Source organism: Hemitrygon akajei, chromosome 20, assembly GCF_048418815.1.
Source record: "Hemitrygon akajei chromosome 20, sHemAka1.3, whole genome shotgun sequence".
Classification (NCBI taxonomy): Eukaryota; Metazoa; Chordata; class Chondrichthyes; order Myliobatiformes; family Dasyatidae; genus Hemitrygon; species Hemitrygon akajei.
Window position 1 is genome coordinate 13,568,449 of NC_133143.1, and position 144,179 is coordinate 13,712,627.

The 144,179-nt window shown below is 40.7% G+C and overlaps 1 protein-coding gene across 3 annotated transcripts; it reads right to left on the minus strand.

The window, feature by feature from the left end:
• Positions 1-4,974: 4,974 nt before the first annotated feature.
• mak (male germ cell-associated kinase) lies at positions 4,975-89,792 on the minus strand. Of its 3 annotated transcripts, none has more exons than XM_073023880.1 (14): positions 89,518-89,792; positions 73,469-73,803; positions 68,283-68,337; positions 65,823-65,944; positions 55,263-55,342; positions 48,979-49,111; positions 40,848-41,019; positions 36,130-36,297; positions 31,801-32,100; positions 29,282-29,481; positions 28,703-28,839; positions 10,012-10,113; positions 9,342-9,464; positions 4,975-5,861 (listed from the first exon to the last, which is right to left on the minus strand). In XM_073023880.1, the coding sequence occupies exons 2-14, from the start codon at positions 73,567-73,569 to the stop codon at positions 5,701-5,703; spliced, it is 1,854 nt and encodes a 617-aa protein (XP_072879981.1). In that variant the 5' UTR covers positions 73,570-73,803; positions 89,518-89,792; the 3' UTR covers positions 4,975-5,700. The 3 variants fall into 3 exon arrangements, with proteins under 3 accessions (XP_072879981.1, XP_072879982.1, XP_072879983.1); XM_073023881.1 differs by lacking the exon at positions 89,518-89,792 and adding an exon at positions 89,190-89,445; XM_073023882.1 differs by lacking the exon at positions 89,518-89,792 and adding an exon at positions 89,015-89,096.
• Positions 89,793-144,179: the final 54,387 nt, after the last annotated feature.

Below are 144,179 nucleotides of genomic sequence, written 5' to 3' on the forward strand. Positions count from 1 at the left end.
TGTGAAAAGTGCTGTGCAGATCTTTAAATGAGAAATAATCACCACATAAACAGCAAATTAAGAATAATTAAGTCTGCAGTCTGATTTAGAGTCATGTAGAGACAGCACAGAAGACATTGAGTCCTTGCTGAGCACTTGTTTACAATAAACCTATTTTATTTTTACTTCATAACTATCAACTACCCCCAGATTGCAATTTACAGGACAATTAATGTACCAACCTGCACTACTTTGGGATATCGGAGTACCAGAACAAACTCCAAATGGAGAGCACTGGATATCAGGATGGAACCCATGTCATTGGAGTTGTGAAACAACAGTTCCTCTGCCACTATGTTATTTCAAATTTAATTCAAATTCAACGCATTTACTTCAATGGGATTAAGTATATTGTTAGTACAAAATATTATTTGGATAATCACTTAGCATACTGGTTTTATTCCCTTTATTCTAACATTAAAGGACACGTTGTAAATCAAATGTGCATGTTTTAGGAATTCGGTACTGAAAAACTGTTACTGGTACATGATGAAATAGAATGGAGAGAGCTGAAAATCATTGCATAAAGTTCCTGAACCACAAGGAAACTGGTCATGCATAATGAGTGAGTGTAAAAATTGAATTTAACTTTAATTGGATTATCTATTCCAGTTATTGTTTATCCACCTGACAGCAGAACTCAGAATCACTATTTTGTGAAAATAAAAAAAAACTAGAGATGCAGGAAATTGAAAATTTTAAAAAATGCTGGAAATTCTCAGTGTTTCAGTTTGCATCTGTGAGAAGAGGAACTCGATGTAGGATCTTTGACAAGAAGGATTAACTCCGTTTCTCTTGCCACTGATGTGGTCTGACCTGAGTACTTCCAGCATTTTTTGTTTTTAGTATAAATTGATGAATTGGAAGTGGGAAGAGATGGATTGTACAGGAATTCCCTCCAGTATTTTTAGTACTGAGCATGGGATTATCTGAAAGGGTTGCGCTCTGGAGCATGACACTGTGGGATAGGCCAATGGCCCTGCAGTGTAGAAATACAGGGGTTACCTGTTTTTTGGGATCTGAATGTCATTGACAAAACTGACAGTTGCAACCCATTCCATGTTGCCTTGTGAGCCACTTACTTGAATTGCTGCAGTCCAGGTGCAAGTGTTTCTGAATAGTTGTGCAGGGAGTACTAGGATTTAGACCCAATGGCAATGAAGGGCAGCTGTTCTGGATGGTGTGTGACTTGAATGAGAATCTGCAAAAGGTAGTATTTCCATCTGCCTGATGTCTTCCTTGGTGTCAAGGTTGTGAATTTGGGTAATGCTGACAGAGTGTTAATACTTTTTATAGATGGTACTGCAGCTGCTGTATTTGCAGATTGTATGAAATGAATAGTTAGGGTGGTAGATGGAATGCCAGTCAAGCAGCCTGCTTTATCATAGATGGAGATAAGCATGAGAGGTGTTGAAACTATTTATCCAGACATGTGACTTTTGTCTTGTAGTTGCTGCCAAATTTTTGGTGTGTTAAGAATGAATCACTTGCTACAGGATACCCAGCCTCTGACATACTCGTGTAGCCACAGTAGTTATGGGGCTGATCCATTTGAGTTTCTAGTTAATGGCAACTCTCCAATTGTCATTTGGGATTGGCAAGGGGAAAGCTAGAATACTTGGGCATGACAGTGGCATTGAAAATGTTCATTGCCTGCTCCTTCTGTAACAGAAATGTCAATTTGACACTTATCAACTGGTGCCTGAATGTTGCCTAGGTCATGTTGCATGTAAATTGGGCCTGATTTATTTCTGATGCATTGCAAGTGGAATTGCTTGATGCAATTTTTGGCAAATATTGCCACCATTTGACCTTGCAATGGAAAGAGTGTTTTTGTTGAGGAAGTTGAACATTGTTGAACGGGGACAGTGTGTTGGGTTGATTAACCTCAATAACCACAATTATCTTTTTAGCAAAATACAACTCAATTTTGAGTGATCTCCCTGACGGCCAATGACTAGTTATACCAGGACATCTTGTTGTTAAGGGCAGTCACTCTCCCATTTCAGGATTAAGGATGTGAGGGAAGGAAAAAATCTTTCAGAAATTGGATATGGAATATTAGCTATTGCTGCTGGGGAGGAGAGTTACAAAGCAGGATCTTAAACCTTGTGATCTTTCTAAGTTCTAGTGCCGAATGAGTGAAGGAACAATAAAATAATAAGTTATGTGTAGTTGAGATATGTTGCATGAGGATGACTTTTATTTCAAATTCTGGGGCAGGAAGAATTTGTAAAAGGTGGATATCCTGGACCTTGAACTGATGTCAACTGGCTGGAAGAATATTCCCATTGCTATAGTAGAAGGCTTAACCTTATTTTGTTATGGAGTAGACATCAGCATGAAACGTGAAGAAACAAGGACTAAAGGGATGAGAAAGTGTGTGAGCACAGTATAGTTTAGAAACAGTCAGGACACCATGGAAATGTCAGGTAGGCTTTGAATATAGTACATACATACTTTCCCAGGGTGCATAAAATTTAATGGACTGCAACTCAATAAAATATAGGGTTCAGAAGTGGAGGCTGTAAATAGAATACACCTGACTATGCCAATGACATAGAACAATAGCATTTGTCAGTAACACTGGGTATGCCAATATGAACATGGAGATCCTAATCTTGCTCACTGAGCTTTATTGGATGTTGTCTGGCCATACTAGGGAATCTGTACTTGGATCTTGTTTGGTTCTTATGATCTGCTGTCAGGTTTTGGAAGGGAGATCATGTGGCAAATTGGAAGAGGATTTTCAAGATAGGTATGTTACTGAAATACTGGGGGTGAATATCCAGTACTTACAATAGATGGACAAAAGGTCAACATGCACGTTGTGATATGAAGGGCCTGTTGCTGTACTCTAGTCTGAGCATCTTCTGGAAAGATGTAAATAAGATTGAAAGAGTACAGAGAAAAATTATGAGGATGTTGCCAGGACTGGAGGACCTTAATTATAAGGAAAGATTGAATAGGTTAGAATTATTCCCTTGAATGTAGAAGATTTAAGGGAGATTTGATAGAGGTGTGCAAAACTATGAGGGCTATAAATAGAGTAAATGCAAGCAGGCTTTTTTCACTCAGGTTGGGTGAGACTACAACTAGTCATATATTAAGGGTGAAAGGTGAAATGTTTAAGGCGAACATGAAAGGAAACGTCTTCACTTAGAGGGCGGTAAGAGTGTGGAACAAGCTGCCAATGCAACTACTGGATGCAATTTCAACACTTAAGAGAAATTTGGATAGGTACATGAATGGTGAGGATAAGAAGGGCTATAGTCCCAGTGCAGGTTGTTGGGACTAGTCAGATTAATGCATGAAGTTTGAATTGTGCATACTTGGTCTTGTCAGTATTCTGAAACACAGATGACAACTCACTAATGCTCTAATGGATTTACAGAAGTCATAGAATTGTATACTACAGCAACAAGCCCTTTAGATCACAAAATACATGTTGACCTTTTCCCCATCTACTGTAATCCCATTAGAACCATAGAACATTACAGCACAGAAACAGGCCTTTTGGCCCTTCTTGGCTACGCCGAACCATTTTTCTGCCTAGTCCCACTGACCTGCACCTGGACCATATCCCTCCATACACCTCTCATCCATGTACCTGTCCAAGTTTTTCTTAAATGTTAAAAGTGAGCCCGTATTTACCACTTCATCTGGCAGCTCATTCCACACTCCCACCACTCTTTGTGTGAAGAAGCCCCCCCCCAATGTTCCCTTTAAACTTTTCCCCCTTCACCCTTAACCCATGTCCTCTGGTTTTTTTTCTCCCCTAACTTCAGTGGAAAAAGCCTGCTTGCATTCACTCTATCTATACCCATGATAATTTTACACACCTCTATCAAGTCTTCCCTCATTCTTCTACGCTCTAGGGAATAAAGTCCTAACCTATTCAACTTTTCTCTGTAACTCAGTTTCCCAAGTCTCGGCAACATCCCTGTAAACCTTCTCTGCACTCTTTCAACCTTATTAATATCCTTTCTGTAATTTGGTGACCAAAACTGCACACAATATTGCACATAGTACAATTGTGTCCCATGTCTTGTTTACCTAAGTGTCTGTCTAATGTCTCAAACATAGCTATTGTATCTAATGCCACCATCTCCTCTGGCAGCAAGTTCCAGATATCAAATGTGGTGTAAAAATAAACCTACCCCTCAGATCCCTTTTACAATTTCTTCCTCTCATCTAAAACCTTTACCCTTTCAAGTCATCCATATCTTCCTTCACTCCAGGAAATACAAGTTTAACCTATTCAATCTCTCCTCTAATCCAGGTAGTATCCTGGTAAATCTCTCCTATACTCTCCAGTGTAATCACAACCTTTTATGATGTGGTAACCAGCAATGCACAGAGTACAAGTGCAGTCTAAACCAATGTTTTGTAAGATTGCAATGTAACATCCTAACTCATATTCTAGGCCCTGATCAATGAAGGCAAACATGCCATGTATCTTCTTCACCACCCTATCTGTTAGTATATTCATTATTTTCCTGAATAATTGATGTGTTATTAAATTGAATCACCATAAGCATTGTGCTGCATGATCTAATTTGAGCCATTATATTTTTGCTTAATTTTAAATGAATGAAGGCTCATCATCCAGAATAATGTAATATTAAAAGGTTACATCAGTACAAGAGTTCTAACCAATTTACCTTCCACCCCATCAGATATCTACCCTTTAGTTCTTCTCTAACCCTGTACTTAAAACTAGTTACAGCTCTAAACGTTTCCCAGTTGTAATGCAAGACCATCAAACTAAAATATTAACTGTTTGTTTCTCCTCGCATGATGCCCAAGTCATGAAATCTACCCAACTTCAAAGATACATTTCAGTCCAAATGTTGTTCTTCATACAACAGCTGTTTTTCACTGGACCCCTGCTCTGACACACTTTTGAATTGTTACAGGGCATTACACGGAGTGGAGAGGTAAACTGCGTTTATTAGTTTTCTCTTTCCATGAAAAATGACAAGTAAACTCCAGCAAATCTATATTTACTAAAATACAGTACCTTAAAATCATTACTTCATTACAAACATTACTGAAGGAACTTGGTCTCTTCTCTGCAAAGAAGCATTTTAAATGTACAATAGAGATTTAAGAATTTCATCTTGTACCTATTAACATGCATTTTAAGAATTTTTTGGTTAAGATACAGGGTTCATTGAGAATGATCAGTAGCACTTCCTCTGGTGCCTATAATCATCAGGTTTAAGCAAGAAATACTGATCCCAATGCAAAATAGTGTAACATGAAAGAAAGTTTTACATTCTATTCAGCATTAAGATAAGACAATTCATAATGCTAAGTATTTACAAGGCACGAGTAGTATTTGCAAGATGTATGAAAATAAATATTTAATCTATAATTCTTATTCAAATCAATTTAAATATTACAATTTAAATTAACTTCTTAGAACTTTGCACCAAGCTTACAGCTGCTGTTCATATCCATATCAAAGTAGCTTGTTGTATATTGAACTGTAATGATCTACTTGATTCCAAATTAGCAAATAATCCTATCAGTTATCAAATAGAAAAAAAATTTGAATAAGATGCTTCTGAACTAGCTCAGGGTGATGATCCTTGAGACAAATTCTCGAATTAAAAACTCCTAATTCAGGCTGATCAATGGTTCTGATGGTAATGGCTATCTATGGCCACCATATTTAGTTGCCCAATCAATCCTTCCATGTACTGGATGAATGGGTGGTGGATAGGCCAGGCGTTCAGCAGAATTTATTTTGGCTGGATTGTAGTTGGAGCCTGGGTGTTGGAACTGGGTTGGTTTGGTTTTCCATGCATCAAGATCTTTGAGAAGAAAATAGGTTGTTAATATTTAAGATCATAAAACTACAACATACAAGCTATTTGGCTATTTAGGCTATTTGGCCCATTAGGTCTGCTCAGCTGAACCCCAAAGATTTATCAACCAATGCTTTAAATACACCCAACAACTTGGCATCTACAGTTATTTCTGGCAATAACTTCTACAGATTTACCACTCTTTAATCTCAGTTCTAAAAGATGTTCCTTTAATCTGAGGCTGTGCCCTTGGATACTTGACTTTACAACTAATGGAAATACCCTCTCCCCATCCACTCTATACCAGCCTTTCCATTTAGGTTTTATTAAGCCATACCATGTTTAACTTTTGACTTATATTAATAAACCAATTCAATACAATTTTTGGGGCAAATTATATAACAATGACTAACAAACTGCAAGTTCTGAAATGTGTATAAGTGGACTTTATAAACCAGTTAGGGGAAGCAGTGCTGGATTGAGATCTGTGGGGAAGTATGTCACACAGCACTTTCAGTGGACAGCATTTGAAAACAGATCTTCCACCCTAGGGCCAGTGTCTGCGGGCACAGCAGGGTGCCCCATATTAGTCTTAGTTTTTCACTGCCATGTGGGACCAAATTGTCAATGGCCATGTTAGCTCCTGCTGCTCCAGTGGACTCAGACTGGGGGTGCCTGCTGAGCTTACTCTGGATTAAGCCTGGTCCAAGTTTAGCAGTTCCTATTCCAGGAAATGGGATCTGCTACAGGAAAACAGATTATTATCTGAATGGTGGCTGATCAGGAAAAGGTGAGATGCAACGAGACCTGGGTGTCATTGTACACCAGTCATTGAAAGTGGGCATGCAGGTATAGCAGGCGGTGAAAAAGGCAAGTGGTATGTTGGCATTCATAGCAAGAGGATTTGAGTACAGGAGCAGGGAGGTTCTACTGCAGTTGTACAAGGCCTTGGTGAGACCGCACCTAGAATATTGTGTGCAGTTTTGGTCCCCTAATCCGAGGAAAGACATTCTTGCCATAGAGGGAGTACAAAGAAGGTTTACCAGATTGATTCCTGGGATGGCAGGACTTTCATATGAAGAGAGTCTGGATCAACTAGGCTTATACTCGCTGGAATTTAGAAGATTGAGGGGGGATCTCATTGAAATGTATAAAATTCTAAAGGGATTGGACAGGCTAGATGCAGGAAGATTGTTTCCAATGCTGGGGGAGTCCAGAACGATGGGTCACAGTTTAAGGATAAAGGGGAAACCTTTTAGGACCGAGATGAGGAAAAACTTCTTCACACAGAGAGTGGTGAATCTGTGGAATTCTCTGCCACAGGAAACAGTTGAGGCCGGTTCATTGGCTATACTTAAAAGGGAGTTAGATATGGCCCTTGTGGCTAAAGGGATCAGGGGGTATGGAGAGAAAGCAGGTACAGGGTTCTGAGTTGGATGATCAGCCATGATCATACTGAATGGCGGTGCAGGCTCGATGGGCCGAATGGCCTACTTCCTGCACCTATTTTCTATGTAATATACGGAAAATTAAAATCCCCTACTATCACAACTTTATGTTTCCTGCAGTTGTCTGCTATTTCTCTGCAGATTTGCTCCTCCAATTCTCGCAGACTATTGGTGGTCTATAATACAACCCCATTAACTTGGTCATACCTTTCCTGCTGCTCAGCTCCACCCATATGGCCTCGGTAGACAAGCCCTCTAATCTGTCCTGCCTGAGCACTGCTGTAACATTTTCCCTGACTAGCAATGCCACCCCACCACCTTCCATTACTCTGCCTCTATTACATCTGAAACATCGGAACCCTGGAACATTAAGCTGCCCGTCCTGCCCCTCCTGTAGCCAAGTTTCACTACAATGTCATAATTCCACATGTCAGTCCACGCCCTCAGCTTGTCAGCCTTCCCCACAATACTCCTCGCATTGAAATAGACACACCTCAGAAGATTATTACCACCACACACAACCATTCTATTTGTGACTTTGCATGAAACTTTAACATCATTTATTTTCACCCCCGCTCCACTATCTACTCTGTCACTCTGGTTCCCATCCCCCTGCAAATCTAGTTTAAATCCTCCCCAATAGCACTAACAAACTTCCCTGCAAGGATGTTGGTCCCCCTGTAGTTCAGGTGTAACCCGTCTCTCTTGTACAGGTCCCACCTGCCCCAGAAGAGGTCCCAATGATCCTGAAATCTGAAACCCTGCCCCCTACATCAGTTCCTCAGCCACGTGTTCATCCTCCAGAGCATCCTATTCTTACCCTCACTGGCATGTGGCACAGGTAGCAATCCTGAGATTACCACCCTCGAGGTCCTGCTTTTTAACTTCCTACCAAGCTCTCTATACTCACTCTTCAGGACCTCCTCACTCTTTCTTCCTACGTCATTGGTACCGATGTGTACCATGATATCTGGCAGATCACCCTCCCATTTCAGAATGCTGTGCACGTGATCAGAGACATTCTTGACCCTGGCACCTGGGAGGCAACAAACCATCTGGGAGTCTCTGTCGCGACCACAGAACCTCCTATCTGTACCTCTAACTATTGAGTCCCCTTTTACTACTGCTCTCTTCTTCCCCACTCCCTTCTGCACTGCAGAACCAGACTCAGTGCCAGAGATCCGGCTTCCGCAGCTTGTCCCAGGTAAGTCAACCCCCCCAACAGTATCCAAATTGGTATATTTGTTGTTGAGGGGAATGGCCACAGGGGAGCCCTGCTCTGCCTGCCCTTTCCCCTTCCCTCACCTGACTGTAACCCAATTACCTGTGCGCTGCTCCTTTGGTGTAACTGCCTCCCTGAAACTACTATCTATAAACTCCTCATTCTCCCGAATGATCCAGAGGTCATCCAGCTCCTGCTCCAGTTCCCTAACAAGGTTTGTTAGGAGCTGCAGCCAGATGCACTTCTCTTGCAGGTGTCGTTTTCAGGGAACATGAAACAAATCTCACAAATATGTCTCAGTGATAATAAATATGATAAAGATTCTGAACATTGACCATCTTTCCCCCTCTGTAGATACTGCTTGACCTGTTCAGTTCCTCCAACAGTTTGATTTTTGCTCCTGATTCCATAATCTGCAGTCTCCTTCCTACTGGTTGATATTGAATACAGCTACAGTACATTCCACATATATACATCTGCTATCTTCCATTTTGACACCTAAGGTGGGCTAATTCTAACTTTTCCATCACTGCATCATTGTCATTTTGATGAAGTATTTCATATTTCAAAACCCATTTAAAATCTTCTTTTCCCTTTCCCCATAATAAACTGTTTATTAATAAACTTGAGACCAATTTGTCATAACAGAAAATATTTCACTGCTTGCACTCTTATAAATTTCTATAATTTCAAAAGTATTAGTTCTTCCACAATCTTTGTTGATTGTTTAATAAGCCCTCACAAATTTATTCTGGCTTGAAAAATAAACTATTGTGTACATGATGTTGGAAGATTGAGGCAGAAATAAATACTTACTGCCAGAAGGTCCACCAAAAGCAAATTGAACTCTCTGCCCTGCTGATCCCACTTCCTTTTTGAAAAAGGATGGAATATAACCGCCAGTTGTTGTATTATCTGAACCAAACACTCCTAGATTCCCTGTAACAACATAATATAAACTTGTATTTATTTATATTTACATTGAACTACAGTTCATTCTGTAGATTTAATATTAAGTGACGTTAAATCTTGTTCCAATCTCATTTGTAACAGTACAGTGAATTCACAATACAGCAACATTATCTGCTCTTTAATTAATGTGATATATGTGTATGTTCGCAAGGCAAATAATAAATTAGCAGTAATCAAAGAGCATGAAACTACAAATCAAATAAAGATAAAAATGCTGAAAATAATCAGATCAGGCAGCATCTGTGAAGAATGAAAATGCAGAGTTAATGTTTACATGCAGAGACCTTTCAGCAGAATTAGCTCTGGTAAAAGATCATTGACCAGAAAGGTTAGTAGTTTCTCTTTGCACTGATGTTGTCCGCTTTGCTAATTCAATGGTAATTTAAAATAAAGGAACAAGATAACTATTTGAAGAGAAAAAGAAGCTCCCAAATAATCTTGTGCTGTATTATTCAATGATTTCCCAATATGGAAACAATTTATAATCAATTGATTATCTTACTGTCCTACTTACCTGCATTAATTCTACCAACAGATGTTCCTCCACCAATAACTCCTAGTGCTTTGCTATGCTCTTTATTTCCTCCTGCCACTGACGTGTTCTTAAAATGTATCCCTGAAAGAAAGTTGAGAAATTCAACTCATATAATGTGGTTTACATTTGTTAAATTCTGATAATAGTATTCAGACTGAAATGCTTGAAGCAATCATGTTGGAGCTGATCGTAAAAATACATGATAGATTTAGTCTGTGGGGATTATCACATCATTGTATAGATTTCTCTAGTTTTATTTGGTGAGTTGGGTAGATGCATGTTGAGTTTGTTATTAGCTATTTCAAGTCATTTCTCTGATATCAGAGTAAGTGATTTTATCTTGCTGATTCATCATTTATAACCAACTCCCCAGCATTCTCATAAAGGCATGTGCGCATGCACACACCACAAATATATCCCAGGACTCAAACCTCTCTTTACATACTTTACATTGTCTCACACGTATTACTACTGCAAATTTCACACACATACATGCTGTCATTCACAACGGTAACATCTTCCAATAAACTGGACAAGAATCAATGAAGCTTTTCATTCTTTCCTGTGAGAAAAGCTGTTCCACAACAACAGGGAACTACAAAGAGCTGGACGAGGGCAATTTATCTGTCCATTTTTACATGCCTAGAGTGCTGGAGTCCTAGAAAGGCAACAGTTACTGACAGGTTGCAGTGCTTCATTATGGCTCTTTGTAGACTTAATCCAGATCCTCACATTAACTTCTGCATCTGTCCTCAATTCTGTCCAAGTGAAACTGCAAAGAATTCCTGTATGCACTACATTTTTCCTCTGCTGTCTTATCAAAACAATTCTCAACTCCTTTTCAGGAGTACAAGAAATAGAGGCTGCCTGGTCTGTGGCGATGAAAACTGTCATAATTTGATCTTCATAGTCACCAGCCAGGATGCCGACTGCATTTAGCAACTGGCAAAGGAAGTAATTTGTACACAGTGAGGTGGGAAACGATAGCACAAGCTCAGCAAGGTCACATACTAATAAATACTTGGGATTGTGTCAGGCTATGGAGGGCAAAGCAAAATACAGCAGGCACTGGAACTATGAGACAAAAACAGAAAAGTTGGAACAACTCAGTGTCTTTAGAAAGGGAAACAATATTTCTGGTTAGCAAACTTTTATCAGAATTGTAAATGTTTAGAAATGAAATGAACTGAGGGAGGGCAGACAAAACAAAAGGAAAGGGTTGTGAAATGGCAGTGATCAGGAAAAGTAGTGTGATGTGATCAGCAAGAAGAGAATTGAAGGTTTATCTTGAGATGCAGATGGGAAAGGAAGAATGAAGTCTAAAATATCAGAATAGGAGTGAAGGATTTCAGATTTCATTTGAGATCAGCTACTTACACTTGCTCTTCAGCCGACAATACCTCATATCCTTCAATCCCACCTGTCATTCAAATTCATTTCATTTCCAAATATTCATGGTTCAGCTGCCGTTTAAATGTTGTTACTGTAGTTGCCTCAACCAACCACGTCTTCTGGCAGCTCAGTCCACTTATGTACAACATGCTGTAAAAAAAGTTGTCCCTCAAGTTCCTATGAAATCAGTTGCCTCTCACCTCAAACTTGTGCCTTCTAATTGACTCCCCGACAATGGGAAAAAAAACAATGCATTCACTCCTATCTATGTCCTCATGAGTTTTTACACTTCGATAAAAGTGTCTTAAAAATGCCTTTGTGACTTATCATCTTTCTTCCCTAGCAACTTGGGATTTGTTCCATCTTGACCAGGTGATTTATCCACACGAGGATCTAACACCTCCTCTATCAGGTTTAGCCCATCCAGAATTTCAACTAAACCTGCCTTTGTTAAGATTTTAGCAGTACTTTTATTTTTCCTTGGTAAAGATTTAATAGATAAAATACTTACTTAGCATCTGTCTCCTTGAGAAAAGTCCCATTTTGGTTTCTCATTAGTTGACCCTCTCTTTATGAAATGAAATTTACCATTAGATATAGGCGCAGAATTAGGCCATTTGGTCCATTGAATCTGCTCCAAACTTTAGTTTTATTTATTTATTTGTTTATTGAGATACAGTAAGATACAGCAAGCTGAGCTGCCCAGCAGTCTCCCAATTTAATTCTAGACTAATCATGGGATAATTTACAATGACCAATTAACCTACCAGCCAGTATGTCTTTAGGCTGTGGGAGGAAACTGGAGCACCTGGAAGAAACCCATGTGGTTACGGGGAGAGAACGTACAAATTCCTTACAGACACCAGCGGGAAATGAACCCAGGTCACTAGTACTGCAAAGTGTTGTGCTAACCACTATGCTACCATGCAGTCCCTGTTTTCCTGTATACTCACATTCTATGACAAACAGAAAAAAGATTATATTTGTTGTCAGACATTTCATGCTCTGTGTGGTTCTTCCATTTCCCTTTTTACTTCTTTGGAACATTATTTAATCAGCCTAGTTCTCACTCATGTTAGCAATCTGTCATGTGTCATAGGCTCATTACTTCTGCTTTATTTCACTCTGTATCTTTATTGCATCTAATAATAATTACAAAACTAAGCCTATTTATTGCTCAGGTTTAGTGTAAAGTGCCCAAGTTGCCCTTCTCCTGGAACCTAACTAAATACTAGTGAAGGGCAGACTGCAACATTATTAATATTGATACTGTAAATATTAATAATATAAATATATTTATTGATACTGCTGTCTGAAAGGAGAGAGAAACACATTCAATCATCTCCTTCAATGGGACATTTCAGAGATTTATTATTGGTTCTGAAATCTTGCTTCCCTGATGGTTCAACACTACCCAACATGAGAATCTAATCTATTCAATGTTACCACCAATAATGAATCTCCCACTTTTAGCATCTGAGGAGTTGGGATTGAGAGGGTGGTTGTGGGGAGGTGAGGTCAGTATTGAACACAAATTTAACAAGACTAATAATGGGGCTACCAGAGCAGAAGTTGAGGGTTCTGCATCAGAGGACCTGACTCCATCTTACTTTTCCATCATTTGCAAGTAATAGGTCAAGAATGTGTTGAAGAACTCTCCAGAAACACACAGCATTTCTCATGACTAACATCCCATCCATTGCCAGAATATCATAGTACAGGGTGTACCCCAAGCAGTTATATAACATATTTATTAAACAACCACAACAAGGGCATGACATCTAATTTTGGCTCAACAAGGACATTGCATCTAATTCTGGTTAAAAGATTGCTGCACCATAAGATATGAAGGAAGGAAAGGATGCAGAAAAGATATAGAATGGTCCTGGGGGGAGGCAGCTCTTTGGTTACATGGACTAGCACGCATACAGTGTATTCCAACTACAAAATGGTGGGGCATCCATCACTAAGCTCTTTAAACACATGTCCTGTATTGTCTAGTGCATATGAAAATGATTCTATTTGCTGTCCTAACTCCAATTTACAATACATCCTTACTTAGACCTGCATCCTGGTAGAAGTGTACATTCCACCTCAGGCCTATGACAAGCTGGCACTGGAGAAACTAAGACCTGTAAATCAGCAGGCACAAAACTACGCACATTGATGCTTTCTCTATCGTTGCAAAAAAGGTTTTAACCAGGATAGCTTTAAGAAGTGTCTGAATGACCACCACCAATATATCACCCGTGGAACCAGAGAAACCAACACTATTGACCACTATTATACCAGCATCAAGAAAGCTTACTGTGCCATCCCATGCCACATTTTGGAAAATCTGATCATTTGGCTGTAGTTCTGCTCCCAGTAACTAAGAAGGAACTAAGTCCATAGTATCAGTGGGGACAAATAAAGTGTGGTCAAGAGAGGCAGAGGAGCACTTTGAGTCAGTAGACTTTACAATATTCATGGATTGATCTTTGAGTCTGAATAATATGCACGGTTGGCACCAGCTTGATCAAGACCAATATGAACTTGGAGCAGAATTAGTTCATTTGGCTCATCCAGTCTATTCCCCATTTCATCATGGTTGATCCATTTCCCTCTTAACTCCATTCTCTTGCTTTCTCCCTGCAACCTTTCATGTCCTGACTAATCAACCTCCGCCTTAAATACACCCACTGACCTGGCTTCCACAATGGCCTGTGGTAACAAATTCCAGATTTACCATCCTCTGACTAGAGGAATTCCTCCTCATCTCTGTTCTAAATGGACATCCCTCCATTCTGAAACTGTGCTCTCTGGTCCTAGACTCCCCCACCATAGGGAACATTGCCTCCACATCTACTCTATACACGCCTTTTAACACTTGATGGGTTTCAATGAGATCCCCACTCATTCTTCTAAACTCCAGTGAGTACAGCCCAAAGTCATCAATTGTTCCTCATATGATAAGCATTTAATTCCCAAAATCATTCTTGTGAACCTCCTCTGAACCCTCTCCAGTGTCAGTACATCCATTCTTAAATAAAGGGCATAGAACTACTCACAATACTCCAATGCCTTATAATCTAGTCCTGTCAAAATGAATGCTAACAATGCATTTGCCCTCTTCACCACTGACTCAACCTGCAAATTAACCTTTAGGGAATTCTGTACGAGGACTCCCAAGTCTGGACCTCTGTGGATGAGCATGTGCCTTTGAGAATATACCAGACGTACCCAAACCAAAAACCGTGGAAAAACCAGGAGATTTGCAGGCTGCTGAGGGTTCAATCTGTGGCATTTAAACTCAGTGATCTGGAACTATACAAGAAGTCCATGTACGACCTACGGAAGTCTATTTTAAGGGGGAGAAAACAATTCCCATTGAGGTAGGAGACGGAATCAGATGCTCCAACTCCGGCAGGGTTTGCTGGCTATTACTTCCTACAAAGTGGAGCCTAACATCATGAATGGCTGTGATGCTTCATTCCCAAATGAGCTCAACACCTTTTATGCATGTTTGGAAAGGAAGAATAAAGCTACACCTCTGCAGCAGCTGGTAGCCCTGTGATCTCTGTCTCAGAAGCCAAGTCAAAACATCTTTCAAGAGGATGAAACCTTTCAAGGTGTCAGGCTAATATGGTGTTAGCTGGTAGGACTCTGAAAATCTGTGCCAACCAATTGGCAGGAGTATTCAAGGACATCTTCAATCTCTCACTACTGCAGTTGGAGGTTCCCACCTGCTTCAAAAGAGTGGCAATCATACCAGCGTGCAAGAAGAGCAGGATGAGTTGCCTCAATGACTATCGCCCAGTGGCACTCACATCTACTGTGATTAAGTGTTTTAAAATATTGGTCATGGCTAGAATCAACTCCTGCCTCAGCAAGGACCTAGGACCCACTGCAATTTCCTTATTGCCACAATAGGTCTACAGTAGATGCAATCTCACTGGCTCTCCACTCAGCCTTGGATCACCTGGACAATAGCAATACCTACATCAGGCTGCTGTTTATTAATTACAGTCCGGTGTTCAACACAATCATACCCTCAATCTAATCAACAAGCTCCAAACCTTGAGCCTCTTGTGCCTTCCCTTGGCAACTGGATCCTTGATTTCCTCTCTGGGAGACTACAGTCTGTGTGGATTGGAAATAACATCTCCTCCTCACTGACGATCAACACTGGTGCATCTTAAGGATGTGTTTTAGCCCATTGCTCTACTCTCTCTATACCTACACTTATGTGGCTAGGCACAGCTCAAATGCTATCTGTAAATTTGCCATCAACACAACTATAGTTGGCAGAATTTTGGAAGGTGAAGAGGAAGCGTACAGGAGTGAGATCAGCTAGTTGAATCATGTCACAGTAACAACCTTGCGCTCAATGTCAGTAAGACCAAGGAATTGATTGTGGACTTTAGAAATAGAAGTCAAGGGAACACACACCAGTCCTCATCAAGGGATCAGAAATGGAAAGGGAGAGCAGTTTCAAGTTCCTGGGTGTCAACATCTCTGAGGATCCATCTTGGGTTCAACATATTGATGTAATTACAAAGAAGGCACAACAGCAGCTATATTTCATTAGGACTTTGAGGAGAATTGGTATGTCACCTAAGACACTGTAAATTTCTAAAGATGCACCGTGGAGAGCATTCTAACTGGCTGCATCACTGTCTGGTATACAGGGGCCACTGAACAGAATTGGAAACAGCTGTGGAAAGTTGTAAACTCTACCAGCACCATCATGAGCACTAGCCTTCTCAGCATTGAGGACATCTTCAAAAGTCAATGCCTCAAAAAAAGCAGCAAGTATTCATCATTAAGGACAACCATCACCTAGGAAATGCCCTCTTCTCATTGCTACCATCAAGGTGGTGGTACGGAAGCCTGAAGACACACACTCAATGTTTCAGAAACAGCTTCTTCCTTGTATAATTGGATCCTGATTTCCTCACTTGCAGACCCCAATCAGTTCAGATTGAGAAAAACATCTCCACAAGCTCTATCAGCACAGGAGCACCACAGGGATATGTGCTTAGTCCCCTGTTCTACTTGGTTTACACCTATAACTATGTGGTGAAGTATAGCTCCAATATCGTATAAAGGTTTGCTGATGACACCACTGTGTTGTGGGTGGTGATTGAAAATTTGGCTGAGTGGTGTGGTAACAACAACCTCTTACCCAATGTCAATAAGACCAAGGAACTGATTGTAGACTTCAGCATGGGGAAACCATAGGTCCATGAGCCAGTACTCATTGGAAGATCAGAGGTGGAGAGAGTCACTATCTCAGAGGACCTGTCTTGGACCCACCATATAAATACAATTGCAAAGACAGCATTACAGCACCTCTGCTTCCCCACAAGTCTGCGTAGATTTGGCATGTCATCAAAAACCTTGGCGAACTTCTATAGATGAGTGGTAGAAAGTGTGCTGACTGGCTGCATAATAGCCTGGTATGGAAACACCAATGTCTTTGAGTAGAAAATTCTACAAAAGGTAGTGAATTCGGCTCAGTACATCACAGGTAAAGCACTCTCAACCATTGGGCACATCTATATGAAACATTGTCGTAGAAAAGCAGCATCCATCATCAAAGATCCTCACCTCCCAGCCCATGCTCTTTTCTCACTGCTGCATCAGGTTAAAAGTACAAGTGCCTCAGGAGTCGAACCACCAGGTTTAAGAACAGTTACTACCCTTCAGCCATCAGTCTCTTGAACAAGGGAATAACTACACTCATTCTATTTCTGTTCCTACAACTGATGGTCTCACTTTAAGGACTCTTTATCTTGTTATTTCACACTCGTTAATTATTGCTATTTATTCAATTTTCATTTGTATGGTTTGTTGTCATTGATCTTGTTTACAGTTACTGTTTTATAGATTTGCTCAGCATGCCCACAGGAAAAAGGATCTCTGCATTGTATATGGTGGCACGTATGTACTCTGATTATAAATTTTATTTGGACTTTTCTTCCCCTCTGCCAAGAGATTTACGTATGGACAATGAACACTTGAACATTACCTCAGTATTTTTATTGTTCTCTTTTTGCATGACTTATTTAATTTTCAAATATATACTTCTTATCGTAATGTATAGTTTTTAATACTATGTATTGCAATGGACTGCTGCCACAAAATAACAAATTTCATGACATACGCTAGTTTTATTAAACCTGATTCTGATTCAAGAAATATTGCTTCTCTGATGGACAGTAATGTTTCAAAAAGTGGCTCAACATTGCCCTCTCATGGGCAATTCAGGATGTATATTAGACCATAAGACTAATGGCCTAGACTAATCCCATCAAGTCTGCTCCACCATTTTATCATGAGCTGATCCATTCTCCCATTTAGTCTCACTTCCCCACCTTCTCACCATAACCTTTGATGCCCTGGCTACTCAGATACCTATCAATCTCTGCCTTAAATACACCCAATGACTTGACCTCCACTGCTGCCCGTGGCAACAAATTCCACAGACTCACCACCCTCTGTCTAAAAAAATTTCTTTGCATCTCTGTTGTGAATGGGTGCCCTTCAATCCTTAAGTCATGCGCTCTCGTACTAGACTCCCCCACCATGGGAAACAACTTTGCCACATCCACTCTGTCCATCCCTTTCAACATTTGAAATGTTTCTATGAGGTCCCCCCTCATTCTTCTAAACTCCAAGGAGTACAGTCCAAGAGCGGTCAAACGTTCCTCATATGTTAACCCTCTCATTCCCGGAATCATTCTAGTGAATATTCTCTGAACCCTCTCCAACATCAGCACATCCTTTCTTAAATAAGGAGCCCAAAAGTGCACACAGTACTCCAAGTGAGGTCTTACCAGTGCCTTATAGAGCCTCAACATCACATCCCTGCTCCTATACTCTATTCCTCTAGAAATGAATGCCAACATTGCATTCGTCTTCTTCACCACCGACTCAACCTGGAGGTTAACCTTAAGGGTATCCTGCACGAGGACTCCCAAGTCCCGTTGCATCGCAGAACTTTGAATTCTCTCCCTATTTAAATAATAGTCTGCCCGTTTATTTCTTCTACCAAAGTGCATGCCCATACACTTTCCAACATTGTATATCATTTTCCACTTCGTTGCCCATTCTCCTGATTTATCTGAGTCTCTCTGCAGACTCTCTGTTTCCTCAGCACTACTGGCCCCTCCACCTATCTTTGTATCATCAGCAAACTTAGCCACAAAGCCATCTATTTCATAATCCAAATCGTTGATATACAACGTAAAAAGAAGCGGCCCCAACACGGACCCCTGTGGAACACCACTGGTAACCGGAAGCCAACCAGAATGGGATCCCATTATTCCCACTCTCTGTTTCCTGCCAATCAGCCAACGCTCTATCCACGTATGTAACTTTCCCATAATTCCATGGGCTCTTAACTTGTCAAAGGCCTTCTGAAAATCCAAATACACAACATCCACTGCATCTCCCTTGCCTAGCCTACTTGTAATTTCCTCAAAAAATTGCAATAGGTTTGTCAAGCAGGATTTCCCTTTAAGGAAACCATGCTGAGTTCTGCCTATCTTGTCATATGCCTCCAAGTACTCCATAACCTCATCCTTGACAATCGACTCCAAAAAATTCCCAACCACCAATGTCAAGCTAACAGGTCTATCATTTCCTTTTTGCTTCCTTGCCCCCTTTTTAAATAGCGGAGAGACATTTGCTATCTTCCAGTCCTCCGGAACCATGCCAGAATCTATTGACTTTTGAAAGGTCATTGCTAATGCCTCTACAATCTCCACAGCTACTTCCTTCAGAACATGAGGGTGCATTCCACCTGGTCTTGGAGATTTATCTACCCTTAAACTATTCTGCTTTCTGAGTACTTTCTCTGTCATAATTGTGACTGTGCACACTTCACTTCCCTGACACCCTTGAGTGTCCGGTATACTGCTGATGACTTCCTCAGTGAAGACTGATGCAAAATACTCGGTCAGTTCCTCTGCCATCTCCTTATCTCCCATTACAATTTCCCCATCATCATTTTCTATCGGTCCTATATCTACTCTCACCTGTCTTTTACTCTTTACATACTTGAAAAAGCTTTTAGTATCCTCTTTGATATTATTTGCTAGCTTCGTTTCATCTTTTCCCTCTAAAGGTTGCTTTGGCAAGTAAGGTGAAAATAAATCCGAAGGGTTTCTATGGTTATATTAATAGCAAAAGGATAGTGAGGATAAAATTGGTCCCTTAGAGAATCAGAGTGGACAGCTATGTGTGGAGCCAAAAGAGATGGAGGAGATTTTGAACAATTTCTTTTCTTCAGTATTCACTAAGGAGAAGGATATTAAATTGTGTAAGGTAAGGAAAACAAGTAGGGAAGTTATGGAAACTATGACAATTAAAGAGGAGGAAGTACTGGCGCTTTTAAGGAATATAAAAGTGGATAAATCTCCGGGTCCTGACAGGATATTCCCTAGGACCTTGAGGGAGGTTAGTGTAGAAATAGCAGGGGCTCTGACAGAAATATTTCAAATGTCATTAGAAACGGGGATGGTGCCGGAGGATTGGCGTATTGCTCATGTGGTTCCATTGTTTAAAAAGGGTTCTAAGAGTAAACCTAGCAATTATAGGCCTGTCAGTTTGACATCAGTGGTGGGTAAATTAATAGAAAGTATTCTTAGAGATGGTATATATAATTATCTGGATAGACAGGGTCTGATTAGGAACAGTCAACATGGATCTGTGCGTGGAAGGTCATGTTTGACAAATCTTATTGAATTTTTTGAAGAGGTTACGAGGAAAGTTGATGAGGGTAAAGCAGTGGATGTTGTCTTTATGGTCTTCAGTAAGGCCTTTGACAAGGTTCTGTACGGAAGGTTAGTTAGGAAGGTTCAATCGTTAGGTATTAATGTTGAAGTAGTAAAATGGATTCAACAGTGGCTGGATGGGAGCTGCCAGAGAGTAGTGGTGGATAACTGTTTGTCAGGTTGGAGGCCAGTGACTAGTAGTGTGCCTCAGGGATCTGTACTGGGTCCAATGTTGTTTGTCATATACATTAATGATCTGGATGATGGGGTGGTAAATTGGATTAGTAAGTATGCAGATGATACTAAGGTGGGTGGCGTTGTGGATAATGAAGTAGGTTTTCAAAGTTTGCAGGGAGATTTAGGCCAGTTAGAAGAGTGGGCTGAACGATGGCAGATGGAGTTTAATGCTGGTACGTGTGAGGTGCTACATTTTGGTAGGAATAATCCAAATAGGACATACATAGTAAATGGTAGGTAGGGCATTGAAGAATGCAGTAGAACAGAGTGATCTAGGAATAATGGTGCCTAGTTCCCTGAAGGTGGAGTCTCATGTGGATAGGGTGGTGAAGAAAGCTTTTGGTATGTTGGCCTTTATAATTCAGAGCATTGAGTACAGGAGTTGGGATGTAATGTTAAAATTGTACAAGGCATTGGTAAGACCGAATTTGGAGTATTGTGTACAGTTTTGGTCACCGAATTATAGGAAAGATGTCAACAAAATAGAGAGAGTATGGAGAAGATTTACTAGAATGTTACCTGGGTTTCAGCACCTAAGTTACAGGGAAAGGTTGAACAAGTAAGGTCTTTATTCTTTGGAGCATAGAAGGTTGAGGGGGGACTTGATAGAGGTATTTAAAATTATGAGGGGGATAGATAGAGTTGATGTGGATAGGCTTTTTCCATTGAGAGTATGGGAGAATCAAACAAGAGGACATGAGTTGAGAGTTAGGGGGCAAAAGTTTAGGGTAACACGAGGGGGAACTTCTTTACTCAGAGAGTGGTAGCTGTGTGGAACGAGCTTCCAGTAGAAGTGGTAGAGGCGGGTTCAGTATTGTCATTTAAAGTAAAATTGGATAGGTATATGGACAGGAAAGGAATGAAGGGTTATGGGCTGAGTGCGGGTCAGTGGGACTAGGTAAGAGTAAGTGTTCGGCACGGACTAGAAGGGCCAAGATGGCCTGTTTCTGTGCTGTAATTTTTATATGGTTAATGACTTTCTTAGTTTCCTTTTGTAAGCTTTAAAAAACTTCCCAATCTGTCTTCCCACTAATGTTTGCTTCCTTGTACGCCCTCTCCTTTGCTTTTACTTTGGCTTTGACTTCTCTTGTCAGCCACGGTTGCATCCTTTTTCCATTCAAAAATTTCTTCTTTTTTGGAATATATCTGTCTTGCACCTTCCTCACTTCTCGCATAAACTCCAGCCACTGCTGCTCTGCTGTCCTTCCCACTAGTGTCCCTTTCCAGTCAACTTTGGCCAGTTCCTCTCTCATGCCACTGTAATTTCCTTTACTCCACTGAAATACCGACACATTGGATTTCGGCTTCTCTTTCTCAAATTTCACAGTGAACTCAATCATGTTATGATCACTGCTTCCTAAGGGTTCCTTCACCTCAATCTCTCTAATCACCTCTGGTTCATGACACAATACCCAATCCAGTACAGCCGATCCCCTAGTGGGCTCAACAGCAAGCTGTTCTAAAAAGCCATCTGGTAGATATTCTACAAATTCTCCCAATCCACTCACATGTTAAGATCCCCCCACAATTATCACAACACTGCCCTTCTGGCAAGCCTTTTCTATTTCCTGTTGTAATTTGTAATCCACATCACTGCAGCTGTTAGGAGGCCTGTATTTAACTGCCATCAGGGTCCTTTTACCCCTGCGATTTCTTAGCTCAACCCATAAAGATTCTGCACCTTCCGATCCTATGTCAACTCTTTCTAATGATTTAGTATAATTTCTTACCAATAAAGCCACACCACCCCCTCTACCGACCTGCCTATCCTTCCGATACACCGTGTGTCCTTGGACGTTCAGCTCCCAGAGACATGCATCCTTTAGCCACGTCTCAGTGATGGCCACAATATCATACCTGCCAATCTGTAACTGTACAACAAGATCATCCACCTTATTCCTTATGCTGTGTGCATTTAAGTATAACACCTTAAGTCCAGTATTTGGTACTTTTCGCTTTGATTGCACTGCAACTCATCCCAATGGCTGAAAATTTGCCCCATCACCTGCCTGTCCTTCCTGACATCTTTACTGCTCACTATCTTAGATTTATTTCTGTTTTCCCCCTCCTCCACTCTATCATTCCGGTTCCCATCCCCCTGCCAAATTAGTTTAAACCCTCCCTAACAGCTCTATTAAACCTTCCCGCCAGGATATTGGTCCCCTTCAGGTTCAGGTGTAACCTGTCCTTTTTGAACTGGTCATACTTCCCCCAGAAGAGATCCCAATGATCCAAGAATCTGAAGCCCTGCCCCCTCCACGCATTAATCTGCCTGATTTTACTATTATTGCCCTCGCTAGCACGTGGCACAGGTAGCAATCTTGAGATTACTACCCTGGAGGTCCTACTTCTCAGCTTCCTTCCTAACTCTCGGAAATCTCTCTTCAGGACCTCCTCCCTTTTCCTATCTATGTGATTGGTACCAACATGTTACAAGACAGCTAGCTGCTCGCCCTCTCCCTTCAGTATATTCTGGACCCAATCTGAGACATCTGTAACGAGATCTGAAGGATTATTCTAAAGTGGACTGTTCCTTTAAACGAGAGAGAGAGGGAGCAAACGGCTTGTGTACTAATTCAGCAGCAGGGACAAGAGAGAGAGTCAGTGAGTTGCCTTGGAAACTGAAAGGCGGAGCTATAGGATGGACAGCTCGTCCTCAGCACTTGAATATATACAAGGTCAGTTGACTTTTTTAATCAAACACACACCAGAGACACACAAGACACACAGGAGACACATGACTCCAGAGGCAAGGAGGACACTGGTGAGCTTTGTGTGCCCACGACAAGGGTGGGGTTTTTGCTCACAATGTGGACAAAGGGGTGACCGGTGGGGAGCTATCGGTGTGTTTAACCCTGGTCTGGGGTTAATAACTCCACCACAGAAGACGGTATCCCCTTTTCAGTGGTCACAAGTTGGTGACTTTTAAATAAGTTTTGGGAACAGGAGGATGATGTGGAGGATTGGCATCGGCACTGGCATTGGAAGATAAACCAACACTCTAACTCTCTCTCTCCAACTCTATTCAAACCAAATTCCAGAACTGAACTGATTATTTACCATACCACCGTAAGACCGTAAGACTGTATCACCTAATCACCTGAGCTGGGGAAACTTGGGAACCTTATTTACTCACCTATATATATGCATATGCTCAGCTAACCTGTTTACTTTATCTTGTTTTATATTACTTTATTCACGTAGTTACTAATAAAATACAGTTTATAACGTAAGACTCAGACTCCAGGTGTGTCCATTTCTGCTAGTTCTTTTTAACCCGTTACTGGGTACATAACACATCCCGTACCCTGGCACCTGGGAGGCAACACACCATGTGAGTATCTCTATCAGGCTCACAGAATCTCCTGTCTGTTCCCCTGACTATGGAATCCCCTATGACTACCGCATTCCTTTTCTCCCTCCTTCCCTCCTGCACAACAGCGCCAGGCTCAGTGCCAGAGACCCGGTCACCGTGGCCATCCCCTGTCAGGTCATCCCCCTCAACAGCATCCAAAATGATATACTTGTTGCTGAGGGGGGCAGCCACAGGGGTGCTCTCCACTATCCGGGCATTTTCCTTCCCTCTCCTGACAGTCACCCGGTTTTCTGACCCCTGTAGCCTAGGGATGACTACTTCCCTGTAGCTCCTGTCTATTACCTCTTCACTTTCCCTAATAAGCAGTAGGTCATCAAGCTGCAGCTCCAGATCCCTAACATGTTCTCTGAGGAGATGCACCTGGCACAGATGTGGCCATCAGAGAGGCTGGAGGTCTCCCAGGATTCCCATATCTGACACCCTGAACAAAGTACTGTTATGTGTGCTGAACAAACCAGATGGAAATGGGGTCCAGAGTTGACCTCCCCCCCACCCCCCGGGAACTATGCTGCTAATGAGCGAGAGAGATGAAGAACAGAGGTAGAGGCATCTGCTACAGATAAGAGAGAGAGAGAGACGGATGATTTATGTATTATGGCTTCTTCACTGATTATTTACCTTTTGCTACAAGGATACCTCTTTGCTCGTTAACATTCTTGCTGAGACAGCAGGGAGTGGACTAGTTTGATGGACATGGTCATGTTGAGTTGATGGATGGCTGATACTTCGTCAGTGGGGATAAAAGATGGGTCTGGGGAGACACCCTCAGACACACCAGTGGACACTGAAAGAGTGTTGTGCACCCACAGGAAGGTGGGGGCCTGGAGGATCGGTTCAGGAGAATCAGTCCGGAGCACAGTGGATGAAGGCAGACTGGTGGGTACTTGTGTGTGTGTCCGCCCTTGCCTGGGTGACGAGTCAATCACTGAAGAACGGTCTAGCCTGGAACGGAAGGGTCATGATCGGTGACTCCAATGGTACAACGGAACAAGAAGACGGCGGAAGGTTTGCCTGCTGCAGCTGCTCATCTCACACTCGCTCTCTCTCTCTCTCCCCAACATTGCAACACAACAACTACTTCAGCATGAACTGAACTGAACTCTATAATCTCTTATGACAATTCATTTACCCCTAGATTTTGATAGAGCTTGTTTTTTACTGTTGATTATTATTCCTACACTTCTGTTTTTATCATTGCTAACCTGTTTTATATGTATATTGACATTTTTGATACTGTATTGTTTAGTTTACTACTAAACACCTTTAGTTACAGTACCACCAGACTCCCAACGTATCATTCCATTTCTGCTGGTCTGTTAACCCAGTTATGGGGTACGTAACAGTACTAACCCTACAGACATGCTACCTAATTCTACAGGAATGAAACAGGAAAAATAAGTCTACTCACCCACGTACCTCGCCAAACACACAAACTTTTAAACCGTTAGCTCGTACCATTGGCTGTGTGAGCCCTGCTATTCCTCTGTCTGTCCAGGCCGATTCGCCAAGGGGAAAAAAAGAGTTGGTGCCTCGCTCTCGCCTCTTCCCGTTACCGCCTAAGCCTGTTGAGCCAAAGCTCTACACTCTGCTGCCACTCACTCCGCTGCCTGCTCTGACCGCTGTCCACTGTATAGGGTAGTCTTCTTTTTAAACTCTCCGCACTGTCCTGTCTACATCATGCACCTGCGCAGTCTCGCCCTTCTTGTACTCAAAGAAGTTTTTTTAAAAAACTGCCTTCCTTCAGAATTTAGCTCTCACACTGCCCTTCTTGTCCCGATCCAAAAAATATTAATGATGGTCTCCCTATAGCACTCACATATAATGCAGGGATAAACCTAAAACCACATACTGCACTGTGCATTTTCCAGGCTGATATAACATTAGTAATACTAGTGATTTCCAACAGTCTGTTCCTTACACCAGGGTATAGTTCTAAAGAAACCATTGGTGTTGTACTTGCTTTATAATGGATTCCGATTAACTGGGCCATTTGGGACAACTCTTAAAGAACAAAATTTAATTGAGAAAATAGCCGGGATTCCCTTTGTTTATTTGGGACACCATGCCACTTAATTGGCACAGAAGACTATTGCCGAACAGTTTCTAACTAGCATCAGTTGTGTGCACTGATGTGGCTGTCTGACACTACACGGCCAGCTGCGTTCATTTGTTCAAAAATCAGCAATTTTTGTCATTGATAGGTAGCAAAAGATAAGCATTAAGACAATACAGAACTGCTTTGCTCACTGCTGTTTCAAGCATTCAGGTTTGGAGATGCCAGAAGTGGACAGGAGTGAAAATGAAATGATTATACTATTCAAGGATTCAAAGTACATTTACTATTAAAGTATGTATGCAGAATACAACCCTGAGATGCATCTTCCTAACCGGCAGCCCTGAAACAAAGAACACCATTGTCCTGTTCAAAGAAATACATCAAACCCCTCCCCAAGCAAAAAAACACAGTACTGAGAGTCTAGTTCAGCTCAGTGTTAGTTTTCTGCAGGGTGCCCCAATTCAAAATCCTCAGAAACTGCACAAACAGTAACCAGTAAGCAGAAAAACATCATAACATAAACTACACACCAGGTACATTTCACTCAAAGCCTCATGGAAAACCCTCGGAGATTGCAAAGTGTCAGATCACTCAATTGACTCGAAAACCCACCACCAAAATGTAGATCACAGGCTTCAACAGTAGGAGACCACATTTGAAAGAAAAAGAAGCCATTAAAAAAGAAGAAAGAAGTAGTTTTGTGAACCATCTGGAGTATGTCGCCCTTGGTTGCATTGTTCGCTGGCACCATCTTCTTTCAGAAGAGAACTACAAAGAATTTGAAAGTATTGACAATCATCTTAATTTTACAATGAAAATTAAGATTTGGAGGATGCAATCATTGAAAGCATTGCATTAAAGCAGTCCATTAAGTGTCTGCACTAATGTTGTTAGTGTCAAAGATCACCGCAGCATACTTGGGATGAATTGCTCCATTAACAATTATTAGGAACTAATACAGTTTTATAGTCACAAACAAGAGAGAATCTGCAGATGCTGGAAATCCAAGCAACACACACAAAATGCTAGAGGAATTCAGCAGGCCAGGCAGCATCTATGGGAAAAAAGTACAGTTGATATTTTAGGCCAAGACCCTTCGGCAGGACTGGAGAAAAAAAGATGAAGAAAAGTAAAAAAGAGTTTTCCCCAGTCCTGCCGAAGGGTCTCGGCCCAAAATGTTGACTGTACTTTTTTTTTTCCACAGATGCTGCCTATTCTGCTGAATTCCTCCAGCATTTTGTGTGTGTTGCAGTTTTATAATACTGTATTGGTAGTGTTCTAATTTGTTCTGTATTTCATTCAATTTGTTGCTCACTTAAATGAAAGTTTGTCTTTTTTTTAAAAAAAAATACCTTTTTTACTATTTCCATGAAATTTCTGATTTAAGATGGCACTACTGCTGTTGGGTGACAGTTGGTGGTCAATAATGGATGAAATATGACTAAATACTTCATTAATAACACTTTTTCTGTGGCAAATTTATCACCACAAATAATGAAATCAAATGAAGGTGAGGCTGACTCGAGGATTGAACCATGTGGGTGCAATGCAAAGTCGGAGCGTGGCATGTTTGTGATGGAGAAGGAGACAGAGATGGAGTTGGAGTGAGTGAATCGGAAGAGGAGGCTGTGCGGAGGAGTTTCAGAGCCCTTTCACCTAAACTGGGACAGGTTGGATCGATCAAAGTGCCGAGATGATTTGGAAAGGTCAAGTTTGCCCACAGGCTGTACAGTGGGGTACAGGCACAGAATGTATTGCTGTGGTGCGGCATAACCCAGTATTTGGCCGGCCCAGATAGTCTGAAAAGGCAGGGCATCAGAACTGCAGGAGAGTGTTTCCACCTGCTCTTCCGTGATGTCTGCTGCTCTCTGTGGCACCGAGCCCGTGAGACTGCTCCATGCTTCATGTCTGTGAACTTTGCGACAATTTGCCCCACTGTGTGATGCACTGAGACTGAGAATGAGGCTATGGTACTACTCTAGCTGCTTTGGGCTTATGGACTCAATTTGGTTCAGTATGCTGTTGCTTGCTTTTGTTGTTTGTATGATTTGTATTTTTCTTCTATTTCTCTGCTCATTGGGTGTTGGTTTTTTTCTTCAATTTTTTTTCAGGTTTCTTGCTTTGTGGGTGTCTGTAAGCAGACAAATCTCAAGATGGTATAATTTATACATTCTTTGATAATAACTGTACTTTGAATCCTTGAAACGTCAACAGTTGCTTAATTGGGCTAAAATGTACTTGTCCTGATGTGCCCCAATTATCTGGAATCCACTGCATTTTGTGCGCAAATCTGGAAAGGAAGTGACAACAGGGAATGCAAGATGAAGACAACACTCTTCCACTTGCATGACTAATCTCCAAAAAGTAGTTTGAATAGCAAGCCTCACACAAAATGCTGGTGGAACACAGCAGGCCAGGCAGCATCTATAGGGAGAAGCGCTGTCGATGTTCCGGGCCGGACCCTTCGTCAGGACTAACTGAAAGGAAAGATACTAAGAGATACTGAGATACTCTTAGTGTCTTTCCTTTCAGTTAGTCCGGACAAAGGGTCTTGGCCTGAAACGTCGACAGCGCTTCTCCTTATAGATGCTGCCTGGTCTGCTGTGTTCCACCAGCATTTTGTGTGTGTTGTTTGAATTTCCAGCATCTGCAGATTTCCTCGTGTTTGCTGAATAGCAAGCCTGGTAGTTTTCTGCTACACTGTTGTCTTAAGCCTGTCTGCTATGCTGGGACCAATACATCAGAGATCAATAATTAAATCAGGAGCATTTCAGAGCTGCCTGTCTCCATGCCATAGAGTCAGTAGAATGTACCTCAAGCTGATGAGTGTTCCAAGTTCTTACTTACCTGGAAGGTACCTTGACTGCCTCAAATAATGCTGCCTTGCTGAGGATGCAGATAATCCAGAATCCAGTCTCGGGACAGTGGTATTTGGGACCGTTTTTGTTCCTCTGCTGTTGTGATTTTGTTTGTGTTCAGCTGAGCTGCAAATCAGAACAGTGGATTTTGATATTGCACAAGAGAACAATCTGGAAATCCAAACAATAAATATCTAATTAATAACACATGGAAAATGGACAAGGTTTGAAACTGCCAAACAGTATACTTTTTAAAGGGTCTTCCACTAAGAATGGAATTTTGAACATTTCCATAAAATATGCAAAAACCTTCAAAAAGAATCAATTGAATAAAAAAGACCAGAAAAGTAAATATGGAGAGTATATGTTCAGTAAAATATGTTGATGAATGGTTTCAAGTCTGGGTATGTTGCTTCATAACCAAATACCCTTAAAGTCCTTTATAAAATCTGTACGCATCAAAGCCTTGAAACAAACATTATAGCAAAACAATAAAAAGTGACAATTCTTAGAAAATCACTCTAATATTGTTTCAATTTAAAAAAACTTTTTGATATACTTGACGCACCTTTGAAGATATCTGTCATTGCCTTCCTCCTTCACTGGCACCACAGTGGCCTTTTTTGAAAAGGATACTCCAAAGTCAGAACTATCAAAGTCATCCCAACTGTCCATAGTTTTCACTGCAATCTGACCCCATCGACGTCTGCCACTTTTGAAACCCATAGCATTATTTTCACTTCCTTTGGCTGGCTTCTGCACTTCAGTCTTTGCATTGGAACAAAAATCACAATACCTTCATCACTTACAAGTAAAAAAAAGGCAGTAATTTTAATTCCATTAAGTTTCACCTCTCACTTATCTTAGCTTCTTCCCTTCTAAGTTTACAGCTTTCAGCAACATTGGAAAATTGCTGTTGAGATGAACATAATGATCATCTTTCTCTGTGTGCATTGGTGAATACTGATGTCCCAAACGTACTGGCAATTTTCTTGCCGACCTTTACTCTGAACATTAAGTGATGATGGACATAAAGTTACAACAATTTCGGTTCACCTCCTAAAATCTGTGTAGGATAATTAATGCCTCTTCATTTGAATAGAGAGGAATGGTTATGAGAAATGAAGTATTAGGCAGTACGTACATGTTATGTTTAATGAATGGAACTTATTTAAATGTTTTTAAATGTTAAGTGTCCTTCAGTATTTATAAGTATCAGTTTATTAAAAACAAAAAGACCCTTCGGCTGAACTGAAAAGGAGCTTGTAAAACTGGAGGGTGGGGGAGGGGATGTGTCCAATTGGGTAAATTTGGGATGAACACAGGAAGAAGCTGTCACTAGGGTCATCTGATCAATGAGTGAATATGAGCAGTTAGAGGGTGAGCACGTGGACGACAGAATACAGAAAGTACCAAATGCAAAGCAGGACAAATCCAGGAACTCAGGCTGGGCATGTCCTCAACTCTTCAGAAAAAAAGGGTAAAATAATCAAGCAAAGCTAATGTCACAGTTGGATGACTGACAAAGACGAGGAATTAAGCTGCTTGAAATTGTAAAATTCACTAATGAGTCCAGACAGCTTTAATATTGGCCAGGCAGAAAATGACACTCTGTATTTCAAGTGTGCACTGGACTTAACTGTGACAATACAGAAGGTCATAGACAGATCAGAGGGAAGAGAAATGGAGAATTAAAGTAGCAGGTAGTTCAGGGTCACTCCTGCCAACTGAATGTAAATGTTCCAAAGGGACACCTGAGTTTTCAATATAAAGGAGACCATATTGTGAACATCGAATGCAGGACACTGGACTGCATGAAGTCCAAGTGAATTGCTGATTCACCTGGAAAGATTGTATGAGTGCATGGATGCTCAGAAGGGAAGAGGTGAAACTGCATTACCCACAGTTGCAAGGAGAAATGTTGTAGGAAGTGGGGGGGTTAGTGGGAGTCGCAAAGAGTCCCTTTCCTAATAGGAGAGGGTTAGGAGAATCAGACTGGAGCTGACTAATTACAAGGAAATGTGGTGATTGGAGATTGAAAGGATTACTCCAAGGTCCAAGAGAGCCTCAAAGGGTCAAAGGGCTTCTACTATTGTTAAGAGAAAATAAGAGAAATCTACTTTAGAAAACTTCTCTCCTCGTCTTGTATTATACTGCTATTTCCCACTATCTATTTGAACTATCACTGTTCTCCATTTTTGCTATTCTGTAATTCTTGCAGAATTTTGCAACCTCCCTCCAAATTTACTCCCATTTACCCCTTGGTAACCTCCAGACTCATCAGTCAGCAATTCCACTACTGTTCCTTAATTATTAATTAAGCTGTTGTTTAGAATAGAATTATGTAATACTTTTTTGTACACTATGCAATTCAATTTCTAGAAAGAACATATAATAAAAAATCAGGACCTACCACATATGGATCATGTAACCCTCAATATTTGTACTAAATCATTTGTGTATCTAACGTGTGAACATGATATCCAGATAAGCAGAGTGGCTTCCAACATTGTTCAATATACATCTGAATAGCACTCAAGTAATTCTGAAATGAACACTGTAGGATCCCATACTGTTTCCTATTTACACAATTAGTTCCAAAGTAGAACATGACTGATCCATTCAAACCCCTCCTCTGCCTCGCCCCACAATCCTTCATGCTCTTCCTGGTATTGAGGAAGCAACATGTTTTATGAACCTCTGATCTTGCTGCTGTGGTTATGCCATTGCTAGGATGACATTTTCTTTTCTTGCTCAATGACAATTATATTGGTTTTTTTTGATACCAGGTACAAAATTGTTGTTGTAATACAGGGAAGTAGATTGTCAAAAAATGTCCTAGTGCACTGTATTTGCAGTAATTAACTCTAGTTATCCATAAGTCAATTTTAAACTGAAGCTCTAATTTCTTTCCATAGTTATGAATGAAGAACATGGGGGTATTGCACAATTCAGTTCAGGAATTAATTACAGACCAGCTGCCATTTTTAATTTATGGTTAATTACTGCTTTCCACTAACATTTCAACTCAATCCTTTTGCATTCAGATGTAATCCATCTTGTTCTATTAATTAATATACATCTTACCAAATAGGTGTTGTTAGTAATGGAGGGAAGACCAGTTTGCTTGAATTTCAACATCTCCTTTTCTGGTCCTTGATAGTTAACAGCTTGTTGTGTGATTTGTATCTGTCGAAACGGTTGATTTGTACCTTTCAGCTGAGATTGAGATGAAGGCTGGGGTTGGGATTGAAGCTCATACTTTGGTAAAATTTCTTGCTTGTGTTCTGTAGGTTGAATTGTTTTTCTCTGTATCTGCGGTGGCTGAACATATTGCATAGGAGCACCTAAAGCTTGGCCCACTTGAAAATAAGGATATCGAAGTGCCTAAAATTTCAAAAAGCTGACACTTAGAATTAATTTTAAAATTATAAGTAACATCAGAAAACTAAAGATTATAACAAAATACACAAGGAAGGATTTTTGATTATCTAGTTCAATTTCCCTTTAGAATTTGCCTCATTCTATGACTACACTGACCTGTCTGCTGAATGACTACAATAGTAATTATTAGTGTTCTCTTGCACTCATTGTTTTAAAAACTTCTCTGTGAAGTACTCAAGCTGAGTGGCACAACTCAGTAATTGAGTAACATTCCAGCATGCTTAAGAAATGGCAGGTATTCTGGACTATTGAGTGCTATTCCTTTCAATACCAAAACACAAAAAAAATTTACTTTTTGTTTTACAGATATTACACAGATACTACAGATATTTTACAGATATACACAAATTTTCCAGTTAACCTCATAAGCTTAAAGTGCAAGAAACACGGTTGTGGTCTGTTAAAGACAGTAGGGGAACTGAGTAGTGATTATCAAAACAGATCTGGAAATGGGACCCTGATAAGTTTAAAGTGAGCATGGAACCACCTGCCACTTTGCTGTCTATGAGCAAGAACCAGGGTCCAGTGAGCAGAAGGGGATACTGTAAACATCCCCTTTGATGGCAGAACCATCAAGACTTTTGAATATTTCAAGACTGCTTGAATCCAAAATGTGAAGAGTGGAAGTTCCATGTAAAATTAGTTGAAAAAGGACACGTTCACTAAGGAAAGAAAAGTCACTGTAGAAGTTAGTTTTTGGTTGGGATTTCATTAAAGATGAGAAAAAAATAATCAACATGCAAGGAAATCCTATTAGAAGGAGCAGTAGAACCACTTCAAATGGGAATTTTCAAGAGACTTCTTAAGGAAAGGTGACTTCTTACCAAACTGTTTAAATGAATGATTGTTCTAAACTAAATGCATATGGGGATTAGAGAACTATTGATTCTAAAAACAAAAACACAAAATGCTGGCAGAACTCAGCAGGCCAGACAGCATCTATGGGAGGAGGTAATGACGATGTTTTGGGCCGAAACCCTTCATCAGGAGTGAAGTAACATGGGATGGTTAAGGGGGGATAAGAAGTGGGGGGAGGGATAAAGTAGAGAGCTAGAAAGTGATAGGTTGGAGGGAAATGGGCTAGGGGGAAGGTGGAGAATTATGGGAAATAAAAGAGCTGTAATACCGGGTCTGGGTTAGCATGTGGTCCAAAAGTTTCAGGGCCGAAGAAATAATAGGTTGGGAGCAGAGAGAGAGGCTCTCGCTGAACTCCTGTCGGAGAAAAGATCTGAACTTCTTCAGTGTAGGCATCACTGAAAGAGGCTTCGCAGTAGTGAATTCAAAGGCAACACAAGTGAATCTGCAGATGCTGGAAATAAATAAAAACACAAAATGCTGGCAGAACTCAGCAGGCCAGACAGCATCTATGAATCTGTCACTCGTGTTGCCCTCTGGTCTTCTCCTATCATTTCGCATTTCCCCCTCCTCCCACTACTTTCAAATCTCTTACTATCTTTCCTTTTAGTTAGTTCTGACGAAGGGTCTCAGCCCGAAACGTCGACAGTGCTTCTCCTTATAGATGCTGCCTGGCCTGCTGTGTTCTACCAGCATTTTGTGTGTGTTGTTTAAATTTCCAGCATCTGCAGATTTTCTCGTGTTTGCATTTCTGGTGTAGTGGTCCATGATGACTAAGACATTCGCCATGTTGCTGGCATCAGGGTCTATGGACAGGAAATCCATACACACCAGGTCCAGGGGCCCCACACTCTGCAAGTGGGTCAAGGGAGCTGCCTACGTAGGCAGTGTCTTCCGCCATATGGATCGAATGCACAACTTGCAGTATTCTTCAACTTCCGACTTCATTAGGGGCCAGTAAAACTGATCTCTGAGCAATCTATAGGCCTTTGCAACCCCCAAATGTCCAGAATCATCATGAAGTGACTTCAACGCAATCCTCTGATACTTCTCCAGCAGAACCAGCTGGGAATGCCGAGGTCGGTCCGGAGGTGACGTGACCCGGTATAGGATCTAGTTCTGCAACTCCAACCAAGGCCATTCTCTCAGTAATGGAGGCACCACTGCGCGTTTTGTCTTCTCTGTCTGAGCCATGTCTCCCTTTTCGACCGCTGACCAAATAATACCAATGCCCGGGTCATCTTGCTGAGCAGTTGCCACTTCCCCAGAACTCAATTCCAGCAGCAGATTTGTCTTCAGAACAGTCAGGTTACAATAAAGCAGGGGAATGGCGTCATCTGAAGCTCCCAATTGATCCACCGCTCGATCCTGACACTCTTTTCCTTATGCCTTCACAGTAATGGCAAACTGACACGTGGCCTTCACTCCTGGAGCAAGAACGCTCTCCCACTTCTCTTTCCTGTCCAGTCCCTCATGCACCCATCAGGATAATGCATCAGCATTAACGTTCCTCCTACCTGACTGGTACTTCAGGCTGAAATCATAGGCAGACAACGCCGCCAACCACCGATGGCCTGTGGCATCCAGTTTTGCTGAGGTCAGGATATAACTTAGGGGGTTGTTGTCTGCCCTCACATCAAACTTGGCCCTGCAGAGGTAGTCACTCAGCTTATCCACCACTGTCCACTTCAATGAGTGAAATTCCAACCTGTGTGTGGGATAGTTTTTCCTCGGAGGGTGACAAACTCCGGCTGATAAATGCAACGGGTCTCAATCCGGTGCCCTGATCCTGATAAAGGATGCCCCCAGCAGCTCTTGGCTGGCATCCATGTGCTGTACATAGGGCAATTGGGGGTCTGCAAAAGCCAGCACTGGCGCCTGGGTCAACAGCTCCTTCAGTGACTGAAAGGAATCCTCACATTCTGCATCCCACCTCGGTCTAAAGGACTCCAATGGGCTAAGGTACTCTCCACCCTCCTGTCCTTTTATCCCCCTCCCTATCTTCCCCAAGGAAGGGTAACCGCACAGAAGCTGCTTCAACAGGTGACTCACTTTCGCGTAGCCCTTCAGGAACTTTCGATAGTAACCACAGAACCCGAGGAACGAGTACAGAGTGCTCACAGTCTGGAGTCTTGGCCTAGTGGTCACCGCCTCTATCTTAGCTGGATCTGCAACTACTCCATCCGTGAGACTATGTGCCCAACATAGCTAACAGATGTTTTGCAGAACTGGCACCTGTCCAGGGAAAGTTTTAAACCTTCAGCTTTCAGGCAGCCCAGCACCTTCAGTAGCTTCACTTCATGTTCTTCCAAGGTGAATTCAAACACTATGAGGTCATCCAGATACACCAATACCACAAGCAAGTTCACATCCCCCACCATCTTCTCCATGACCCACTGGAAGGTTGCAGGAGCTCCCAATATGCCCCGGGGCATCTTTTGAACTGGAAAAATTCCAGGGGACATATAAATGCTGACTTCTCTTTGCCAGCCTCACTCATGGGTATCTGGTAATATCCACTCCTCAAGTTCAGCACACTGAACCACTTTGCACCACTCAGACAGGCGAGCACATCTTCGATCCTCGGGGCCATATACCGGTCAGGGTTGGTGCGCCTTTTCAGAGTCCTATAGTCTACGCACATCCATATCTTCCCATTCTTCTTTCGGGCCATTACTACTGGGGACGCACTACTGGCTTTGGGACTCAGTGATGATCCCAGCTTCCTTCAACTTACACAAATGCTGCTGAACATCTTCCACTTCTGCAGGGCCAGTCTCCATGACCTCTCTCTAAATGGGGTGTCCTTGGTCACCCGGATAGTGTGACAAGTGCTCTTAGAACAACCCATATCAAACTAGAAGATATCAGCCTCAAGAAAAGAAGAATGGCCTCCTCTATAGTAAACTTTTATGACATTATGATAAATGTGATCTACAATCAACATTTTCCCCCCAGACAAATGTTACTCAATTGTTGTGCTACTGATATATTAGATGCTTTCTCAGTACACATACAGAAATTTGTTCAGCATCTGATAGGAAAGTTCTACATAAATGTAGCCTTAGATGATCAAATTACGCAACGTTACTGAATGGTCCTCTTCTGTTAACTTACCTGACTAGCATTTGGTCTTTTTTTAGGATCCCAATAAAGTGCTTCTTTAATGAGCTGTATTGCTTCGTCACTAGCATTGGGTATCAGCGTCTTCAGATGAATGGGCACACACTGTGGAAATCGGAAATTCATGGCAGCTGAAAGCTGATAACCTTCTGGCCAGTCATTCTGGAAGATGGGGGGGTGGAATATGATACACTTTTTTGAAGATAAACTATAACATTAATATGACTTTATTTATCCTACTTAGGAACTATGCAAGATTATAATAAAAATGGTTAGATTATTGGGGACTTGGTTTTTTATCCAAACTGATGCCTCCATGTGCACATCTGTACGACTTCTATGACAACAGGCTCTGACTGTGTAATAGAGTTGAGTTTTCGTAGAATGGACTTTGTTTTAATTGTGTTCTTTCTTGTAAAAATTGTGTTTAATTTGTTTTCTTATGAATGCTACTTACATGATGTTACATGACTGTGATACTGCTGTACCTGTGCCTACATGTATTTGTGCATATGACAATAAACCTAATTTTGACATTAACACCTATTCCCACATGTTCAACATTACGCAACTTCTCTTCCATCTCCTTTCATCTGTGGTTGAGATACTTTTATTGTCTTAAAATCTAAGGTTCTTAAATTCTAACTTCATACTGCTGTTCTCACTCACCACGCTTATGATAGTGAAACAATGTACTTTGGAAAGTGACAGAGTACTTGATGGACAAACATTCCACTTCCTGGTAGAATACAATATGATAAGCTTTTATCTGCAATTTGAGAAGGATAAGGGCAGTTCGGAGGTGTCAGTGTTGCAGATGAACAGGGGAAACTATGGAGCCATGAGGGAGGAGCTGGCCAAAGTTGACTGGATGGATAGCCTAGCAGAAAAGACAGTGGAACAGCAATGGCAGGTATTCTTGGGAATAATGCACAAGGTCCAAAATCAGTTCATCCCCCAGAGAAGGAAGGATTCAAAGGGGGGAAAGGGGGCACAGTGGTTGACAAAGGAAGTCAGAGATTGCATAGCATTAAAAAAAAGGAAATATGACAGAGCTAAGGTGAGTGGGAGGACAGATGATTGAGAAGTTTTTAAGGAACAACAGAACTTAACTAAAAAGACAATACGGGGAGAAAAAATGAGGTATGAACGCAAGCTAGCCAGGAATATAAAGGAAGATAGCAAAAGCTTTTTTAGGTATGTGAAGAGAAAGAAGATAGTTAAGAACAATGTTGGGCCCTTGAAGAATGAATTGGGTGAAATTGTTATGGGAAACAGAGAAATGGCAGAAGAATTTAATGAGTACTTTAGATCTGTTTTCACTAAGGAAGACACAAGCAATCTCCCAGATGTATGGATGGGCCAAGGACATAGGATAACAGAGGAAATGAAACAGATTGACATTCGGAAGGAAACGGTGATGAGAAGACTGATGGGACTGAAGGCTGACAAATCCCCAGGTCCAGATGGTCTGCACCCTAGGGTACTAAAGGAGGTGGCCCTGGAAATTGCGGATGCATTGGTAATCATTTTCCAATGTTCCTTAGATTCAGGATCAGTTCCTGAGGATTGGAGAATGGCTAATGTTATCCCACTTTTTAAGAAAGGAGGGAGGGAGAAAACAGAGAACTATCGACCTGTCAGCCTGACATCGGTGGTGGGAAAGATGCTAGAGTCCATTATTAAGGATGAAATAGTGGCATATCTAGATAGCAGTGATAGGATTGGGCCGAGCCAGCATGGATTTACCAAGGGTAAATCATGCTTGACTAATCTGTTGGAGTTTTTCGAGGATGTAACCAGGAAGTTAGACGGGGGAGAGCCAGTGGATGTAGTGTACCTCGATTTTCAGAAGGCATTTGATAAGGTCCCACATAGAAGATTGGTGGGTAAAATCAAAGCTCAGGGCATCGGGGGGAAGGCATTGACATGGATAGAAAACTGGTTGGCAGATAGAAAGCAAAGGGTAGTGGTGAATGGGTGTTTCTCGGAATGGCAGGTGGTGACTAGTGGGGTGCCACAGGGCTCGGTATTGGGACCACAGCTGTTTACCATTTACGTTAATGATTTGGATGAAGGCATTGAAAATAACATCAGCAAATTTGCTGATGTTACTAAGCTGGGTGGCAGAGTGACATGTGATGAGGATGTTAGGAGAATTCAGGGTGGATAGGCTGGGTGAGTGGGCAGATACTTGGCAGATGGCGTTTAATGTGAATAAGTGTGAGGTTATCCACTTTAGGAGTAAGAACAGGAAGGCAGATTATTATCTGAACGGTGTAGAGTTGGTTAAGGGAGAAATACAAAGAGATCTTGGAGTCCTTGTTCATCAGTCACTGAAGGTGAATAAGCAAGTGCAGCAGGCAGTGAAGAAGGCTAATGGAATGTTGGCCTTTATTACAAAGGGAATTGAGTACAAGAGCAAGGAAATCCTCTTGCATTTGTACAGAGCCCTGGTGAGACCACACCTGGAGTATTGTGTACAGTTTTGGTCTCCAGGGTTAAGGAAGGACATCCTGGCTGTAGAGGAAGTGCAGCGTAGATTCACGAGGTTAATTCCTGGGATGTCTGGACTGTCCTACGCAGAGAGGTTAGAGAGACTGGGCTTGTACACGCTGGAATTAAGGAGATTGAGAGGGGATCTGATTGAAACATATAAGATTATTAAGGGATTGGACAAGATAGAGGCAGGAAATATGTTCCAGATGCTGGGAGAGTCCAGTACATGAGAGTGCCAGTGCATGGTTTGAGAATAAGGGGTAGGTCATTTAGGACAGAGTTAAGGAAAAACTTCTTCTCCCAGAAGAGTTGTGGGGGTCTGGAATGCACTGCCTCAGAAGGTAGTGGAGGCCAATTCTCTGGATGCTTTCAAGAAGGAGCTAGATAGGTATCTTATGGATAGGGGAATCAAGGGATATGGGGACAAGGCAGGAACCGGGTATTGATAGTAATTGATCAGCCATGATCTCAAAATGGCGGTGCAGGCTCGAAGAATGGTCTACTTCTGCACCTATTGTCTATTGTCTGTTGTCTATCAGTGTGAACCCTAGTTCAGCAGAGTTTTAGGTAGATGCACCATTTATTTTCAGTATTCAGGTACTGTCACTTGCTTTGTCCAAAGCCTTTGAACTCACAAGAGACTGCTGATGCTGTAATCTGGAGCAACAAACAATCTGCTGGAAGAACTCAGCAGGTCCTGATGCAAGTTTTTGACCTGCAATGTAAACAATTCCCTTCCTCCCACAACAGGTGCTCGACCTGCTGAGTTCTTCCAACACATTGTTTGTTGCCTTGTCATCATACTTCTCAATTTTTTAAACATAACACAGACATGTCTAACATTTACTAATTACATGATAAGATAAAGCACAATAGCTCAAGGAAATAAAGTATGAGATCAAGATTATTGTACACATTAAACAGCAGCTAGAGTGAAATGTACAGTTCTGGTTGGTACATGATAGATAGAATGTGACTGCACTAGAGCAGATACAGAAGAGATTCATCATCATGTTGCCTGGATGTTTCAGCTGTAAGAAACAATCACCTAGGCTGGGTTTATTTTCCTCAGTGGAGAAGACTGTGTGTGTGTGGGGGGGGGGGGGGGGACCTAAATGATGTAATTAAAATTATTAGCAGCATGGAAAGGGTAGATAATGAGAAACTTTAACTCTTGGTGAGGTTTCTATAACAGGAGGGCAAAGATTAAATGGAAGGGGTATGATATTTAGAGGGGATTTAAAGAAGAATTTTTCACCAAGTTGAAATATTGCATACACTACCTGAGGGTGTAGTGGAGGCAGGGACTCTTAAAACATTTAAGTAGCTTTAGATGAACACTTGAAATGTCAAGGCAAAATACTATTGGCAGAGTGCTGGAAACTGACATTAGTGTAGATAAATATTTGATGGATATGGTTAGCCAAAATGACTATTTCAGAAAATGTATGACTCTATGACACACTTCCACTCTCATTTGGCCCCTAGTGCCTGCTCCACCATTCAACAAGCAGATACAACTTTGTCACCTTTCCTACCCTATCTCCATAGCCTTTGATTAATTTATTCATTAAAATCTACATACAACAGCTATGAAATATTCAAGGATTCTGCCTCCTCAGCTTACTGATGTAAAGTACTCCAAAAGACACAGTGCTTTGAGAATAGAAATGTTTCCTAATTAAGACTGAAATGAGATGTCTTCTGGTACTAGATTTTCCCACGCTCCCAGCATTTAGCTTATCCAGCACCCTAAGAATGTTATCTGTATCAGTAAGATTGTCTCTCATTCTTAAAGTTATGAGTAACACAGCATGGAAGCAGGTCCTTCAGCCCATCTCATCCATGCCAACCATGGTTTCCACCAAACTCATCCCATTTTCCCATGCTGTTTCATATCTTATCCATGTACTTATCCAAGTGTCTTTTAAACCCCAATAAGAATGGTCTCAATTTATCTAACCTTTCCTGATACAGCAATCCTTTCCTGGCCAAAATTTTCAAATGGGTATTCATATTGTTTGCACGATCTGTTTTTTCATCTCTCTGCATATTGGGCATTTGACAGTCTTTTTTATGGGTTCTTTTGGTTTTCTTTGTTTTGTGACTGCCTGTTGAATCTCAAGGTAGTATAACATAAATATAATTCGATAATAAATGAACTTTGAACTTTGATAAAGGCTACTGCTCTCACATTTACAATTGTTACTTACTTTTTTTGGAGTGCCTAACACTTGACAGATTTTAAAGATTTCATCCACTTCACTGGTTCCTGGAAAGAGTGGCCTCAGTGTGTATAGTTCAGCCATAATACAGCCTGTTGCCCATATATCTATTGGAGAACTATAAACAGAGGAACGCAATAGAACTTCAGGAGCACGATACCTATGAAAATATGGGGAAAACAGCTGAAAGAAAAATGCTATATGCTGTATCATATTTCTCAGAATATCTACAAGGGTTCTAGAATTGTTAAAATGTAATTATTGATACCAAAGACAATGGTAATTCTACAAATAGAAAATAGTCACAAATAGTCATGGAATGAATGATGAATCAATCTATTTAATGTTGTTTTTAGTGACAAGTTTTTCCAAAGAAAATTATAAAGTTAGGTGGCAAAGTAGGTAATCTTAATAGTTAAAGAAATTTACTAATAGCTGCTGATATGTATATTGAGAGAGGAAGTGAGATGAACAAAAGAACAAAATATTTTCTAAATTTTCTGAAAATAGACCAAACAGAGCAAAAGTGGTTGACAAAGTGGCCCCCCCCCCCCCCAATCTATGTCGCGTCACACCAATGTAGAGGAGGCTCTTTGGGAGCACTGGATCAGAATTAGAATCAGGTTTATTATCACTGGCATGTGTCATGAAATTTGTGAACTTAGCAGGAGCAGTACAATGCAATACATGATAATAAAGATAAAAAAGAAAATAATAAACAAATCAATTACAGTAAAATATATGTATATTGAATAGATCAAAATTGTGCAAAAATAGAAAGAGCATACAATATAAGAAGCGAGGTAGTGCTCATGGGTTCAATGTCTATTCAGAAATTGGATGGCAAAAGGGAAGAAGCTGTTCTTGAATTGCTGAGTGTGCACCTTCAGGCTTCTGCACCTCCTACCTGATTGTAACAATGAGAAGAGGGTATGCCCTGGGTAATTGGGGTCATTAAAAATGGACGTCGTCTTTCTGAGGTACTGAAGATGTCTTGGATACTACAGAGGCTAGTACCTACAATGGAGCTGACTGATTTTACAACTTTCTGCAACTTCTTACAGTCCTGTGCAATAGAAACACTCCCCCACCCCCTAACACCAGACAGTGATGCAGCCTGTTGTAATGCTCTCCATGGTACATCTATGTAAGTTTTTGAGTGTTTTAGTTGACAAACCAAATCTCTTCAAACTCCTAATGAAATATAAACACTGTCTTGCCTTCTTTGTAGTTGCATTGATATGTTGGGACTAGGTTAGATCCTCAGAGATCTTGACACCCAGCAACTTGAAATTTTTCACTCTCTCCACTTCAGATCCCTTGTTTTGAGAAGGAGAAGGGAAAATCAGATGTGTCAGTATTACAGTTGAACAAAGGGAACTATGGAGCTATGAGGGAGGAGCTGGCCAAAGTTCAATGGAACAATACCCTAGCAGGGAAGACAGTGGAACAAAAATGGCAGGTATTTCTGGGAATAATGCAGAAGCAGCAGGATCGGTTCATTCCAAAGAGGAAGACAGATCCTAAGGGGAGTAAGGGGTGGCCGTGGCTGACGAGGGAAGTAAAGGGCAGTATAAAAATAAAAGAGAAGAAGTATAACATAGCAAAGATGAGCAGGAAACCAGAGGACTGGGAAGCTTTTAAAGAGCAACAGAAGATAACAAAAAAGCCAATACGCCAAGAAAAAATGAGGTACGAAGGTAAACTAGCCAAGAATGTAAAGGAGGATAATAAAAGCTTCTTTAGGTATGTGAATAGCAAAAAAATAGTTAAGACCAAAATTGGGCCATTGAAGACAGAAACGGGTGAATTTATTATGGGGAACAAAGAAATGGCAGATGAGTTGAACAGGTACTTTGGATCTGTCTTCACTAGGGAAGACACAAACAATCTCCCAGATGTAATAGTGGCCAAAGGAACTAGGGTAAAGGATGAACTGAAGGAAATTTATATTAGGCAAGAAACGGTGTTGGATAGACTGTTGAGTTTGAAGGCTGATAAGTCCCCGGGACCTGATGGTCTGCATCCCAGGGTACTTAAAGAGGTGGCTCTAGAAATCGTGGACGCATTGGTAATCATTTTCCAATGTTCTATAGATTCAGGAACAGTTCCTGCTGATTGGAGGGTGGCTAATGTTGTCCCATTTTCAAGAAAGGAGGGAGAGAGAAAACAGGGAATTATAGATCGGTTAGCCTGACGTCAGTGGTGGGAAAGATGCTGGAGTCAATTATAAAAGAGGAAATTATGACACATTCGGATAGCAGTAGAAGGATCAGTCCGAGTCAGCATGGATTTATGAAGGGAAAATCATGCTTGACTAATCTTCTGGAGTTTTTTGAGGATGTAACTATGAAAATGGACAAGGGAGAGCCAGTGGATGTAGTGTACCTGGGCTTCCAGAAAGCTTTTGATAAAGTCCCACATAGGAGATTAGTGGGCAAAATTAGGGCACATGGTATTGGGGGCAGAGTACTGACATGGATTGAAAATTGGCTGGCTGACAGGAAACAAAGAGTAGTGATTAACGGGTCCCTTTCGGAATGGCAGGCTGTGACCAGTGGGGTACCGCAAGGTTTGGTGCTGGGACCGCAGCTGTTTACAATATACATTAATGATTTAGATGAAGGGATTAAAAGTAACATTAGCAAATTTGCAGATGACGCAAAGCTGGGTGGCAGTGTGAAATATGAGGAGGATGTGTGGAGAATGCAGGGTGACTTAGATAGATGGGTGAGTGGGCAGATGCATGGCAGATGCAGTTTAAAGTGGATAAATGTGAGGTTATCCACTTTGGTGGCAAGAACAGGAAGGCAGATTACTATCTAAATGGAGTCAAGTTAGGAAAAGGGGAAGTACAACGAGATCTAGGTGTTCTTGTACATCAGTCAATGAAAGCAAGCATGCAGGTACAGCAGGCAGTGAAGAAAACTAATGGCATGCTGGCTTTTATAACAAGAGGAATTGAGTATAGGAGTAAAGAGGTCCTTCTGCAGCTGTACAGGGCCCTGGTGAGACCCCACCTGGTGTATTGTGTGCAGTTTTGGTCTCCAAATTTGAGGAAGGACATTCTTGCTATTGAGGGAGTGCAGCGTAGGTTCACAAGGTTAATTCCCGGAATGGCGGGACTGTCATATGTTGAAAGATTGGAGCGACTGGGCTTGTATACACTGGAATTTAGAAGGATGAGAGGGGATCTGATTGAAACATATAAGATTATTAAGGGATTGGACACACTGGAGACAGGAAGCATGTTCCCGCTGATGGGTGAGTCCAGAACTAGAGGCCACAGTTTAAGAATAAGGGGTAGGCCATTTAGAACAGAGATTTGGAAAAACTTTTTCACCCAGAGAGTGGTGGATATGTGGAATGCTCTGCCCCAGAAGGCAGTGGAAGCCAAGTCTCTGGATGCATTCAAGAGAGAGTTAGATAGAGCTCTTATAGATAACGGGGTCAAGGGATATGGGGAGAGGGCAGGAATGGGGTACCGATTGTGTATGATCAGCCATGATCACAGTGAATGGCGGTGCTGGCTAGAAGGGCCGAATGGCCTACTCCTGCACCTACTGTCTATTGTCTATTGTCTTGTTGAGGATTGGTCCATGTTCCCTCGTTTTACCCTTCCTGAAGTCCAGAATTAGCTTTTTGGTCTCACTGACTTTAAGTGCAAGGTTGTTGCTGCGACACCACTCAACTAGCTGGTATATCTCACTCCTGTACGCCCTCTCGTCTCCATCTGAGATTCTACCAACAATTGTTGTATCATCATCAAATTTATAGTTGGTATTTGAGCTATGCCTAGCCACACAGTTATGAGTATGGAGAGTAGAGCAGTGGGCTAAGCACACACACTTGGGTACTCCAGTGTTGATTGTCAGGGAGGAGGAGATATTATCACTAATCCACACAGTATGTGGTCGTCCAGTTAGGAAGTTGAGAATTCAATTGCAGAGAGAGGTACAGAGGTCAAGGTTCTTAGCTTATTGATCAAAGCTGTGGGAATGATGGTGTTAAACGCTGAGCTATAGTCAACGAACAGCATCCTGACATAGGTGTTTGTATTGTCCAGATGATCGAAGGCCATTTGAAGAACCATTGAGAATGTGTCTGCCTTAGAACTATTGCGGCGATAGGCAAATTTCAGTGGGTCCAGGTCCTTGCTGAGGCAGAAATTCATTCTAGCCATGACCAACTACTCAAAGTATTTCATCAACTTAGATGTGGATGCTACTGAGCGATAGTCAATAAGGCAGCTCACACTACTCTTAGGCACTGGTATAATTATTGCCTTTTTGAAGCAAGTGGGAACTTCTGCCTGTAGGAGTGAGCGATTGAAAATGTCCTTGAATCCTCCTGCCAGTTGATTGGCATAAGTTTTCAGACCCTTACCAGGTACTCGATCAGGACCTGCTGCCTTGCGAGGGTTCACCCTCCTTAAAGACAGCCAAACATTGGCCTCCGAGACAGAGACCACAGGGTCACTGGGTGCAGCAGGGAGCTTCATAACTCTTGTTATATTCATCCTTTCAAAGTGAACATAGAAGGTATTCAGCTCATCTGGTAGTGAACCATCACTGCCATTCATATTACTGGGTTTCACTTTATAGGAAGTAATGTCCTGCAAACTCTGCCAGAATTGATGTGTATCCGATGTCACCTTTAACCTTGCTTGGAATTGTCTCTTGGCTCTTGAAATAGCCCTCCGCAAGTCATACCTTGTTTTCCTCTACAGCATATATGTCAAACTCAAGGCCCGCGGGCCAAATCCGGCCCGCGGTGGAATTATCTTTGGCCCGTGAGATAATATCTAATTACTATTAAAGCTGGCCCCAGTAATCGAAGCACCTATGGCGTATGATATGGCTAATGCTGAGTTTATTCAGGTACCAGGTTTTCAGGGTTTTTAATGTTTATTCGGCAGTCTTGCTCGGCAGTCTTCTTCATAAGAAACGGAATTTGTAAAGTGAAACACTTTGTGGTTATAGCAGAGACTGAGACACATGAGAGCAGGCTGAAAAAACGGAGGCAACGAAAGCTGCGTTCGCACGCGTCCGACTGATCCGGCCCACATGAAGCTGCATTTTGCTCAATCCGGCCCGTGACCTAAAATGAGTTTGACACCCCTGCTCTACAGCGTGGGTCGCCAGACTTGAATGCCACAGATTTATCCCACAGCAGGCGATGTACCTCCTGGTTCATCCATGCCTTTTGGTTTGGGAATGTACAGTAAGTCTTTGTAGGCACACACTCATCCACACAGGTTTTAATGAAATCAGCAACAACTCCGGCATACTCACCTGGATTCGAAGATGAATCCCTGAATATGGTTCAGTCCATCGCAGTTCTGTAAGTCCTCTTATGCTTCCCTTGTCCATACCTTCTTGGTCTTCACTACTGGTGCTGTAGTCTTCAGTCTCTGCTTATACTCAAGGAGTCGAAGTACAGCCAGGTGATCAGATGTTCTGAAGTGAAGGTGTGTAATAGCACGATAGGCATTCTTGATGGTGGTGTAACAGTAGTCCAGTATGTTGTTTCCTCTGGTAGTACAAGTGATTTGTTGATGGTAATTTAGTGACTTTTTCAGGTTGGCCTGGTTAAAATTCCCCAACATGATGTTTAAGGCATCATGGTGTGCTGTTTCACGCATGTTAACATAAGAACATAAGAAATAGGAGCAAGTGTAGGCCATTTGTCCCATCAAGCCTGCCCTGCCATTTAATAAGATTATGGCTGATCTGTCCATAAACTCGGCTCCATCTACCTGCCTTTTCCCTGTAACCCTTAATTCCCCTACTATGTAAAAATCTATCAAACTGTTTCTTAAATATATTTAGTCAAGAAGCCTTAACTACTTCCCCTGGCAGAGAATTCCACAGATTCACCACTGTCTGGGAAAAACAGTTTCTCCTCATCTCCATCCTAAATCTTCTCCCCTGAATCTTGAGGCAGTGTCCCCTAGTTCTAGTCTCACCTACCAATGGAAACAACTTTCCTATTTCTATCTTATCTATCCCTTTCAAAATTTTGTATGTTTCTATAAGATCCCCTCTTATTCTCTGAATTCCAGAGAGAATAGTCCCAGGTGACTCAATCTGTCTTCAAAGGTTAACCCTTTCATCTCTGGAATCAACCTGGTGAACTTCCTCTGCTCTGCTTCCAAAGCCTGTATATCCTTCCTTAAGTATGGAGACCAGAATTGCACACAGTATTCCAGTTGCGGCCTCACCAGTACCCTGTATAGTTGCAGCATGACCTCCCTGCTCTTGAATTCAATCCCTTTAACAATGAAGGTCAACATTCTGTTTGCCTTCTTAATAACCTGTTGTACCTACAAGCCAACTTTTTACAATTCAAGCACAAGCACTCCCAAGTCCCTCTGCACAACAGCATGCTGCAATCTTTCACCATTTAAATAATAATCTGCTCTTCTATTATTCCTTCCAAAGTGGATGATCTCACATTTACCAATGTTGCATTCCATCCGCTAGACCTTGGCCCACTCACTTAACCTATCTATATCCCTCTGCAGACTCTCCACAGCCTCTGTACAATTTGCTTTTCCACTCAGTTCAGTGTCATCAGCAAATTTTGCTATGCTACACTCAGTACCCTCTTCCAAATCATCAATGTAAATGGTAAACAGCTGCAGGCCCAGCACCGACCCCTGCAGCACCCCACTCACTGCTAACCGGAGAAACACCTAACTCTCTGCCTTCTATTGGTTAACCAATCCACTATCCATACTAATACACTTCCTCCGACTCCATGCATCCGTATCTTATTTCGACGTCTCTTGTGCGGCACCTTATCGAATGCTTTCTGGAAATCTAAGTATACGATATCCACCTGTTCCCCTCTATCCACTGCACTCATTATGTCCTCAAAGAATTCCAGTAAGTTTGTCAAACAGGACCTGCCCTTTCTGAATCCATGCTGCGTCTGTCGAATGGAACCACTCCTTTCTAAATGTTTCGCTATTTCTTCCTTAATGACAGCTCCAAGCATTTTCCTGACTACAGATATTAAGCTAACTGGCCTATAGTTATCCATCTTTTGCCTACATCCTTTTTAAAAAAGTGGCATGACACTTGCTGTCTTCCAATCCGCCGGGACCTGTCCAGAGTCTAGAGAATTTTGGTAAATGTTGATCCCATCGCTTCGATCATCCGAAGCCTGTTTGACATTGGCCTGAGGTGGAATGTATACCACCTCCAAAATGATCGCAGAAATCTCCCATGACACGTAAAATGGACAATGCTTAATTGTGAGATATTTTAGACTGGTGAGCAGAATTGGGACAACACTGATACATTAGTGCACCAAGAGGAGTTCATCATGAGGCATACACCTCCAACACTGCTTTTGAGAGACTTGACAGTCCTGTCCTGATGGTGTATAGTGAACCCATCAATCTGAATCACTGTGTCTGGTACGGAAGGGGTTAACCAGGATTTCATGAAACAAAGGACACACACAGTCCTAAAGTCCGTCTGATTCAGCACCTCATCTCCGAGATGTTTGATTTTATTTACGAGACTCTATACATTTGACAGCAAGATAGTCAGTACTGGGAGTCTAAAACCCCATTTTCTGAAACACACCTGTATTCCTGACCTGCAGCCATGTTTTCTTCAAAGAATCTGGTGAGAAGTACGACCACAATTGGCATTGTTTCCATTGGTTTTAAGCAGCAATAGTTTATTCAATCACATTAAAACATCTTTATTAACTGTACAGACCTTGGAAACAGTTGTAATCCCCAGCTGTATCAGGCTGAAATGAGAATATTTAATCAAATCTGTTGAGCTGTGCTGCAAGAAATTACCGTAGATGTAGATGGGGGAAGTAGATGGCCCCAAAGGATATGCAGGAGAAGTGTTGCCTCACCTGGAACGACTATTTGGTGTACTGAGTGGAGGTGAAGGAGGGGGTGAAGTACTTCTTACACTTGCAGGGATAAATGCCAGAAGGGAGATTAGTGGGGAGGGATGAAAAGATTAGGGAATTATGGAGAGAGTGATCCCTGCAGAAAGCAGAGAGTGGTGGGAAAGTAAAGGTATGTTTGGTGGAAGAAGTACCTTTTTATTTAAGATTCTGGTTTCTTATATAAAATTGGACTTACCATCGTGTGGATACATAGTCTGTATAGGGTGGACGTGACCTTAGCTCCCTGGCTAACCCAAAGTCTCCTATTTTGACAAGATCTGGACCCATGCAGAGCAAGTTTTCTGGCTTCATGTCACGATGAAAAAATCCTATCAGAGACATCCAGAATTTCTTAAGACAGCAACTCTTGTTGACCTTCAGCACTTTGTGAAGCATAAGTAAAAGATCTACAAATTTTATCATTATCTAACATTAGTCCAGAACGTAATGAAACACTTCATGTTGCATAGGGGAATGCTGCCTAACAATATGTGGGTTCGCACATTACCAATTAATGCACCTTGCATTGCAATACTGAATGTGCTGTTGCCTCTGTTGTGCTAACCCAGAAGGTGCACTTAGTTTCTGGACCCACAGTTTTATACCAGCGATGACAATTCTAGGGGTATGCTTGCTAGTGCTGTTGGGGAGTGTTTTAATTAATACAGCAGGGGGGGGGCATAGAATCCATGCAGAAAAACAGAGGGAAGCAATGTAGAGTCCAAAGCAAAAGTTAAAATAAGATAAAAGCAAGAATCGAGTACAGAAAAGACAAACACAAAAATTTCTAGATTCTAAAAAGCAGAATGAATGTAATGATACATTATCAGAATGCCCATAGCATCTTAATCAAAGTCAGTGAACTTGTGGAATGCGTCAGTACAAAGGAGCATGATTTAGTGGCCATTACAGAAATGTGGTTACAGGATGGAGATAATTGTGAGTATCCAAGGGTATCAGGTAATATATAAGGATAGGCAGGACGGTAAGGGAGGTAGGGTACTGCTCTTCAGGAAGGATGAGATTAGGGAGATAGTGAGAGATGATAAAGAGATCTAATGAACAAAATATTGCATCTATATGGGTAGAGATTAGGAATAAGAAAGGCAAAAGAAAAAAATCACCGGTGGGAGTAGTCTATAGGCCACCAAATAATAATATTACAGTGTCACAGGAAATAAACAAATAAATATCTGAAGCATAGAAGAATGGAATGGTAGTTAACATGGGGGACTTTCACTAGCACATAGATTTGACAAATCAAGTTGGTCAAGGTAGTATTGATGAGGACTTCGTAAAATGCATCCATGACAGCTTTCTTGAACAGCATGTTGCTGAACCTTCATGGGAAAATGAGATCTTGGATATGGTCCTGGGCAATGAGACAGATAGAAATTAATGATCTTGTAGTTAGGGATCATCTTGGAAAGAGTGATCATAGTATGATTCAATTGCTCATACAAACAGAGGGTGCAATAGCTTGATCTAAAATCACAGAATTATGCCCAAACAAGGGAGACGACAATGGGATGAAGAAGGAGTTGGCTGGTATGGGCTGGGTTACAGACCACATGGTGGAACAGTTGAGGACCAGTGAAAAACTTCCAAGTAGACTTTTCAGAGTGATTAATAAAGGTAGATTCCAGTTAAAAGCAAGGACAGTAAGGAAGGGTGGGGAGTGCCAATCTTGGATAACTAAGAAAAAGGAAGGCAACAAACTAAACGCTCATGCTTATGAAATCATCAAAAATAATGGGAAAATGGAAGGCTCAGGAAACTTTACGAAGCAAAAAAAAACACTAAGTAAGCAGTAAGAAAAGGGAAGATAAATTATGTCAGTAATTATGTAGGTCTTCACAGTAGAGGACATTGTCTAACATGCCAAATGGAAATGTTATGGATGCAATGGGAGATGAGGGCCTCAATGCAATCACTTGTTCTGAGGTCTTCAACTTTATTTTCCAGAGACTGTATATTTTAGAATCAGAATCAGGTTTATTATTACCAGCATGCGATGTGAAATTTGTTAACTTAGCAGCAGCAGTTCAATGGAATACATATTCTAGCAGAGAAAAAAAAAATAAATAAAATAAAAGTAAACAAGTAAATTAATTACATATATTGAATAGATTAAAAAAACATACAAAAACAGAAATACTGTATATTAAAAAAATTGAGGTAGTGTCCAAAGATTCAATATCCATTTAGGAATCAGATGGCAGAGGGGAAGAAGCTGTTCCTGAATCATTGAGTGTGTGCCTTCAGGCTTCTGTACCTCCCACCTGTTGGTAACAGTGAGAAAAGGGCACGACCTGTGTGCTGGAGGTCCTTAATAATGGATGCTGCCTTTCTGAGACACCGTTCTCTGAAGATGTCCTGGGTACTTTGTAGGCTAGTGCCCAAGATGGAACTGACTAGATTTACCAACCCTCTGCAGCTTCTTTCGGTCCTGTGCAGTAGCCCTTTCATACCAGACAGTGATGCAGCCTGTCAGAATGTTCTCTACGGTACAAGTATAGAAGTTCTTGAGCATATTTGTTGACATGCCAAACCTCTTCAAACTCCTCATAAAGTATAGCTGCAGTCTTGCTTTCTTTATAACTTCATCAATATGTTGGGACCAGGTTAGAACCTCAGAGATTTTGACACCCAGGAACTTGAAGCTGCTCACTCTCTCCACTTCTGATCCTTCTATGAGGATTGGCATGTGTTTCTTCGTCTTACCCTTCCTGAAGTCCACAATCAGCTTTTTTGTCTTACTGACGTTGAGTGCCAGGTTGTCACTGTGGCATCACTCCAGTAGTTGGCATTGCCAACTTCTGTATGCCCTCATTTGCCAGAAGGATAGTCAGGAGTGGGTGTTTAAAGCCTCTGCGTTTCAATTGTACTTGAAGACTGGCTCAGCTTCTATGCCTCTGTTACCTTAATGGGGAACTGCAGTTGTGACCCAATCTGCAGTATATAAAACAATATACTGCTGGTACCAAACTATCCGTCTCTGCTATAACTTTGGGTTCATCAGACACATGAAGAGGGGGAGCTTGCTACATGGGCAAGCTCCCCCTCTTCATGTGTCTGATGAACTCAAAGTTATAGCAGAGACGGATAGTTTGGTACCAGCAGTATATTGTTTTGTATACTTGGATTTCCAGGTGTTTGATAAGGCATGCATTGAGGAGTTGTTAATAAGCAGAAGGCAAAGAGTTGGGTTAAATGAATGCTTTTTTGGTTGGTAATTAGTGGGGAGCAAACTGCTCCAAGGGTGATCCCACAACTGTTCACCATATCCATTAACGATTTGGAAGAGGGAACAGAGTGTAGCATAGCTAAGGATGTGGAGAGTCTTCAGAGAACTAAAGTTCGGTTAAGTCAGTGGTCAAGGGTCTGGCCGATGGAGTGCAATGTTGGTAAATGCATGGACATCTACAGTACTTTGGAAGAAAAAATAGAAGATTATTTTTAAACACTGTGTTGCTGTCTGCTGCACAAAGGCATCAGAGTTGATATGCGACCATGGCGTGCTGTGTAACTGTGAGTAACTGTCTTGGATATTTCTCTTACAATTGCAAGAGCCCTGTTGGACATTGATAATGTAAGACGCTGCAGGCCTACTTCCCTTGCTTGGTGGTATGACAGGTAGTTGTGGCAGCTGCGTAGCTTCAGTTGTAGCAAGGCGTAGCCTCAAGCCGTGGGCTTGCCTGCTGCTGCAGTCCAGGACAGGAGATGCCTGAGGCAGTACACTGTGGCATCCATGTCCGTCTGGATGGCAAGCCTCTCATCGGTGCTGCCCTACAGTGTTTGATCAGTAGAATGACAGGCTGGATTGTAGTGGCTGTGCACTGCTCAGAACTGTACCATCAATTTGCAGAACATGTCGCTCAGGGTCTTGGGCTATACATGTGTTTTTTTTTGCTTGGCTATGGTTTTTTGGTCACTATTTTCAATATGCTGTGTATGCTTTGCACCTTGGCCCCACACTAATGTTGTTTAGTTCAGCTGTATTCATGTTTGGTTGAATGACAATTAAATTTGAATTTGATTTGATTTGAAATGGTGAAATATTGCAGCATATTGTTGTGGTATGAGGAGGTGCTACTGCATAGGATTGAAATAAGCTGCAGAGAGCTGTAAGTTTAGTCAGCTTCATCTTGGGCACTAGCCTCCGTAGTATCCAGGATATCTTCAAGGAATGATGCCACATAAAGGCAGCATCCATCATTAAGGACTCCCATCATGCAAGTAATGCCTTGTTCTCATGGATACATGAGGGGGGAGGTACAGAAGCCTGAAGGCACGCACTCAATGTTTCAGGAACAGCTTCTTGCCCTCCCCCACCCGTTTTCTGAATGGACATTGAACCCATGAACACTTTATTTTATTTTTAAACTACTTACTTAATTTACCTACTTAATATATAAATATTTACTGTAACATATGTTTGTGCTTCTATCATCTATTGCATTGTACTGCTGCTGCAAAGACAACAAATTTCACAATATTTGCCAGTGATATTAAACCTGATTCTGGTTCTGCAAAGAGTACTTGTGCATGAGGAGCAAAAGGTTGGCTGCAGGTGTAACAAGTTAGTTTAATTTAGAGAGACAGCACAGAAACAGGCCCTTCCAGTCCAACAATCTGGGGAACCTCACCAATTAGACCCATGTAACCAATTAATCTACTAACCCATACATCTTTGGAATGTGAGAAACATCCACAGGAAACCCATTCAGTCACGGGAAGAATATCTTAACTCCCCACAGACTGAGCTCAGATCACTGGCACTGTAATAATGTTACACTAACCTATTCAACCTTTCCCTATAAGTCAGGTTATCAAGAAAGCAAATTGAATAATAGCCTTCATTGCTAGAGGGATTAAATTTAGGAGCAGGGAGGTTATGATGAAATTATACAGGGCACTGGTGAGGCTGCACCTAGAGTACTGCATTCAGTTCTGTTCTCCTTACTTGAGGTAAGATATACCTGCTTTGGTGGTGGTGCAGAGGAGGTTCCAGGTTGATTCCAGATGCGAGGGTTAGCCTATGAGGAAACATTGAGATGCCCGGAACTATAGATACTGGAATTTAGAAGAATGAGAGGGGATCTTACAGAAACATAAAACTAAGAAGGGATAGAAAGGATAGAGGCAGAAAAGTTCTTTTCATTGGTAAGTGAGACTAGTATTAGGAGACATCACCTCAAGATTTAAGGGAGCAGATTTGGACTGGAGATGATGAGTTAAACTGCTTCTCTCAGAGAGTAGTAACTCTGTGGAATTCTCTGCCTAGGGAAGCAATAGAGGGCACTTCATTAAACGATCTTATTGAAAGGCAGAATAGGCTTAATGGAGCAGAATGTCTCCTCTTGCTTTTATTTCTTGTTTTTAATTTGAATCTTTCTGATTGGTAGTCTCAAGATGCAGTCTAATTTGGAAATTTGGTCGAGTGGTACCATAACAACAACCTCTCAGTCAATGTCAACAAGACCAAGGAACTGATTGTAGACTTCAGGGGAAGGAAACTAGAGGTCCATGAGCCAGTCCTCACTGGAGTATCAGAGATGGAGAGGATCAGTAACTTTAAATTCCTGGGTGTTACTATCTCAGAGGACCCATCTAAATGTAATTGCAAAGAAAGCACAACAGTGTCTCTACTTCCTCAGGAGTTTGTGGAGATTCGGCATGACATCAAAAACTTTGACGAACTTTTATAGATGTATAGTGGAAAGTGTATTGACTGGCTGCATTATGACTTGGTATGGGAACACCAATGCCCTTGAGGGGAAAATCCTACAAAAGGTAGTGGATTTGGTTTGGTACATTACGAGTAAAGCCTTCCCAACCATTGAGCATATCATCATGAAATGCTGTAGTGGCAAAGCAGTATTCATCAAAGATCCTTGCTCTTTTCTCACTGCTGCTTTCATGTAGAAGGTACAGGTGCCTCAGGACTCGCACTATTAGGTAAAAGAACAGTTACTACCCCTCAACTATGAATGCTCTTGCATTCATCTATTGAGATGTTCCCATGACAAATGATCTCACTTTAAGGGTTCATTATCTTGTTATTTCATACTCTCGTAATTTATTATTATTTATTTAAATCTGCATTTGCACAGTTTGTTGCCTTCTGTGCTCTACTTGATCTTTCATTGATCCTGTTTACAGTTACTACTCTATAGTTTTGCTGAGTATGCCCATAGGAAAAAGAATCTCACAGTTATACGTGTGATATATACGTACTCTGACAATAAAATTTACTTTGAAGTTTGAGCTTTAATTATTTGAGGATGAGGTAGATGAATGGAAGTTTGGATGATTTAGCTCCATTTCTAACAAACAGCACACAAGTTGTTGCAAATACAATTCAAAATTTTTGAACCAGAAAGGGAGCAGTGGAGAGACATATTTTTCTGCTGCTAGCTGTTTTTCAGCTCATGTTGTTGGCAAGTTGGATTACACTAACCTTTAGAAGAAACCTACCGTGCTTGTGGATAAATGCCAATCCTTGTATTATTTGATACATTATGTTCCTAATGACTGATTCAGGAAATAACTTGTTTCTGTGGAGAGACAATACAGTACAAATATCTCTGATTGAGTAAACAGTTTTCATGTCATTGCAAGTCCTCCCCAGCTTATGAACACCTGCATTATTTGCAGTATATCTAGTTTCTTTAAAAGTTATTCTCAACACCCCCCCCCCCCCGGAAGCTTTCATGCTTTATAACTTTCTTTCACAGTGGATTTAGTTTGGCTTTTGACAGTGATCAACAGAAAAGACTTTCATGTCAAAGTGAAAACAAATTTCTACAAGTTGGCCTATATTTATTACAATTATCAAACACAAAATAATTGATTGTATAATTAGTCACCCACTTCAAGTCAGTATTTAGTAGATGTACCTTTGGTAGCAATTACAGCCTTGAGTCAATGTGGATGTGTATCTGTTTTGCACATTTTCCCCCTTTCTTTACAAAACTGCTCAAGCTCTGTCAGAATGCATGGGGATTGTGAGCCAGCCACAAATTCTCAATTGCATTGAGGTCTGGACTTTTACTTGGCCACTCCAGGACATTAACTTTGTTGTTCTTAAGCCATTCCTACTTCCTGTGGAAGTATCCCCACAGCATGATGCAACCACCATCATGCTTCACGGTGGGGATGGTGTGTTGTATTTGCCTTATGCCAAACATAGCATTTAGTCTGATGGCTGAAAAGCTTTCCTCTCATTCTAGCAAACTCTAGCTGAGATTTCATGTCAGTTTTTTCCCCCCCAATAGTGGCTTTCTCTTTGCCACTCTCCCATAAATCTGCAACTGGTGAAGCACCTAGACAACAGTTGTTGTATGTGCAGTCTCTCCCATCTTAGCCATTGAAGCCTGTAACTCCTCCAGAGTTGTCATAGGTCTCTTGTCCTCCCTCACTAGTCCACTTCTTGCATGGTCACTCAGTTTTTGAGAATAGCTGCTCTAGGCAGAATTACAACTGTGCCATATTCTTTCCATTTCTTGATGATTGACTTAACTGTATTCCAAAGGATATACAGTGACTTGGAAAGTTTTCTTGTACCAATCTCCCAACTGGTGCTTTCCAATAACCTTTTCACAGATTTGCTTGGAGTGCTCTTTTGTCCTCATATAGTTTTTGCCAAGATACTGACTAACCAGCAGTTGGATCTTCCAGATATAGGTGTATTTTTACTACAATTAATTGAAACACCTCTGCACTTAGGTTTATATATAGCTAGGATACCTTAACTAATTATGTGACTTCTAAAACCAATTGGCTGCACCAGTGATGATTTGGTGTATCATATTTTAGGTGGTGAATACTTATGCAATCAATTATTTTGTGTTTTATATCTCTAATTAATTCAGATCACTTTGTAGAGATTGGCTTTCACTTTGAGAGGAAAGAGTCTTTTTCTGTTGATTGGCGTCAAAAAAGCCAAATTTTGTACACTGTGATTCAACGTTGTAAAACAATAAAACATGAAAACTTCCAAGGGGGATGAACACTTTTTATAGGCACTGAATAATATAAAACATGTGTTTGTGATACAAGCAATATAGATTTGCCAGCTGTTATAGGCTGTAGGCAAATGGGAGGATTTTTTTTTTTTTAGCCAGAAGTTGGTGACCGTGTGGAGGGCAAGTTACTAGGTATATCTAAAGAGGTGGCTTATAGGTTCTTGATTGGTAAGGATGTCAAAGGTTATGGGTAGAAGGCAGGAGAATAGGGTTAAGAGGGATAATAAAACAGCTATGATTGGATGGTGGAGCAGATTCAATGGGCCAAATGGCCTAATTCTGCTTCTATATTTTATGGCCTTATTTTCTGCCATGTGGAAACTTAGTTTGCGACCGTACTTTAGACTTGGGAACTATTTGGGTTGCAAATAGTTCTCAGGAACAGAACTCTGTTATAATATGGGTTAGACCTAAAACAAAACTGCAATTATTGTTTTATATATAATCCAAACAGGAGCTATAACTTTGCCAAGACACAGAGCTTGAACAGAGAATGGGTTAGTTGTAATTTAAGTGGAAGCTGGGAATTTAATGTTTACTTGGTTTACTGTCAAAAGATAAAATATGTAGTGTAATTTAGACTATAATATTGACTTTACCAGAACCATGAATCTGACAAAACATTATGAAAGCTTCATAGAATTGTTATCTGGTAAAAATCATTACTTAGACACACAAATGTAAAATAGTAAGATGATCAAAATCTTCCTCAGAGAGATAGATAGCAATGAGAGGAAAGGAGACTGGACTTTGAATGAATTCTAGACCTTAGAACCAAGACTTTCAAACACACAATCAGCAATGCTGTATCAATTAAATTCAACAATGATCAAGAAGCCATCATTTAAGAAGTCCAGATGTCTTGGAGTGTTTCAGTGAGGGAAGAGATTAAAAATATAGAGTGGGTCAAAACCTTAGTGGTCTGAAATCTAGGATCAGGATTTTAAATGGACATTTACCAACTGGAAATAATATAAGAAAACTGTTTTGGAAAACCTCAAATTTACAGAGTACAAGGAAAGCTGCAAATGAAATTGACAGCTCTAGAGTTAACAAATGGCAAGGGCTACAGCAGTATTCATTTAAGGTGGGGTAGAGTTAGGCAAGTGGAAAGGGGTGGTCTCAGTTTCTAGAGGAAAGAAGGAAAATGATAGGAGGAAGCCAAGGTATGGTTTTAATTTTATTGGGAAAACAGTTCACGAGACCCTTGAAGTTTTTATTGGAGAGAGGATGCAGGAGAAATAAAGACCTAGCGTCATCTCTGCATTCCAGTATGATTCTGGAATACTGAATAGTTCTGAAACCAATAAGCAGGGCATGTTACTGCTTTGACTGGATAAGCCAGATCTGATGGCAGAATTACTAAACTAACAATCTGCTGGAAGAACTCAGTGGGCTGATTATTTTCTGTGGAAAGAAATGTTTCAGGTTGAAGCTCTGCATTATGACTGAGAGTGATAAAGCAACTTGGGCAGTATAAAGAGGAGAAAGGGAATGGTGAGACAAGAGTTCATGGTTATTGGCAGACTGAGGAATGGTGCAAGATGAGGCAGGTAGTGCCACACATGAAACATTAGTAACTCCATTCCTCCCACAGATGCTGTTGGAGTTCTGAGTTCCTCCAGGTGATTGGATTCCAGCATCTGCAATCTCTCCAAAGAACTATATGAATGCCATACTCTTTCAAGATCACTAGACTTAAGGGAGTGCAGATAAGAGTTACATCAAGGTACAGCAATTGTGGGAGAGAAATTAATTATTTAAAGTGGATTGGTTATCTCATTGCAACGTACAAAATACTTAGTAACACGGTAGCTATAGATTTGATGTTTCTCTGGCTTCTGGGCCTAGAACCAGGGGTCACAGTTTCAAAGTAAATGATTAGACATTCAGGGCAGAAATGAGAAAAACATTTCTTCTTCCCAAGGATAGCAAATCTTTGGAATTCAGTACCCAAGAGGGTTGTGTGTATATTCAAGAAAAATCAATAGAACTTTTAGGTATTAAGGGAGTCAAAAGATATAGGGCTACTGCAGAAAAGTGGCACAGATATAAAAGATCAGCTACGGTCTTATCCAATGGCCGACAGGGAGAAGAGGCCAAAGCTTATACTTCTATTTCTTATATTTTTATATAATTATAATATTACAAATTAAACACTTTCATTATAAACATCCAATTAGTGTTCCTTAGCCGATCCTACAACATTTTTCAATAGTAGACAGATCTGAATGAATTCCATCCAACAAACCACTTTTGCTAATTTGATATACTCAGCCCATAACTGGATTTAACCACTCTCATAATTATTAAGTTGCCTTTGGCATCTTATTTCCAGATTAATTCTCTCTTCAATCATGTTGTTGTTGTTAGGAAACAATTTCACACTTGCTTCTGTGAAATTTCTCTTGAGTCATTTCTAACCGTTCAGATCATACTTCTATTTATTCTAGGACAAGACAATCCACTTCATAATTAACATTAGATCTGTGCCCTACCTGACTATTTTCTTGCCTTCTCCGAATGTTGTACCCTGAAATATTTAACTCTCTACCTTGGGTTCCTTGAACTATATTTCTATAAAAGTGATTAGGCCAAATATATTTGTCTCTGTACTGTATGGCCTACAGTATAATAAGGGACGACTTTATGTTGTAGGGACACATTGTTGCATGTGCTATTAGGCACATATTGATCTGTACATGTGTGCTGAATTCGGTTTATGCCAGTAAAGAATCATGATCCTTAGCTCCCAGATCCAATGTTTTTATTAATAGCGTTGTTGTGTAACCAACAAATTGGTGACCAGGTTAATGAACCTACATCGTATCGGAATGCTGTATTTTAATTGATAACAATACTCGGAAGAAGAGCGCAAGGAACAAGCCAAGGAGCAGGAAAAGGAGGTTGAGTGAGGCCGCAAGTCTGAAAGGAAATGGGAGCACAGCCGGGGTCAGGAACGTCGGGAGACCAAGAGACACAGTCGGAGCCGCAGCACATACAGGTGAGACCACAGCCGGCGCTGACCCCCAGGGATTGAGGGTCTGTCTGCCCCAAAAGGGAAATAAAAAGGAGCGACACACACACATCTAGATGGAGATGCTAGCTCATGGTGCTAGCAAAAAGGAAAACGGGGCTTAATTAACATAGCAAAGATAGCTATGATTGGAATCATTACAGCATTTGAAAGTGGCTTTGAAGACTGGGCAACTTACATTGAAAGAGTGGAGTTATAGTGTGATGCTAATGATGTTAATGATGAAAAGAAAACCAGCATCTTACTCAGTGTTATGGGAGCAAAAACATATGGCCTGCTACGGGGCTTGTTAACCCCTGAAAAGCCAACTGACAAAACTTTCAAGCAAATAGTAGACACTCTCCAACAGCATTCAAACCTCAAACCACTGGTCATTGCTGAAAGATTTAGATTTCACAAACGGAATCAGAGCAAAAATGAAAGCATTTCTGAATATTGTGCTGAATTGCACAAATTATCAGAACATTGTCAATTTGGAGCTGGTCTATTGGATGCATTGAGGGACAGGTCGGTGTGTGGCATGCACCGTGAAGCCACACAGAAGAAGCTTCTGTGTGAAAGAGACCTTATATTCGAGAAAGCGCTAAACATTGCAATATCAACAGAAATAGCGGCACGAGGTGCTTCTGAGGTACAACAAAAATCTCTGGAATATGCCACAAATAAAATAGCACTGAACAGTGTTATGTGTGATGAGAAAACCATGGGGAGATGGGGTCCAAAGTTGACCCCTCATGAACTATGCTGCTAACGAGAGAGAGAGATAAAGAAGGGGAGAGGCACTATGCTGCACATGCTGATAATGAGAGAGATACAAGGATTTAAAATTATGGCTTCTTCGCTGATTGTTGACTTTACTTCCAAGGACTTTGCCACTTTGCCTGTTTGTGTGAATCCCTGCTGACACAGCAGAGTGATGCCAGTGCTTGCTGAGACAGGAGGGAGTGGCCCAGTTTGATGGACATGGACATGGACAGTTGATAGATGGCTGGTACCCCGGCAGGGGAGATAAAAGACGAGTCTGCTGAGACACAGGCAGACATGCCACTGGACACTGAATGAGTGTTGTGCACCCACAGGAAGGTGGGGCTTGGAGGATCGATTCAAGGGAATTGGTCAGAGGCTTACAGTGTGTGAAACCAAGCCGGTGGGGGCTTGTGTGTGTGTCCACCCACGCCTGGCTGACGAGCCCACCACTGAAGAACGGTCTGGCTTGGAATGGAGGGGTCATAATCGGTGACCACAACAGTACAACGGAACAAGAAGACAACGGAAGGTTTGCCTGCTGCAGCTGCTCATCTCTTGCTCGCTCTCTCTCTCTCTCTCTCGCTCTCTCTCCAATGTCACAAAGCAACTACCTCAACCCAAACTGAACTGAACTGAACTGAACTCTGCATTATGTTAAGACTATTCATTTAGCTCTAGACTATGATAGAGCTTGGTTTTGATTCTTATTCCTACACTTCTGTATTTATCATTGCTAACCTGTTTTATATGTATATTTGCATTTTTTATACTGTATTACTTAGTTTACTAATAAATACCTTTAGTTGCAGTACCACCAGACTCCAACGTATCATTCCATTTCTGCTGGTTTGGTAACCCGTTCACGGGGTACGTGACAACAGAAATGAAGGAAAGAAATGTTACCATTGTGGGAATATGTCACATGACCTGAATGACTCTTGGTTTAAAGACAAAGAACACAGAAACTGTGGTAAAAAGGGCCACATTGGCAGAGTATGCAAAGCTAGTCAACAACAGAAAAAGGGAAAAATAGAGAAACAAGAAGCTCCAGAAAGGAAAACACAACAATGTACACAAAATGGAAGAAAGCAGTTCTGATGAAAACGACTCAGATGAAAGTGAATTGTCTTGTCTGCAACTTCACAACGTGAAAGAGACAGATGATCAAAGAGTAATAAGGATCACTCCACAAGTGACAAGCGTGAGACTGAAAATGGAGTTGGACACAGGCTCAGCTTTAACAGTGATCTCTGTACATGATTACAAATGACTGTTGATGCACATACCTCTGAAACAAACTGAACTTCTACTAAAGATTTAAACAGGACAGAAAGTGCATCCCAAAGGCAAAATTAAAGTGACAGTGACCTAGGGAGACAAAACACAGCAGCTGAACCTCTATGTACTGAAAAATGGAGGACCATCGTTGCTGGGATGTGAATGGTTCAGGAAAATCCAGTTGGATTGGATTGGCACACCATCAAGGCACAAGTTGTGTCAACAAAGGAGGGCAGCTCGGTGGGGAAGATATCTGTGGTTCTCCCCTCACCCATTGTCGACTATTACAACAACAAGGAGCAGCTAGACAGCATCGACGATAAGGGCGAACTCAGTATCCCTGGCTGCGACTCGGATGAAGATACAGAGGATGCAAGATATTGCCAATAAGCAGGATGATGAAGACTACCTGGAAGTAAAAGAGCAGATGTACCAGGAGAAATTGACATCTCTCAAAAGACAGCTACAGCAGTTACAGAAAGGCACTTTGCAGGAGTATCAGAAAAGGATGAAGAAACTAGATCAACAATACAATGAAAGAATATGAAATGCAGAGCTTTTTCTGCAACTGGAGACAGAACAAGTGGAAAGGAATTATATTAAAGAGAAGAAAGCAGCAGTGAAGGAATTTGAAGATAAAAAGATTGAGTTAGAAGAAAAGAAAAAGATGATTGAGAATGAAAGGCTAATAATGGAACTCACTATGGAGATAAAGTCAATAACAACTAGGAAACTAAGGAGGAGACCTAATGACCCTGTTCTAATTACTGACAAAAGACAAAAACCTGCACCTGTGCAGCTAAATTACTTGTTAACAGACAAACAGATAATGGAAGATCTGTGAACTCTCAATAAGCTTAAATCTCCGAAAAGACCAGAATCTCCATTCAAATAGAACAGCTTTCGCACAAGGTAAATCTTGAACCAATCATTTCCTCCATTGAGGATCATACACTTAATCCTTTGCAGGAAAGTTTCTTTTGCACGTACATATTTTGAATCTTCAGCTAATGGGTCTTGATTTTCCACAAAGAGGTTGGGAAACAGCATCAAAACAGAGGTGAATGCTGGCAACAAACTGTAAGGTTTCTATTGTATTTTCATACTTGTGCTGAACATGCACCAAAGGATTTCTCCCTCTTGAGCCAGACAGATAGCACTGCAGGTAATCCTTAATATCAGCAAAACTGTACTTTAACAGCAGCTTAAGAACAACGAAATGAACAATAGGATTTCAATCAATTGCTTCATCAAATGGTGAAGGATTACTGGTAAAGTCCTGATCTTTCTGGATTGCCCCGACTTTTGAATAACTAGTAGAGACAGCAGATCACCAACCACTTCTTTTGTTGGTGTCAAGTCATCTTTGAAGCAGACCATGGAAACTGAAGCTACGAAAAATACATCACACCTCTTGCGAAATATGACTAATTTTGCTACAGCTTCACTTATTTCTTCTGCTACCGCTGGTACATAATCATCATCTAGAGAAGTATGGCACAGTGGGCAGAGTCATTGTCCTGATTCAAGCCACCGCCTTATAGATTTTAAACAATAAAAATGATTACATGGAAGCAGGATGGGATTGTTGAGTTCTCCTAAGCAAATTGTACATTCTTTCAGATCATACCTGAAAAACTGACACCCTGCATTATTTTTACAGTCCCTGAGGACCTGAATCACAGCCCGAAAGAGCCCTCGGGATCTCACGTCAGAGTTACTGTTCAAACTCTTTGCAAGTTGAACAGTGCAGAATGCAATATTGTTCTCCAATTTATCATGTATTTCTTTAACTCCCAAAATGATGTGTTCCACAAAAAGTGACAGCACCTCCGTCTTCTCCTGAGCATCTTCCCAGCACTCCTGCTGAATCACCAGCACAAAGATAAGAAGCGTGAATAGAAGATGGAAAGCTATATTACGATAGGAGATAGTACCATAAAGGTCAGGCTATCTAGTTGGAATCTAAGGAGAATAAGAAGATCGGCTGTGTAATTATCTCAGTTGGAACAAATGAGATATGGGTAAGGAAGACAAGTGATAGCACAAAGATGCATAATATATCTAGGACAGCTTCACAGAGGAGTCTTCATTATACGGAGGCGATCTGCTGCCTAGAACTCTTAGCAAGTTGGAGGCGCAGATCTTCTTAACTCCCTATGCTCAGAGGTCTACTTTTCATGACTTTTATATGGAACTCCGTATTAAAATAAACAAGTTTATTTACAGTCGTTACCCGGAGAGGCAGAGAAGACCCCTTCAGAGACTTGAGTTACATATGGGTCTTAGACCAAAAGTAAAAAAAAAGGTTTGTTATAACTTGATATTATTACGTTACTAAGTAAATAAATGGTAGGCGTTTGTATGTTAAGGGTAGACATATTTGTTCAGCATAGTGACCCAATAAAAAAAAAGTTGATACACTATTAAAATAAAAGTGGAGGAGTGTACTGTATGGCCTGCAGTATGATAAGGGACTACTTTATGTTGTAGGGACACGTCATTGCAGGCTCTATTAGGTGCGTATTGATCTGTACGTGTGTGCCGAGTTCGGTTTCTGCCAGTAAAAAAAATCATGAACCTTAGCTCCCGTCTCCAGCATTTTTATTAATTGCATTGTTGTGTAATCAGGCCACATACACAACAGTCTCAATTTGTTTTGGTGGTTTATCTATTTTGTTCTGAATACATTATACATTTAGATACACTGACTTCAGTTTTAACTTTTACCATTTTTCTAGGATTTGTTATTATTATAATTTTCTTTGTCTCATTTCACCTGGCTGGACAGTCTACCATCATCTAAAATGCCATTTTTTCCATGGCCTTGATGTTCTCCTCATCTGATCTCATCTCTCTCTTTTAGTTTAATGCTCTCTCTTCAGAATCAGTTTCCAATTTGCCATAAAAATGGACCGAATCTGTTTACAGTTGGGGTTTAAAAAGTCACAGAAAGCTGACTTACAAAGTACTAATAATTTTTCTGAAAATAAGTATTGTATAATATACCAGCTTTTTAAGGGTTAATAATGTACATCATATTTCTGGTTTAGGAACCAGGCTCATCAACCTACATTATAGAGGTCTTTGATGAAGTAGATGTTCAGTGAACACCACTGTAAAATTGGGTCACTGGACAAGATCAGATAGAATCAAAGGGGATATTAGAAAACTGAATTGGATATGTCACACAATCAGAATTAGATTCTTTCTATCTCACTTAGAAATTAGGAAATGGTCAACATAATTTTTTTGATTCATATATGTTGATGTGTTCCCAAAGAATTAGAGGAATGCAAGTGTTCAAAAAATGAGAAATCACTATAACATGAAAAGTGGGAAAGCTTTTGGGGAAAGAATCACAAAATCAGGAGAAATTTAACAGCCTTTAGTGGAACCATGGACTAAAAAAAAGAACCAAGCTAAAATTTCCCCACAACAAATCGTCATTAATTAATACGATTAATTATGTGTAACAAGGTAATAGAGGATAGTTGAACAGATTTAAGATGATTTGCAAATGAACCATGTCCACATTAAAGAAGACCTTTCTGTGAACCTAGTGGTTAGGTTTGGAAAACATAGCTGGACAAGGAGGGTAGATATAAAGTAATCCGAGTCCAAATTAATTTTGCAGAATTCTAAATCATTTTTAAACAAACATCATTAGCATCCATATCATCATTCACAACAGTTGGTTATGTGTTTGTTTTCTTTACACATAGCTTTCTGGGTCTAGTTATTATTTATCCTGCTGGTTGGGAACAGCAAAACATTTATGATTCCAGTTTAATAACATTTACTTGTTGTGTAGTATAATTGTCTATTTTATAACACATTGCTACATTAGTACCATTGTTTGTTTCATAGTATAATGTTCTTCACTGTAAATTAAAAGTCCTCTCTTCCACAAAAATAGTTTAAAAAGATGCTGAATAAAAGACATACCTGTCTTTCATAAGCTGATAGAGGTTTTCTTTCATGTATTCAAAAATAAAGTAAAGATGGTCATTTTCCCTTATTACTTCTTTCAGCTTGATAATATTTGCATGATTTAACTTCTTTAGTGACTAAAAAAATAGAAAATACATTATTGATTTTGCTTGGAAAGCATTCAAGACAACGCAAAGTTCTGATATGTAGGTTGATGCATCAACACTTTCTTTTATATGACTAAGTCCTGTTATAAATTGAAAGTTGTTTAAATGGAACAATTTTCTCTTGCAATTTTTTTTTCTTAGAATTCAGAAACAAGTTTGTATCTCTAAACCACTTACCAAGAAATTTTCAATTTTGTCAACAGCTACCTTTTCATTATCTTGGTAGAATTAATATTACAATATAACACAACTGTGTTCAAATTTCAGTATTTAACTTGCACAACAACAAAACTTTATCATTATTATGCATACTATTAAGCTTTACTTAAATAAACTATGATTAAAACAAGCTTAACGTTAAAGTTCTGTTGTCTTCAAAACAGAGAAGCTACAATGGACTGTAGTATTCAAACTTTTCATCACATACTGGATTAAGTTTGTTGTGCATTTTCTATTGATCTTTATCACATGCAAGAGTTACCATTTTGAGCTGTTTTGTAGGATTAAGATACAAAGTACTTAAAAACAAATAAGAAAGGTCATATATTTCAGGCCAAACTGTTCTGGGAAGCTCAAATATTAGTACGAATTAGCAACAAGCAACACTGTTGTAGTGGGGATTGGGGGACAAAATTTAGAATGAAAATTGAAAAATCATTTACTTTTGATTTTATTTAGTAATTGAAGGGTATAATGAAATACAGCACAACAAAGAAAATCTTTTGTGTTTCATAAACTTCTGGCTGCATCCATTTCTAGCTGTGCAGCAACAAAGGCTATGTGCGTGGGAGCACGTTAGTTACTGCATGGTCACGCACCAACACAGTGATCCAAATCCATAATCAAATATCAATAAATGCCCAGAATAACTCCCATTAAAACAAAACCGATCAATTCCTTCAAGAAGGGGGGAAGAAGGAGAAAAGGAAACAAATTCAATAGACAAAGTTACTATGCTTGGGAAAGAAATCCTGTCCTAGGAATGTTGCAGAGAAGGAAGAAAACATTGAATAAGGATTTTAAAAAATAGAATGCTGCAAACATGCAGAATGTATTTCTATAACAAAAACCCCATTAAGTTAACTTTTTCTTTGTTCATGGATGCTGCTTGAGCTTTTTGGGATAAATGATTTCATTAAAAAGACAATTATTTGTTACGTAGGTAAAAGAATATTTCACCTAAATAAGCAATGCCTAGAAATTCAAATGCATAACATCCGTTTGCACACTCTTCATCTAGTAGTGTTGAACTGGGAGGACTACAAAAGTTATTAAATTGCTGCCTTGCCTTGACACAGAAAAAAACACTTTAATTCCCCCCATCTCAAGTCTATCTCCCCCACAGATTCGTCAAATCTGCAATTCCTGACTCCCCAGTTGTCAATGCCAATTCTCCTGCCTTCAGCTCTTTGGCAGTCTCTTGTTCCATTTCCCAATCCCCACCAAATGTTAAGCTCCATCCTGCTGTTTCTCTTTGCACTCTTAAAGAAACTGGTCATACTCAAAATCCTTGACAAAGTTAATCTTTCTTTTGCATTTATTTAATTATCCAAGTATATAATGATATAAAGTTAGACAGCAGTGTGAACTATGTGAAGGAAGCACAAGGGCCAAAGTAATGGCCTTGACAGATGGAATATAATATAGAAAAAATGTAAAATTACACCCTTTGGTTAAAAAAAATACAAAAATTAGAGTATGTTTAAAAGCAAAGTTTATCGAAAGGGTGACAGACTTGTTAGTGACTCAAGAGGCTGCAGATGCTAGAATTTTGACCCAAAACAAAAAATTGTCCGTGTGCCTGTGGAGATACCTACCCACTGAATCCCTCTGGCGTTTTATGTGTTGCTGTAAAATGTTAGTGTTCAGAGTCAAGTACCCATGCACTCAATTTATAGAAAGTTAACAAATATGTTTAGCAAACAGTTTGGAAGGTAACCAGCATCTTGTCCTCTATTACAAGAGTATTTAAGTACAATAGTAGGGATATCTTGCCCCAAATATACATGGCCTTGGTGAGATTACATCTGGAATACAACTTACAGCTCTGGCCTGCTTACTAACACAAGAACATACTATACAGAGAGGAAGTGCAGCATACAGTACTTGTTCCAATTCCTACAGAATTTGCTACCCCTGGTATCTGAACTTATGCAATAAATTAGCAATCCACTTCATCAGTGTTTGACTGTGGGGATGGGGTTGGGAGGAGAAAAGAGAAGGAATGTGTTTCAGTCCCTGAAGGAATCACACGTACTTCTTAACAGAGACAGAATCATTACGAGGGGTGAACAATTATTTGCTGTACCTTAACTTCTCTGAGATTCATACATTCATCCCAGGAATAGAATTTCCTCTTCATCCTGCACAATTAAACATATGCACTGAAACAAAGAGCTCAAATGAAGCCTAGGTATTAGGTACTAAATATATTCTTAAAAGGTAATGAGAAAATTAAGCATAGTATACGTCAAGATAACCTAATACTCTCTCTAAACATAATGTACAAAGAACAATACAGCACAGTACAGGCCATTCAGCCCACAATGTTGTGCCAACCCTTAAACCCTACCCCCCCCCCATATAACCCTCCACCTTAAATTCCTCCATATACCTGTCTAGTAATCTCTTAATGTAGACTGGATGAGTACAGAATTCTCTCACTATATTAGACAAGCTGATTAATGCATGTATCAAAAATATAAACGCTCTTGAAATTTACTGAAACATATTTAGCATCTGTGAACTTTCATATACAGCTGAAGCTTCCATCAGATTTAGTTGTCAAGAGGAATCGATCAGAGCATACTTTGTACGGGGTCTCTCCTTTCATGCAGTCTGCAATTACACTTAGTGGCCACTTTATTAGGTACCTCCTGTATCTAATGAAGTGGCCTCTGAGTGCATGCTTGTGGTTTCCTGTTGTCGTAGCCCATCCACTTCAAGGTTTGATGTGTTGTGCAGTCAGAGATGCTCTTCAGCACACCACCATTGTAATGCATGGTCATCTGAGTTAGTGTTGTCTACCTATTAGCTTGAATGAGTCTGGCCAATCTCCTTCCACCTCTTTCACTAATAAGGCATTTTTGCCCAAAAAATTGCTGCTCACTGGATACTTCTTGTTTCTCACACTATTCTCTGCAAATTTCAGATTATTGTTTGTGAAAATCCCAGGAGATCAGAAATTTCTGAGATACTCAAACCACTCCATCTGACACCAACAATCATTTCATGGTCAGAGTCACTTAGAACATATTTCTTCCCCATTCTGCTCTTAGGGCTGAACAACAACTGAACCACCATATCTGCATGTTTTAATGCATTGAATTGCTTCCACGTGATTAGATGATATATATATGCATTAACAAGCAGGTGTACAGATGTACCTAATAAGGTAGCCACTGTGTAAATACCATATATTCATAATGCAAACCATGCAACATCAGGACTTTGCTTCCAGAGGAACTCAATGCCTTCTATCCTTGTTTTGACTGTCAAAACATAGGAGGAACCATCATTACAAACTCCGACAGCCCCTGATGATCAGTCTCTGAGGCCAATGGCTGAGTAGTCTTCAGGAAGGTGGCCCAGATGGGGTTCCTGGCCAAATACTAAAGACCTGTGCTGATCAACTAGATAGAGTGTTCACTAAGGTCTTTCATCTCTTGTGTCAGCAGTTTGAGGTACCCACTTGCTTCAAGTAGGCTTCAATTATATTGGTACCCAAGAAGAACCTGGTAGCCTTCCTTAATGACTATTGTCCAGTAGAACTAACATCCATAGTGATAAAGTGTTTTGAGAGGTTGGTGATAAAACATTCAACTCCGGCCTGAGAAGTTACTTGGATCGACTCCAGTTTTTCTACCGGAGCACAGCAGATGCCATCTCATTGGCACTTCACTCAACCCTGGAACATCTAGACACCAAAGATGCTCTTTATTGACTACAACTTGTCATTCAATCCCATCACCCTTCCAAGATAATAAATAAGATTCAAGACCTTGACCTCAATACCTCCTTGAACTAAGCACAGTTCCAATGCCATTTTTAAGTTGGCTGACAACACCACTGTTGTACGCCAAATCAAAGGTGGTGACCGATCAGCATATAAGGTGGATATTGAATATCTGGCTGAGTGGTGCTATAAGAACAACCTCTTACTCAATTATAGCAAGTACAGTAGATGTTTCAGGCTGAAACCCTTCAGCAGGACTCAAGGAAAAAAGCTGAGCAGATTTAAAAGGTGGGGGGAGAGGGAGAGAAACGGTAGGTGATAGCTGAAACTTGGAGGGGTGAAATGAAGTAAAGAACTGGGAAGTTGATTGATGAAAGAGACAGAAGGCCCTGGAAGAAAGAAAAAGGGGGTTGGAGCACCAGAGGGAGGCGATGGGCGGGCAAGGAGGTAAGATGAGAAAAGGAAAGGGGGATGGGAAATAGTGAAGGAGGGGAGGAGGCATTACCAGAAGTTTGAGAAATCGATGTTCATGCTATCAGGTTGGAGGCTCCTCAAATGGAATACAAGGTGTTGTTCCTCCACTCTAAGTGTGGCCTCATCACGATAGTGGAGGAGGCCATGGATGGACATATTGAATGGGAATGGGAAGTGAAATTAAAATAGGTGGCCACTGGGAGATCCCGCTTGTTCTGGCTGACGGAGCATAAATGCTCTTCCCATTCCAAATCCGATATGTCCTGCTTCGTCGAGCATTTATGCTCCGTCTGCCAGAACAATTCCACTTCCCAGTGTGATATGTCCATCCATGGCCTCCTCCACTGTCATGATGAGGCCACACTCAAGTTGGAGGAACAACACCTTATGTTCTGATTGGGTAGCCTCCAACCTGATTGGCATGAACATCAATTTCTCAACCTTCTGGTAATGACTCTCACCGCCTCCCCCTTCTCCCACCCCCTTTTTCCTCCCTCACCTTATCTCATTGTCTGCCCATCGCTTCCCTCTGGTGTTCCTTCCCCGCTTTTCTTTCTTCCATGACCTTCTGTCTATTTCACCAATCAACTTCCCAGCTGTTTACTTCATCCCTCCCCCCACCAAGTTTCACCTCTTGCCTAGCGTTTTTCTCTCTCCCCTCCCCCACCTTTAAAATCTGCTCCTCAGCCTTTTTCCTCCAGTCCAGCCAAAGGGTTTCAGCCTGAAACATTGACTGTACTTTTTTCTATAAATGCTGCCTGGCCTGCTGAGTTCCTCCAGCATTTTGTGTGTGTTGCTTAGATTTCCAGCATCTACAGATTTTCCCTTGTTTGTTTTTCAAACTTCTATAGATGCATGGTAGAGAGTATATTGACTGGCTGCATCACAGCCTGGCATTGAAACACCAATGCCCTCAAATGAAAAATCCTACAAAAAGTAGAGGATATGCCCAGTCCATCATGAGTAAAGCCTTCCCCACAACTGAGTGCATTTGTACAAAACACTGTTGCAGGATAGCAGCATCAGGAACCCACACTGCCCTGGACATGTTCTCTTCTCGCTGCCACAAAGAGGAAGGTAGTACAATGGCCTCAGGATTCACACCAACAGGTTCAGGAACAGTTATTAGTCTTCAACTATCGGGCTCTTGAGCAAAAGGGAGATAACTTCACTCAACCTAACACTGAACCGTTCCCACAAACTATGAACTCACTTACAAGGACTCTTCACCCCATGTTTTCAACAGTTATTGCTTTTTTATTTATTATTCTTTCTTTCTTATTTTTATTTGTAGTTTGTTGTCTTTTGCACATTGGTTGAATGCCAAAGTTGATGTAGTCTTTCATGATCCTATTAAGGTTATTATTCTATTATGGATTTTTTAAAGTATGCCCACAAGAAAATGAATCTCAGGGTTGTATTTGGTGACATGTATGCACTTCAGTTATAAAGTAAATTTATTATCAGAGATGGATTTCTGCTGGATGATTTCTTCTCAACAGTAATGATGGGTGCCACAGCTGGTGGTGCTCATTGCGGGGGTGGGGGCACTTTAAGAGATTTGGAAACTGACCTCTTAAGTGGCCAGCAGCTCATCTGGAGATACAGGCCACTACAGATGCAATTCACCTTCTAGCTTTCAATTTAAATTGAGACATACGCTTTTAATGCATACCAAGTAGGTTGTTTGTTTAATGACATTACTTGCAACAAAGTAACAGTGGTTATTTAGATTTACTACTCGATCTTAAACTTGCAGGCCCTGTTTTAAATTTGCTGAGATTAAATAATATGGAAAACTCTTGAAGAAAAAAAATTGTTGGACACTAAATGGAACCTATCAGACTAAAAAGGCTGATACATTATCTGTGTACTCCCCCAAAAAATGACAGTTGAAAACAAAAATAGAGAAAGTTTGTTGTTTCTTTCACAATTTGTGCTCACAGAAGTTCCACAGGAGTGAATTTTATTCCATATCCTGTATATTTGGGGACAAATTTCTGTAATCTGAAGTGTCATACTTAAAATATTAGCTTCTAGGTGTCATCTTTCTCAGTACAACTCACATGAAAAATTGATGTTCCCTCTTCTATCATTTTCCTGGGTGAATTTCTGGAAACTACCAGGAGCAAACTGCACCTTGAACAACATTGACCAATATCAACTTATCTCTGAAAGTACCTTGCTCAAAGAGAAGCCAGAATTTCCCAGTGGTCAGCCATTTTAATTTCATTTCTTATTCTGTTAATGCCTCCTCTACTGTCAAATTGAGGCTAGATGCAGACTAGAGGAACAACACCTCATATTCTGCCTTGGTAGACTCTAACTTGACAGCATCAACTTCCAAGTAACCACTCCTCTCCAATCCCCCCTCCCTCACCCCCATTCATCTACTGTTTCCCCTTATCCAGCCCATCACACACACTTTCTCCCTCTGGTATTGCACCTCTTTCACTTTATTCTGTGGTCCACTGCCCTCTCCTATCAGATTTCATCTTATTTAACTCTTTGCCTCTCCCACCCATCATTTCCTAGTTTCTCCTATTATTTCCACTCCCCTTCCCTCCCTATCTATTTTCCCCCTCTATCTGGGTTCACTTATCACCTGCCACCTGCTCCTTCTCTTCTCCTCACCCATTTTATTCTGGCTTCTGCCCTCTTTCTTTCCAGTCCTGATGAAGGCTCAAAATATTGACTGTTCATTTGCCTCTATAGATACTTCCTGACCTTCTGAGTTCCTCCAGTACTGTGTTATTCCAAAGAAAATCAAAACCTGTTTCTCTGAGCTATTCAAATAATAGAAGTCTCTCAAATATGAAACTGTTACAATTGTAAGTAAGCAGCATCTCATTTGTGGCTTTATATAACAGGGTGGCGTGCACTTCTGCTAAGCCACATGACTCACTTTAACTAAAGCTTTATTTCTGGATCTTCATTCTGAAAATTTCATGTCAAAGCAGTTTACAAAATTATAAATTTAAATTTCTTATCTGTATGTATTCTCCATGAATATAATTGTAACATGTAAATGTAGATAACAATTTTTGTGGAAAAAGCACACATACCTTTTAATTGCCACCAATTCTCCAGATTCATTACTCTTTCCCATAAGCACACAGCCATATGTGCCATCTCCTAACTGCTTCAGAGTTGTGTATCGATTCATATTTTGTGGAAAAAATCTATATAGTTCAGTACTTAAGGCTCACGTAAAATATTCCTTCATCTGCTTGATTCACAGTTTCAAAAACTGTACAACTCCAAGAGTGCTTTAAAAGCCTTCTGATATTTATCTCAGAAATGAAAGTAGTCCTTGGATGTATGGTTGTTTAGCATTTCCTTAATGCATACTTGTAATAGGTTTCAAGAATATAGTCACAAGTGTTCCTCTGCCATTCTGCTGTAAAAGCAAAACATAAGTGTCTTTATCTTCATTCGATACTGCATCACATCATATATAATATATACAATCAGGTACCACACAAGTGTAAACTTTTTGCCACACCCTTGTTAATTTTTTTTTGTTTGAACAGAAACATTTTTCAAAACTTGAGCCCAAATATCTGGCCAGCTTCTGACAACTGGGCCAAGCATAGATGTGTTCAGCCATTCATGAAATGCAAATCAGGGAGTTCAGTGTAATGAATGGTCTTTAATACTAGGCAATTGTTGTCTACTGGTCCAGGGATCCAATTTTTTTCCAGGAAGACGTGGGATCCTACAATTATTTTTAGCACCCGAAACTGTGCAATGATTTTAAACATCAAGGGCAATGCCCAGATATTGCTTTTGTAGAATTCAGGCATTGCTTGCATATGCCAGACTTCTAAAGCTTGGAACAGCTAAATATTACTCTCATAGAATGTACATATATTATTCTAAATAGTGAGGAACAAGGATACTACACCACAAAATGCTTGTTAATCTTCCAGACATGTGTTTCTATTAATGGTGTAGAGAGTGGGCTGGGTGGAAAGGAATGCCTAATTTTAAGATGCATTCAACAATTAATTTATCTCCGCCTCACAAAAGTGATCTTCAGTTATATGTAAATAAGTTAATTTCACTTAATGTTGGGACAAATATAGATGGGGAACAATGGGCCATTAGGCTTTTTGTAATAACAGTATTTAGGAAACAAAGGGATGTACGTTACTGTGGTTTTATTACAAATCAAGCTTGGCACAAGATTCTGAACAAAATTTCACCAAAAAAAATCATAACATTCATGATTACAGTTGGAGGAGTACAACAACCAGCCATTTGTTATCACATTTCTGAAGTTAGCTCAGTGTCTGAAAGCATTACAAAATTAAAAACAGTTGTAAAGATAAAGTTACAATGTAATACAAGCATCATAAATTGTGAATTAATTTCTAGAAATTAATAAAGATTTAAAATCAGGCACTAGCATCAAACTATATAAAGTTTATGATATGAAGATAATATGCATTTGAAAAAGTTGAGGAAGGAAACACAATTTATAAGTGTACAGCGAAATTTTACAAGGACGTTGTCGAATCTGGAGGACCTGAGTTAAGAAAGTTTGAGTAGGTTAGGATTGTATTCTTTAGAATGTATAAGTTGAGAGGAGATTTGATAGAGGTATACAAAATGATGAGGGACATAGACAGGGTAAACGTAAGCAGGCTTTTTCTACTGAGGTTGGGTGGAATTACAACTAGAGATAATGGGTTAAGGGTGAAAAGGTGAGAAGTTTAAGGGGAACATGGAGGTAAACTTATTACTCAGAGGGTCACGAGTGTGTGGAACAAACTCCCAGCACAAGTTGTGCATGTGAGCTTGATTTCAATGCTTAAAAGAAGTTTGAATAGGTACATGAATGGTAGGGATATGGAGGGCTATGGTCCAAGTGAAGGTCAGAGGAAGTAAGCAGTTTAAATGGTTTTGGCATGGACTAGATGGGTCAAAGGGCCTGTTTCTGTGCTGTACTTCTCCATGACTCTAAAGGGACACACACATTAATGCCCAAACAAAAAAAAAATTAGCTGTGTTAAAAGTATTTTGATCATCCTTTATGAATTGCCACTGATGTAATAGAATTTATGTTTGTTATTTCCATAATTCCATAGTGCCAGGCAGTGACACACTGAATATCTAATAGGTTTCTCACTACTTATCAAGCTGAAATGTTGAAAATATTCTTTCCTGTTTTCAATGTCCTTTGTCAAACCAGTATACATTTGAAGACAGTTTTATAAAACCATAGAGCACTGGAGGTCTTTGAAGGCATGCTGCATCTGTGCCAGCTCTTTAGAGTTCTCTTACTCCCACTCTATCATCCCTACTCTATAGCTCTTTAACTTTTTTTTTTAGTCATCAAACAATCAAATGCCCAGTTTACAGTCTTTAGCATGCTGTGAAAAAACTGCAAGGAGGAAAGCAGTTTTTTTTAGCCATTATCTTAAACATTTGTCCTTTGGTTACCAACCTCATTACAAGTATCAAAATGTAATGATACTTGTACTATTACATATATCAAAACAATTCATAATTTTTAACCATTACATTATCCCATTTCCTTTTAGGAATGATTGTATACAAAGTAATTCTGAAAGCTTAGCAAGTATTCCATGTACTAATATCAAGGTTAGTGATAACTTATCTCCAGCTATCCCATTTGACACAGGAAAACATCTCAAGATACTTCATGTCATTACTAACTTGACATGTCATAAAGATATATTTCAGCTGATGAACAACATCTTGGCCAAAGGTGAAAGAGAATTTTAAATAAAAATGTAGCTTAGAAAAGTAATTCCAGATAAAGATGAATCTGCCAGTTTTGGTAGAAATTAAATCAGGAAAATGCATGAGATTGGGAAATGAATATACTTCCAAGCGTTGTAGAATTATGTGCAGGGAGCCTATTCAAAGATTAAAAATAAAACACATTTGAGAATTTTAAATTCAAATTTGCTTAACTGCAACAAATATAGATTAAAGATCTTTGGGATAATAAGTGAATATGACTAAGTGCAGGTAGAGATGTAAGCAGTAGAACTCTGGATGGTATTAAATTGATATGGAGTGTGGGAGACGTGAGGCAATCCAAGTGTTTGGTCCAGAGGTATCATAGGGTGCCATGGTAGCATAGCGGTTAACGCAATGCTATTACAGCTCAGGGTGTCGGTTGGAGTTCAGAGTTCAACCCCAGCATCCTCTCAGAGACCACAGAGCACTGAAACACCAAAACAATCTCCTCGTTTCTGCATTCACCTCGATGTTTCAATCACCCTGATTGCTTTAATTGGTGAACAATGAAGGATTTAATTAATGAGATGAAGTTGAACATCAGTTCACAGCCTGCCTGCCACAAGGTTCCCAGAATCCTCTCAGAGACTGCAGAGCGCTGGAACACCCAAACGATCTCCAAACAACAAATGACAGGCTCCAACAGTTCCAGAATCACATCCAAGATAAAAAAAACAAAAGTAAAAGACATAAAAGTAGTGAAATATATGACTTTATAATCTATCGAGATGTCGACTAAAGGAGTGTTATACTCAGGTGCTATCTTTTTGGAGACTTATCCAAAAAGAATACTGGCTGTAATAGCTGCAAGAGGTGGTTGAACTAAGTATCTAGCAAAGGGGAATGAATACTTTTGAACTGCTGATATTTTGATTTTTGAAGTTTTAGTTTTTCATGTGTAAGGGGGTTTCTTCTTGGTGTAAGGGTTTTTTTTGTTACTGCGTATGTTAATCAAAATGGCTTCTTTGTTTTGTTAAAAGTAGGAATGCTTCTTTGTTATGATAAGTGCTTTCTCTCGCAGGTTGTTTGGGTTAAAATTACTGATAATGAGAATTGTATTCATTTGTTAACCAATTGGGATAGATGTTATTCTCTCTTCTGGGTCTGTAAGCTCTTGTTGGTGGGCATTTGGGGAGTCGGCGCGAGGTGGTGAGAGAGAGGTGACGCGATGCTGTAAGCTGGGCGACGGAACGGACCCCGAGCGGGGGTCCGAGACCAGGATTTTTGGTGAGGAGAGGAGACGAAGGCAGACGTGCTGGGGGTGCTTGGTTGATCACTTCGGGTGGTCCTGAGCTACAAGTCGAGGAGTTCGGAGGGGATCGAATGGTGGCCAGAAGACTTTGTTAATTGAGCTCCAACAGTGTGCACAAAGTGGTTTGAACTTTGATAAGTTTTGGCGCCTTTTCTTTATTTTCTTTTCCTTCATATATACTGTATCGTTATTAGTCACTTAGTTCTAGTAAGCTCTATAAAGTGTAATCATTTAATCGCATATGGTGTACTGTCTGTTATTTGGCGGGGTGGGGATATCACACAGCATCCACACAAGCTGACTACCCAGTTTGGCGGGGCCAAAGGCTGCTTCCCCTAGATAGAAGCAAGCTGAGTGAGCCTGAGGCTTACCAGGGGGCAACCTAAAAAAAAGAAACCCCCTTACACTCTCCCCCCACCAAATTTAGTCATGTCCTCATGACTACTAAATAACTCGCCAACCTTTCCTGCCAACACAAACCCTAACCCAGGCGCAAACAGTGACATTGCTCCCCAAACAGTAGACCTCACGCCCTGTTCCTCAGGTGCTACATAGGTCAACTTATCTGGGAGTTTCCTAACCCTCCAAGACCTCCGTACCCCCTCACCTAAATCCTTCAGGCTCGGACATAACCCGGGGATACCTTGGGTCTGCTTGCCAAAAACTTCACAACCAGCATGTTTCATATTTTCCTTTCTTTTTTACTGTTTACTGTCTTCCAAGCTATGTAAAATCTAGGCAGAAGACAACTAATGGATCTGGTACCCCTTGAGCTACAGTACCTATAAAAAGTATACACCCCCTTTGAAAGTTTTCATGTTCTATTGTTCTATAACATTGAATCACAGTGGATTTAATTTGGCTTTTTTGGCACTGATCAACAGAAAAAGACTATTTTGTGGCAAAGTGAAAAGAGATCTCTACAAATATAAAACACAAAATAATTGATTCCAAAAGTATTCACCCCTTTCAAGTCGGTATTTAGTAGATGCATCTTTGGCAGCAGTTACAGCCTTGAGTGTGTGGATAGGTCACATCAGCTTTGCACATCTGGACACTGCAATTTGTTCCCCATTCTTCTTTACAAAACTGCTCAAACTTTGTCAGATTGCATGGGGATCCTGAGCGAACGAACAGCCCTTTTCAAGTCCAGCCACAAATTTTCAATTGGATTGGGGTTTGGACACTGACTTGGCCAATCCAACACATTAACTTTGTTGATTTTAAGCCATTCCTGTCAGCTTTGACTTTATGCTTGGGGTCATTGTCTCCCAAGTTGCAGTTCTCTTGCACACTGCATCAGGTTTCCCCCCAGGATTTCACTGCATTTTACTGCATTCATTTTACCCTCTACCTCCACAAGTCTTCCATGACCTTCTGCAGTGAAACATCCCCACAGCATGATGCAGCCACCACCATGCTTCACGGTAGGGATGGTGTGTTTTTGATGATACGCAATGTTTAGTCTGATGGCCAAAAGGTTCAATTTGTGTTTTATTAGACTATGACAACCTTCTTCCAGCTGACTTCAGAGTCTCCCACATACCTTCTGGCAGACTCTAGCCGAGATTTCATATGTACTTTTTTCAACAGTGGCTTTCTCTTTGCCACTCTCCCATAAAGCTGCAAATGGTGAAGCACCCAGGCAACAACTGTTGTATGCACAGTCTCTCCCATCTCAGCCACTGAAGCTTGTAATTCCTCCAGAGTTGTCATAGGTCTCTTAGTGACCTCCCTCACTAGTTCCCTTCTTGCATGGTCACTCCATTTTTGAGGACCTTCTACTATGAAAACTGCCTGCTCTAGGCAGATCTACAGCTGTGCCACATCCTTTCCATTTCTTGATGATTGACTTAACTGTACTCCAGGGGATATACAGTGTCTTAGAAATTTTCTTGTATCCATCTCCTGACTTGTGCTTTTCAATAACCTTTTCACGGAGTTGCTTGGAGTATTCCTTTGTCTTTATGTAGTTATTGCCAGGATACTGACACATCAGCAGTTAGACCTTCCAGATATAGGTGTATTTTTACTACAACCAATTGAAACACCTTGATTGCACACACTGTTCTCCTTCTAACTAATTATGTGATCTCTAAAACCAATTGGCTGCACCAGTGATGATTTGGTGTATCATATTAAAGGGGGCGAATACTTATGCAATCAATTATTTTGTGTTTTACATCTGTAATTAATTTAGATCACTTTGCAGAGATCTGTTTTCACTTTGAAAGGAAAGAGACTTTTTCTGATGATCAGTGTCAAAAAAGCCAAATTGAATTCACTGTGATTCAATGTTGTAAAGCAATAAAACATGAAAACTTCCAAGGGGGTGAATACTTTTTACAGGCACTGTATTTCTTTAGAAGTGCAGAATACCTGCCACCATGTGCAAGGGATTTAGCAGCCCTTTGCCTCGAATTGTTAAGATCTTCAGACTCCTTTGACCACTGGGTACCCTCTGTTTTTATTATGCTTTTAGCACCTTCTACTGTGAAAACAGATACAAGGTAATTGTTGACATTCCTAATACCCAGATATTTATCCTTACAAATTGTAAGAGACCAATTTTCCCTTTTTATGGACAAGTTCTATTTTTATATTTCTGGTTTATTAATTACTGTAGTCTTTTCTTGTCTGTCAACTTTTTAAGTCATCTTTTGCTAGTTTCTAAAATTCTTTCAGTCTACCTTTTGCAAACTTATAAACCTTTTCTTTCAATTTTTGGACCTCCTTAACTGCTTTAGTTAGCTACTGATAGATTACTTTTCTCTTGGAGTTACTTATTTCCCCAATGGAACAATAAAATATATTTAAATACTTGTTGGTGCTTATCTACCAACTGACCTATGCCAATGTATCTGTCACATCTTTGTATTACCATTAAATTCAAGTCTATAGATTTCAATCAAGTTTGTCTTAGATTTAATTTTTACATCACTCTCAAACTTATATAATCTCTCACAACCTAAGAGCATGAGTATGCTTGCAGGCCCTTCAAGCCCTCCCCACCATTTCATATAATATTGACTCCTCTTCTATGCTGGTTCCCCAAAGTCATTAGTTCCTTAATCTATGTAATATTTATCGGTCTCTACCTTTAAAATATACTTAATGATCTGGCCTCCATCAACAGCTGGGGCAGAAAATTCCAGGGATTCACTGACCTCACAGATGACATTTCTGTGCACTTCGGTTTTAAATGACTAGCCCTTTAATTTGTTACACACTGACTTTGGTTCTTTGCGGGAATGGGACCCACTCTCAGGGCCTCACAACTGGCCGATTTTCGATAGGCCAAGAACGCAGCCTAGAAGGCTAACGCACCTTCAGGGTGCCGGATTTTCGTGGCTGTGGAGGCAAGAAGATTCGAGGCCGGTGCCACCGCAGAAAACTGGTGTGTTGTGGGAGATGGAAGATCATAAGCAGTGACCTGGATGCTGACTGTGTGCCCAGGGACCTGAGGTTTTTGGGCACAGAGCTCGGAAAAAGCAACGCAACAGACTTTTAACATCATAAATTAGTGAGTTGGTTTTGTTATGTCTCCCTTCTCGCTGTGAAATGGGGACACTTCTTTTTCCCTTATTTGGGAGAGAGAGAGTCTGTGGTATGTCGAATTACCAGGTGAACAAGTAATCTTTGGGGTACTGCAAGTCTGTGTCTTTATTGATGCTTTGCTGCATGCTTGAGTGCTCGGTGGAGGGCACTGATGTTTTTTTGCTGGTGGTGGTGGTGGTGGGGGGGTTATTGCCTTGCTGCTGCTTATGTGTGGGAGGGGGGAGCTGGGGAGGGCTTTATTCATTCTGTCATTAATTTTTTGCAGCACTCTGTTTTTGTGGATGTTTGTGAAGAAAAAGAATTTCAGGATGTATATTAGAACATTAGAACACTACGCTAGAATTGTATACATTTCTCTGACATTAAATTGAAACTATTGAAATTCTCTTGTTCCTTAGTGAAAACATCTGGACATTCACAGTGTCAAGCTCTGTTAGTATCTTATAAGTTCTAAGCACCAAAGAATACTGACAAGAACTGTCCAACCTCTCTTGACAGGACAACCCTATCATTGCAAGAATTAGCTTGGTGAATTTCCTTTGGACTGCCTCCACTGCTACCATTTCCTTTCTTAGATAAGGGGCTGAAACAATATACAGTATGTGCCAAGATTTTGCCTAATGATTTAACCTGTAACCCACTGCAGAATAACAATGTCCTTATCACAATATGCCCTTCCATTTATTTTCAGATTATCGGCAAACTTGAAAACTTTTATTAAATTCTTTTCTCCTGGCAATTAATGCAAACAATAAACTTTGGAGAGCCAAAAACAAACTCTGGTGTACACTAGCTTCACCCGTCTGTTTTCTATGTAATAGCCAGTTTTCAGTTTTCTTCCTCCACTACCATGGGTTCTTAATTTATACATTTCTGACATGGCACCTTGTCAACTACCTTTCAGAAATCTAATATACTACATCTCCAGTTCCCCTCTATCAACTGCCCCTGTCACAACCTCAAAGAATTCTAGCAAACTTATCAAACAAGATTTACCTTTAATAAAACCACATTGATTAAATTTGATTATATTCAACTTTCCTAAATGATTAGTTACTTTGTTCTTTGATTATTGACTTTTCATTTTGTCGGAATAGATGTTAAACTAACTAGCCTATTAAAAATGAATCTAGTACTTTCCAGGCATATATGGCGAATAAACCCTTCTTGGGCTTCCAGCCAGGTACAGGTATCAATTATAACTGATGTTTTGATTACCAACTCTGCCATCTTCTTCAGGAATGATGCTTGGGCACGTCTAGGCCTGTGGTATTTATATCCACACAGGTTGGGAGCCCCTGCTCTAAATTAGTAATTCAAACCAGTCGGTCATAATCTCTGGATAACTTTCTTTGTGCAAATTGAATTACTGTCTGAGTAAAATGGTTTAGGATCAAACAGATCAGGGTATTAAATGGGTAGAGTTTGGATTCATGGGGGACTGGAACAATACTGGGGAAGGAGCGAGATGTTGCATTAGGATGGATGGTAGAACATGAATTAAAATTAGGTTGGCTGGAGAGAGAATGCTGAGGGAGAAAATACTGGTGGAAGTTGACAAGCTTGAATAACTATACTGTTAGGTATACCACTATTCAATAAATGGCTGCTGCAGTATAATGTGGATAAATATGAAGATTTTCATTTATATTCGTGTTAACAGGAAGGATGATAATTATCTAAATGGTAAAAGATTAAGAAAGGGAAAGATACAATAAGACATTCTTGTTAATGATAAATATGCACTCAGGATTATATTCACCTGAGTTTAGAAGAATGAGAGGGGATCTCGCTAAAAGATAAAATATGGGCGAACTTCAGCTAAGAAGAATTTATACAAGTCCAAATCACAAGGAATAAAATAGTCAAAATCTCATGTGGCTAAATGCAGACAGGTTGCTGGACCCAATGGTCTACACCAGAAGGGTCAGCAGGGATAGTGAACCGATTGATTGAAATTTCTCAGAGCTCAGTGAATTCCAGCAGCGTATCTGAAGACTGAAAAATAGCCAGTGTAATTCCATTGTTCAAAGTAAAATTAATTATCAGAATACATACACATACAACCATGATTCTTTTTCTGTGGGCATACTTAGCAAATCTATAAAATAGTAACTATAAACATCAGGAACTATAAGCTGTAAACAAACTGTGCAAATGTAGATATAAATAAATAGCAATAAATAGCAAGTATGAAATAACAATCTAACCAAGTCCTTAAATGATAGCAGCTATCTCCTTTTGTTTAAGAGCCTGATGGTTGTGGGGTAGTAACTGTCCTTGAACCTCCTGGTGCTAGTCCTGAGGCACCTGTACCTTCTACCTAATGGCAGTAGTGAGAAAACAGCATGGCCTGGGTAGTGAGGATCTTTGATGATGGATGCAGCTTTCCTACAGCAGTGTTTCATGTAGATGTGCTCAATAGTTGGGAGAGTTTTACCTGTGATGTATTGGGCCAAATCCTCTATCCTTTGTAGGATTTTACACTCAAAGGCCTTGGTGTTCCCACAATAGGCTGCAATGCAGCCAGTCAGCACACTTTCCACCATACATCTATAGAAGTTTGCCAGGGTTTTCGATGACATGCCAAAACTCTACAGACTCCTGAGCAAGTAGAGGCACTGTTGTGCTTTCTTTGCAATAATATTTACACGATGAGTCCAGGAACAGTCCTCTGAGATAGTGACACCCAGGAATTTAAAGGTACTGACCCTCTGAAATTTACTGGGTCTCCTGAAATCTACAATCAGTTCCTTGGTTTTATTGACATTGAGTGAGAGGTTGTAGTAATTACACCACTCAGCCAAGTTTTCAATCTCCCTCCTGTACGTTGATTCATCACCCCCTTTAATACAGTCTATAACAGTGGCGTCATCAGCAAACTTGTATACGGTGTTGGAGTTGTACTTAGCCACACTGTCATAGGTGTAAAGCGAGTAGAGGACAGGACTAAGTATACATTCTAGTGGTGGTCCTGTGCTAATGGAGATTGTGGAGGAGATGTTTTTGCCATTCTGAACTGACTGGGGTCTACAAGTGAGGAAATCCAGGATCCATTTGCACAAGGGGGTATTGAGGCCCAGGTCTTGGAATTTACTGATTAGTTTTGAGGGGATGATGGAATTAAATGCTGAGCTGATATCGATAAGGAGCATCCTGATGTATGCATCTTTGCTGTGCAGATGTTCCAGACTTGTATGAGGAGCCAACAAGACAGCATATGCTGTGAACCTGTTGCTTCAGTAGATGAATTAGAGCGCATCCAAGTCGCCATTCAGACAATAGCTGATATGCTTCAACAGCAGCCTCTCAAAACACTTTATCACTGTGGATACACATGCCATTAGGTGATAGCCATTTAGACAGGTTACCATGCTCTTCTTGGGCACCGGTACAATTGAAGCCTGCTTGAAGCAGGTGGATACAACACACAGCCAGAGCGAGAGGTTAAAGTTATCCATGAGTACACCAGACAGTTGCTCAACACAGGTCTTCAGTACGCCATCAGGTACTCCATCCAGACTGGATGCTTTCCCTAGATTCACTCTCTTGATGGCAGTCCGCATGTCATCTTCAGATACTGACACCAAAGGATCATCAGGAAACCTGGGGACGCACAATAGTTCCTGGTGGTCAAAGTGAGCATAGAAGGCATTAAGCTCATCTGGAAGCAAAACTCTGCTGCCCCCTATGTCACAAGATTTAGCTTTGTCGGAGGTTATGGCATTCAAACCCTGTCACGATTGTTGAGCATCCCTTGTTGACGCCAGTTTAGTCCAGAATCTCCATTTCACCTGAGAGATGGCTTTCTGGAGATCATACATGCACCTATTGTAGCATTCTGGATCTCCAGAATTGAATGCCTCTGATCTGGCTTTCAGCAGGTTCCGGATTTCATTGTTCATCCAGGGCTTCTGTGGGGACAACACTGAAAGTTTTTGTGGGGACACACTCATCCACAGCTGTGGATGAAAACAGAAACAAAGGAAGAAAACATAAGACAGGAAACTAGAGGCTAGTTATGAATAAACTCTCTCAGGCTTTCAGCCAGGTACGGGTATCAATTATAACTGAGATTTTGATGACAAACTCTGCCATCTTCTTCAAGGCTAATGCCTGGGCATGTCTACCCTCACTGCACTTTATACCATTTGATATTAGCCATGCTGTTTGCTTCTTTGTGGATCTGTAGTTCCTTTCTAAATCCAAGAAGATGCCCTTAACTCTAGCAACTTCAGGACTCCATTCACAAGCTAAGAGTATCTATCTTTCCAAGTATAGCATTACCCACTATCTTACTATTCCCCAATTGTGGTTGCTCTCTGAACTAGCAACCATAGCCCCTGGGACAATCCATGCAAAGTTCACCATCCATCCCAACAGATACTACTTCAGCAAAACAGGAGTTGGAGAAACTCAGTGACTCAGAATTCAATAATGGTGCTGCGAAGTATCTCCTTCTAGCAATTGTCTCCCATCTTCATACTCTGCTCCCTTCATCTTGTTCCAACTATTGTTATTTTCTTTGTCTGCCCTCTTTTATCATTCATACGCCACAGTCTTCCAACTCCACACCAATTCATTTCCCTTACCAGGCATTACCTGCCTGACATCTTACAGTTCACAAATTACATCAGAGTTCTCTCTCACCACTCTCCTCCTCTTTATGCTGGCCATTTCACCTCTCTACTCTCAGCCCTAGTGTAGGGTTTGACTCAATGTCAACAAGTACTTTCCTCCCACTGATGCTGCTCAGTTCTTTCAGCAGAGTGTGTTCAATGAGGTCAACAGCTAAGACTCCTGTATCATTATTCATTTTTGAAATATCCATTAAGTTAAGGATTTTATTTACTTTGTTTTGGTAAATAATTAGTCAACATTATTTGTATTTACCTTTAAGATTTTTGTAAGTTAAAAAAACACATTTAGGATTGATATTCAGGATGAGAAAAAAAATTCAAAGTAAATTCATTCTCAAAGCACCTACATGCCACTGTATACTACCTGGAGATTCATTTTTTGAGGACATTCACAGTAATTACGAAGAAACGCGATAGAATCCCAATGAAAAAACACACAATAAATGTGCACAATACAGCAAACTGTGCAAATACAAAACAAAAAAATAAATAAACAAGCAAACTAACAAATAAATGAGATGAAGGATCCTTGTAAGTGAGTCCATAGTTTGTGGGAACAGTTCAGTGTTGGAGCAAGTGAAGTTGAGTAGTAATCCCCTCTAGTTCAAGAGCCTGATGGTTGAGGGGGTAATAGTTGTTCCCGAACCTGGCTGTGTGAGTCATGAGGCTCCTGTACCTCCTTACTGATGGCAGTAGCGGTAAGAGAGCATACCTGGATGGGGGGGGGGGGTCCCTAACGATGTATGTTACTTTCCTGTGACAGTGTTCCTTGCAGATGTGCTTAATGGTGAGGACAGCTTTACCCATGATGGACTCTGCCGTATCTACTACATTTTGCCGGCCTATATGTTCAAGGCCATTGGTGTTTCTATACCAGGCTGTGATGCAACCAGTCAATATACTTTCCACTGTGCATCTATAGAAGTTTTTTAAAGTTTTAGATGACATGCTGAATCTTCGCAAACTTCTAAGAAAGCAGAGGCACTGCTATGCTTTCATTTTAATGATACTTAAGTACCGGACTCAGGACAGATCCTCTGAAATTATAATGCCAAAGAATTTAAAGTTGCCGACCCTCTCCACCTCTGGTCCCTTGATGAGGACTGGCTCATGGACCTCCAGTTTCCTCCTTTTGCTGACATTTAGTGAGAGGTTGTTGTTGTGGCACCACTTAGCCAGATTTTCAATCTTCCTTCTATATGCTGATTTATCAGCACCTTTGATTCAGCCAGCAACAGTAGTGTTGTCAGAAAACTTAAACATGGCATTGGAGCTGTGCTTAACCTCAGTCATAAATATAAAGTGAGTAGAGCATGGGATTAAGCATACAGCCTTGTGGTGCACCTGTGCTGATAGTGATTGTGGAGAAGATGTTACTGCCAATCCAAACTGACTGTTGTCTGCAAGTAAGGAAATCAAGGGTCTAGTTGTAAAAGGAGGTATAAAGACCTAGGTCTTAGAACTTATTGTTGAGTTTTGACAGGGATGATAGCACTGAATAGTGAGTTATAGTCAATGAGGAGCATCCTGATGTTCTGGGGTTGAGTGAAGAGCCAATTAAATGGCATTTGCTGTTGACCTGTTGTGATGGTAGGAAATTGTAGAGGATCCAAGTTGCTTCTCAGAGTGGAGTTGATGTGCTTCATCACCAACCTTTCAAAGCACTGCATCACAGTGGATGTTTGTGCTCCTGGATGATGGTTATTGAGGCAGGTTACCATGTTTTTCTTGGGCACAGTACAATTGAAGCCTACTTGAAGCACATGGGTACCTTTTTTTTTCATCCAGGGATTTGGTTTGGAGAAGCTCAATGATTTTGTGGGGACATGACTTACTTTACAAAAGTTTGTGACAACCATGGCATACTCATTCAGATCCCCTGATGAGTCCTCAAACACGACTCACTCCACTGACTCAAAGTGGTCCTATGCCTCCTGTGACCACCTCTTCATTGTCCTTACTTCTAGAACCTTGCTCTTTAGCCTCTGCCTGTGTGGAGGTAAGAGGAGAAATGGCAGATGATCAGATTTCCCAAAATGTGGTTTAGGGAATGGTAAATATTCCTTATGGTAGTGTAGCAGTGGTCAATTGTGTTAGGATCCCTGGTTCTGCAAGTGATACGTTGATGATAACTGAGCAGAGATCGAAGTTCCTGGTAATGTCTTGAAAGGATTTGGGTTAGGCTGTTTTTTTTTTGCTAATCATGTCACTCAATATGCTTGCTGAACATCAGCCTTTGGGAGTATGCAAACTGTGGTCAGGATCACGGAGGAGAACTCTCTAAGTACAACTGATGGCACTTAATCACGAGATATTCCAAGCTGGGAAACCAAGAGTGCAACAATGCCACTACATCCAGGAACCATGAACAGTTTATCATGATTCACAGACCCCACACCTCTTGTTTTCTTTCAATATGCAGTCTGGTCCATCCAGTGGATTGAGAAGTCCTTGACCCTGACTGCCATATCTGGTCTTTTTGAAGCTAGCCACATCTCTGAAAGAGAATGCTGACCGATACAGCAATCTTGCCCTTACATCCTCTATCTTGTTCTCCAGAGACTGTACATTTGCCAACTGAGTAGAGGAAGTTTTACATTGTGCCATTTTAGTCTGGCTTGAAGTCGTCCCTTCCTTCTTCTCTTCCAGCTATTTGTCTGCTTAAAGGTGCCATACCTGCATCCTGAGATTGGAGGTCCACTCCACTCCTTGTCCTTCAGGATATCGTAAAACTGCTAGTTCGTTAAGACATTTTAAAAGTATGTTGTTTAAGGTGGAAATACAGGCTATAAATTGCAGCAATAGTAGTTCAGATGAGGTATATCTGGAAGTTTTGTGAGTAACCCATGAAATATCACCTTGTATCCTTTCTTTCCCCTGTATTTCTTCTTTTCGAGCCCCAAGTATTTGATATGCTGAAAAACTACATTTAAAGTTATTTATATGTGAATCCAACCACACCAGGGTCTTAGTTCTTACTTCTTATTAAATGGCCAGTGATATGCATTAAATAAAAGCTACTTTATAGAGTTTGCTTTTTAATATTAGGATAGTTTTAATTTTGCCTGCACACACAGTCTTCCATTCCATTTCAACTATTCTTGCTTTTCCGTCCCCTACCACGTTAGTGTATACCTCGTCATAATTAACCTCTTTATAACAACACAATTCACAGCTTTGTTGAGGTGCAATCCATCCATCTTCTTGCTGTTCACTCTTCCCTCAGAAACATCCTGATGCCCAAGAAAATTAAGACACACCCCTCTTCCATTCCTGGTCTTTGTCAGAGTGCCCTGGAATTAAAGTCAGGTGCTACCAAGAAAACACTGTTCTGCTTCTCGAGTCGGTGTTTAACAGCAATTCTGTCAATTTAACTATCAACTGACCTTTTATTTTGATCGCCCCCTTCTGTCAAATTATTAGTATTTATTTTGTCCAATGTCGAACACCAACTCCAGATGAGAATGATGGTTGCTGGCCAAGCATCATTGAAAACATTTACAGGAGACTACCTCAAGAAGGCAGTATCTATCATCAAGGACCCCTCTATCCAATCCATACCTTCTTCTCGGCGCAGGAGATACAGAAGAGTTCAGGAACGGCCACTTCCGTGTGACAATCAGGTTCTTGAACCGACCTTCACAATCCCAATCCTACCTCAACAATGGAACACCTCGGACCACCACGAACTCGCTTCTGTCTGTCGTCTATTTTGGCACCAATGTCTTATTTCTTAGTTTGTTTCTTTAATTGTATTTTTTAATGTATAACTTCTATTCTGTGTGAGTCAGAACCGATGTGCCTATGATGTTGTTGCCAGCAAGGTTTTTTTAAAAAGTACCTATGCCTTCCCGTACTTTTGCACACGGCAATAACTCACTTTACTTGCCTAAATAACTTCACACTTCGTTTCTTTCAGGAGAGGGCCGGCACTGAAGCACCCGGCCCGGCGCCTTCACACACAAGCCTTCACCACCGCCGCATCAAACAGACCGTGCACAGAGTCTGCCACCAGGTTCCCGACTCTGGATCCACTCGTGACGTTCACCCCAACACTGGTCTCCCACCTGCTGGCTGTTGTTTATTTTAAATACGAGAAAACCTGCAGTTACGCCGCTGTTCCTGTCCCAGACACTGCCGCCTTCTCCATGGCAACGCCACACCGTTTACAAGCAACGCGCATGCTCAAGAAATATCCGCCCTCTTGACCAATGAATGTCCGAGCCGCTTCGTCCGATTTGCGCAGGTGTAGACTCGCCTCGGCGGAGTCTAGTGCGCGTGTAATTTTCTTCCGTGGTATTGGAAATTTCTTCTCCTGGGTTTATCTCGGTTGTTGTATTTCCCCTTAAGGGTGCACTGCCAGAGATTGTAATCTGCAACCTGTGGTGATGCCGACGGGAACCCTGGATCGCCGTTGTCAAATGGTTGCAATGCCGAATTTCTCCTGGGTAGAGGGACAAAGCTGATGCCCTGTCTAACATATCATTGTCCCTCTTCCCTCAAGGTAACGGAATGGTCAAATTACTGGACCGACAGCTTGATCTCCATACCATTACCTAAATGCGGTGACATGGATCTGAGATGTTTCTCCAGGTTTTTTTTTGCTTCTATCCACGAAATTGTTCGCATATCCATTTGATGTGATATCCTTCAGGAAAGAAATGTACCATCCTTACTGCTCTGGCCTGCATACTCATCAATCCAATTAAAAGGTTCTTCAGCTAATTGGGAGTGAAAGAAACGGGTATTCTGTAATGTCTGCATCTCCTGAATGAATATGCACAAAAAAATCCTTAGGTTATATAGGACTACGACAAATGTCACCAACACTTCAGATAGTGCTTGATTCTACCCTTTATCGTTAATATGCATTTTATAAATTATTTGCATTTAGCCTCTGAGGTATTTTCTTACCATAAAAGTACCATACCTTACGGTACCTGTAATACGTGTTCTGGACTGTTAAGCTAATGCTGTAAGTTTCTTGGCCACCATCATGTTTAAATCTCACACAATTTTTTGTATTTGTTTTATAAACTGAAAACCTCAAATTCTTTGTCCTTTGTATAATTAACTGGCACTGGTCCACTACTGATTTTCAATGCTTTAAGAAGTTATAAATTCAGTTCCATTTGGTTCATCAAAAGCATGTTTGGATGTTGTAGAAAGTATTAACCAAGCTTCAAGCTGCATTAGTTATGTACCTTGGAGCCCGAGATGTTAGTGGGGATTAAACCAATGTTTTAACAAAAAGGGTCATCAGCGTGAAATATTAACTTTTCGTCTTCATGCAGGTGTAGCCTGTCCTGATTATTCCAGCAATTTCTGTTTTTAAATCTATTGAGTTCTAACTGAAGTAATTGGTAATGGTCCTATTGGGCCAATAACTCCTAAACAAAAAACAAAATCAATGATTGTAAATGGTGGAAATTAGAAACCAAGGCAGAAAATCTGTCATGATCTATAAAGAATCAGGCTCTTGGTGGAAATGTTGACTATATTTTATGGATTGTCAATGGTGTGTCAAATGGTTGTTGTGACACGTCTAGTGTGGTAGTGTAGTGGGTAGTGCTTGTCGCTCTCACTTTCAGCTTCCACCATTGGCTAGCAGTCTTGCAAAAAGGAGAATGGAATGTGCAAGTCTCTCCCTGCCAGTACATAGTCTGTCCAACAGCAAGCCCCAGTGTAGTGGCTCCTTCAGGTGACACACAGAAACTGAACTCCTTTCAGACTCAGGCTGAACTATAGAAGATGGGAAGGAGTTCTGGCCCCTGTACACATAGCATACAGGCCCACTAGTGTGTGGTCATGCCCTGGTGCTCGTGAACCAGATCCCCAGCTATGGGTAAATAGCCCCACTGCCTTGAGGGCAACCTCGGGAGAGATGGAGTCTATGGACTAAACACAGACAGCAAATCCGGAGTGGAGCCCCTAAGGCAGCTGGATGTCATTGAATATCCATCTGGCAGCTGCTGTAGCCAAGCTGGTCTCAAACGTATTGCTTCATAAGCTCTCCTTTGGACTACACTGGTGAAGCTGAGAGAGGGATCTTGATGACTGGATATCTCAGTATCTGCATACATTCTGCCCAGGCTTGTGAAGATGATCATCATCATCCATTGTCCTTCGGAACAGATGGATGCCAACCAACCATTTTATGACTGCACCATTGAGCACACTTACATGGACCGCTGGCACAAGAAAGCAGCATCTATCATCAAAAATCCACACCATCCAGGCCATGCTCTGTCCTCACTACCATCTTTGAGCAGGAAGTACAGGAGTCTTAGATCCCACACCACCAAGTTCAGGAACAGTTATTATCCTACAACCATTAAGTTCCTGAAATGATAACTTACTCACCAGAATTCTGAACTGATTCTGCAACCTACAAACTCACTTTCAAGGATTCTTTACATCTCATGTTCTCACTATTATTTTTATTTGGACAATTTGTTTTCTTTTACAGATTGTTTGCTTGTATATGTATAGTTTTCATAAATTCTATTATATTTCATTATATTCCTTCAAATGTCTGCAAGAAATGTATCTCAAGGTAGTATATGGTAACATATTTTGATAATTAATTTTATTTTGAACTTTGATCTGTGTATTTACATTTTTGTTGCAATCCTCAAAATAAACCTCCAAACCTTCAAAGTACAGGAATCAAAAATGAAACCAGTCAAGATGTAAAGATGATTAAAAAGAAAACAGTTACTGGTATCTCAGTGGTTAGATAGCCCTGTCTGGTTGATTGGGATGTGGCCAAGGGTTGAGCTCCCTGACAGGCTATTTTTCCAGTCAAGAAAAGATGTGGTGAAAGAAAAATAGGAGGATGTCAATTTCTATCAGACTCTGGAAAGATTTTGTTTCAACAATATTTTCTCCAAGTTTGAAATGGCACAGATTATGAATGATTAAACAATGTAAAGCAAGCTCCAGCTTGACCAAACACAAATAATAACTTTATCAATATTACACAGCAAATGCAGTTCATGCGAGAAAACTCTTTGAAATATTTTTTTAAAAATTAACACATGAAAAAAAATTTTCAGTGAGTCATTGAGCTGTGTAATAATGTTGTTTTAGATAGACAATATACTACTGTTCCCTTTTACATTGGGGTAGTCAAATTATAACTTTGCCAAGTTTAGGCAGAATTATGATGTTGATTGATGAACAGATTAAATTTGCAAACAAACTTAACTTGTACTATTACATAATCTAAAACTACTCAGTATTCCAAATTCCCAGAGTTTTGGGTGATGTTTGCCAGCCAAACCTGCCCTGTGTTCTTTCCTATGGCTCGTGTGGATGTATGACACCATTTGTTCTGAACCTCTTAAAGCCAGGTGGTAAGTATATCCAAAGCAATGTTAATAATTTTTAAATGTCTGTAAATCAGAAACATACAACAATCCTGCAATACCAGATCTTCAGTGATCTGAAACCGTGGTTTTACAGAGCCTGAAATTGAGGCAAGATTTTACAAAAGTGTTTCGATTTTAGTGTAAGTGGAAAATATGGGGAATAAAGTTCACAAGTGTGATATTGTTTTGATAGTAGAAAAGTTGGTATAGATGAGATTTTAAGATAGTAGATAAGTGCATGTGCTTTATGAAAAAAGGTATTTTAGAGGGAAACTCGAGAAAAGAATTGGTTAATGGGGGTGGCCATCACACAAAATTAACAAGAATTTAACCAGTGGATTTCAGCCTACGGCCATGGCTTTTCTGCTTAGCTCCATCACCTTCTCAAGACATTTTTCCTTTCCAATCTGCAAGGGTTTGTGTATGATTCCAGTGTTCATACTCAAACAGTGATTTCATGTTCTCAATATTCTTGGAATATGACCGTGGCTAATAGGGAAGAAATTAAAAGGAGATAATTTTTTCTTCAACAGTTTGATCAAGGCATGACTGCGCAGGCGTGTGGATGTCAGCGAGTTAGACCGGTGGGAAGAATTTAAAAGAAGATAGTTTTTTCTTCAGCAATTTGATCAAGGTACGACTGCGCAGGTGAGGTGGAGGATAAATGTGTGGCTGAGGGATTGGAGCAGTGGGCAGGGATTCAGATTTCTGGATCATTGCAATCTCTTTTGGGGTTGGTGTAACCTGTACAATAAGGTTGGGTTGCACTTGAAGCCAAGGGGGACCAATATTCTGGCAGGGAGGTTTGCTAAGGCTGTTGGGGAGGGTTTAAAATAGAATTGCTGGAGGGTGGGAACCGAACTGAAGAGACGGAGGAAAAGGAGGTTGGCTCACAAATAGAGAAAACTTGTAGGCAGTGTGAGAGGGAGGATAGGCAGGTGACAGAGAAGGGATGTGCTCAGACCGATGGTTTGAGGTGAGTCTATTTTAATGCAAGGAATATCATGAACAAAGCGGATGAGCTTTGTGGATTAGCACTTGGACCTATGATGTTGTGGCCATTACTGAGACTTGGATGGCTCAGGGGCAGGAAGGGCTACATAGAGTGCCAGGTGTTAGAAGTTTCAGAAAGGACAGGGAGGGAGGCAAAAGAAGTGGGGGTTGGCACTGCTGAACAGAGATATTGTCAGGGCTGCAGAAAAGGAGGAAGTCATGGAGGGATTGTCTACTGAGTCTCTGTGGGTGGAAGTTAGAAACAGGAAGGGGTCAATAACTCTACTGGGTGTTTTTATACACTACCCAATAGTAACAGGGGCATCGAAGAGATAAGGAGACAGATTATGGAAAGGTGTAATAATAACAGGGTTGTCATGATGGGAGATTTTAATTTCCCAAATATTGATTTGCATCTCCCTAGAGCGAAGGGTTTAGATGGCATGGAGTTTGTTAGGTGTGTTCCAGAAGGTTTCTTGACACAATATGTAGATAAGCTACAAGAGGAGAGGCTGTGCTTGATCTGGCATTGGGAAATGAACCTGGTCAGGTGTCAGATCTCTCAGTGGGGGAGCATTTTGGAGATAGTTATCACAATTCTATCTCCTTTACCATAGCATTGGAGAGGAATAGGAACAGGTAAGTTAGAAACGTGTTTAATTGGAATAAGGGGAAATATGAGGCTATCAGGCAGGAACTAGGAAGAATAAATTGGTAGCTTCTCAGGGAAATGTATGGCAGAAATGAGGCAAATGTTCAGGTGATATTTGCGTGGGATTCTGCATAGGTACATTCCAATGAGACAAGGAAAGGATGGTAGGGTACAGGAACCATGGTGTACAAAGGCTGTTGTAAATCTAGTCAAGAAAAAAAGAAAAGCTTCCAAAAGGTTCAAAAAGCTAGGTAATGATAGCGATCTAGAAAATTATAATCCTAGTAAGAAGGAGCTTAAGAATGAAATTAGAAGAGCTGGAAGGGGCCATGAGAAAGCCTTGGCAAACAGGATTAAGGAAAACCTCAAGGCATTCAACAAGTGTGTGAAGAGCAAGAGGATAAAATGTGAGAGAATAGGACCAATCAAGTGCAACAGTGGAAAAGTGTATATGGAACTGGAGGAGGTAGCAGTGGTACTTAATGAATACTTTGTTCAGTATTCACTATGGAAAACGATCTTGGTGATTGTAGGGATGACTTAGAATGGACTGAAAAGCTTGAGCATATCGATATTAAGAAAGAAGATGTGTTGGAGTTTTGGAAAGCATCAAGTTGGATAAGTCTTCAGGACTGAATGAGATATACCCCAGGCTACTTTGGGAGGTGATGGAGGAGATTGCTGAGCCTCTGGCAATGATATTTGCACCATCAATGGGGACGGGGGAGGCTCCAGAGGATTGGAGAGTTGCAAAGGTTCCCTTATTCAAGAAAGGGAGTAGAGATAGCCAAGTAAATTATAGACCAGTGAATCTTACTTCAGTGGTTGGTAAGTTGATGGAGAAGATCCTGAGAGGCAGGATTTATGAACATTTGGAGAGGCATAATTTGTTTAGGAATAGTCAGCATGGCTTTGTCAAAGGCAGATTGTGCCTTACAAGCCTGATTGAGTTTTTTGAGGATGTGATTAAACACATTGATGAAGGTAGAGCAGTAGATGTAGTGTATATGGATTTCAGCAAGGCATTTGATAAGGTACCCCTTGCAAGGCTTATTGAGAAAGTAAGGAGGCTTTGTTGATCAAGAATTGGCCTGCCCACAGAAGGCAAAGAGTGGTTGTAGACGGCTGCCAGCCATGGTGGTGGAGGTGGATACAATAGGGTCTTTTAGGAGACTCTTGGATAAGTACATGTAGCTTAGAAAAATAGAGGGCTATGGGTAAGTCTATGTAATTTCTAAAGTATGCACATGTTTGGCACAGAATTGTGGGCCAAAGGGCCTGTATTGTGCTGTAGGTTTTCTACGTTTCTATGTTTCTATTTGCCCCAAGAAGATAAATTGCTAGATAGCCGTTTGATGTAGCCAAGTGGCTTACTAAAGGGTGGTTAAAATTAAAACTGTTTTGGTACAGGATTGGAATCACATGTAACCTAGACTGTGTAAATATAGCCGATTTCCTAAAGGACATGGGCGAACCATTTCAACTTGATTAGTTAAATAGTAATAAATTAGAATGTTGGCATTCTAATATACATCATGAAACAAAATTAATTTTCTCTGCATATATTAATTATATTCTGCCTGCTTACCACTAGTCTTAAATTAGCTTGTGTAGCATCATTAAGGAGTGTGTATCATAAAACTGAGCAATATACAAAGAAGCTGAAGGAACTCAGTCAAGCAGCATCTATGGAGGGAAATGAACTGTCAACTTTTTGGGTCGAGATCCTTCATCAGAACTGGTCATAATATTCCCTTTCAAAATGCATTTAAGTGTATTTCCCATGTCAGGTTGTGCTAAGGTGAAAATTCATTTTGTGTAACTATCAACTTTAACCTGCAATCGTTGTTTTGCCAGTATGTGGTGCTGTGGTTAGCAAGGATAAACAAGCTGACACAGAATGTTGGCTGCAACTACAGGTTACATTCATTTTTTTTTACATTTATTTGCATGTTCAAGACATTGTTGGCAAGAGGAATATTTATTGTCTGACCCTATTTACCCTCTGAACTGAATGACATACTAGGCTATTTCACAGTGTGGTTAAAGACATGCTGGTAAGTCTGAAGGTGATGTTTGATTTTTCTCAGTTTATATTTTTGATTCAGCTTGATGGTGTTATTTTGTTTTTCGTATTAGCATTCAGCAAAGTTTTTAGATATCAACTTTCAATCTCTTTCAATTCCTGTACACAGTTCTGTTCTGAGGTAACAAAGTCAATGGCGATGTGATATGTCTGAGTACTGATTCTGCAGGATAATTATTGAAGATGTTCTGTGATTTGAAATCTGCTTTCTTTGATCTCAGAGGAATACATGGGTGTAATCCCTGCCACTGTCAAACATGACGATAAAGATAATCCCTACAATCACCTTAACTCTGTTTCTTTTAAGGTGGTAGTGGATTTCATTGTTTATGCAGGTGTTTCCACGAGCATATGCAGGGACTGAAGTGAACAGTCTTTGCAAACTGCCCACAAATAAGTTCAGCACTTGACTGACCCTGCCATCTAGCAAGGTGGTTAGCTACTGGAGATCATTCATAAAATTTCTGGTAAGTGACAATGAAATATCTCAGACTGAACAACTTTAGTTATGTCTTAATTTCCTCTCATGTAATCATGCATTAGTGTGATTTTCTGACCATTACCACCCACTTATATTCCTTTATTTTTACTAAAAAGTATATTCCTTTATTTTTACTAAAAAGCAATGACTAGTCAGATGGGATTAGTCAGAAGCCTATATCCACCGTTTGAAAGCTATGTGCATCTTCAGAAAGCAAAACCACACACTCTTGTTCAATGGGGCTCAGAAAAGAACAATTGTTTTCAATTTGGTATGCAAGGTTGTTTAAGTTTATGTCAGTTAAAGCTGAGAAATGCAAACCCTACATACAGGAAAATAAGACAGATTTCTTTCTATGAAGGACGTTACTGATGCAGATAGTTTTAAATGACATCCTGTTAGCTCCATTGCCACTAATACTGATAGCAGGTAATTTCATTTTTTTTACTTAAATGCTTAAATGTAAATTTCATTGCTGCCATGATGCAATGTCTCCAGGTTGAATATCCAGATCATGGAGTGGTAATGCAGTAACTCAATCTCAATGCTCTCTATATCTGCTACTGAAGAACCAATAAAATATATTCTCCCTTTTTGTGAGAAACAAAATCCTCCATTGCCCCTTGAGTTTTCTGATCTAATGCCTATTGAAAGTATTCCTGGATTCCCTTCTAAAATTCCTAGAGTCTGAAAATCGCCATGACCAAATTCACACCATGGCAGATGTTTTGGGGTAGGCCTTCCATTGCCCAATCTTAAATCTATCTTGGAGTAAAAACATTGTTCTTGGACAGAATATCTTAGATATAAGCCCTGTCTCTCCATTCACAACTGAAATATGTATTCTCAAGGAGAGCTTTAAAATGACAGCAACAGAATTTCAAGTTGTCCTCCAGATAGGTTTAAAATATCCACTGACACCAGTGGAACAGAAACAGGAGAACTTGGTTGGTGTCTCAGGCCAATATTTAGAGTTCACCTGCACCACTCCAGATGGTCAGATAGCATTTTGTCACACTCTTGCATCTGGCAACTTGCAAATTGCAAGATGACTATGATATTTCTTTACATTACAACACTAGCCATTACAAGATGAATTAACTGTCTTTGCAAAGAAGATTTTAGACATCATAAGGTTATGGAAGGTACCATATAATTGCCTTTATTATTTTCCTCAGTTCTGACAGGTTTTTCCCACACCTCTCTCCATCTTGCACCCATTCCTGTCACAGCACCATTCCCAACTAGTCTTTCTTACCTCGCTCCGGAGTTTACCCCTTTTCCAATAGCCCTTTGCTCTCATTCTTCTTCTCTCCTAATAGTTTGCTTATTTTCTGCCCATCCCACTCTCAGATATTCCCACGCCTCTTCTGAAGCTAACATTACTTCTTTTTAGTGTTCTTCCTCTCCTCTGACTTCCAGGATTGATTTCAATCACTTCTGGTTTCTGACCCCACTTTAAACTTGGCACTTGGCTCCACTTGGCATTACAAACTTTGACTGTAATGCCAAGATCCATTAACTAAATATTAAAAAGGGGAGAGGGCTGAAATGTACAATATGATAGAATGCAATGTAAGAATTTGACTAAGAAAAATCTGACCTGTAGGTGGCACTAATAGACACAGTGATGGCACCAGCCATATTCAGGGTTGAAAGCCACAGCTTATAGACTCAGAGCACAGAAGCACACCCTTCAGCTCAACCATCAACTTACAGTATTCAGTTTCTATCAACATATACTACCAGTAGAAACACAATGATGTTGGAAAAGAAAACGCTCAAAGGCCACTTTATTAGATACAGGAGGTATGTTCAGTCTTCAGCTGCTGTTGCCCATTTATTTTGACATGCTGTGCATTCAGAGATGTTCTTCTGCACACCACTGTTGTAACGTGTTATTTGAGTTGCTATTGCCTTTTTTAAAAATATATTTTTATTAAATTTTTAAGAGAATTACATACAATAAATAGAATAATAGAGTAATGAATATGATATATTTTTGAAAATTTGGCCCCACTATCTACAAAAGATAGGATTAAATATATAGGTCCTTTGAAGATAAAATTATTAGTTATTTGGGGAAAAAATAAAGATATATACTAAAGTTATTTTGAACTCCATGGTGCATGTGGGGATCCTCCGATATCCAGGCAATTCTTCTTTCTTTCTTCTTTCTTGCTATCGCCTTCTTGTCAGCTTGAACAATTCTGGCCATTCTCCTCTGACCTCTCTCATTAACAAGGCATTTTGGCTCACAGAACTGCTGCTCACTTTTGTTTATCACACCATTCTCTGTTAACTCTAGAGACTGTTGTGCATGAAAATCCTAGGAGATCAGCAGCTTCTGAGATACTCAAACCACCTGTCTGGCACCAACAATTATTCCATGGTCAAAGTCACTTTGATCACATTTCTTCCCCATTCTGACTTTTGAACCTCTTGACCATGTCTGCATGCTTTTATGCATTGAGTTGTTCCCACATGTTTGAAAATATTTGATCAGCCAAACATGTGGCAACAACTCAATACATAATAAATTCAATGCATCTGTGTATCTGTAACAAATGTGGCACCATTTTAAGGATTGTACTATGTGAGTAACTTGTTATTTGTGTATACATTGCAATATTGTTTAGGCTGGAAGGATCTTGATACTGACATCCTCTATGGAGAAGCCAGCTGCTTATTTGATATGCACGCATAAAGAAATGCGGCTTTGCGTGACATAATTCTTTTATAGATGAAGTACCTTGGCTTGTTGGTTTGCAATCTTGTGAGTGAGGGAAAGATACTGAGGCAGTAGAAATCCCTAGATTATAAAAAGAGGGCAAGACATAGAATTTTAATGGATGGGCTGATTTGCTAAATCCAAGGACTCCAGGTTGCAATGGAAGGAATTGTACTGCTCCAATGTCTTGTCTTAATAGAAATTCATCCTGAATTCTTATTCTCTCTGAGGTAATGCTTGCGTTGTTCCTTCTCCTTAACCTGTGGACAATCAAGTGACAGCAGAAGCAGTGAAGGTAAGTGGAGCTCCAACACAAATTTTTCTGAGCTTCTGCAATCCAACAATGAGCCCACTGAAATTTGCATAACTGCTCTAAACCCCCTACTATTCCAGTCTGAAGAAGATGTGTAAATTAGGAAGAGCTATTAAGAACATACAAGTAGATGGATCTGTGCTGCTCCCAACACCATTCCCTCCTCAAGCCTGCTCCTCTATTTGTCAAAAACATGGCTGATCTTATTTTGCTTCATCTGTCCTTTTCAGCTTGATCGGCAGTTTGCACACAGGAACTCAGTGTATGGTGGGCTGTTTGTCTTGGGCCTTGCATGTGGCCTCTGTTGTTCTCCTTTAGACTTTAGTTATCCAAAATGAGGAACTGCCTGAAGACCCAGAATCATGCATGCTATTTCACAGATGATAGTTTGTGGAACATGGTTTCTCTCTATAAAGTTTTCAGGTTTAGCCTAAAATGCAAATGCAGTAATTGCTCTTATAAATAAATAAATACCAATAAATAAATAAATTACAGTATGCATATATTGAATAGATTAAAAACATGCAAAAACAGAAATACTGTATATTTAAAAAAAAGTGAGGTAGTGTCCAAAGATTCATTGTCCATTTAGGAATCGGATGGCATAGGGGAAGAAGCTGTTCCCAAATAACTGAGTGTGTGACATCAGGCTTCTGTAACTCCTACCTGTTGGTAACAGTGAGAAAAGGGCTTGCCCTGGGTGCTGGAGGTCCTTAATAATGGACACTGCCTTTCTGAGACACCATTCTCTGAAGATGTCCTGGGTACTTTGTAGGCCAGTACCCAAGATGGAGCTGACTACATTTAAAATCTTCTGCAGCTTCTTTCGGTCCTGTGCAGTAGCCCATCCATACCAGACAGTGATGCAGTCTGTCAGAATGCCCACCACAGTAAAACTATAGAAGTTTTTGAGTGTATTTGTTGACATGCCAAATCTCTTCAAACTCCTAATAAAGTATAGCCACTGTCTTGCCTTCTTTGTAACTACATTGATATGTTGGGACCAAGTTTGATCCTCAGAGATCCTGATACCCAGGAACTTGAAACAGCTCACTCTATCTACTTCTGATCCCTCTGTGAGGATTGGTATGTGTTCCTTCATCTTACCCTTCCGGAAGTCCACAATCAGTTCTTTTGTCTTACTGACAATGAGTACCAGGTTGTTGTTACAGTACCACTCCACTAGTTAGCAAATCTCACTCCTGTACACCCTCTCGTCACCATCTGGGATTCTACCAACAACGGTTGTATCGTCAGCAAATTTATAGATGGTATTTGAGCTATACCTTGCCACACAGTCATGTGTATATAGAGAGTAGAGAAGTGGCCTAAGGACGCAACCCTGAGGTGCGCCAGTGTTGATCGTCAGTTAGGAGGAGATGTTATCACCAATCCACACAGATTGTGTCTTCTAGTTAGGAAGTCAAGGATCCAATTGCAGAGGGAGGTACAGAGGCCTAGGTTCTGCAACTTCTCAATCAGGATTGTGGGAATGATGGTATTAAATGTTGAGCTATAGTCGATGAACAGAATCCTGACGTAGGTGTTTGTGTTGTCTAGGTGGTCTAAAGCCGTGTGGAGAGCCATTGAGATTGTGTCTGCCATTGATCTATTGTAGCGATAGACTAATTGCAAAGGGTCCAGGTCCTTGCTGAGGCAGGAGTTCAGTCTAGTCATAATCAACCTCTCAAAGCATTTAATCACTGTAGATGTGAGTGCTACTGGGTGATATTTATTAAGGCAGCTCACATTATTCTTCTTAGGCACTTGTATAATTGTTGCCTTTTTAAAGCAAGTGGGAATTTCCACCTGTAGCAGTGAGAGGTTGAAAATGTCCTTGAATACTCCTGCCAGTTGGTTGGCACGGGTTTTCAGAGCCTTACCAGGTACTCCATCGGGATCTTCTGCCTTGTGAGGGTTCACTCTCTTTAAAGACAGTCTAACATCGGGCTCTGAGACGGAGATCACAGGGTCATCAGGAGCAGTAGGGATCTTCACAGCTGTAGTTGTGTTCTCCCTTTCAAAGCGTGCATAGAAGGCCCAGGTAGTGAAGCATCACTGCCATTCATGCTATTGGGTTTCACTTGGTAGGAAGTAATGTCTTGCAGATTCTGCCAGATTTGCCATCCGATGTCGGCTCCAACCTCATTTGAAATCGTCTCTTCGCCCTTGAAATAACCCTCTGCAAATCATACCTGGTTTTCTGTTATAGGCCTGGGTCGCCAGACTTGAATACCACAGATCTAGCCTTCAGCAAACGAAATACCTCTTAGTTCATTCATGGCTTTTGGTTTGGGAATGTACAGTAAGTCTTTGTGGGCACACACTCATCCACACAGGTTTTAATGAAATCGGAAACAACTGCAGCAAATTCATCCAGGTTGAAAGATGAATCCTTGAATGATCCCATGATCCTTTCCCTTCTCTAGCTCTGTATCCCTTTTGCCAATCACCTTTCCAGCTCTCAGCTTCACCTCACTCCCTCCAGTCTTCTCCTATCATTTAGCATTTTCCCCTCCCCCTCCTACTTTCAAATCTCTTACTATCTTTCCTTTCAGTTAGTCCTGACGAAGGGTCTCGGCCCGAAACGTTGACAGTGCTTCTCCCTATAGATGCTGCCTGACCTGTTGTGTTCCACAAGCATTTTGTGTGTGTTGCTTGAATTTCCAGCATCTGCAGATTTCCTCGTGTTTCCCTGAATACAGTCCAGTCCACCGATTCAAAGCAGTCCTGTAGGTGCTCCTGTGCATCTCTTGTCCAAATCTTCTTGGTCTTCCCTGCTGGTGCTGCAGTCCTCAGTCTCTGCATATACTCAGGGAGTAGAAGTACAGCTAGGTGATCAGACTTCCTGAAGTGAGGGTGTGGAATAGCACGGTAGGCATTCTTGATGGTGGTGTAGCAATGGTCCAGTGTGTTGTTTCCTCTGGAATTGCAAGTGATCTGTTGATAGTAGTTGCTTAGTGATTTTTTTCAGACTGGCCTGGTTAAAATTTCCCAAAACGATGGTGAAGGCATTAGGGCATGTTGTTTCATGCATGTTGATCCCATTGCTCAGATCATCTGAAGCCTGATTGACATTGGCCTGAGGTGGAATGTAAACTGCTACCAAAATTACCCCAGAGAACTCCCAAGGTAGGTAAAAAGGATGGCACTTTGCTGCTGGATATTCCACATCTGGTGAGCACATTTGGGACAACACTGATATGTTTGTGCACCAAGAAGAGTTGATCATGAGGCATACTCCTCCACCTCTGCTTTTGAGAAACTCTATAGATCTATCCTGATGGTGTATAGTAAACCCGTCTATCTGAATCGCTGCATCCGGTATGGAAGGGGTTAACCAGGATTCCATGAAACAAAGGATACACGTGGTCCTATTGTCCCTCTGATTCAGCAACCTTGCTCTGAGATCATCGATTTTATTCACCAGACACTGCACATTCACCAGCAAGATAGTCAGTATAGGGAGTTTAAAACCCTATTTCCTTAAGCGCACTTGTAATCCCGCTCTACACCCATGCTTCTTCCGAGGTGTCCTATGTTGGCGCTTCTGACCCCAATTGGTGTTGTTTCCGTTGGTTTTAAGCAGCGATAGTTCATTTAAACACATTAAAACATCTTTGTTGACTGTACTGACCTTGGGAGCAGTTGTGGTTTTTAGCTGTAATGGTCTAAAAAGGGAATATTTAATTGCACACTGCACACTGTCAGTGAGAGGACTGCTGCCACTCGAGTCGTGCCTTGGCACCCCAGAAGTAGATGTAGCTGGAAATGTTGTTATACCACAGCTCCTGAGACTCAGGTTCAGTCCTGACCTTGGTGCTGTGTGTGAAGTGTGTGCACATTCACCTGTTGATGTGTGAATTTTCCCTGGGCTGTTCTGGTTTCCTCCCACATCACAAGAATACACTGGTAGGTTACTTGGCCACTGTAAATTACCCCTTAGTATCAGGAATGTCAAAATGAATCATAGGAGGGTTGATGGGCTTGAGAGAGAATAATCTGAAGTGCTACAAGGATAGAAAGAGGATGGGTATGTGATAATTGAATTGTCATAATGGGCCCAATGGGCTGAATGGCCTCTCTCGGTTTGTTAATAAATGCTATAGTTTTATTTTCAAGCGAGTCTTTAAAACTGTCTGCCTTGTCCGAACTACATTTCAATCAACTTTTTTATTCCATTGTTTGTCGGTCTGCAGTGTGCAAATAAGCAGCCTTTGACTGTCAAACAGTGACTGCATGTTAAAAGTTAAGTCTTTGGCCATAAGGAGTCATTTTACCCAAATGGAATTGAAAAGTACCATAAAAGTGGTAGCTTCTTGTATTCAAGGGCACAGTTTAACTAGATTCAATTATAAAGTAGCTTTTTCAAGATATGTACTCAATGAGGGATGATTGTAATCAAAACACAGAAGAAGGTAATTCAGTTTCACAGGTTAAGCTGTTGTTAGAGCCATCCATCTCCAACATAAACAAAGGCTGTTGACTTGAGCACTCTTCCCAGTATCACTGACTGTTCTAATCCCATACCTGCTGATTCATTGTGGTACCCACTCATATAGAACCTACACAGCCTATAGAGTCTGCCAAGTGTACAGAACTCATTCAGCCTCTTTTATTTGGGATAATAAAAGACCAAGAATTGGTAAATGTCATTTGCAAATGTTGAAAAAGGACGGAGGTTTCGCTTTGCCTAATCTAAGATGGTATTATTGGGCTGTTAATTTGTGGTATATTGGGTCCTTTTGGTTATATTGGGGTGATAGGAATGATTGGCCAATTTGGGTAGACTTGGAACTGAGAGCTGTGAAGCAGTTTTATTTAACTTCATTATTAGGAGTTGCTCTACCTATACAATTAGCTAAAGTTGCTAATTTAAACCTATATCCTGTGGTTAAGCACTCTTTACAAATTTGGCTCCAGTTTCGTAATTTTTTTAATCTTAAAAAATTCAAACTTTGTAGTATAATTTATTGTAATTACTTTTTTAAACATTCTTGGAGTGATCTAATTTTTTTTACTTTGGAAAAATAAAGGTATTAATTCTTTATTGGATTTATTTAAAGAAGGCAGATTGATGTCTTTTGAACAATTAGTCGATAAGTATTCTCTCTCATATTCACACTTCTAACAATATCTTCAAGTTAGACATTTTTTACAAAAACATTTAAGTAATTTTCCTTATGTATTGGAGGCTGACTTGTTAGATACTATTATGAATATGAACCCTCGTTGAAATTCTTCTATTGGAAGAATTTATAATTTATTATTACAATGGGATAATCATCCTTTAATTAAGATTAAACAGGATTGGGAGAAGGAACTCAATTTAACTTTTATATGGGAGGATTGGACACGGATTCTGAAGCTGGTTAACTCTTCTTCCATCTGTGCTAGTCATTCACTGATTCAATTTAAAATTGTACATCGTTACCATTTGACGAAGGAGAGACATTCTAAAATATTTCCTAATGTTGTCAAGTATTGTGATAGATGTAAAACTGAGATAGCTACACTGACACATATGTTCTGGTCATGTTCTATATTAAAACAGTTTTGGAAGTCAGTCTTTTCAACAATTTCTAAAGCACTCAGAATCAATTTACAGCCTAATAAATTGACTGTGCTTTTTGGAATAATTCCTCAAGATATCCATGGTATCTCTGTGTCTGACCAACATGTTATTGTGTTTGTTACATTGATAGCTAGGAGGGCCATCTTGTTGAAATGGAAGGATATATCAGCTCCTACTTTGTCACAATGGTTCTCTCAAGTGATGCTGCGTCTTAGCTTGGAGAAAATTAGAAGTTGAACCTTTGAACCTTTATTTGATTTTGAGAAGAGATGGGGCTCATTCGCTTGTTATTATCATTTCAGTTAATTGATAGATTTCCTCCATGATCTAAATGTAAATTTTTTTTGATATATCTTTTTTTCTTGTTGGCGGTTTGATGTTTATTTTTAGAAGCTTTTTGTTTGACGTATGGCTCCGGGGTTGTACCTCCAATGGGTTTCTTTTTTGTCCCGTCACTTTTCTTGCTTAGTAAGGTTTTTTTTAATTCACAAAAATCCTTAAGATAATTTCAATTAAGGATTTTCAATCCTTAGGATAATTTCTTCTTTTTTTGAGGCATTGTAAGTGTTGTTACTTTGATGTACTTGTACTATTTTTGAATAATAATAATAATATTAAAAAGATTTGAAAAAAAGGAACTCATTCAGCCTTTAGAACCCAGCTAGTTTATAGAATCCACATATTTTATAGAGCCTAATCAGAATATAGAACCCATCTATATATAAAACCCCTTCTAGAGGGACATGTCTGCTGATGCTCCACTCTAGAGCAAAAAAAACCTGAGGAAATCAGCAGGTCAGGCTGCATCTGTGAAGGCACAGGTGTAGTTGACCTTTTTCAGGTTGAAGACTGTTATACAGGGCCTAGACTCAAAACAATCACTGCCCCTCTGCCTCCACAGTTGCTGCCTGAACCACTGAGCTCCTACAGCTGTTTTTTTCACTGTCTTTAGAAATCACTCAACATATTGAATCAATTATTATCAAAAACAATTCATTTGACTAAAGCTCTGTTATTCATGACTGAATGCACAAAACCTTACAGTACAGAAATAGGCCCTTCAGCCATGTTGACTATCCGGTATCTTTCTATATTATTCCATTTACCAGCACTTGGTCCATTGCTTAACCTTGACATTTCAAATGCTCATCTAGCTTCTTAAATGTTGTGAGTACAATACCTGCCCCCCACAACAATCCTGGAAAACAAACTCAGCCTATCCAATTTCTCCTCGTAGCTGAAGCAGTCCATCCCAGACAACGTCCTTGTGAAACCCCTTCAGTGCAGTTGTGTCACTTACACAGTATTGTGTGGCGACCTGAACATGTACAATTCATTTGTAGCCTAACTAAGCTTGTATCAAGACCTGATCTTATATGCCCTTGCTAATAAAGATAAATATCTGAATACCATCCTCATTATCCTGTCTAACTGTGCTGCCTCTGTCAGTGACCTTTTGCAGAATATGCAATCTGGAAAACTAAACCCTGACACTTATATTAAGCAGTTTAAAAAATGGTCAATATGTCCATACTAGTGTTTATCTTCACAGCCTTCATCTATCTTCACAGTCTAATCTTGGTAGCATAAATACACTGTTTTCTCTTAAATTGTATGCTAATCTAATTTTTAAAATAATAGTTCAATCAACTTCTCAATGTGGTCACGATATCCTACTCATGTTTATTTTCTTGGGTCTCCATACTTCCCTCTGCAACTAGATCCTTGACTTCGTCATTGGGAGACCACAGTCAGTACAGATCAGTGATTACATTTCCTCACTGACAGTCAAAACAGATGCACCTCAAGGATGGTTACTTATCCTACTGCTCTACTTTCTGATCACTGTGTGGCTAAGCATGGCTTCTATAAATTTGAAGCTATCACTGCTGTTGGTAGTGAGGCATGGGATACAGGAGTGGGATAGATCAGCTGGTTGAGTGGTGTTGCAACAAAAACCTTGCACTCAATGTCAGCAAAAGAAAGGAATTGTGGACTTAAATAATGGGAAATGCATTCTACTCTTCATTGAGGGGTAAGTGGTGGATAGTTCCTGGGTGCCAGCATCTCAGAGGATTTATCCTGGGCCCAGCACATTGTTGGAATTGTGAAGAAGACATTCCAGTGGCCCTAATTTGTTAGCCATTTGAGAAGATTTGTAAACTCTTGCAACTTTCTATAGATGTACAGTGAAGAGCATTCTCATTTGTTGAATCACAGCCAGGTGTGGTGGCTTCAATGCACGGGATTACAATAGGCTATAGATGGTTGCTGACAGAGCCTGCTACATCACGGGTACTAACTACTCTCCCCACCACTGGGGACACCTTCAAGAGGAGGTGCCTTAAGAAGGTGGCATCAGCACTAAAGACACACACACTCTGGTTCATGCTCTCTTTATGTTACTACCATCAGGAGAAGGCACAGGAACCGGAAGACCCATACTAGATGATTCAGAAACAGCTTTTTCCCCTCTATCAGATTTCTGAATGGTCAGTGAACCAAAGAACATGATCTCATTGTTCCTTTTTTGTATTATCATTTTTTTTGGAACTTACTTGCACTGTACTGCTGCAAAACAAATTTCACATTATATAAGACATAATTCTGATTCTGATCATTGTTTTGCTCTTTTTCATAACTAAAACATTGTTGTGTCATTTCTATCAAAATCTTTCACAAATTTAAAGATCTTTATTAGCCCCAAGCCTTCATTCTGTTAATGACCATATAACAATCATATAACAATCACAGCACGGAAACAGGCCATTCCGGCCCTCCTAGTTGACTAATTCATCATTTCTTGATAAGTGTGAGTTTGCAGTTCTGATTTCTGCCTTCTGAGTCTTCTGTATCTCTGTCTCCTGGCCATAGTAAAGCAAATGTGATCTATCCATACCTCATACAGGTGTAAGATAACTTTCCTCCTTGTCAAATAAACTTATTGGCTTTGTTTGTTTCCATTATCACCTTTTTGATTAGTTTCACTTTTAGTGGTATGTATTCGAACTTTCAGAGTTCTTATTCTTCTACTCAATTAGATTAGGTTTTTTATTTTCTAAGTAATAAGTAAAAGAAAAGATTTGGTGTGTCAACAAATACACTCAAAACCTTATATAGATATAACATGGAAAGCATTCTGACAGGCTGCATCACTGTCTGGTATGGAGTGGCTGCTGCCCGAGACCAAAAGAAGCTGCAGAAGGTTGTAAATCTAGTCAGCTCCATCTTGGGTACTAGCCTACAAAGTACCCAGGACATCTTCAGGGAGCGGTGTCTTAGAAAGGCTGCGCCCAATATTAAGGACCCAGGGCATGCCCTTTTCTCACTGTTACCATCAGGAGGTACAGAAGCCTGAAGGCACACACTCAGCGATTCAGGAACAGCTTCTTCCCCTCTGCCATCCGATTTCTAAATGGACATTGAACCCATGGACCCTCACTTTTTTTTAAATATACAGTATTTCTGTTTTTTTACATGATTTTTAATCTATTCAATATATGTATACTTACTCTCCTAGTAATTTTTTTCAGAGTTTGCACTCAGTAGTGAACAAGCAACACCAGCTATTGATTATATTTACATCTTTTTTTTTTACTGTGACTTACTGTAAAATTCAAAGGAATGTGCTGTCTTCTGCAGATGAAGCTATCAGGGGTCTGTAACCTGTGTGAACAAGAAAAGCATCTGCATCTCTTCTTAACCAATTAGATTGAAGAGTCTTAATGCAGTTCTGAGCTATGTAGCACAAATTAGGATAGTTAATTCAATGCCAAATCATTAAAATAAAAAATACACTCAATAAGGGAGAGGAAATAAGAGAAAGTGAGAAATTAGTATAGAGGGGAAAAAGATGAATAATCTATTTTTAAAACATCTGAAAAAATAACTACATACTTTTGAAATTAAGTTTTCAGACTAGAGAGGTTTCTGGGAATAATTAAGAATTATATTATGTGAAGGCTGCATCTCTTGTCAAGATTCTGCAACAACAAAGAACTTTCTGGAAGAGGAGGGAATTTGTACAGCAAATACTGCATTCAACTCTGCAGTTTTCTCAATAGAAAATTTGTTTTAATTGCAAAATCTGAATGGTTTTTATTCCTTGGATCAAAATATAAGAGTAAGTCCAAAGTCTGTTTCACTCTTTGATGTCAGAAGCAATAATTTGAGCAGAGCAAATTCATGCAGTTTTGTAGCTCTTTTGTAACTGTGCTCAACATTCAATATTGCAATCCATCAAATATTATATTTGACATTCTTGAGATATTCTTTTACGTATTGTAGATAAACATGTGAAGATAAATCACTGACAGGTGCAATAAATTGCTTGGGAAATCTCTCAAAGAGAAATATCTGATGTCTTATAGACTGCAAATGTTTCAGACAAACAAAAAGCATTAAACTAGCAGTTATATAATGTGTCAGGTCAGACTTTTAAACTGAACTGTATGAATTATCATTCACAATGGCTTTAATTTGAATTGTATATTATTTTAAATTTGATATTCTTTTGTCATCGTCAAACAAAAGTATAAATTTCAAGCTAAAAGTTTGGTTATTTCAAAAACAGATTTTTGGTATTCAGATACAGATTCATATTATTCGGAAAGACGAGAAAATCTACAGATGTTGGAAATCCAAGGCCACACACACAAAATGCTGGAGGAACTCAGGCAGCATCCATAGAATGGAATAAACAGTCGAAGTTTCAGGCCAAGACCCTTATACAGGACACTTGATGAAGTGTGTATAATTCACACTGTCAGACCTTGCAATGTCCCTCAGCATTTTGGACTAATTTTATAAGTAGTTGGCAGAATCCACTTAGATATTCCTAGTAAGAGCAACTCTATATTTCATATTATGTATTTATGGCAGAGCAGGGATCATAAGGCAAAATTAAAAGCCCATAGACTTTGGTAACAGTGATAACAATTTCAATAAAGAGTTAAGCATAGATTTCAGACATGGTCAGCTCATGTTTGTCTAAAGCATTTCAGTTTGTAAAACTGCTTCCTATCTCTCTAAGCTATCTGCACAGGATAAATCTGTTTTATCTTTGTTTGACTTGTTTTATCTTTACCTCAGCACTGTTGAAAGAAATCAGCTAATCGTTCAATCTACTTTCACAGCAGATTTCCTATATTTTCAATATAGCAGTAATAGGATCTAATTTCAAATGTCTGCACTGCCTCATTGATAGTACCACCCTGACATCCTTCAGAAATGCAAAGCCACAGAGTTCTGGTGCTGCTTTCTCTGGTGCTAATGACTGTGTTTTTCTCCAGGTAATGGCACTTGGGGATGATCAAATAAAAGCAGGTAAGCGGGTTGGAATCTGCAGTAAAGCAGCTGGTAGATGCTTATCAACAACAGCCCACAATATCCTGGCTATAAGATTGCTATCAAGGTGAGTAAGCAACAACTGAGGCAAAATTTGGACCAGCAGTTTCATGCTTATTTAATAGATATATACACTACATTTTTGGCCGGTGTCAGGGACAGATAAGGATTCTCAGAAAAATGTGTCCTCTTCAAAACTAATCTGCAGAAGTTCTCAAAGTACATTGGATCACTTAATTGATAACCTAAGCTCTAGGTTAACAGGGATCTCTTTTGTGCTACATCCAGACTCATTGCAAAATGATAACCCGAGGGTATGGTTATTACAGAGGAATAAATGGATTAGTGAATCTGAACAAAAGTTATGAGAGGTATAGTGTCAAATGAAACAACACAACATATTCTGTGGAAGGAAATGTGTAGACACATACAAATCAACATATTTAAATCTACAATATAAAGACACATACTGTATACGCCAACATGTGCATTAACAGTTCATGCATTACCCATCACCCAGAACACACCCTCTTCTCATTGCTACCAACAAGGAGGAGATACAGGAGCTCAAAAAACTCACACTCAATGTTTCAGGAACAGCTTCATCCCCCCGCTACCAGACTTCTGAATAACAATAAAACTATGAACCCTACCTCAGTGATCCCCCCTTCTCATTTTGTACTACTAATTGTTTGTTGTGTGTATGTGTGTATATGTGTGTGTGTATATATATATATATATATATATATAGTAATTTATAGTTTTTATTATTATTATGTATTGCAATGTACTGCTGTCATAAAACAGCAAATTTCATGATGTATGCCAGTGATATTAAACCTGAATCTGATTAACACTTGTACAAGCTTTGCAGCATACAACTGTAATCATCAAGACTCTCTGGTCTATATTGCCCCCAGATTGATCTTGGTTCTTGAAATGTGTTTAATTTAGTAAGGGGATTTTTGCTATGTTTGAACAAGAGTCGACTTTTCAGCTTCTATTCATGTCATAATAGTAGGGAGCATCAAAGTGGCTAATACAAGATTTAGGAGTGTGCTTGATCGTGAATTATAAAACCAAAGATCAAATGGGACGTTAGTTTTAGATGAGAACAGAATTACCTGAAACGTCCATGCATCTGACCAAAAGGCCCTCACTATTTAACTAGTTTTGTGCTTCTTTGATATTTTGCCCTGGGTTGCTAGACATTTGCTCCATCTTTTTGTTAGGAAAAATGAAGCCATTGTCTTTGGTCACTGTTACAGACTCTCTTCCCTTGACATCACTCCAGCTCACTCACAGTTTGATCAGGTGCTTGTTCATTGCAACATCTCTTTTTGCAGCTCAACATCAGTTACAGGTCATAAAGAACAGAAGCAGGTCCTTCAGCACACCTTGTTTTTGCCAACCAAAATGTCATCTAGCTAGTCCCACTTGCCCATGTTTGACTCCTCTAAACTTTTCCTTTCCAAATGTAGCTGTCCAAATATTTTTTGAATGCTATTGTACCTGCCTTAACCACATTCTCTGGCAGCTCATTTCATACATGTATCACATCTCTGTGAAAAAGTAGTCCCTCAATTTCCTCCCACTCACCTAAACATATTTCCTCTTGTATTTGATTCCCCTGTTAACGGATTTTGGGATAGAATGTGATGGAAATAGTCAGTCAGGAGACAGCCAAACAGTTCATGTGTCATGACATTGCATGTTGCCAATATGGAATTGCCTTCCAATTGAGCAGAGCTATTAGTTGATCTAAACTCAGAATTTAGAAGGCTAGGGTATTTAACCTTCTCCAAGGGGCAATGCTGAAACTTTAGACTGTGTGTCTCCTATTGAACTACTTTATTAAATGTAGACCTCTCTGGCTTAGGAAACCTGGCAGCTGAAGGGAAACAACAGAACCAGGAGGTAAGTATCTTTACACTTATCTATTGAAACCCAGCAGCAGACCCTTACCTGCAATGCAACAACACATCCACAGCTCCCAAATAATTCTTATCACCTACTACCTCTTGCAATCTCCTTCCAAAGGCATCTGATTACCAGCTGCACTCCTCCACATGTTCCAGTCTCCCTCTACTACTTCCTCAGCTCTTCACACCCTTACCAAATTGCTTCCAGTCTTTACCAGCTGGCCTCTAATCTTGCCTGTGGTTTCTGAACACACTGTGATCAAAGCTTGATCTTGCCTTAATCTCCATGCCACTGGAAACCCCTTTTTCCCATTCTTTAGTTGTGATTTGAGGTCAAAGTTCAACTCATCTAACAATCTAAAAACTGATTAATGCTAAATTAATTAAAATATATTACAGCAAATCCCAATAAGCTTGGTTCTGCTGATAAGCTGCATCACTGCCTGGTTCAGAAATTGCACCACCTCAGATCGCAAGACCCTGCGGCGGATAGTGAGGTCAGCTGAGAAGATCATCCGGGTCTCTCTTCCTGCCATTACAGACATTTACACCACACGCTGAATCCACAAAGCAAACAGCATTGTGAAGGACCCCACGCACCCCTCATACAAACTCTTCTCCCTCCTGCCATCCGGCAAAAAGTATCAAAGTACTCGGGCTCTCACGACCAGACTATGTAGCAGTTTCTTCCCCCAAGCTATCTGACTCCTCAATACCCAGAGTCTGGACTGACACCAACTTACTGCCCTCACTGTGCCTATTGTCTTGTTTATTATTTATTGTAATGCCTGCACTGCTTTGTGCACTTTATGCAGTCCTGGGTAGGTCTGTAGTCTAGTGTAGTTTTTGTGTTGTTTCATGTAGCACCATGGTCCTGAAAAACATTGTCTTGTTTTTACTGTGTACTGTACCAGGAGTTATGGTGGAAATGACAATAAAAAATGACTTGACTTGACTAAATGGGGAGGGCTAGAGTTGGTGACAGAAAAATGTTTGTGACCAAAGACAATAGCTTCAATTTTCTCAGGTAAATTCACGTATATGAAACAATAATGTTCATGACAAAGGGCCAAAATGGAAATGTTGGGTATGGCCAAATCAAAGTGACAGTTCTGGGGCCCGATAACATGTCAAAGCAGCAGGGCCTGATTCCGAGTGCGAGGAATGGCCCGAGAATTGCACAATTTAAGTGCTGGGTCAGATTGAAAAGGTCAGGGTATTGGGGCTGGATGCAAGCGATGGACTGGTTCAACTTGCTGATCTGCGAGGTTTACTCATTTCTGTGCAGAACTGAGATGGTGGCCTGCAATTAACGAGCTCCCGGATCGGCTTCAATGATGACTGACTTTGTGGCTATGGACTCACTTCCGTGAACTTCAGTTCCTTGCTTGATTTTTCTATTTGCACAATCTGCTTTTATTTCTGCACATTGGGTGTTTGACAGTCGGTTTTTAATGGGATCTATTGGGTTTCTTTGTTTTCTGGCTGACAGATCTCAAGGTAGTATGTAGTGTACATACTTTGATAGTAAGTGTTCAGTACTTTGACTTTGAAAGGTTATTCAACCTAAAATGTTGGCTCTGTTTCTCTTACTACAGCTATGGCCTGACTTCCCGTGTATTTCTAGCTCATTCTGCTTTAGATTTCCATCATCTGAATTTTTTTTGTTTCATCAAGTCTCAGACTTATATTTCTCGTATTTCTTTCTTTTTCAATCTTTTTATTATTGTTATTAATATCAACAAAATAAAATGATACATAGATAATGGGATTACAAACATACACTTTCCAACTAAACCTGAGAGAATACATAAGCAATGATTACAGTATAAATGAGTATTCCCAAATCATGAATGATACAATATACAAATAAACAAGTCAAACCTAGGTATATCATAATATATATTTTAAAAAAAACCGAAAAAAGAAAAAAAATTATGCAAAAAACTAATCTAATAATCTAATAACTAATAGAGAAAAAAAACAAAAAAAAGAGAAAAAGAAAAAATAGAAAAAAAGGGCTGTTTATAATATCTCACAACAATAGAAAATCATCAGTGTCGTCAACTCCGATCCTCTCAACATATATACAATCAAAACTGGAAAAACAAATAGGCTTGGAACAGGGTCATATTACATCATATGAAAATATTGAATAAATGGTCTCCATATCTTTCCAAATTTAATAGAAGTATCAAATACAACACTTCTAATTTTTTCTAAATTTAAACATAACATAGTTTGAGAAAACCAATGAAATATGGTAGGAGGATTAATTTCTTTCCAATTCAACAAAATAGATCTTCTAGCCATTAATGTAAGAAATGCAATCATTCGACAAGCGGAAGAGGATAAATGGAGTGAGTCCATCATTGGTAAACCAAAAATTGCAGTAATAGGATGAGGTTGTAAATCAATGTTCAATACCACAAAAATAATATCAAAAATATCTTTCCAATATTTTTTCAAAAGCGGACATGACCAAAACATATGAGTTAAAGACGCTATCTCAGAATGACATCTGTCACAAGTAGGATTTATATAGGAATAAAAATGAGCCAATTTATCCTTGGACATATGAGCCCTGTGCACAACTTTAAACTGTATTAATGAATGCTTAGCACATATAGATGATGTATTAACTAATTGAAGAATTTTATCCCAATTCTCAATAGGGATAATAAGGTTAAGTTCTCTTTCCCAATCATTTTTAGTCTTATAAAAGGGCTCTGAACGTATCTTCATAATTATATTGTAAAGTTTTGATATTAGCCCTTTCTGAAAAGGATTTAGTTCAAACAAATTCTCCAAAATACCTGAAGACACAAAATTTGGAAAAGTAGCAAGTACAGTATTTAAGAAATTCCTAATCTGTAAATATATAAAAAAATGAAATCTAGGCAAATTATATTTATTAGATAATTGCTCAAAAGACATAAAACAATTATCCAAAAATAAATCGGAAAATCGTAATAATCCTTTAGTCTTCCAAGCTGAATAAGCTTGGTCTATAATAGAAGGATAAAAAAAGCAATTGGATAAAATAGGAATATTTAAAACAAACTGAGTCAACCCAAAAAATTTCCGAAATTGAAACCATATACGTAAAGTATGTTTAACTATCGGGTTGTCAATTCGTTCGGCAATTTAGAAAGAGCAAAGGGAAGAGAAGTCCCTAAAATAGAACCCAATGCAAATCCTTGTACAGATTTAATTTCCAAGTTCACCCAATGAGGGCTAAAAGATATATCCCAATCCTTTAACCAACATATCAAATATCGGATATTAACTGCCCAATAATAAAATCTAAAATTAGGCAATGCCAATCCACCTTCCTTCTTTGCCTTCTGTAAATATATTTTACCTAACCTAGGATTTTTATTCTGCCATATATATGAGGAAATTTTTGAATCAACATAAGCAAAAAAAGATTTTGGAATAAAAATTGGTAACGCTTGAAATATATATAAAAACTTGGGTAAAATAACCATCTTAATAGCATTAATCCGACCTATCAGAGATAAAGATAGTGGTGACCATTTAGTAAACAAACATTTAATTTGATCAATTAAGGGTAAAAAATTAACCTTAATTAAGTCTTTATAGTTTTTTGTGATTTTAATCCCTAAGTAAATAAAAGAGTCATTAACTAATTTAAAAGGTAAATTTCCTTAAATTGGAACCTGTCTATTTAAAGGAAACAATTCACTCTTATTAAGATTTAATTTATACCCGGAAAAATCACTAAATTGAACCAACAATGATAAAACTGCAGGAATGGATTTCTCAGGATCAGAAATAAATAATAATAAATCATCTGCATATAATGATAACTTATGTATATGTCCCACGATTAATGCCAAAATTGTTCTGTGATTCTCTGATAGCAATTGCCAAGGGTTCTAAAGCAATATCAAATAATAATGGACTAAGAGGACAGCCTTGTCTAGTACCCCGAAATAAATGAAAAAAGGGAGATCTTAGATTGTTAGTAAGCACCGAGGCTACTGGAGTATAATATATCAGTTTAATCCAGGAAATGAATGTCAGACTAAAATTAAACTTCTCAAGCACATAAAATAAGTATGGCCATTCAACTCTATCAAATGCTTTCTCCGCATCTAATGAAATAACACATTCTGAAGTGCTATGTGAAGGAGTATAAACAATATTTAATAATCTCCTAACATATTTCTCGTATTTATGCATAAAAGTGGCCATTGAGCCCACTGCGGCTTTGCTAGTTTTCAGAGCAAGTTTATCATTCCCATTCTCTGATTAAATTCCTGTTATCTATGTTGTGTTCGATATTGAGGAATAGTGCAGAGCACTTAAGGATGCCAGCCTTGCAGGATATTCAAATGAACTTTATTGATAATGCTGTTTGTACAGTATGTGGACTCCTTCCGTGTGGGAGTGGCTAACTGAGCAGCATAGCATAATAGCTACCACAACATCTCCCCTTCTGGACTAAGTACGCTTTGAAATTATCGTCACTGAATTTGAGTGACTCCATTCACGATAGCATGTAACTTATGCTCCTTACATAAACATAAACATGAATTGCCAACATTATGACTGTCTTTTTCTTTGTTCTCTCTTACATTCACATCAGCTCTTCCTTTATTCTACACCATGGGTAATGCATAATCACAAATTAACCCACAAACTAGCATGTTGTTGAGATGTGGCAGGAAACCCCAGCACCCAGCGGAATCCATGGAGTCATAGGGAGAAAGTGCAAGCTTAGCATGGAAGTTCGGATAGAACCCAGATCACTGGAGTTGTGAGATAGTTGCACTACCTACAATGCCATTCAACTCTCTCTTCCGTATAATGCTATCTGATCTGCTAAGTATTTCTCATGTTCTCTGCTTCTAATTCTTTGAATTCATGTTTAAGGCACTTTCCAGCCCTGGAAAGGTAGTAAAACAATGTGTTCCTGATAAAAATCAACATCACATAATGGAATTTAGTATAGCCACTATTTTGTAAGTTAATTTGCTGAGGAGATTCATAGTTTGGCATAATTTGTTTCCCTATAAAATAATACTCCAATTTTCTCATCTTAACTTCAATTTGTATTTAGCTATATTCTTATCTGCTTTTCCTTATATTTGTAGTGATAAGCGTATTCTCCTGTCTTCGCAAAATTACAAAATGACTAATAAAATTTACTTCTCTTTGTTCACAACCCAGAAAAAATACGCATAGATTGGAACATAGACTGTTTTTTTAATGAAACATGTACTTAGGCGTTCAAAGTGTCAAAGTCCCATGTTTCAATAGAGTTTTTGAAGTTTACTATGCAATGGTTATTCCAAAAGTAAATGTAACAAAGAAGAGTTTTTACTCCCAAATTCACTGTATGACCACAAAAGAATTGTCTTCAACTCTATGAATTTTCAATTCAAGCTGTTGAAAAGTAGCCTAAACTCACAGAATTTCACTTCACTGAAAGCTTTTCTTAAGCTTCGGTTTAGTCACAGTTATGTTTTCTGAGCTGAGTCTGAGTATATTTAAGCAACACACACAAAATGCTGGTGGAATGCAGCAGGCCAGGCAGCATCTATAGGAAGAAGCACAGTCGATGTTTTGGGCCGAGACCCTTCGTCAGGACTAACTGAAAGAAAATCTAGTAAGAGATTCGAAAGTGGGAGGGGGAAGGGGGAGATCCGAAACAATAGGAGAAGACAGGAGGGGGAGGGATGAAGCCAAGAGCATGAAAGTTGATTGACAAAAGGGATACACAGCTGGAGAAGGGAAAGGATCATGGGATGGGAGGCCAAGGGAGAAAGAATGCGTGCAATCGCCGTTTCTTTGACTTTGTCATGTCCTGCAAGGATCGCAAGATCTTCCATCTGCAGACCCCAGAGCCTGCCGGCTCCACTACTAGCAGGCATGAACTTTGGATCGCAGCCCCACCAACCCAGGGCATATTCAAAACCCAGACTCCAGCACCATCATCGCGTGTTCCAACCACCATGGACACCTTCAAAGCGATTGCACAGCCTCCAACTGTGACTCCAGCCTTGAACTCCAGGCTGGGTCTTCACATGCTGTGATTGTGACTCCCGTCTCCCCTTCCCCCACCACCACTCTGCAATCCCCTCTCCGTCAGATCCCATCGTCAGCTCCTGGGCCCTCAGAGGCTCCATCTTCCTCTCACCCCAACCCTCCCCTCTCTACCAGCCTCCCTCCCCCCTCTGATCCCAGCTCTCGTCCGTGCCGGGTCTTCACCATCCCATCTGACCTTCAACTCTTTGAGGCAGAGTTCTCTGTTCTCAGTAAGGGCCTTACCTTTGTCCCCCTTTGCCGACACCTAAGCGAGTTTCGTGTATGCCATGATGCTGAACTCTTCTTCTGCTGGCTCCGTCTTCGAGCCTACTTCTTCAGCAAGGACTCTCCCACCCCCACCGATGACCCCTTCTCTCGTCTTCAACCCTCCTCCTCTTCATGGACACCCCCCTCTGGTCCCCTGCCTGCTCTGGATCTCTTTATTGCTAATTGCCCATGGGACATTAACTGTCTCGATTGCGCCACACCGTGTTCCAATTCCAACCTCACTCCTTCCAAACGCTCTGCTCTCCAATCCCGACCTCACTATAAAACCCGCTGATAAGTTGGGGGGCACTGTTGTATTCTGTCGTTCTGACCTCTACCTGGCCAAGGCACAGCAACAACTCACTGATACCTCCTCTTATTTACCCCTCGATCATGACCCTACCAAGGAGCACCAAGCCATTGTCTCCCATACCATCACCAACCTTATCAGCTCTAGGGATCTCCCATCCACTGCCACCAACTTCATAGTTCCCACACCCCGCACTTCCTGTTTCTACCTCCTACCCAAGATCCAGAAACCTGCCTGTCCAGGTAGACCCATTGTCTCAGCTTGCTCCTGCCCCACCGAACTCATTTCTGCATACCTCAACACTCTTTTATCCTCCCTTGTTCAATGCCTTCCCACCTATGTTCGTGACACTAATCACACTTCGAAAATTTTCAATGATTTTAAGTTACCTGGCCCCCACCGCCTTATTTTCACCATGGATGTCCAGTCCCTATATACTTCCATCCCCCACCAGGAAGGTCTCAAAGCTCTGCTTCTTTTTGGATTCCAGACCTAACTAGTTCCCCTCTACTACCACTCTTCTCTGTCTAGCGCAATTAGTTCTCACTCTTAATTCTCCTTTGGCTCTTCTCACTTCCTCCAAACCAAAGGTGTAGCCATGGGCACCCATATGGGTCCCAGCTATGCCTGCCTTTTTGTTGGCTTTGTGGAACAATCCATGTTCCAAGCCTATATGGGTATCTGTCCTCCACTTTTCCTTCACTACATCGACGACTGCATTGGCGCTGCCTCCTGCACGCATGCTGAGCTTGTTGACTTCATTAACTTTGCCTCCAACTTTCACCCTGCCCTCAAAATTTACCTGGTCCATTTCTGACACCTCCCTCCCATTTCTTGATCTTTCTGTCTCCATCTCTGGAGACGGCTTATCTACTGATATCTGCTATAAGCCTACGGACTCTCACAGCTACTTGGACTATTCCTCTTCCCACCCTGTCTCTTGCAAAAATGCCATCCCCTTCTCGCAATTCCTCCGTCTCTGCCACATCTGCTCTCAGGATGAGGCTTTTCATTCCAGGACGAAGGAGATGTCTTCCTTTTTTAAAGAAAGGGGCTTCCCTTCCTCCACCATCAACTCTGCTCTCAAACACATCTCTCTCATTTCATGCACATTCACTCACCCCATCCTCCCGCCACCCCACTAGGGATAGGGTTCCCCTTGTCCTCACCTACTACCCCACCAGCCTATAATATAACATATAATTCTCCGTAACTTCCGCCACCTCCAACGGGATCCCACCACCAAGCACATCTTTCCCTCCCCCCCTTTCTGCAGGGATCGCTCCCTACGCAACTCCCTTGTCCATTTGTCCCCCCCATCCCTTCCCACCGATCTCCGTCCTGGCACTTATCCTTGTAAACGGAACAAGTGCTACACCTGCCCTTACACTTCCTCCCTCACCACCATTCAGGGCCCCAGACAGTCCTTCCAGGTGAGGTGACATTTCACCTGTGAGTCGGCTGGTGTGGTATACTGTGTCCGGTGCTCCCGGTGTGACCTTTTATATACTAGTGAGACCCGACGCAGACTGGGAGACCATTTCACTGAACATCTACGCTCTGTCCACCAGAGAAAGCAGGATCTCCCAGTGGCCACATTATTTTAATTCCATGTCCCATTCCCATTCTGATATGTCTATCATGGCCTCTTCTACTGTCAAGATGAAGCCACACTCAGTTTGGAGGAACAGCACCTTATATTCGGGTAGTCTCCAACCTGATGGCATGAACATTGATTTCTCTAACTTCCGTTAATGCCCCTCCTCCCCTTCTTACCCCATCCCTTATTTATTTATTTATTTATTTATTTATTCCACCTGCTCTTTCTCCCCCTCTCATTTTTTTCTCTCTCTGCCCCTCTCCCAATCACTCCTTGCCTGTTCACCATCTTCCTCTTGTGCTCCCCTCCCCTTTTCTTTCTCCCTAGGCCTCCCGTCCCATGATCCTTTCCCTTCTCCAGCTCTGTGTCCCTTTTGCCAATCAACTTCCCAGCTCTTAGCTTCATCCTTCCCCCTCCTGTCTTCTCCTATCATTTCGGATCTCTCCCTCCGACTTTCAAATCTCTTACTATCTTTTCTTTCAGTTAGTCCTGACGAAGGGTCTCAGCCCGAAATGCCGACAGTGCTTCTCCCTATAAATGCTGCCTGGCCTGCTGCGTTCCACCAACATTTAGTGTGTGTTGCTTGAATTTCCAGCATCTACAGATTTCCTTGTGTCTGAGTACATTTAGTTGCCAGAATAGTTACACAGATAAGTGCAACTCTATTCTGCAGATTATTTTATTAAAACCAAACAGAAAAACAGTAATACATATCATTGTCTTGGCCCTACTGGATCAAATATCTTTCTGCCACCATTGCCACCATGTGAGAGGTTATGAGTGAGCTAGAAAGAGGTATCTGGCAGGCCAGATTTGCTTCTGAGCTCTTTTGTCACAGATCTCTGAATTGGATTATTTCAATGAAGACTTGCATAGGAAGAATATCCTGTTGGCGATGCTTACAGAATATTATAGTTTACTTGGCACAAGTGTATTCTTGACCATCCATAAAATAAACAGAGAAGTTTGATAATAACATTCAGGTAGGCAGAGGGGGTGGGGTTGCTCTGTTAGTAAAAAAATGAAGTCAAATTCCTTGGAAAGAGGTGACATAGGATTGGAAGATGTAGAATCCTTGTGGGTAGAGTTAAGAAACTGTAAGGGTAAAAAGGCTCTAATGGGAGTTGTATACCGGCCTCTGAACATTGGCCAGGATGTGGAGTTGTTACGTTCCCCAGTAACCGGGTAATTTTCCAGCAAAGATAGATGGGTCCACCGAAGCCTGATGCTACTATTTTCAAACGTTTTTATTTATAAAGGGACACAAACGTATGGTTAATACAAAACATTCAGATCATATACGTCGTCACAACTCAATCTAAAGCACAGGTATAGTAATAATCAATCAGAAATAAGCTCTATCGTTGTCTAGGGGTAATGTAGATATATTTTGTTTACTGGATATTTAAAAGTCTTTTTGCGGTCACTGCAGTTCCACCCGCTGCCGTCGTTGTGGTGTCGCGTTGGTGCACTTTTGTTAGACAGAGAGAGAGAGGGGGGATGAAAGAGTTACCCGACAGGTTTTCCAACCTGGAGGAGTTTGGTTTGTCGGAGCCTCGATGGGGGAATGAACGCTCATCTGTGGCCTCCCCTGTAGCTAAGCCGTTCTTCCGTTGTGGGGTCGCCAATCCCAGGCAAGGAAAAGACGCACACGAACCCCACCCCCGGCTGTCGCTATCAAAACGCTGTCACAGGATCTCAAGCGCGTCTTCTGGTGCATCTGGCGCCCCGCCTCAGCAGCCCACCTTTTATCTGGACTGGCAGGGTTGTAGATGTCCATCAGGGTGGGGGGCAGTCCTTCCCCCATCACCCATCTCACATTGCCCTGAGATTTTGCACGTAGGCCAGTTCCTTATTCCACAAAGGTGTCTCCCAAGACAATGGCTATGTCCGAGGCTTTTGTCTTGTTGAGCGACCAGCCCACATTCCAAACCGTAAGGCTCTCTCTCTCTCTTGCGATTCTCACAAAGGAGGGGGCTGAGGTCATGACAGGGTACAAATGACAATGTGAGATAGGAAAGGCATGTAGAAAGGGAAATGTTATGATGGTCATGGGGGATTTCAATGTACAAGTAGATTAGAAAAATCAGGTAGGTGCTGGATCCTAAGAAAAGTAATTTGTAGAATGCCTACAAGATGGCTTTTTGGAGCAGTTTGTGGTTGAGCCCACTAGAAAAAAGGCAATTCTGGATTGGATGTTGTGTAACGAACCAGATTTGATTAGAAAGCTTAAGGTAAAGGAACCATTAGTGATAATAATTTATAATTCGCATTGAAGTTTGAGAGGGAGAAGCTAAAATCAGATGTATTAGCATTACAGTGAAGTAAGGAGAATTTCAGCGGCATGAGAGAGGAGCTGGACAAAGTCGATTGGAAGGGGACACTAGCAAGGATGACAGCAGAACAGCAATAGCTGTAGTTTCTGGAAGCAGTTTGGAAGGCACAGGATATTTACATCCCAAAGAAGTAGTATTGTAAAGGGAGGATGAGGTAACCATGGCTGACAAGGGAAGTCAAAGACAACATGAAAGCAAAAGAGAGGGTATACAATACAGCATAATTAGTGGGAAGCTAGAAGATTGAGAAGATTTTAAAAACCTACAAAGGCAGCTAAAAAAGCAATAAAGGATAGAAAAGATGAAATATGAAGGTATGCTAGCCAATAATATCAAAGAGGATACCAAAGGTTTATTCAGATATATAATGAGTAAAAGAGAGGCGTGAGGGGATGTCTGACCACCGGAGAGATAATAATGGTGGATGAGCTTCATAAGCATTTTGCGCCAGTCTTCACTATGGATGACACCAGCAGCATGCTAGAAATTCATGAGTATCAGGGAGCTGAAGTGAGTGTAGTTGCTGTTACTAAGGTGTAGGTGCTTGGAAAGCTGAAAAATCTGAAGGTAGATGAGCCACTTGGACCTGTGCACTACACTCAGCGTTCTGAAAGAGGTAGCTGAAGGGATTGTGGAGACATTAGTAGTGATCTTTCATGAATTGTAGACATAGAAACATAGAAAACCTACAGCACAATACAGGCCCTTCAGCCCACAATGCTGTGCTGAACATGTACTTACTTCAGAAATTACCTAGGGTTACCCATAGCCCTCTATTTTTCTAAGCTCCACGTACTTGTCCAGGAGTCTCTTAAAAGACCCTATCGTATCCACCTCCACCACTATCACTGGCAGCCAATTACACGCACTCACCATCCTCTGTGTAAAAAAACTTGCCCCATGATATCTCCTCTGTGCCTACTTCCAAGCACCTTAAAACTGTGCTCTCTCATGTTAGCTATTTCAGCCCAGGGAAAGAGCCTCTGACTATCCACACGATCAATGCATCATCTTATACACCTCTATCAGGTCACCTCTCATCCTCTGTTGCTCCAAGGAGAAAAGGCCGAGTTCTCATAGGGCATTCTCCCCTGTCACTGGGCTCTGGAATGGTTCTGGAGGATTGGAGAATTGCAAATGTCACTGCACTCTTTAAAGAAAGAAATTATAAACTAGACACACAAGGAAGTCTGCAGGTGTTGGAAATCCTGAGCAACACACACAAAATGCTGGAGGAACTCAGCAGGTCAGGCAGCATCTATGGAAATGAACAAACCTGCTAAGTTCCTCCAGTAAGTTATAAACCATTTCGCCTAACTTCAGTGATTGGGAAGATGTTGGAGTCGTATTAAGGATGAAGTTTCAGGGTACTTGGAGATGCATGATAAAATAGGCCAAAGTTAGCATGGTTTCCTTAAGGGATATCTTACCTGAAAAATCTGTTGGAAATCTTTGCGATAATAACAGGCTGTACAGACAAAGGAGTCAGTGGATGTTGTTGACTTGGAATTTTCAAAAGGCCTTTGATAAGGTGCCACACATGGGGCTGCTAAACAAGATAACAGTCCATGGTATTACAGGAAAGATACTAGCATGGATAGAAGATTGGCTGACTGGGAGGAGGCAAAGAGTGGGAATAAAGGAGAACTTTTCTGGTTGGCTCCTGGTGATGAGTGGTGTTCCACAGGGTTCTACATTGGGGTCACTTCTTTTCATGTTCTATGCCAGTGGTTTGGATAACAGAATTGATGGCTTTATGGTCAAGTTTGTGGATGATATGAAGATAGATGGAGGGCCATGTAGTGTTGAAGAAGTAGGGAGTCTCCAGAAGGACTTAGACAGATTGGGAGAATAGGCAAAGAAATAGCATGTGGAATACAGTGCAGGGAAGTGTACAGTCATGCACTTTGGTAGAAGGAATAAAGGTATACATTACTTTCTAAGTGGGGGAAAAAATTCAGAAAGCAAAGGTGCAAAGGGACTTGGAAGTCTTTGTGCAGGATTCCCTAGAGGTTAATTTGCAGGTTGAGTTGGTGGTAAGGAAAGCAAATATAATGATAGCATTGATTTTGATATGATTAGAAAATAAAAGCAAGGATATAATGCTGAGGCTTTATAAGGCATTAATCAGACTGCTCTTATAGTATTGTGAGCAGTTTTGGGCTTCTTATTTAAGAAAGGATGTGCTGGCATTGAAGACCATTCAGAAGAATGATCCCGGGAATGAAAGAGTTAATGCATGAGAAACATTTGATGGCTCTTGGCCTGTACTCGCTGAAAGACATAGATACAGTGGATGGTTCTGATAATGGGGAGCCTTGGACCAGAGGGCAGTCTCAGAATAGATGGACGTCCCTTTAGAACAGAGATGAGGAGAAACTTCTTTAACCAGAAAGTGGCAATTAATTGCCACAGATGGTTGTGGTGGCCAAGTCATTGGATATATTTAAAGCAGGGTTGGTAGGTTCTTGATTAGTAAGGGTGTTAAAGGTTACAGTGAGACGACAGAAGAATGGGGTTGAGAAGGAAAATAAATCAGCCATGAAGGAATGGCTGTGCAGACTCGATGGGCTAAATGGCCTAATTCTCCTTTTATGTCTTGTGGTCTCTTATGGTCTTCTGTCTGAATATAAAAGGAATCTGAAAATGTTATTCATATTTCTTCATGCCAGCTAACCTTAGTTTTAACCTTAACAATTACTGTTCCCTCATATTGAATTACCAAAACGACTCACTGTTACAATGTAGACGATGAATGTGTGAACCTTATTGTGATTTGAAATGTTTTGGACAACAGATGGCTAAAATTCTATTCAGAAGCAAAAATCCGGGGTAGATTCTATAGGTAAAAGTAACTAGTGGTGCTAACAGCTCAGTTAATAAATCTGATAGAGACTTCCTGTGGTAGCACAAGTGAAAATAAGATGCTTAAGAGGGATGCTGCAATGTTTAACTGCCAACTTCTCCAGAGTTGTCCACTGACAACATCTTACTGATAATCCATTAAATGGCTTACACTTGCTTCACTTATTAGACCAGGGGTTCCCAACCTTTTTTATGCCATAGATCCCCTACTATTAACCAAGGGGTCTGTGGACCCTGGCTTGCATTAGACATATGTGTAACATGAAGTTACCCAGAAAATGTTGGAGGCTGTTAATTTAAGAATAGACACACAGTACTTTTAATTACTGTATATAGTAATTCTTAATTCATTCCAAACAATCTAATGAACACTGATAATTAAATTTAACAAATGAGGATACTCATTCTTTCATATATTAATTATTACTGGAGATTAAAAATGTTTTTGTTATTTGTTTTGCCTCTTTTGCATTCTGATACCTCTCCAGTTTATTTCACTTTACTTGCTTTCCCACATCTGACTTGGCTTTAAATTTAGTGGTTTAAGGTACTTCCTACTTCAGTTTCTCACCAAAGATTGTCTTCTCTGACTCACTGTGGAGATTTCATAGAATCTTATTGATGTGGAATTTTGGATCCTTTGCAAAGCATGCTTGGATTATTAATTTTACTTAAATTTTGCAGAAACCCCCAGAATTGATATGTATGAATTCTGTTGATTCACTTTGGTAATTTTAATCACAAGGTCTGAAGGTCAATCCCATGATTGGTGTGCCCCAGGGTCGATACCCAGAGGTCAGGGAAGTCCAGAGGGCAAAGCTGAAGTCTAGGGGAGTATGAAGGTGAAAAGCCTTATAGGTTGAAGACCAAGTTGGTGGGCTTGGAGGTACAAGGCATGAGAAGTCATATGCCTTGTATATGACTCATAAAAGTCATCTTCAAGGCATGAAAAGTTGGTGAGTCCAGTGACAGAAACACAAAGGTTGAGTGTCTGGGTGCAGGCCATGGACTGGAGGTTGGAGGGCCTATGTCCATGAATTTGAGAGTCTGGGACCAAGGACAGGAAGCCTGGAGGCAGCCTGTCCTGTGGTTGGGGGGGGGGGGGGGGGGGGGGTGTGTGTGTGTGTGTGTGTGTGTGTGTGTGTGTGTGTGTGTGTGTGTGTGTGTGTGTGTGTGTGTGTGTGTGTGTGTGTGTGTGTGTGTGTGTGTGTGTGTGTGTGTGTGTGTGTGTGTGTGTGTGGAGAAAGGGGCTTGTTTTGTTCTTTTGTTGCTGTTTATGTTGTTCTGCTTAACATGTTCTACCACTGTCTGCAAGGAGTATGTCCAATCTCCCTGTGACTGTGCGGGATTCCTCCGGGTGCTCCAGTTTCCTCCACAGTCCAAAGATGTACCGGTTGGTAGGTTAATTGGTCATTGTAAATTAGAAACATAGAAAACCTATAGCACAATACAGGCCCATTGACCCACAAAGCTGTACCGAACATGTCCTTACCTTAGAAATTACCTATGGTTACCCATAACCTTCTATTTTTCTGAGCTCCATGTACCTGTCCAGGAGTCTCTTAAAAGTCACCCAACAGTCTGAGGGATTTAGAGGAATAAATTTGTAGAGAGGTTGCAGACTATGCCAAGAAAAAAAGTTTGATATAGTAAGTGATCTTAATTTGCCATATATTGACTGGGATTCCCATGCTATAAAAGGACTAGATGCAGTAGAGTTTGTCAAATGTGCCCTTAATCAGCATGTGGAATTCCTGATGTAGAAGTGTGCAATAAGCTATCAGGAAATGATCCAGGGCTGTTGACAGAAATTAGTGTATGGGGACACTTTGTATCTGGTGATCATAATACCATGAGATTCCATGTAAATATGGAAAAAGAGAGGTCAGAACCATGGGTTGAGATTCTAAATTGGAGAAAGGTCAATTTTGATGGTATCAGAAAGGATTTGACAAGTGTGGTTTGGGACCGGCTGTTTTCTGGCAAAGGAGTACTTGGTAAGTGGAAGTTATTCAGAAATGAAACTTTGAGGATGTAGAGTTTGTATGTGCCTGCCAAAATAAAAGTTGAAAGATAATTGGTGCAGGCAACCTTGCTTTTCAAGAGATTTTGTGGGCCCGGGGATTTTGATCCTCTAAATGCCTCAGACTGCTGGGTGCTACCAAGATTCATTAATGATGACAATATCATAATTCTATGCCCTGTGCTCATCCGACTTTTTTTTTAGTTGTCTTTTGTTGGTTTTTAAAAGCTTCCCAATAGTTTTTGCTCTATTATTTGTCCTCGCTTTAGTTTTTATGTTGGCTTTGGCTCCTCATTTCAATGTTTCCAATGTTTCCTTTTCTTTGGGATGTATCTATTACTCACCTCTGGAATTGGTCCCAGAAACTCCAGCTATTGCTGCTCCATCGTCATTCCTCCCAGTTTTCACTTCCAATCAAATTTGGCCAGCTTCTCTGACATAGAAATATGGAGAAGGTCAGTACAGAAACAGGCCATTCTGCCCATCTAGTCAATGCTGAAAGTATTTAAGCTCTCTGATGCAATGATCTGCATGAGGGCCACAACCCTCCATACCCCTACCATCCAGGTACCTATCCAAATTTTGCTTAAATGGTGAAGGTTGGCGTCATTCAATGTCTGTAGTGAGATGCTGAAGATGTTCTATAGGTCAGTTGTGGGGAGCGCCCTCTTCTTTGTGGTGGCGTGTTGGGGAGGAAGCATTAAGAAGAGGGACGCCTCACGTCTTAATAAACTGGTAAGGAAGGCGGGCTCTGTCGTGGGCAAAGTACTGGAGAGTTTAACATCGGTAGCTGAGCGAAGGGCGCTGAGTAGGCAACGGTCAATTATGGATAACTCTGAACATCCTCTACATAGCACCATCCAGAGACAGAGAAGCAGTTTCAGTGACAGGTTACTATCGATGCAATGCTCCTCAGACAGGATGAAGAGGTCAATACTCCCCAATGCCATTAGGCTTTACAATTCTACCGCCAGGACTTAAGAACTTTTTAAAAGCTATTATTAATGCTTTTTGAGATAGTGATTTAGATGCATATCATATTTTTTACTGAGTTAAGTATTGTATGTAATTAGTTTTGCTACAACAAGTGTATGGGACATTGGAAAAAAAGTTGAATTTCCCCATGGGGATGAATAAAGTATCTATCTATCTATCTATCAAATCGAACTGGCATGAACCACTTGTGCTGGCATCTCATTCGGTACTGTCACGACCATTTCAATGAAGAGGTTTTCCATATGTTCTCCTTACTTACCCATGACCTCTGGTTGTCATCCCACCCAACCTCAGTAGAAAAGGCCTGCTTGCACTCACCCGATCTGTACCCTCATATTTTGTATACTTCTAACAAATCCTCAAAGTGATGTATAATTTCCGTGTTGGTGTTTAGATCCTTTTTTAGGTGTATAAGATGATGAGGGGCATTGATTGTGTGGATAGCCAGAGGCTTTTTCCCAGGGCTGAAATGGCTAACACGAGGGACCTTAGTTTTAAGGTGCTTGGAAGTAGGTACCGAAGGGATGTCAGAGGTAAGAGTGGTTGGTGCATGGAATGTGCTACTGGCGGCGGTGGTGGAGATGGATACAATAGGGTCTTTTAAGAGCCTCTTAGATAGAAAAATAGAGGGCTGTGGGCTAGGGAAATTCTAGGCAATTTCTAGAGTAGGTATCATGATCAGCACAACATTGTGGGCTGAAGGGCCTGTAATGTGCTGTAGATTTCTATGTTCTATGTATCCACCTCCACCACCGTCGCTGGCAGCCCATTCCACACACTCACCACTCTGCATAAAATACTTATCTCTGGCATCTCCTCTGTACCTACTTCCAAGCCCCTTAAAACTGTGTCCTCTCATGCTAGCCATTTCTGCCCTGGGAAAATGCCTCTGACCATCCACATGATCAAGGCCCCTCATCCTCTTATATACCTTCATCAGGTCACCTCACATCCTCCGTCGCACCAACGAGAAAAGGCTGAGTTCACTCAGCCAGTCCGAGTTCACTATGGTTAAGTTGGGGTTGGTGGGTGGTGCAGCTCACGGGGTCAGAAGGACCTACACTGTGCTGTATCTCTATAAATAAACAAACCATGGGCCTGCTATGTTGGTGACACTTGCGGGATTCCCCCAGCACATCCTTGGGTGTTATGGTTGTTGACACAAACACCACACTTCCCTGTATGTTTCAATGCACACGTGAATAATAACTGAATCTAAATGTACTTCTTCACAGTTGTATGAGTGAGTTTGAGATTTGACTTGTGCAATAAGCAGAAAAAGGGAAAATAACGTTCAGAGATCTTGTATCAGAGTTTAAAGTAGCGTTGCAAAAACATAGATCTTTTTATTGTTTGCAAATGCTTTCTGTGATTTTTCTACTCTGTTATGAAATTCTTGCTAAGGTGCATCAAATTTCAAAGTAAATTTAGATTAAATCGAAGTACATATTTGCCACCATATATTACCTTGAGATTCATTTCCTTGCAGGTATTTAAAGGAAAATAAAGAAACATAATAGAATTTATGAAAAGCTATAAATAACTAGTCTGATGAACCAGTCTGCAAAAGAAGAAAAATTATGCAATTAATAAAAAAAAGTAAATAAGTAATATTAAGTTGTAGAATCCTTAAAAATGAGTCTATAGGGTGGAGTTAGGTCAGCATTGAGATGAGTGAAGTTAACTACGCTGGTTCAGGAGCTTGAGAGCCTGATATTTATAGGATAATAACTGTGGAGCCATAGAGAATAAAGCAGGATGTGTTTGAAAGGGAAGTACTTGATTGTGTGCTTCAGGTGCTTCACTTTAGAACACACGTTTATTAATAAAGTTCTGATGGTTGATGCCCTGGTATTCTTGGTGGCTCTGTGACTCTGCTATCCACACTTACAAGTGGCTGGGGTGAGGATAAGCAGATTCACTTTGTTCATTAATCATTCAATATCATGCCAATCCTGTGGTACGATGCTTGAAACTGATTGGTGTAGCAGATTGCTCCAGACTAAGTGTTATGCAGGTTGTCGAGGAGTGTATCATTAGTGGTGATCTTTAAGATTGACACAAACTATGATTGGGTGCTGTGGTAGTGTAGCAGTTAGTGCGATGCTATTACAGCTCAGGCCGTTTCGGAGTTCGGAGTTCAATTCCAGCACCTTTCTGTAAGGAGTCTCTGTACGTCTTCCCTGTGGAATGCATGGGTTTTCTCCAGGTCCTCTGTTTCTTCCCACAGTTCAAAGATGTATTGGGTAGGGTAATTAGTCATTGTAAGTCGTCCTGTGATTGAGTTTGTCTGGGGTTGCTGGGATGGCATGGCTCAGGGGGCTGCATCATTAAATAAATAAATAAACAAGGAGGTATGCCCCTCTGGAGCATGTGTGTACTTTTGTACTTCCTCAACGTCAGACATCCCATTTCTGGACAATGAGGCATGCTTGTGATTTGCACTGCTCTCTACGCAGAGAGGTTAATTAATTCTTCTCTTTCTGATGGAGAGGTAGAGTGAAATATACCACCCACTGCCCATGGTTGGAGATCACTGTGATCTTGTCTTTTGCAGAGAGAGTGGTCCAGGATGGTGGCTGGGGATCTGTGTGCAGGCTGCTGACTTGTCTCAGAGATTGATATTTTGAGAAGCTTTACTGCTAGCGACATTAGACCTCTTGGGTGGATTCAGAATGATCTTCGGGCAGCAGCTGTCCTGGCTCGAGCCTCCTCTGGGAAAATACATGATCTGAAGTGGGATACCATCAACAGACTCTAGTAGTCCAATTCTCTCCTAGGAACTTTAAGGGCAATCTGAGGAGCGAAGAGAACAGAATAAATTAAACAGTCCTGGTTTGCATCTTCTTGCTGATATTCAAACCTGATTTTACATGTGTGGTGGAGCTGGCACAAAGTAGGTGTTGTGAAAATGTCACTCTGTATTTGTATAACAGTTAGCATTGTCACCATCTGGTATGGAGAAACAACTGCACCTGATTGGAAAAAAGTTATCGAGGGTTGCAAACTCAGCCAGTTCCATCACGGACATGAGCCTGCCCCGTATAGAGGATGTCTTCAAAAGGCAATTCCTCTAAAAGGTGGTACCCATCATTCAGGACTCTCATCATCCAGAACATGTTCTCTTTTTATTACAACCATCAAGGAGGAGATACAGGAGCCTAAAAACACACACTCAACATTTTAGGAACAGCTTCTTCTCCTCCACCTTCAGATTTCTGAATGGACAATGAAAAAAACTCATGAATGCCGCCTCACTATTTTTGCTCTCTTTTTGCATCACTTATTTAATTTTTAAAAACTATACCCTCTTTATAGTTCTATTTATTTTCTAATTATTTTGTAATTCAATCACTCTATTTCTTATTGCAATTTATAGTATTTTATGTATTGCAGTGTACCACTGCCACAAAACAACAAATTTCACAACCTGTTAGTGATCCTAATTTTGATTTTCTTACATGCACAATTCATGCAGATCTGTGGTATTTATCAAGTAATTAGTGATTTACAAGAAATTCGCAACATTAGATTAAAGTTGAGCAGAGCATTGGTAGATGGAGTTTGATCCTGAAATATGCAAGGTAATGCATTTTGAGTAGTCAAAAAGGGTGATACACGTATGTAAATAGCGGGGCAGTAAGGAGTTTTGATGAATTTGGGGTTCCCTGAAAGTGGCAGGACTGGTCAACGAGGTGGTGAAGAAGACATATAGCATGCCTGCCTTCTTTGGCCATGGTTGGAATGTTATATTGTAACTTTACAAAACACCGGTATGATTGTTGTGAATAGTTTTGCTTGCTACTCTTAAAGAAGGACATGGTCATTTTGGAGAGAATACAGAGTAGAGTCACTAGGATGCTGTCTGGATCAGACGGCTTTAGTTATGGGGAAAGATTTGATAGGCTGTGCTCGTTTTCCCTGGAGCTAAAGAGGCAGAGGCATGATCTAATAGGAGAATAAGATTATTGCAAGGTCTGATAGTCAAAATCTTTTTCCCATGCAGGGATATCAAAATCAGGAGGGCTTTGGCTTCAGGTAGTGGAGCCAGTGGGAATATGTTTTTAACATATAAGGTGGTTAATATCTGTAACCTACTGCAGAAGGAAATGATGTAATCAGTTACTATTGCTATGTTTAAGAGGCATTTAGACAGACAATTAAAAATGCAAGGCAGAGAAGGATACAGTCCTAATGAAGACAAATGCGATTAGTGAAGATGGACGAAAAGGTTGGCATGTACATGATGGGCAGAAGGGCCTCTTTCTGTGCTGTACAATTCTGTAAGTCAATACAGGAACTTGTGACTCCCCCATCCCATTAACCCCCAAATGCTGCCAACAGATTTTATTTTTCAGGCCAGGATAATTTAAAAGTTTAAAAAAAGGTCTTTTATGTAGTCTCACTTCATAAGGATGTTGTATAATCTTTGCACGCATGACAATAGCTCTCCACTTTCCTCACCATTCATTGCCTCCATAATCATGCTTTGAAATGTAAGCAGCTGAAACTTAAGAAAACAAACATCTTTTCAGTCACAAACTCTGTGTAGCCACAACAGATACCCTGACGTTGTCTGTTCCTGAACATTCAACATTGAAATGCTTTTTGTCTGGAATCCAGGGGTTCTTACTATTGGGACAAAGAGAATTAGAAATTGATGTGGTAGTAGTGTTCAAAATTAGGAAAGGGTATGATAAACAAAAACTATTTACATTAATTGTTAAACTACAGTCATAATCATACAGCAAGACAATAGGCCTTTCAGCCCATCAATCCCTAACAACCATTACGCTCTAATCCTCTATTATTCTCTCCATTTTACCAACAACTCCCCTCAGGTTCTGTCAGCCACCAACACATTAGGGAAATTGAACTGAAGCTTTAATGAAATTTCATAATGCAAAAATCTTTCTTTCCATTATATAATTTTCCAGGTTTAAAAATAATGTTTGCGACTTAATTACTGAACAACTGACTGAAATTGTGAAATAAGAAGAATTTTTATGAAACAAAGAGACTGCAATGCTGTAGATCTAAAATAAAGACTGAAAGTGTTGGAAATATTCAGGTCAGGCAGAAGCTCTGAAAAGAGAAAAACAGCAAATGGTTAAGGTCAACAATCCTTTGTCAAAACAGGGAAAACTTAGAAAATAGACATGTTTTAAATTGCACACAAGGAGAAGTGAGATCAGACAAAAGGAGTCACCTTTCAACTGCATCCTCTTCCTCCACCCCTTCCCATCAACTTCTAATTCTGGCTATCTCTCCTCTATCTTTGTCCAGATGAAGGGTCTTGACAAGAAACATCAACTGTCCACTTCCCTCCATGCTACACAGCCTGACCTGCGGAGTTCTTCCTGCATTTTGTGTGTTGCTCCAGATTCCAGCATATACTGTCTCTCATGTCTTCAAAATAAAAGATAGGTTAGAGATCAAAGGAAATTGTATGACACAGTCTGGTGTTGGGTGAGAAAGGGGGATGAATGGTAGCTAGTGTGTCTGGGGTGAATGCACATAAAGGGAGAATGGAGGGGGGAAATGCAGAATCCCTGCTGGGAAGATGTCATCATAAATTATCTTTTAGTTGACATATTTACTGGCATAAGACTTCAGAAATAATTAGCTTATTCAAAGTTCTCGATGGTCAGAGAACAGGCCTTTATACAGAAATTGCTCTTTGGGTTTCATAACATCAGATTCATTCCCAGTTCAACCCAGTGCTGAACACACTGCATAGATGGAGAAGCACATTAAAGTGGAGGACTGGAGAATTGCAAATGTCATTTAGGAACACAGAAACATAGAAAACATACAGCACAATACAGGCCCTTCAGCCCACAATGCTGTGCTGAATATGTACTTACTTTAGAAATTACCTAGGGTTACCCATAGCCCTCTGTTTTTTTAAGCTCCATGACCCATCCAAGAGTCTCTTAAAAGACCCGATTTGTGTCCACCTCCACTACTGTCACCAACAGCTCATTCCACACACTCACCACTCTGCGTAAAAAAACTTACCCCAAAATCTCCTCTGGACATAATTCCAAGCACCTTAAAACTCTGCCCTCTCATGTTAGCCATTCCAGCCCTGGGAAAAAAACCTCAGATTATCCACATAATCAATGCCTTTCATCGTCTTATGTACCTCTATCAGGTCACCTCCAAGGAGAAAAGGCCAAGTTCACTCAACCTATTCTCATTCCACATGCTCCCCGATCCAGGCAACATCCTTGTAAATCTCCTCTGTGTCCTTTCTATAGTTTTCACATTCTTCCTGTAGTGAGGTGACCAGAACTGGACACAGTACTCCAAGTGGGGTCTGACCAGGGTCCTATAGAGCTGTAACATTACCTCTCGGCTCTTAAACTCAATCCCACGATTGATGAAGGCTAATGCATCGTGTGCCTTCTTAACCACAGAGTCCACCTACGCAGCAGCTTTGAGTGTCCTTTGGACTCTGACCCCAAGATCCCTCTGAGCCTCCACACTGCCTAGAGTCCTAGCATTAATATTATATTCTGCCAACATATTTGACCTACCAAAATGAACCACCTCACACTTTTCTGGGTTGAATGCTATCTGCCACTTCTCAGCCCAGTTTTTCATCCTATCGATGTCCTGCTGTAACCTCTGACAGCCCTCCACACTATCCACAACAGCCCCAACCTTTGTGTCATCAGCAAATTTACTAACCCATCCCTCCACTTCCTCATCCAGGTCATTTATGAAAATCACAAAGAGAAGGGGTCCCAGAACAAATTCCTGAGGCACTCCACAGGTCACTGACCTCCATACAGGATATGACCCATCTACAACCACCCTTTGCCTTCTGTGAGCAAGCCAATTCTGGATCCACAAAGCAAGGTCCCCTTGGATCCCATGCCTCCTTACTTTCTCAACAAGCCTTGCATGGGGTTCCTTATCAAATGCCTTACTGAAATCCATATACACTACATCAACTGCTGTTCCTTCATCAATGTGTTTAGTCACATCCTTCACTCTTTTAAGAAGGGAGGGAGGCAAATGACAAGAAATTTTAGGTCAGTCAGCCTGATGTCAGTGGCTGGTAAGATGTTGGAGTCCATTATTAAAGATGGTGTTTCAGATACTTGGAGGCACATGATGAATAGGCCAAAGTCAGTGTGGTTTCCTTAAGGGGAAACCTTGCTTGACAAATCTGTTTGAAACCTTTACGAAAATAAAAAGCAGGACTGACAAAAGAAAGTCAGTGGATATTTACTTGGATTCTCAGAAAGCATTTGACAAGGTGCTGTACGTGGGACTGGAAAACAAGAGTATTGTCCATAGTATTACAGGAAAGATACTAGCATGGATAGAAGATTGGCTCACTGGAAAAAGGCAAGGAGTGGGAATAAAGGGGGCCTTTTCTGGTTGGCTGAAGGTGACTAGTGGTTTCCCCAGGGGTCAGTGTTGAGACCAATTCTTTTGCATATTATATGTCTATGATTTGAATGACAGAATTGATTGCTTTGTAGCCACATTTGGGGACAATCCAAAGATAAGTGGAGGGCCAGGTAGTACTGTGGAAGCATGGAGTCTGCAGAAGGATTTCAACAGATTAAGAGAACTAGCAAATAAATGGCAGATAGAATACAGTGTAGAAGAGTGTATGGTCATGCAATCAAGGTATAGCCTATTTTATTAATAGTGAGAAAATTCAGAAATCAGAGGTGCAATGGGACTTGGGAGCCCTTATGCAAGATTCTGTAAAGGCTAACTTGCAAGTTGAGTTGGTGGCAAGGAAGACAAATTAAATGTTAGCATTCATTTCAAGAGGACTAGAATATATAAAAAAAGAATGTAATGCTGAGGCTTTAATGCATGTGTCAAACTGCGCTTGGAGTGTTGTGGACCAAGTCCTTTGACCCAATTGCTCTGTGCTCATTTACACTAATGATATTCTAATCCCCTTGTACCACCGATTTACACTAATGCTACACTATTCCCTTTATAACACCCATTTACGCTAACCTTACACTACTCCCTTTGTAACATGCATTTACACTAATGATACACTAGTCCTTTTGTAGCACCCCCATTTTATTCTCCCCACATTTCCATGAATCCCTCCCAGATTCTGTCATTCATCTACACACAAGGAGCTACTTATGGTAACCAACTAACTTGTAAGCCTTCATGTCCTAGGGATGTGTGAGGGAACCTGCGTACCCACGGGGAAGCCACATGGAGTGAACAGGCAAGCTCTATACAGTCAGCACCTGAAGTCCGGATTGAACCTGGATCACTGGAACATCGAGGCAGCAGCTTCTATTTGCAGCAGTAAGCTCCACTCAATGAAAGGGTTACATCGATATCTTCTGAAAGATTGCGAAAGGCAGGATATTAGAGTTGCCCAAAATAAGGACTTGCATCTGGTCTGAGATGAAAGACCACACATAAGATAAAACAACATGGTGTGCTTGCCTTGGAGATATTCCAGAGAAGGTTCACATGAATGATTCTAGGAATGAAAGGTTTAATGTATGTGGAGCTTCTGGTGTCTTTGGGCCTGAACTCAATGGAGTTAATGGAGTTCAGAAGAATTGAGGGGTGGGGGGGGGGGGGGAAATTAATGAAACATAGCAGATACTGAAAGGCCTAAATGGAGTGGATGTGGCGAGAATGTTTCCATTAGTTGGAGAGTTTTGGATCTGAGGCTACAGCCTCTGAATAAGGGAACATCACTTTGAAACTGAGATGAGGAGGAATTTCTTTAGTGAGGAGATGGTGAATCTGTACAATATATTGCCACAGAGGGTTGTGAAGGCTAAGGCATTGGGTGCACATAAGGCAGAGATTGATAGGTTTTTGATTGGGAGAATGGATTTGAAAAAAAAATAGCCATAATTGAATGGATGGGCAGACTCAATGGGCTGAATGGCCTAATTCTGTTCTTATATATTATGCTTTAAAATTGAGCTGTGCTGTAGCAGTAATCCAGAAGCCTAGACCAAAGGTAAGGGTGGCACGGTAGTGTAGTAGTTAGAACAATGTGTTACAGTAAAGGCAACCTGGGTTCAGTTCCTGCCACTGCCTTTAAGGAGTTTGTATGTTCTTCTCATGACCACTTGGGTTTCCTCTAGGTGCTCCAGGTTCCTCCAACAGTCCAAAGATGTACTGGTTGGTAGGTTAATTGGTCTTTGTAAATTGTCCTGTGATTAGGCTAGGATTAAATCAGGGTAGCGCAGCTCAAATTGCTGGAAAGGGCTGTTCTGCACTGTATCTCAATAAATGAATATATAAGAACAATAAATATCACCCTGTCCCCCCTCCTCCCCCTCTCTCCTTTCTTCTCTTGCCTGTCTGGTATCTTCTCCTCTCACTTTTCATTTTTCTCCCCTCTACCCTTTCTTCCTCCTGTCTCTCTTCCTTCATACAGCCTGGGAACAGGCTCCTTGGCCCTCCAAGTCCATACTAACCACCACTCATCCATTTACACTAAACTTGTTTCAGGGTTGTTCACTGAGCCTGGAGGTTAGGTGGCAAACGTTTTATCACCAGTCGAGGTGACACCATCAGTGCACAACAGAGCATTGTTTCTGCTGAGTGCTCGCGTTTATATTGGTCCAACTTACTGTTCTGATTGGTTAGCTGTCTCGCTGGCTGCTGGTCTCTGCTGGGCCCCAGCCAACTGGATAGCTGAGTGATCTCCACTGGCCTATATCACTAGTTATCAGAATATTACCCCACATTCCCATCATCTGCCCCTAGACCTTTTTTATGCCATGGAACAATACTATCAAGCAAGGTGGGAACCCTGCTCTAGACTCTGCCACTCACTGATACACAATGGCCAACTAATCTAACAAGCTGCATTCCTTTGGACTGTGGGAGGAAACCAGAGCACTCGGAAGAACCTATAACAGTGACAATGAGAACAATGCTCCCTGAAAGCGGCCAATGTAGGTGGCATGGTAAAGAAGGCTTATGGCATGCTTGCCTTTATTAGTCAAGGCACTGAGTTTAAGAGTCAGCAAGTTATGTTGCAGCTCTATAGACTTTTGTTTAGGCCACATTGGGTATGTTGCATTTGTTTCTGCCTGTCCTATAATAGGAATCTGAAGAAGGTGCAGAAGATGTTTACCAGGATATTGCTTGGATTAGAGGGCATGTCTGTTAAGGAGAGGTTGTTGGGTTGTTTTCTGTAGAGTGATAGAGACTGGGGAGAGTCCGGAGAAAAGTTTAAAAATTCTGAGAGGCATAGATAGAATAGACAGCTCAAAATTCAATTTACTATCAAAATATCATATACAACCTTAAGATATGGAGATTCATCTTGCAGGAAGCCACAATACAAAGAAACACAATAGAATCCACGAAAAACCCCACACAACAAAAACTGTCCAACACCCAATGTGTGAAGAAAGAACAAATTGTGAAAACAATAAAAAGAGTAAACAGAACATGAACCGCAAAGTCCCTGGAAGTGAGTCCACTGCTGCAGAGACAACTCAGCACTGAGATGAGTGAAGCTACTACAGGAACCCAATGGCTGCAGGCCACAGCAGCAGTCTGTTCAGTGCTGAGTCAAGTGAAGCTGCTATGTTTTACCCCAGAGTAGAAATATCTAATAGTAGAGAGCATGTATTAAAGGTTAGAGAGGGAAAGTTTGAAGGAGATGTGCAGTGAAAGTTTTTAACACAGAAAGAGGTAGGTACCTGGAATGTGTTACCAGGGGAGGTGGTGAAGGCAAATATGATAAAGGTGTCACCAAAGATTCCAGCAAACTTCTGCAGATGTACTATGAAGAGCATTCTGATTGGTTGCATCTCCATCTGGGTGGGGGGGGGGGCGCTGCACAGGATCAGAAGAAGCTGCAGAGAGTTGCAAACTCAGCCAACACCATCTTGGCACTCGCCTCCCCAGCATCATGGACATCTTCAAAAGGCAATGCCGCAAGAAACGTGGCATCCATCATTAAGGACCCCCATCACCCAGCTCAGGCACTCTGCTCATCACTACCATTAAGGAAAGGCACAGGAGGCTGAAGGCTCACAGTCAGTGTTTTAGGAACAGAATCTTCCCCTACTCCATCAGATTTCTGAATGGACGATGAACAGACAATGAACCCAGCCTCACAGTTTTTGCTCTTTTTGCACTACTTATTTAATTTAAATTTCAAGTTCAAATTCAAATCTAATTATCATTCAACCACGCATGAATATAGCCCAATGGAATAGTGTTTCTCCAGGATCAAGGTGCAAAAAACATTACCATAGAACCATAGACCACTACAGCACGGAAAACAGGCCATTTGGCCCTTCTAGTCTGTGCCAAAACTTTATTCCACTAGTCCCATTGACCTGCACCCAGTCCATCCAGACCTCTCCCATCCATCTATGTATCTATCCAATTTATTCTTAACACTTAAGAGTGAGCCCCCATTTACCACGTCAGATGGCAGCTGGTTCCACACTTCCACCACTCTCTGAGTAAAGAAGTTCCCCTTAATTTTCCCTCTAAACCTTTCCCCTTTCACCCTAAAGCCATGTCCTCTCGTATTCATCTCTCCTAATCTAAGCCTGTAATTACCTGGTTTACTTTTGGAGCCTTTTTTAAACAACGGAACAACATGAGCTACCCGCCAATGCTCCGGCACCGCACCTGTAGCTAAGGACGTTTTAAATATTTTTGCCAGGGCTCCTGCAATTTCTACACTAGTCTCTCTCTCAGGGTCTGAGGAAATATCATGTCAGGCCTAGGGAATTTATCTACCTTTATTCGCTGTACGGCAGCAAGCACCTCCTCCTCTTTAATCTCTATATGTTCCATGATACTAAAGCTTGTTTCCCTTCCTTCCATATACGTTATGCCAGTTTCCTGAGTAAATACTGATGCAAAAGAACTGTTTAAGATCTCCCCCACCTCGTGAGGTTCCACGCATAGACAGCCACTCTGATCTTCTAGAGGACCAATTTTGTCCCTTACTATTTTTTACTCTTAATATACTTGTAGAAACCCTTTGGATTTACCTCCACATTATCTGCCAAAGCAACCTCATGTCTTCTTTTTGCCTTCCTGATTTCCTTCTTTAGTATTTTCTTACATTTTCTATACTCTTCAAGTACCTCATCTGTTCCTTGTTGCCTATACCTGCTATACACCTCTCTCTTTCTCTTAACCAGATCACCAATATCCCTTGAAAACCAAGGTTCCCTATGCCTGTTAACTTTGCCTTTAATCCTGGCAGGAACATGTAAACTCTGCGCTCTCAAAATTTCGCCTTTGAAGGCCTTCCACTTACTGAACACATCCTTGCCAGAAAACAACTTATCCCAATCCACTCTTCCTAGATCCTTTTTCATTTCTACAAAATTGGCCCTTCTCCAATTTAGAACCTCAACTCGAGTACTAGACCTATCCTTATTCATAATTAACTTGAAACTAATGACGTTATGGTCACTGGACCCAAAATATTCGCCTACACATACTTCTGTCACCTGACCTGTCTGGTTCCCTAATAGGAGATCAAGTATTGCATCCTCTCTCATAGGTACCTCTATATATTGATTTAGAAGACATTCCTGAACACATTTGACAAACTCCAAGCCATCTAGCCCTTTCACAGTGTGGAAGTCCCAGTCAATACGTGGAAAGTTAAAACCCCCTACTATTACAACTTTATGTTTCTTAAATCAGTCTGCTACCTCTCTACAGATTTGCTCCTCCAATTCTCTCTGACTATTGGGTGGTCTATAATACAACCCTATTAGTGTGGTCACACCTTTCCCATTCCTCAGCTCCACCCATATGGCCTCTGTAGACAAGCCCTGTCTATGCACAGCTGTGATATTTTCCCTGACTAATAATGCCACTCCTCCCCCTTTCATCCCTCCCCCTCTATCACATCTGAAACAACGGAACACCGGAACATTAAGCTGCCAATCCTGCCCCTCCTGCAACCAAGTCTCACTAATAGCAATAATGTTGTAATCCCATGTGCCAATTTACATCCTAAGCTCATCTGCTTTACCTACAATACTCCTTGCATTGAAATAGATGCACCTGAGAACATTTCTATCACGTATAAACCTTTGATTTCTGTCTATACATGCAGTCCTCACATGACCTTTATCCTTCTCCACCTCACTATCTGCTCTAACTCTCTGGTTCCCCTCCCCCTGCAAATCTAGTTTAATCCCCCCAGAGCAGCACTAGCAAATCTACCCGCAAGGATGTTAGGCACCCTCCAGTTCAGGTGCAACCATCCCATTGGAACAGGTCCCACCTGCCCTGGAAAAAGCCCAATTGTCCAGAACCATGAAGCCCTCCCTCCTGCATCATCTCCTTAGCCTTGTATTTAGCTGCATTATCTTCCTATTTCTTGCCTCAGTAGCATGTGGCACAGGGAGTGATCCTGCGATTGCAACCCTGGAGGTACTGTCCTACTGTCCTTCATCTTTGCACCCAACTCCCTTAACTCTCTTTGCAGGATCTCCTCCTTCTTCCTATCCCCATCATTGGTCCCTACATGGACCACAACATCTGGCTGCTCACCCTCCCTCCTGAGAATACCAAGAACTTGATCAAAGATATCATGGACCCTGGCACCGGGGAGGCAGCAGACCATCCAGGATTCTCGATCTCTCCCAAAGAGCCTCTTATCTGTCCCCCTAACTATCGAATCCCCTATCACTACTGCTTTCCTCTTTTCCCTCCTTCCCTTCTGAGCTGAGAGCCCAGTCTCGGTATCAGCGACATGACCACTACAGCTGGTTGTATTGAGAGCATCCTGAGCAGCTACATCACTGCCTGGTTCAGAAATTGCACCATCTCGGATTGAAAGACCCTGCAGTGGATAGGGAGGTCAGCTGAGAAGATCATTGGGGTCTCTCTTCCCGCCATTACGGACACTTACACTACACGCTGCATCCGCAAAGCAAACAGCATTATAGACAATAGACAATAGGTGCAGAAGTAGACCATTCGGCCCTTCGAGCCTGCACCGCCATTTTGAGATCATGGCTGATCATCTACTATCAATACCCAGTTCCTGCCTTGTCCGCATATCCCTTGATTCCCCTATCCATAAGATACCTATCTAGCTCCTTCTTGAAAGCATCCAGAGAATTGGCCTCCACTGCCTTCTGAGGCAGTGCATTCCACACCCCCACAACTCTCTGGGAGAAGAAGTTTTTCCTTAACTCTGTCCTAAATGACCTACCCCTTATTCTTAAACCATGCCCTCTGGTACTGGACTCTCCCAGCATCTGGAACATATTTCCTGCCTCTATCTTGTCCAATCCCTTAATAATCTTATATGTTGCAATCAGATCCCCTCTCAATCTCCTTAATTCCAGCGTGTACAAGCCCAGTCTCTCTAACCTCTCTGCGTAAGACAGTCCGGACATCCCAGGAATTAACCTTGTGAATCTACGCTGCACTTCCTCTACAGCCAGGATGTCCTTCCTTAACCCTGGAGACCAAAACTGTACACAATACCCAAGGTGTGGTCTTACCAGGGCCCTGTACAAATGCAAAAGGATTTCCTTGCTCTTGTACTCAATTCCCTTTGTAATAAAGGCCAACATTCCATTAGCCTTCTTCACTGCCTGCTGCACTTGCTCATTCACCTTCAGTGACTGATGAACAAAGACTCCT

Coding starts and splice junctions, on each gene's coding strand:
- mak (XM_073023880.1), bottom strand. CDS start 73,569: ATGAATCGATACACAACTCTGAAGCAGTTAGGAGATGGCACATATGGC. Junction 36,298..40,847: donor TGTTAGGCACTCCAAAAAAA/GTAAGTAACAAT, acceptor CCCATCTTCCAG/AATGACTGGCCAGAAGGTTA. Junction 9,465..10,011: donor TGTTGGTAGAATTAATGCAG/GTAAGTAGGACA, acceptor ATGTTGTTACAG/GGAATCTAGGAGTGTTTGGT.